The sequence below is a fragment of the Oncorhynchus gorbuscha genome, linkage group LG16 (assembly GCF_021184085.1).
Source record: "Oncorhynchus gorbuscha isolate QuinsamMale2020 ecotype Even-year linkage group LG16, OgorEven_v1.0, whole genome shotgun sequence".
Classification (NCBI taxonomy): Eukaryota; Metazoa; Chordata; class Actinopteri; order Salmoniformes; family Salmonidae; genus Oncorhynchus; species Oncorhynchus gorbuscha.
In genome coordinates, this window is record NC_060188.1 from 77,798,636 (window position 1) to 77,920,531 (window position 121,896).

The following is a 121,896-nucleotide window of genomic DNA, read 5'->3' on the forward strand; positions in this document are numbered from 1 at the left end:
TGGAGAATGGACATGGGAAGACGTGTTGGATGGTAAAGGTTGTTACACTTGGGAGGAGATATTGGCCGGAAGAGATCGCCTCCCATGGGAACAGGTGGAGGCACTAAGGAGAGCAGAGGCAGCGGGAGATAGGAGCCGACGATACGAGGGAAAAACAGCCCCAAAAAAATATTGGGGGGGAGCTAGAAGGGAGAATAGTTATGCCAGGTAGGAGACCTGCGCATACTCCTTGTGCTCACCGTTGGGCTAGAGAGACCGGGCAGGCACCGTGTTATGCTATGGAGCGCACAGTGTTTTCAGTGCGGGAGCATAGCCCGGTGAGGCACATACCAGCTCTTCCTATTGGCCGGGCTAGAGTGGGCATCGAGCCAGGTAAGCTTGGGCAGGCTCGGTGCTCAAGAGCTCCAGTGCGCCTGCACGGTCCGGTCTATCCAGAGCCACCTCTACACACCAGTCCTCCGGTAGCAGCTCCCCGCACCAGGCTTCCTGTGCGTGTCCTCGCGCCAGTACCACCAGTTCCAGCACCACGCACCAGGCCTCCAGTGTGCCTCGCCTGTTCAGCGCAGCCAGTGCTTTTCTCCCCTCCTGCGCTGCCGGAGTCTCCCGCTTGTTTAGCGCAACCAGAGCTGTTCTCCTCTCCTGCGCTATCGGAGTCTCCCGCCTGTTTAGCGCAGCCAGAGCCTTTCTCCTCTCCTGCGCTGCCGGAGTCTCCTGTCTGTCCAGCGCCACCAGTGCTACCAGTCGGCCCAGCGCGTCCAGTGCGCATCACCTGTTCAGCACAGCCAGTGCTTTTCCCCCCTCCTGTGCTATCGGAGTCTCCAGCCTGTTTAGCGCAGCCAGAGCCTTTCTCCTCTCCTGCGCTGCCGGAGTCTCCTGTCTGTCCAGCGCCACCAGTGCTACCAGTCGGCCCAGCGCGTCCAGTGCGCCTCGCCTGTTCAGCGCAGCCAGAGCTTTTCTCCTCTCCTGCACTGTTGGAGTCTCCCGCCTGTTCAGCGCAGCCAGAGTCTTTCTCCTCTCCTGCGCTGCCGGAGTCTCCTGTCTGCCCAGCGCCGCCAGTCGGCCCAGCGTCACCAGTCTGCCAGGATCCGCCTGAAGTGCCAGTCTGCCAGGATCCGCCAGAAGTGCCAGTCTGCCAAGATCTTCTAGATCGGCCAAACAAACCGGAATCATCCAGTTCTACCAGCCAGCCAGGATTTACCGGAGCCTACTACCTGCCTGAGCTTCCTCTCAGTACTGAGCTTCCTCTCAGTACTGGGCTTCCTCTCTGTACTGGGCTGCCTCTCAGTACTGGGCTGCCTCTCAGTACTGGGCTGCCTCTCAGTACCGGGCTTCCCCTCAGTACCGGGCTGCTTCGGTCCCGGGCTGCTCCTCTGTCCCGGGCTGCCCCTCTGTCCTGAGATGCCCCTCTGTCCTGAGTTGCCCCTCTGTCCTGAGTTGCCCCTCTGTCCTGAGTTGCCCCTCTGTCCTGAGTTGCCCCTCTGTCCCGAGTTGCCCCTCTGTCCCGAGTTTGTCCCGAGTTGCCCCTCTGTCCCGAGTTGCCCCTCTGTCCCGAGTTGCCCCTCTGTCCCGAGCTGCCCCTCTGTCTGTCCCGAGCTGCCCCTCTGTCTGTCCCGAGCTGCCCCTCTGTCTGTCCCGAGCTGCCCCTCTGTCTGTCCCGAGCTGCCCCTCTGTCCCGAGCTGCCCCTCTGTCCCGAGCTGCCCCTCGGTCCCGAGCTGCCCCTCAGTTATGTGGGGATCAGGGTGAGGACTATTAGGCCATGGTTGGCGGAGAAGGTGGATTATCCTAGGACGCGAAGGGGAGGAACTAGGACATTTATGGAGTGGGGTCCACGTCCCGAGCCAGAACCGCCACCATGGACAGACGCCCACCCGGACCCTCCCTATGCTCTTGAGGTGCGTCCCGGAGTCCGCACCTTAGGGGGGGGGTTCTGTCACGCCTTGGTCATTGTATCTTGTGTTTTTGTTATATGTTTGGGTAGGCCAGGGGGTGACATGGGTTTATATGTTGTATTTCGTATTGGGGTTTGTATTAATTGGGAGTGTGTATTATTAGGGGTGTGTCTAGTCAGGTTTGGCTGCCTGAGGCGATTCCTAATTGGAGTCAGCTGATTCTAGTTGTCTCGGATTGGGAACCGTATTTAGGTAGCTTGAGTGCGCGTTGTATTTCGTGGGTGATTGTACCTGTCTCTGTGTTAGTCACCAGATAGGCTGTAATTAGTTTCACTCGTTTGTTGTTTTTGTATTTTCAGTTATTTCATGTACAGCATTTTCTTCATTAAAAGTAACCTACACGCTGCATTTCGGTCTGACTCTCTACAAACAACAGAAGAACTTCATTACAATATGCACGTATTTAGATGGCTTTCTTTCCTTGATGCCTATTCTGAACCTGTCTCTCGATATATATTCTAGTGAGTCTGTCGAGAAAATTCAAATTAAAGGTACACCATATTTAAAGGGATAGCTTTAGATGGATAAATATTATATTTATTGGCTGGTCCCCTCTTAGGACCTGCTAAGTCTCTCTCTCTGTCTCTGTCTCTGTCTCTGTCTCTGTCTCTGTCTCTGTCTCTGTCTCTCTGTCTCTCTGTCTCTCTCTCTCTCTCTCTCTCTTTCTCTCTCTCTCTCTCTCTGTCTCTCTCTCTCTGTCTCTGTCTCTCTCTCTCTGTCTCTCTCTCTCTCTCTGTCTCTCTGTCTCTCTATCTCTGTGCCACCTTGTGAATGAGGTTGCTGTGCTTTGCTGCCTGATTGGTGATCTTCATCATGTCTGTGTCCGCCATGTACTTGACAGGTTAGAAACTGAGATGATTCCCTCCACTTTTGACATTAACTCATTATATACACCTGACCTTACACATATTATCTTCCATCATATTTCTTAAAGAAATAGTTATTGTTACTTTACTCTAAAGTTGTATTGGTCCTAAGGGTTTAGAAGAGAGGGGTAGAGGAGGAGGAAGACAACCATTTGAAGACAGGATGAGCTTGAATGAATGAATACTCACCCTGGTCAGTGAGCAGAGGTAAGCAGAGTAGCTCAACTCTAGGAAGGCAATGTGAGGGAGAGGTCCTAGACAAACTTTCAGCCATCAGGCTCTCCTCCATTAGGGACATGTTGGCAGTGACCTCATCAGGGAGGAACACAGACATGCTGAAATCATACTGCATCTGAACAATCTGCAGAGAGAGGGAAGAAAAAAAGAGACAGGGAGAAAATGGAGGAGAGGAGAGATCAGATGAATTGGAAAGAATGTTTATGAAAAATATTAAGTATTTTTTTAACTTTTTATACCAGGTAGTGGGAACAAAATAACTGTGTACTTACTGTGGAGCTCAGGTCTGAGTTGATGCCCAATTTCACTGGGTAATGGTCCTGGTTCATCATTGCAATGCAGGTGTGTCTCCCCATCTAGCTGAAAGTTCTCCATCCTTCCACCTTGACTGAACACGCTGCTGCTAGTGCTAGCCGCTACTAATGATGATGCAACAAAGGAACTAATGAATGTGAGAGAAAAAATACATATTTCGCTGATTTGTTTGATATTTAATAAGTATATATTTAACAATAGTAAGACATTTCTGTTCTACTAATGCTGTGTTTTTATGGTCTCTACTCTAGCTCCCTGCAGCTAATCTGGGCGTATGGTCAAGAATAGGTTTTATTAGAGATAGTTTAGGAGAAGAAAAATCCTTCATTGTCTCAAAATCATCCTTGGATCTGGGAGACTAAGCCGGGTGGGAGTTCAAACAACACCAGGTGCAGATAACCACAATATTAACCCAAAGTTGCTTATGATGCCCCCGATCTGCATGGGTGGGGTGGAACCAGCCGTAATTAAGCATTTTTAGTGTCCGCTATATAAGAACCAATATTTTCTGTAAAGGTTAGGCTCTCGGTCCAACACTCAAGAGTGTGGGGTCGACCAGTCTCATTATGGCAATAAATAATCAATATTAAATTAAGATAATTGTTTGAAGAAATGACAAAGTCTCTCTCACTTGATTAGAATATGCCACGTCATGCTACTGGTTGAAGTGCAAGCCAGGCTAATGCTAGTGGTTGTTGAAGTTCTAGCTAGGCCTGGGACTGTCTCTGGCCTCGTCGCCTTTATGACTTATGTCCTCTGCCTCGCTGATGATTGAATTATTATCAGCGGCCCTGTCTTTTTACAAAAGAAATGTGTTAACTGTGGTAATTTTTCTGGCATTTTTTTTATTTCTTATTTGTTTTCTCTTCCCTGCTCTGAAAGTGCCTCATTGCTGCTGTTATGCTGGTGAATGAGGACCCAAAAGCGACTTAACAGAAACAGAGTCTTTATTCCAGTCTTAAACAAAAACGATAATCCTGGATATTATCTTAGGTAAATACAAAACAGGAAAACTGAAATCCTCTCGTCAGTAGAGAGGAACGACTGGAGACGCGACCACAGACTGCAGGTCGCTTCGGGAAGGCACAGGCCGTAGCTGACATAGACACCTGCTCACACGCAGCATCTGAAGAAGGCAAAAACACGACAGGGCGGAACAAGGACACAGAACAGCAAACATCAAACAAGGATCCGACAAGGACAGAAGCGGAAAACAGAGGGAGAAATAGGGACTCTAATCAGAGGGCAAAATAGGGGACAGGTGTGAAAGAGTAAATGAGGTAGTTAGGAGAATGAGGAACAGCTGGGAGCAGGAACGGAACGATAGAGAGAGAGAGCGAGAGAGGGAGAGAGGGAGGGGGAGAGAGAGGGATAGAAAGAGGGAAAGAACCTAATAAGACCAGCAGAGGGAAACGAAATAGAAGGGAAGCACAGGGACAAGACATGATAATCAATGACAAAACATGACAGCTGCAGCATTACTTTCAATGAAAGGGTGGAATCGTCCCTTGTTAATATTAATGACACTTGTTTCTGCTATTATGAGAAAAAGTTAATTATATTGATATGAAACATATATGTATGGAAATAAATGATTGATTTATTAAATCAAATATAATAAAAGTTTATGGGTTGCCTACACAGTTTTGCAGGTGCAGCAAAACGCTTATGTTTCTAGCTCTAACAGCGCAGCAATATCTAGCAGTACAATAACAAGAGAAAGAAGACTAGCATTTTTCACAACATGGTCAAAACTTTGCACACATAGTATATCACAAAAGTGAGTACACCCCTCACATTTTCGTGAATATTTGAGTGTATCTTTTCATGTGACAACACTGAAGAAATGACACTTTGCTACAATGTAAAGTAGTGAGTGTACAGCTTGTATAACAGTGCAAATTTGCTGACCCCTCAAAATAACTCAACACACAGCCATTAATGTCTAAACCACTGGCAACAAAAGTGAGTACACCCCTAAGTGAAAATGTTAGACTCTAGACTTGGTATAGAGACATTGACTGGAATCTAAATATGTATTTACATTTTAAAGTAATTTTAAAGTGGCTGCCTAAGGGCCAAATCGTGGGTGGCTCCATATAAATATATTTTCAGGGTACATAAAGTTGAAGTCGGAAGTTTACACACACTTAGGTTAGACTAATGAAAACTTTTTTTTCAACCACTCCACAAATACCTTGTTAACAAACTATAGTTTTGGCAAGTCGGTTAGGACATCTACTTTGTGCATGACACAAGTAATTCTTCCAACAATTGTTTACAAACAGATAATTAAACTTATAATTCACTGTATCACAATTCCAGTGGGTCAGAAGTTTACATACACTAAGTTGACTGTGCCTTTAAACAGCTTGGAAAATTCCAGAAAATGATGCCATGGCTTTAGAAGCTTCAGTTGAGTCAATTGGAGGTGTAGCTGTGGATGTATATCAAGGCCTACCTTCAAACTCAGTGCCTCTTTGCTTGACATCATGGGAAAATCAGAAGAAATCATTCAAGACCTCAGAAAACAAATGGTAGACCTCCACAAGTCTGGTTCATCCTTGGGAGCAATTTCCAAACGCCTGAAGGTACCACGTTCATCTGTACAAACAATAGTACGCATGTATGTCATACCGCTCAGGAAGGAGACGGGTTCTGTCTCCTAGAGATTAATGTACTTTGGTGCAAAAAGTGCAAATCAATCCTAGAACAACAGCAAGGGACCTTGTGAAGATGCGGGAGGAAACGGGTACAAAAGTATCTATATCCACAGTAAAACGAGGCCTATATCGACAACCTGAAAGACAGGGAATTTTTACTCTGATTAAATGTCAGGAATTGTAAAAAAACGGAGTTTAAATGTATTTGGCTAAGGTGTATGTAAACTTCCGACTTCAACTGTACATCTACCTCTGTGCAAAATGTGGTGCTTTTATCACAAAGTAAACCATTGAGTCAACATTTCTCGCTTAGCAGCACACCACTAATATATACAAGAGAGGTGATTTTTCATTCCTCCGTAGTAACACAAAAATCATTGTAAATTGTTTCTTGTCAGTAACTAGTGGCTTGACAAATTCCTAAAATTTCAGGTCAAAATGTACCCCTGTTGGGCTTTTAGGATTCAAATGAACTCCTTTGCAATCAACTTGAAAATTGGTACGTACAGGTACATGGCTAAATACTGTATGGAAAATTGTAGTTACCCTTTATTATTCCTTTTTAGCACTTCAAAATGATCCATTATGAAAATGATTTCTTGCTAACAAAATGTTGTCATGGTATGTCAAACTTGAATAACTCAGAGGTGAAAGATGTGCTCAACTCCAATGTATGCACAATCAAAGGTGCTCAACAAAATACATGGTTCATTATCAGTAATGAGCTTTGTGTTTAGTTTTGAAAATATAGCACTGACACATCTGAAAAATGTGCCAAAGTGATTGAGAGAAACTGTAAGAGGCCAGAGGGAATGGTTTGGCCATTCAATAAAGACAAAGCAGAACCCGTGGTGTGTGTGTGTGTGTGTGTGTGTGTGTGTGTGTGTGTGTGTGTGTGTGTGTGTGTGTGTGTGTGTGTGTGTGTGTGTGTGTGTGTGTGTGTGTGTGTGTGTGTGTGTGTGTGTGTGTGTGTGTGTGTGTGTGTGTGTGTGTGTGTGTGTGTGTGTGTGTGTGTGTGTGTGTGTGTGTGTGTGTGTGTGTGTGTCCATTGCGCTATCTGACATAAGGAAATGTAGTGGACTCATGACTGAATGGTTAATAAAGGAACCTCTGACAAGAGTCTGTCTGTGCTGTAGGGTAAGCACATCAGAAGCTTGTCATGTGGTAACTTATCATGCAAGCAAACAAATCTAAACAGAATGTTGCATAGATTTAGGGTCCTCAATAAGTCAAAAGTTTTATTGATGTTCAATATTCACATAGAAATGATTAAAAAATCAGTGTTTTGCACATCTGATTTCCTTTTCCCCGTTTCATTATGACTAGGTCATGACATCTTTAGGTTGGCATGAGACTGCCCTCGTGTGGTTACATGTGCAACATTCAGCATGCCCAGTGTACTGTATTTTGAGGACAGGAAATAAAACAGTATACTCTTCAGACTGCTTGTTAAAATGAAAGCAAGATCAAATCCAATCTCAAACTAAAGCAAGTATCACAAGCATTAAAAGCATACATTCAAGGTGATAAACAACCAGTCCAGTGGAAAATATATAATTACAGAACATATTTGACTCTATACTTATTCAATTATTCTATCCAAATACATCTCAGAGAACAGGTTAGAAACACAACCCAGGTTTATGAGCAGATGTTCAGCCTGTTGAAGTGAACTTCTTCTGTTTCCACCAGTTAGGCAAGTCCTGTCTCTGAACAGCTGCTTTCTGACTCCTTGCAGCTCCGCAGTGCAGCATGTTGTAGTCTTATTTTCATCCTAACCTCTCTCACCTGGGAATTCACAAAGACAATACTCCCCAAAAGATGAAATAAAGCTATGGTGAACACAGGGTTCATAGTCTATACCGTGTGGGCCTGCATGTACTACACCAGGGAAATATCTTACAGCCAGGGGTGTGTGTGTGTGTGTGTGTGTGTGTGTGTGTGTGTGTGTGTGTGTGTGTGTGTGTGTGTGTGTGTGTGTGTGTGTGTGTGTGTGTGTGTGTGTGTGTGTGTGTGTGTGTGTGTGTGTGTGTGTGTGTGTGTGTGTGTGTGTGTGTGTGTGTGTGTGTAAACATGTTTTGTGCAGCTAAAAGGCAGCATGTGTGACTCACGTCTTTGTATTATGTTTCAGTGGTGGTGCCATTGATTGTGTAGATGTCTCTTCCCTCTGAATAGAGGAGGATCAATGTGAAAGCACACTGTCAAATGATTCATTTCAACGTAAGGACACTCGGGGTTAAAACAAAATCTACATTAGAGCAGAAAACATAGTGAGCGAAACAAGCATCACTAAATGCCTTCTTTCACCTGTCCTGTGTGTGTCGTCTAGTCTGGAGGGTAGCTGGGTGTGGTTGGGAAACTAAGGGTTGAACCTTTAGGCCTAGGCCTACTGAGTCTTTGCCGGAGGAGTTGTAGTTCTTCAGTCCATGGGGGCTGGTCAGGGTCCAAATGAAAAGATGAGTCAGTGGTGGAGGATATACCAGGGTCTTCAGGTGAAGGGCAGAGGCTAGGGGTGGAGGATATACCGGGGTCTTCAGGTGAAGGGCAGAGGCCAGGGGTGGACGTGGGTGGCACACCAAGCAGATAGCTTATCCATGTCATTGAGTGCCATGGGCTCTGGACTACTGGGGCTAGGTCTGTAGCAGGGGGACAGGAGAGGGGACACTGGCTCCTGAGGTATCTGCTGTGGGGCAGGGGGGGGTCTGATATTCTGAAAGTCTGTCTTCTCTCCTGGTACTTTAGCTACAGAATGGAGTGAACAGAGGACATACAGTGGGACAAAAAAGTATTTAGTCAGCCACCAATTGTGCAAGTTCTCCCACTTAAAAAGATGAGAGGCCTGTAATTTTCATCCTACCATGTGATTTTCTGGATTTTTTTTCTCATTTTGTCTGTCATAGTTGAAGTGTACCTATGATGAAAATTACAGGCCTCTCTCATCTTTTTAAGTGGCAGAACCTGAACAATTGGTGGCTGACTAAATACTTTTTGCCCCGCTAAATATACTGTAGATGAGCAGCTAGTGAACACACAGTCATAGATAAATAAGTGCCCTTTGGCACACTCACTTCCATCCATGTCCTCACCCGTCACACACAGATCTTGTAGAATGCAAAACATCTCTGACTACTATTCCATAGCAACAAGCATCTACTCTTTCACTTGTACTTAATCCATATTAATTTACAGTTAATCTGAGCTGTGGGTGAGTGGGTGCCTTTGGTCTTCTTGGAGTGTGACTGAGAACCATTTCTCGCAGGTGGAGGATTCTGGAAGGGTGAGGGTACATTTGTCCAACCCTTGTGAGAGTTAGAGGGTTTTTGAGTTGGTGCATTGTATTTTGACTTTAGTTCTAAAGTCCTCCTGTCCTCTAGCAGTCTTGTTTTCTTTCTAAAGTCTTCTGGGTGAGGGTGGACACCTCTCTCTCTCTCTCTCTCTCTTTCTCTTTCTTTCTTTCCCCCCTGTGGTAGTGTGGCAGAATATGAGGCTTTACTCTGAGATGGACAATCATGGGAGGTTGCCAGGCCCCTAGAGGTAGGGGTAGTTGTTAAATTCCCCTCACTTCCCCGGAAAGGAGTACCTCTATAATTCAGGGATTTTTTTTGAGGGGGGTAGCTATTTGGTCTGGGTTTGTCCGGTGTCTAGAAACCATTTTTTTGCTCTGAACAGGATTGGGGCTGCAGGTCTCCTTTCTGGGTTGTTGGTTGTGCTGGAGGTGGGCCGCATAGACAAGCTCTGATCCTGGATCGGCTCTTGGATCCTCTGATCCTGGGTAGATCCGTGAAGACCTCTACTCTGAATCTTGGGTGAGGGGAAGGGGAACAGCCTCTGTGTGTCAGTCGGAGCCCTAGACAATCCGCTGGAGAGTTTAGCTACTACAGGCTGTCAAAGGGCTATACATGTCTCCTTAATGTCTCTAAGGCTAGGAATTGAAGGTCTCTCTTTCCTCCCACTGTCCTCCTTTGACTTTGGCTCACAAGCTGTGATTGTAGAACCTTAAGTATTAAGACGAATGTCACTGGGAGGAAAACTCTTGTTGGTTGACCGTTGTTAAGTTCCCCAGTTTCTGTGTTGGAGCTTGTGTATTTGAGTGTGTTTCAGGAGACGGCTTCCTGAATTCTCCCCAAGCAGCCGATGGGTCGACTCCACGACTAATTGGAGCTGACCCCGCCCCCTCGTCAAGTTACAGCTGTATCCCATTAGACTCCTTCTCCAGTTATAAAAGCCAGTATTCTGTTGTTCAGTAGAGAGATCATGGCTGGGAGGTCATTGCAGAAAGATCATGGCTGAGAGAGGAGGCTGATGGCTGAGAGAGGAGGCTGATGGCTGAGAGAGGAGGCTGATGGCTGAGAGAGGAGGCTGATGGCTGAGAGAGGAGGCTGATGGCTGAGACAGGAGGCTGATGGCTGAGACAGGAGGCTGATGGCTGATGGTCATATTATGTTTGTTGTTTCTGAGAGTGATACAGGCAGTTGGTATGTACTGTGTTAGTTTGTTGCATTATCAGATAGAGCTTATTTGATGTCCTTTTGTTTCTTAGTTTTTGTGAAAATGTTTAATATTCTGTCTCATTTGTTCCCAGGGGGGAAGGGGAAGGCACCTAGGGAGTGTTTAGGCAAGAGCCCCACGGGCATACATATACCCATAGTATAGTCTAGGCACACTAGGTAAGACCTGGGCGGAACACCCCCTGTATTTTGGTTAGGGCACCAGGTGGTGCTAAATTAGGTAAGTAGTGGGTAGGCAGGTAAGATAGGAGAGGGGGGCTTTGAGATTTATTTTCTTTGCTTTGGTTCCGTCCAGCCCCTTTTCCCCATATTACCGTGTAAAGGAATAAAGTCCTTGTAAACGGTACCACTCTCTCTGCCTTTGTCATACTTACTCACATCTACAGTCCCATACCTCTTTCATTTCACAGAGAATTGAGTTGTAGCAGGGTGTTGCGTTCCCTCTTCATGGAGGCGTGCGTAACAACCGTCTCCCTCCAGCCTGCCTTCCTATTGACAACACTCTGAGGTGATGTATTGAAATGACACTCAGTTTTGTCTGTCTGCTTCTCTGATGAAGATTGTGCTGGTGTTAATTTAGGTGAATCAGAGGTCTTGGTTTTAGGACTTTTCTTATCTTGAGGAGACTTGTGTTCCTGCTGATCTGTAGTTGACTGAGGAGATTACTTACATGGCAATTTAGGACTTTTTGAAAATAAAAGAGAGCCGCACACTCTAGGAGCTCAGATGCAAAAATGTAATTACCAACGTTTCGACAGCCAAGCTGTCTTCATCAGGGTATAATCACAAACACTGCGGGATGACTCTTTTATAGTCAAAAGACACAGGTGTCTGTAATCATGACCAAGAGTGGCCTAATATCATTGGTTAATAATCAAAAAAATGAAGGTGAGTGTTGGCTTACTGCCTGGGATTGGTGTCCCAAGGTCTAGCTCAGTTGACGAAACATCAGGTGAGGCTGGTGGTTTCATTGGTTTCTGTAGTTGTGGGTCAGCTGGTGGAATCTTAAGATTCTTTCAGAGTGGGACTGGCATGTGATGATACGGAAGTCTTAGCTATGGCAGGAACATTTCTCAGTCATTTTCTTTGGTGTTGGAGTCTTCCTCATTTCACTGCTCCTTATCATATCAGAATCAGCTTCGCTGTATCCTCTATAATATTGAACATGTCTGGGCATGGAGTGTGACATCTAGCTGCTTGACATCGAGCTTTAGGGATGGTTACAGAGTCTTTAGGTTTGGCACAGTTACTGTCCCTTTAGCTGCTGGTGGACAGCTCTCCAGCCCACAACATGTAGTCCTATTTCCTGAGATGTCGCTCCTGGTGTGGAGCATTGACTCCCTGCAAAAAGAGAGAAGGAAGGGGAAAGTATTGGGGTGTTGAGAGATGTGCTATAAAGAGGAGCAGGGTAAGGAGGAACGCTGGTATCTGTGGGGGAGGAGTGGGTGTAGGGTGGGCTGAGCATGACACTCGCATTAGATGCTGGGGAGTCTGAGGCACTGCTGCCGGCGCCATGACTGGCAGCCCCATCTCCTCGCCCAGCTGGGTGACAGGGGACGGGCTCCTTTTCCTCTTCAAATCAAAGTTTATTTGTCACGTGCGCCGAATACAACAGCTTACTTACAGGCTCTAACCAATGGTGCAAAAAAAGTGTTAGGGGAACAATAGGTAAGTAAAGAAATAAAACAACAGTAAAAAGACAGGCTATATAAAGTAACGAGGCTATAAAAGTAGAGAGGCTACATGCAGACACCGGTTAGTCAGGCTGATTGAGGTAGTATGTACATATGGTTAAAGTGACTATGCATATATGATGAACAGAGAGTAGCAGTAGTGTAAAAGAGGGGTTGGTGGGTGGCGGGACACAATGCAGATAGCCCGGTTAGCCAATGTGCGGGAGCACTGGTTGGTCGGCCCAATTGAGGTAGTATGTACATGAATGTATAGTTAAAGTGACTGTTGAGAAGCCTTTTTATCCTAGACTTGGCACTCCGGTACCGCTTGCCATGCGGTAGTAGACAGAACAGTCTATGACTAGGGTGGCTGGGGTCTTTGACCATTTTTAGGGCCTTCCTCTGACACCGCCTGGTGTAGAGGTCCTGGATGGCAGGCAGCTTAGGCCCTGTGATGTACTGGGCCGTACGCACAACCCTCTGTAGTGCCTTGCGGTCAGAGGCCGAGCAATGGGGGCGTGCTCTGTCCACCTTTTCCTGTAGTCCACAATCATCTCCTTAGTCTTGGCTACGTTGAGGGATAGGTTGCTATTCTGGCACCACACTGCCAGGTCTCTGACCTCCCTATAGGCTGTCCCGTTGTCTGTGATCAGGCCTAACACTGTTGTGATGTCTGCAAACTTAATGATGGTGTTGGAGTCGTGCCTGGCCATGCAGTCGTGGGTGAACAGGGAGTACAGGAGGGGACTGAGCACGCACCCCTGTGGAGCTCCAGTGTTGAGGATCAGCATGGCAGATGTGTTGCTACCCACCCTCACCACCTGGCGGCAGCCTGTCAGGAAGTCCAGGATCCAGTTGCAGAGGGAGGTGTTTAGTCCCAGGATCCTTAGCTTAGTGAAGAGCTTTGAGGTTACTATGGTGTTGAACACACTTTGGTGATGAACGCTGAGCTGTAGTCGATGAATAGCATTCTCACATAAGTGTTCCTTTTGTCCAGGTGAGAAAGGGCAGTGTGGAGTGCAATAGAGATTGCATCATCCGTGGGTCTGTTTGAGTGGTATGCAAATTGGTGCGGGACCAGGGTTTATGGGATAATGGTGTTGATGTGAGCCATTACCAGCCTTTCAAAGCACTTCATTGCTACGGACGTGAGTGCTACGGGTCTGTAGTCATTTAAGCAGGTTGCCTTTGTGTTCTTGGGCACAGGGACTATGGTGGTCTGCTTGAAACATGTTGGTATTAGACTCTATCAGGGACATGTTGAAAATGTCAGTGAAGACACCTACCAGTTGGTCAGCACATGTCCGGAGCACACGTAAAACTTCTTCCGGCGCCATTTTAACTTCACTCCTGGGCAGGGTTTAAAGACAGACATCCCCTCCCCAGCATCCAGAGTGGTGGTGGGTCTTGCCTGGATACCAGAGGGTCCTGCTAACAAATGGTAGGACAGGGAATAGGTAATTACAATCATTAGTAGAGGGTATCTTGCAAAAGAGAATCACATTCATAGAAGGGAATAAATTCAGTAACTATTGACATTGCATTAGAATGACTATGATTCTTTTTTTATGTCTCAAATGATTTAGAATAAAGTCCCTACCTCTTTCAGCATGAGGCCCTTCTGATGTCTCATAATGGGGGAAAAAGTGAGAGAAAACAGTGATATTGCTTATGAGAGCCAATATTCCGATTTTGTTGACAAACCCACTTCCTCTCATATACCCTGTTAGCCTGGAACTTTTTTTAAAACACCTTTAAAATGGATGGATTGAGCAAATACTGAGCATAGGGATTACTTTATCACAAAGCTGCTCAAGCTTCTTCTTATGATGTTTGGTCTTCTCATTGCGCACGGCCTGGTACCATTTCAAACTATTCTGATAGCGGTGGATGAGGAAAGCAGGGGTGGTGCATCAGAACAGAGGCTCAAAGATCCCTGAGAACGTTATAGGGAGCCACCATCTCCTCTCCCTCCCCTGTCCTCACCTCCAGCAGCATGCACCTTAACAAGGGATCTGTGAGAGGAAAACGTCAAGGGGGATCTGGTCTCCAGAGGTGGGTTGCTTGGTGGGCTCTGGTCTGAGTCACTGGCCTAACCAGCTGACCACCAGGGAGGGTTCTCTACCTGGTGAGCTTCTCTAAGTCTGGCCTCACTGAGATGAAACAGCGTGTGGCCTCTGGATGTTTGAACCACTCTTATCAGTCGGGTTGGGGATGGGTCGTTTTATTGGACAAAGTCTACAGTGGCGCCTACCAATAGGGAGGTCTGTGGTGTATTTGAGCAAAGGCTTATCATAAGGTTCTCCTTTCCAGGTCTCTTGCACTGGCATCCACATCTTTGTCTTAGCTGAGAGAGCAGGGGGTACTTGCTACCGAGGACCGGTGGGACAAGGGCAGTGGTCTGAGGGGGGGCTGTAGATGGCCCTTCTCCTGCATGATTGAATAAACAGGTTTAAATGTAAAAATAGACATCTATTAAGTTAGATTGTCTAGCTGCTGTAGCTAGCCAATAGATTATTTAAAGTCCTCACCAGATAAATGTGAACATTTCCTTGCATTGACTTCTCCCTCCTTCTGGGACCTAAGAAAAAAGCAGTATTTTTCTAAAACTTTTTCCAGCATTATTAGTTAGCTAATTTTTTCCTTTTTACATTTATGATTGAAACACAGCATTCAAACTTTAGCTAACATAGTTCGCTCTTGCCTGCTAGCTAGCACATTTCAGATAACATGAATTTAGCTAGCCACACGAGATTGATTGATAACTACCATCCAATTTGGTGGACAGCAATGTGTTGCTAGCAAGCTGTTAGCAAACCTGATGTGCTGAACTTGAGTCGTGTATTCAAACGTAGCTACCTTTTTTTCACCTTTGGCTGAGTATATTTTGGTTTCATCTTGTAACAAATGTGTCATTCATTGGCTAAAGTTAACAAAGAAGTGATATCATCAACGGTATAATAAACAAAAAAAATGCATTACCCTTCAAACTTGCTGCACACTTGTTTCGTAAATTCACTCTGGCGATCTACTTCAATTTCAGAGCACTCTCGCCTGAGTGTACCAGAGCGCAGAATAACTGATGAATTTATGAACGTGAAACACCCGTTGAATATGACCGGTGTCAGTAAATGTTGAGTAATTAAATTGTTGCCAGCAGCACAGTCACTAACTCTCTAGATAACATGAAAACACCATCTCTGCTAGGGCATAACATGTTCAGAGTAAGGTGTTCTCTCGCTTGACTGTAAGTGGCTAGTAAGCTAGCCAACTTTAGCCAGTTAGCTTGGGAGTGAAATGGCTAGCTAGTTAGCGGTGGTGCGCGCTAGTAGCGTTTCAATCGGTGACGTCACTTGCTCTGAGACCTTGAAGTAATGGTTCCCCTTGCTCTGCAAGAGCCGCGGCATTTGTGGAGCGATGGGTAACGATGCTTCGAGGGTGACCGTTGACGTGTGCAGAGCATCCCTGGTTCGCGTCCAGGTCGGGGCGAGGGGACGGACGTGCTTGACTGCCGTTCAACCCTACTTCTCGGCCAGAACGCTCTGAATTTATGAACGGACAATCTGACAATGCTCTGAATTTACGTAACCCTCGAACACACCCTTCATTTCGTTTGTGTTTCTCGTCTCTGTTCCAAGCACTGTAGTTTAGCAAGACTGTGATCATATTCCATTGCTGAAAGTAAAATAATGCTGAAAGTAAAATAACCACACTGCTATTAAACTGTATGTGGAATACACCTCTGGCACTTGTCCTAATAGAAAAAGATGAGAACAGAGATGATAAATTTAAGTCCATACAACATTGACAAATTATGGATTTTATTTGCTTACATTTTCAGTTCAACATCGCGATGCAAGAACAAACACTGCATATAGCAAATTCATCATGTCAGCTGCTGATAAAATGGCATTATTAATGTTAACGTATCCATTACATTTTTGGTTACAAGATAACATTCACAACTGTTCATAAATAACATGAATATTACAATATAAATGCCTTAATTTAGAATATGAATCTTTTATTACACATTTACAATCCCATTTCCAACTTGTCTCTCACATGAAAGTAATGCACAATTTGCAGAAGTGAAACACAGTATGGAAATACTGGAGGAAAAGGCAGGTCAAGAAAAAAAATTGTTTTGACAAATCCTAATTTCATAGAAAGTGTTAGTATTGTGTTTTTCATCCTGCACTACATTCAGCTGTGTCACTCCACTCATCCCACTGTCCAGTATGTATAAAATATAGTAGAGGTTATGTTCAACTGCAGCCAGAGTTTGAATAACACTTTGAACATGTAAATGTAAGATCCTATATTCACTCCATTCTGATTTTCTGGCGGGAGAATAACCATGTTGTCCTGAATGGTGTATTGACCTACAGAAAGTCCGTCTAAAGAATAAACACCACAATGACCTCCACAAATGTTGATGTTCCACTTGTTCTTTTACTGCCACGTCTCCTGTAAACAAAAAAAGAATAATTTTTTTCGTAATCTATGACTCCCCCAATAGCAAAAGCAATGAACATGTGTATAACATCAATCCTAAAATGGTTAAGTGAAATGTCATTTTCCTGCTCTATAATCCCTTCTGCCAACCTCAGACCCAGGAATCGAGGGGTGGAGGTTTGCGTTCCACCAGACCCACTGCAGGCCTTCCAGCCCGGATGAAGTGCTTCCTCTCTGGGATACTCTGCAACAAAATAGAACCATTATTTAGTTAAAGGTCCAATACGGCTGTTTGTATCTCAATATCAAATCATTTCTGAGTAACAGGTAAGTACCACACTGTGATTGTTTTCAATTTAAAAAAAACATTTTTTAAACCACAAAAATAGCTTCTTAGTAAAGAGCCATTTCTCAAGGAACAATTTTGCTAGGATTGTCTGGGAGTGGTCTGAGTGGTATGTTATTAGCAGAGAGGTTTAGAACTCTTTCTTATTGGTCCAACTAATATACCGCCTGGTGATGTCACTAGGCAAGCCAAACCTCCATCCCACCAAAACTAGTAGAAATGTTCAGTCTTTTAAAACAGCTCTTACAATAAAATGGCACTACAACAGTGTTATTCCAACCTCATAGTGTGGAAATAGATATAAAACACAAGAAAATCACATTTTTCACTGCGCTGGCCCTTAAAATCTAGTGAGTCACCATTGAAAAACTCCTGACCTTTAGGTATAGTAAGGAGCTCATATGTATCGTGTTACTGACCTGGAGTAACCCATCACCCACTCTGTCACTCAGCTCCACGGTGGAGTATCCATCTGTGGGAAAAACAGACGATACAATAAACAAAGGTCACTTTGTGTTCAAATGACAAGAAACAGGCTCACACACAGATGTAGGATCTTCATTTAATCACGCTTTTGTTTCTGACAATTTTCCTGCACAGCAGGAAATGTAAACTTGTAGTGTATTTGAGTTTTAAAAAGGCTTCTAAAATGTAAGTTTGTAATTTCCCCTCTGAAATTTCAGAATTGATTTGCCCTAAAGAAACACAGACAAAAATGTCTATTCATTGCAATCCACATAATAATCCAAATGTCGTCTGGGTGCATGATTCTTTTCCTACTGTAGAAAACTGGCTCAAATGAAGATCCTACATCTGCATGAACACACACACTTTCAACAAGTTCTCACAGTCTCACTGCAGAATTAGACATTCATCCACGTTCTCTAAATGAGGAAAATTTTGAATTTGCTCCAAAGATCAAATATTGAAGTGTTTTTGAATCCGTGGGTTGACTCCTGCTGCCCTGTATGTTCCATTTCTCCAAACTGAAGTTAAGGGTAAAGGTAGGCACTCATTCCGAATGGTTAAGGTAAAGGTTATTGTTTGGGATATGACAAAAAAACAGTGTCCACGACTGGGATCAAACAACTAACCTGATCCAGTCATGGGATTACTCAAGTCTACTTGATAGTAAAAGCGCTCACTGTTGCCCCTAGTGGCTGATTCTGAAGACATTTCCCGATGTCCTCAGGAATGGATAGACTTCCAATTTCGATGTCAATCTCCCTACACACACACACACTTATGCTGAAGCTACAGTCTCATGCTGACCTTGGTTTTTCTCCATCAGAGGGAGTGTGATGTCATCATAGGCTGCCTTTCCGGTCTTAGTTTTTTTGGGTATTCCACTAGTGGTTGACTGAAGGTTAAAAAAAAGAAGACTCAGTATGCCATTATGAACTAATTGTGTCCCATACAGTGCTCAATACCAGACTGTGTTTGTGCCACCCATTTGGACTGTGTAGTGAATGGGGAATACAGCCTTCTACAGCATGCCATGCGAAACCTTAAAGTGGCTCTTGTTCCAGCCTCCCTTGTAGAGGCTATTTCTCAGGTCCTTGTAGGCCCACACTGTCTGTAGGACATGAGATGCTGCTTTGGTCTCCCGCACAGATTGGCTAGCAAAGAAACAACAGAATAAACCAGAGCTAGCATAAAGGAGAGAGTACAACAAGGTGAACTGAGCATCTAGCCAATTGAAACCATCTCCCATAACCAACACCAAAGATACTATGCTATGATAATCTACCTTGTCTTGTTGATGGCCACCAGTTTCTGGATGCCGTGACCCTGTATGAGACCACGGGCATTCTCAGGGCTGTCTGAGATGATCTCATGGATAGTGTTCAGAATGGCCACCACTGTGTCCCCTTCCAGGTTCTTGGCTGGTCGCTGCTGACCACTGGGCAGGTTACTGACCAGGTCCCTCATGGCATAGCTTCCTATGGGACAAAGGGTAAAATTATGTATGTGTGTGTGTGTGTGTGTGCACTCGCGTGTATGTGCATGCATTGATGTGTGCATACGTGTTTATGTGCATGTACCTATGAGGTCTTTGTTCCGTCGATCTATGGCCAGGTTGCGTAGAGCAATAGCTACAGCTCGGACCACTTTATCACCATCTGAACGCAGTAGCTCCACCAGGACAGGCAGACCTTTCTCCTTCCTAACTGTGGCCCGGATGTAACTGGACCACTGAGAAAAGGCACAGAGAGAGAATAATAGAAGGATGTCATGTATAAATTGCACACTCCTATTGTGCTACTTGTGAGGATTCACACGTCATACTTTTATATACATGCTAGCTTTTCAACCACATTTCATTACACCCATCACAAAGGGGGGGGGGGGGTAGAGAGGGGATGAGAAACAAATATTCTGTTCTCCCACAGCCTTAGATAAACTTCTCCCCCTTTGCCCTTCACTCACAGCCCAGTGACCTGCAGCAAGGTTCTGCAGAGCTCCGGCTGCTGCCTCCAGGGTGTTGTGGTTTTGACTGCGAGTGAGGAGAGACAGGTACAGCCTCACCACCTCTGGCTGGTACAGCAGCTCCAGACCTACAGAGAAAGAGGGAGAGAAACAGCACATCTGCAACCAGTAGAGAACTCTCATACACATTGGAACTGATATGATGAGACACAGTGGATTCTCAAGCCACCCATCAGCAACCAAACAGCACATATAGCGCATATAAAGCTAGCACAGTTCAGACTTCATAGTGAAAAAACGATGTGATGGAACTGACCACTTGCACCCTACTGTTTCTTTTATGAAGTGGTAGAGTACACTTTTTCTGACAGCTTGGAGTTTTTAGGCCGAAGTGTGACGATTTAGCGCAAGATGATATAAAAAATGCAACAGTTGTTTCCTATGACATCAAAGACAAAATCTCAAAACACCTCTTCTTTCATAGTCATGGTTTTATGGTCCAGAACCATGAACAGATCACTGCAAGACAAGGAGCAAATATTTATCATCTATCAAATGCCTCCTCTAGAGAATATAGACAGACTATGAAGCACAAAATTATCATTGGATTAGTATTTCATGAAGACTATATAATGTACACAAAATAGATAATAATCCCAATTAAAAGCTCAGCCATGCTTGTGTGTGCGGAAATGCAATATTCACACTGGTTTTATGTTGAAGGAATGTTCTGCCTGGCTACGGGATTTGGACTGTGCTTGAAATTACAAAATGTTTTCCCAACTTTCATTTTGTACAAACACGTGCAAACACCCACACAGCATGTAAACATGGATGTCTATTCTATTATTAACAACTGAATGCTGTAGGCTCCACAGCTTATCAGCTCTCACAGAGCTCTTCTCGCTAACAAATCCATCTGTGTACATACGGTATCCCCCACCAACTTCAGCCATATTTATTCACAGACTACTATTTTACTGGAGTGAGAGGCTTCTAGCTATACCCACATCCCCAGCAGCCTGGCTAGAATACATAAGGAGTGAAAATACACAGGAACTCTGTTACAAGCTGTCTTCCAGAGGTTTTCCATCCATATTCAGCCAGCTGAAGCTGCTGGGAAGCTGCTGGGAAGCTGCTGGGAAGCTGCTGGGAAGCTGCTGCTGGCTGCGAGGCTTACATGCCGTCTAATCCTTACATGGGCTTGTAACCTGATTATCACAAGGATTGCATCCTCTGGCAGGAGCGCGGGGAGGCTCTACATCTGGACGCACAGGTTCTGTTGAGGGTATAGACTTGTGCTACCTGGATGGCTACCCAGTGTCATCAGTAATCCTCATACACACTCAGATGGTGCTCTGGTGGGCCATGACCAAACTTTCCATTTGAACCTGTTGACTTCTACATCAAAAGACATCTACAATGCTCATAGTTTTTTTAAATATCTTGCCTTACATTGTGTTTCACTTAGAAATGTGTATGTATCTGAACATATTCAAACCACAGCGGCAGAGCTGCTGCGATGATGTCAACGTCATAAAGAAGAGAGTTGTATAATCAATTCAGTTCTCTCTTCTTTCCTCAGGTGTCATCTTCTGTCTGATCTTCTGAATGTCAATGACTTGTATAGAATCTTATCAACAGTCTGGGATATCACACAATGCCTGCATCAATCACACATTATATTTCATACACAAAAAAAGAAAACAAAGCCATAGTGCCTTATAATCACATCACGACACAAAATACTTAAAATCCTCACTTAATTTGATGCTGAATATAACCTATAATAGCTGTTCACACCGCTCCCTCCCCCCACCTCAAATACAAAAGCACATACAAACACTATATATATATTTTAACCTTTATTTAACTAGGCAAGTCAGTTAAGAACAAATTCTTATTTTCAATGACGGCCTAGGAACAGTGGGTTAACTGCCTGTTCAGGGGCAGAACGACAGATTTGTACCTTGTCAGCTCGGTGATCAGAAAGTATTCACACCCCTTGACTTTGTGTTACAGCCTGAATTTAAAATGGATAAATTGAGATTTGTGTCACTGGCTTTCACACAACTCCCTACAATGTCAATGTGGAATTCTGTTACAAATTAATAAAAATGAAAAGTTAAAATGTCTTGAGTCAATAACTATTCAACCCCTTTGTTATGGCAATCCTAAATAAGTTCAGGAGTAAAAATGTGCTTAAAACATAATAAGTTGCATGGACTCACTCTGTGTGCAATAATAGTGTTTAACATTACTTTTGAATAACTACCTCATCTCTGTACCCCACACATACAATTATCTGTGAATTTCAAAATCAGATTCAACCACAAAGACCAGGGAGGTTTTCCAATGCCTCGCAAAGAAGGGCACCTATTGGTAGATGGGTAAAAAAAAGCAGACATTGAACAATGCAAAGTTATTTATTACACATTGGATGGTGTATCAATACACCCAGTCACTACAAAGATACAGGCATCCTTCCTAACTCAATTGCCTGAGAGGAAGGAAACTGCTCAGAGATTTCACCATGATGCCAATGGTTACTTTTAAAACAGTCACAGAGTTTAATGACTGTGATAGGAGAAAACTGTCAATGGATCAACAACATTGTAGTTACTCCACAATACTAACCCAAATGGCAGAGTGAAAAGAAGGAAGCCTGTACAGAATAAAAATATTCCCAAAATGAATCCTGTTTGCAATAAGACACTACAATACTGTAAAACTGCAATAAATGTGGCAAACACAATACATTACAGTACCACTCTTCATATTTTCAAGTAGTGGTTGCATCATGTTATGGGTAAGCTTGTCATCGGCAAGGACTAGGGAGTTTTTTAGGATAAAAATAAACGGAATAGGGCTATGCACAGGAAGAATTCTAGAGGAAAAGCTGGTTCAGTCTGCTTTCCAACAGACACTGGGAGATAAATTCACCTTTCAGCAGGACAATAACCTAAAACACAAGGCCACTGGAGTTGCTTACCAAGATTACTTTGAATGTTACCGTGTGGCGTAGTTACAGTTTTTACTTAAAATCAGCTTGAAAATCTATGTAAAGACTTGGAAATGGCTGTCTAGCATTGATCAATAACCAACTTGACAGAGCTTGAATACTTTTAAATAGAATGTGCAAATATTGTTTCATCCAGGTATGCAAAGCTCTTAGATTTACCCAGAAAGACTTACATTGGTAATCGCTGCCAAAGGTGATTCCAACATATATTGACTCAGGGGTGTGAATACTTATGTAAATGAATACATTTGCAAACATTTCTAAAAACATGTTTTCACTTTGTCATTATGGAGTGTCGATGGTGTGTCGATGGGTGAGGGAAGAAACAACAACAATTTATCAATTTTGAATTCAGGCTGTAACACAACAGCTGACCACGACTCCATTTTGTTGCTCCCAGCCTATAGACAGAAACTAAAACAGAAAGCACCTGCGCTCAGGTCTGTTCAAAGCTGGTCCGACCAATTGGATTCCACGCTTCAAGATTGCTTCGATCACTTGGACTGGATTATGTTCCGCATAGCTTCCAACAACAACATTGATGAATACGCTGATTCGGTGAGCGAGTTTATTAGCAAGTACATCGGTGATGTTGTACCCACAGCGTCTATTAAAACATACCTCAACCAGAAACGTGGATTGATGGCAGCATTCGGGCAAAACTGAAAGTGCTAACCACTGCTTTTAATCAGGGCAAGGTGACCGGAAACATGACCGAATGCCAACAGTGTAGCTATTCCCTCTGCAAGGCAATCAAACAAGCTAAGCGTCAGTATAGAGACATGTATGTGGCAGAGTCTACAGTCAATCACGGACTGCAAAAGAAAAACCAGCCCCGTTTCTGACCACAATGTCTTGCTGTTGCGGACCACGATGTCTTGCTCCCAGACAAACTAAACAACTTTTTTGCTCGCTTTGAGGAGAATATAGTGCCACTGACGCAGCCCGCTACCAAAACCTGTGGGCTCTCCTTCACTGCAGCCAACGTGAGTAAAACAATTAAACGTGTTAACCCTCGCAAGGCTGCAGGCCCAGACGGCATCCCCAGCCGCGTCCTCAGAGCATGCGCAGACCAGCTGGCTGGTGTGTTTACGGACATATTCAATCAATCCTTATCCCAGTCTGCTGTTCCCACATGCTTCAAGAGGGCCACCATTGTTCCTGCTCCCAAGAAAGCTAAGGTAACTGAGCTAAATGACTACCGCCCCGTAGCACTCACTTCCGTCATCATGAAGTGCTTTGAGAGACTAGTCAAGGACCATATCACCTCCACCCTACCTGACACCCTGGACCCACTTCAATTTGCTTACTACCCCAATAGGTCCACAGACGACGCAATCGCCATCACACTGCACACTTCCCTAACCCATCTGGACAAGAGGTATACCTATGTAATAATGCTGTTCATCAACTGCAGCTCAGCATTTAACACCATAGTACCCTCCAAACTCGTCATTAAGCTCGAGACCCTGGTTCTCGACCCCGCCCTGTGCAACTGGGTACTGGACTTCCTGACGGGCCTCTCCCAGGTGGTGAGGGTAGGTAACAACATCTCCACCCCGCTGATCCTCAATACTGGGGACAAGGGTGCGTTCTCAGCCCTCTCCTGAACTCCCTGTTCACCCAGGACTGCGTGGCCATGCATGCCTCCAACTCAATCATCAAGTTTGCAGATGACACTACAGTGGTAGGCTTGATTACCAACAACGACGAGACGGCCTACAGGGAGAAGGTGAGGGCCCTCAGAGTGTGCTGTCAGGAAAGTAACCTCATACTCGATGTCAACAAAACAAAGGAGATGATCGTGGACTTAAGGAAACAATAGAGGGAGCAGCCCCCTATCCACATCGACGGGACAGTAGTGGAGAGGGTGTAAAGTTTTAAGTTCCTCGGCTTACACATCACAGACAAACTGAATTGGTCCACCCACACAGACAGCGTGGTGAAGAAGGAGCAGCAGCGCCTCTTCAACCTCAGGAGGCTGAAGAAATTTGGCATATTCATATATGTACATATTCTTATTCATTCCTTTACACTTGTGTGTATAAGGTAGTTGTTGTGAAATTGTTAGGTTAGATATTACTGTATGGTCGGAACTAAAAGCACAAGCATTTCGCTACACTGGCATTAACATCTGCTAACCATGTGTATGTGACAAATCAATGAATACATCCTGAAGGTACTGCAACCACAGAAACCACATCAAGCTATTCCATATTGTATTGTACTCATACAGTAACTGACATACAGCATTTGTATGGACCATGTTGTTCTATCAAAGCATTCAGACGGTCTACTTTTGTGTCTGATTGGTCCCCATACAATCCAGTCACTTCTTGACATTATAACACATTGGGAACTATTCTACATCATGCACAATACATTTTATAGATGCCTCGTGCCAAGGTTAAGGCTTAGCACACTGTAGGTCTTTGGAATGCAGATCCACAGATCACTAAAGATGTTACATATTTACCTTTCGTTGGTTGTGTGCGTTTGGGTAAATCCAGTGTACCATATTTTTTGTCATCTGGTCCGTTTCTCCAGCCTAGACAAAATACACGCAGGCACGCACACACGCACACACACAGACACACACAAACACACACACCGTGGTTAGCAAAAAGCACAATTGAAATGTCAATTGTAAATAGGAAATATCAAACAGTAAATAGGAAATATCAAAACATGGGAAGTGTATAAAGACATGACGATGATAATGAGTCAGAAATACCAAGGTCTTCCATTGAAGCTCAAGACTTGAGGTAGATAACAGGGCACGCAACCACAGAGAAGAGGTCCTGGAGTCTCATAGTTGACCGAACATTATTATGTATTTGAAGAGTTTATTTCCAAAACGCTATATGCACCAATTTTTTACATTTGTCTTTTTTTTCATCAGAATTGATTGCTTATGAGTACCTTCATGCGTGTGTAAAAGATGTATTCATTGATTTTAGATGTGAAGGAAAATGATGTTTTTGAAAACTGAAATCTGTTGTACCTCATTTCTACCAGTATGTCACCGTGCAGCTAGAGGCAAAAAAAAAACTGTAGATCATCTTTACTCCACACACAGAGATGCATACAAAGCTCTCCCTCGCCCTCCATTTGGCAAATCCGAACATAACTCTATGGCTGGGATCATCAACTAAATTCAGCTGCGGACTGATTTTTTTTTCTTGAACGGAAGGTTAGGGGGCCAGAATATAATTACAAATAATTTGTAGACTGAAAATTAACCACAAGAAGCCCCACAGTTGCACATATGTGGGAATACAGATTTTCTAAATGAAAATCACTCAGAGCTGATATGCTAGAGTTTTTACAATATTTTAGGTCCAACAATTAAAACTTTTTTTTTTTGCTCTGAAAACTTTGGGGGGACAAATAAAATCGCTGCCAGTTGGGAACCCTGCTCTATGGAATATGAAATACGTTCAGCGATTTTCCCACATCTGTCACCAGCTTCATTAATAAGTGCATCGACAACGTCGGCCCCACAGAAATCCTGCTACCCTTTCTGACTAACCATCAAACAGGCAAAGCATCAATAATGAACTAGAACAGTGGTTCTCAATCTGTGGGAATCCTGAATCCCTGAATCATGTCGTGTTTTTTGAGTCACTCAAACATCACATGAATGCACATTAGAAATGGCAAAATGCATAGAATTGCAAGAACATTAGCTTTAAAACTGCACAATATCTTCTGCACTCCATGACAAAGTGTAAAATTGCTTCAAATATGCTTCAAACCTGAACAGTTTATGTCATGAACAGTGTTTGTGCCCATAGAAATAGATGTGGCGTGCAGGGTGGGCAAGGGATGTTCCCCAACGGTGGAAGGGGGGCCTGAGTGAAACAGTTTGGGAACCCCTGGACTAAAGAGTCAGTCGATAAGAGCTTCATATTACTGTATTGAAATTAAAACAAATTCTTATATTGATGTCACCACACGGTCAGGTCTCTGACCTCCTCCCTATAGCCTGTCTCGTCATTGTCGGTGATCAGACCTACCACTGTTGTGTCATCAGCAAACTTAATGATGGTGTTGGAGTCGTGCCCTCAAAGCTCATCACTAAGCTAAGGACCTGGAGCTAAACACGTCCCTCTGCAACTGGATCCTAGACTTCCTGATAGGTCACCCCTAGGTGGTAAGGGTAGGTAACAACACATCAGCCACGCTGATCCTCAACATGGGGGCCCCTCAGGGGTGCGTGCTCAGTCCCCTCCTATACTCCCGGTTCACTCATGACTGCACGGCCAGGCACAACTCCAACACCGTCATTAAGTTTGCCGATGGCCTGATCACCGACAACGACGAGACAGCCTATAGGGAGCAACTCCAACATCATCATTAAGTTTGCCGATGGCCTGATCACCGACAACGACGAGACAGCCTATAGGGAGCAACTCCAACATCATCATTAAGTTTGCCGATGGCCTGATCACCGACAATGACGAAACAGGGAGGAAGGATGGTGCAAGGATAACAACCTCTCCCTCAATGTGATCAAGACAAAGGAAATTATTGTGGACTACAGGAAAAGGAGGGCTGAGCATGCCCCCATTCTCATCGATGTGGCTGTAGTGGAGCAGATTGAGAGCTTCAAGTTCCTTGGCTTCCACAACACCAACAAACTAACATGGTCCAAGCACACCAAGACAGTCGTGAAGAGGGCACAACAAAACCTATCCCCCCCCCAGGAGACTGAAATTATTTGGCATGGGTCCTCAGATCCTCAACACGTTCTACAGCTGAACCATCGAGAGTATCCTGACGGGTTGCATCACTGCCTGGAAGGGCAACTGCTCGGCCTCCGATCGCACATCACTACAGAGGGTAGTGCGTACAACCCAGTACATCACTGGGGCGAAGCTTACTGCCATCCAGGATCTCTATACCAGTCGGTGTCAGAGGAAGGCCTTAAAAATTGTCAAAGACTCCTGCCACCCTAATCATAGACTGTTCTCTCTGCTACCACAAGGCAAGCGGTACCAAGAGGCTTCTAAACAGCTTCTACCCCCAAGCCATAAGACTCCTGAACATCTAATCAAAAGGCTATTTGCATTGCCCCTATTTGCTCTTTAATTATTTGTACTTTTATTTCTTATTGTTTTGATATTTCTTCTGAAAACGACATTGTTGGTTAAGGCCTTGTAAGTAAGCATTTCACTGTAAGGTCTACACTTGCTGTATTCGGTGCATGTGTCAAATACAATTTCATTTGATTTGATAAATGTATCATTTGTAAATTTCTTCATTAAAAAATGTAGTTATTTATTACATTTAACTGTGTAAAACCTAGCAATACAACTTATTTCTCTGAGAGTGAGGCAGATATATAGTATTATTTGTTTCTGAAATGAAACCAAGTAATAGATTTTAAACAAATTACATGTCTGTCATTGAACAATACCATGCCATAGTTAGATAGTGAGAAAACACACCAATCTCTTTCATAATTTCTTTAAACAATAAAGGCTATTTTACCAACATTTTTGAAAAAATATATATAGCGTTTTGGAATTAAACTACATTTTTTGATTGTCAAATATAATTCATTTATTTAGACAGACTTACTTTGATTGAACCACTCCTCTTGTGAATGATGATGGAAGGAAACAAATCAAAAGACAAATAAGGAAGACATTTTCAAATGGCAAATATAGCATTACAGCAATACAAACGACACACCAGAAATCACCCAATTCTACACCTATTACATGCTTGCCAAAGGATGTGGTACATTTCACAACTCTAAGCACAAAAATCTTAACAGACCATCAAAATGGCTCATTTTGAGAAACTCTAAGCACATTTTCAATTGACCGAGTACAACAAACAAATTCCCAAAGGCCCTTTTGTTCGCTGCACCTTTTCATTTGGATACATATTTCATCTATCTGCTTTTCAAAATGCAATATTCACTTCACTTTTTATATGATTTTCTTTTAATTTGTTAACAATACAATGAACTGGATGCGGCCTTAATTACTGCATGATCATTCTTGATCAGCCAGTGTGCATCAATAGGACAAAATGAAAAGAGTCACTCATGTGCTACCATTTGGAACAATGCACTGCTGAAATACCTGGGTTGTATGTACCACACCGGGCTATGCCTGATGGCTGATGAGCACCAATACAGCTGAAGTCGGAAGTTTACATACACTTAGGTTGGAGTCATTAAAACTCATTTTTCAACCACACAAATTTCTTGTTGACAAACTATAGTTTTGGCAAGTCTTTTAGGACTTTGTGCATAACATACATATTTTTTCTAACAATTGCTAACAGACAGATTATTTCACTGTATCACAATTCTAGTGGGTCAGAAGTTTACATACACTAAGTTGACTGTGCCTTTAAACAGCTTGGAAAATTCCATAAAATGATGTAATGGCTTTAGAAGCTTCTGATAGGCTAATTGACATCACTTGAGTCAATTGGAGCTGTACCTGTGGATGTATTTCAAGGCCTACCTTCAAACTCAGTGCCTCTTTGCTTGACATCCTGGGAAAATCCAAAGAAATCGCATACAACACCATGGTACTGTCACGTTCTGTCTTTTGTTTTAGTATGGTCAGGGCGTGATTTGGGTGGGTTGTCTATGTTAGTTTTTCTATGATTTTCTATTTCTGTTTTTGAGCTGGTATGGTTTTCAATAAGAGGCAGCTGTCAATCGTTGTCCCTGATTGAGAACCATATTTAGGTAGCCTGTTTTCGATTGTGTTTTGTGGGTCGTTATTTTCTGTCTAGTGTGTTTTGTCACCTTACAGAACTGTTTCGGTTTAGTTTCTTTCTCTTTGTTATTTTGTTTAGTGTTCTGAGTTTAAATAAATATCATCATGAACACATACCACGCTGCACTTTGGTCCTCACCACATTCCAACGACGATAGTTACAGAACCACCCACCACCAAAGGACCAAGCAGCGTGGTAACGGGCAGCAGCAGCAGCAGCAAGATCTGGACTATGTTACAACATGGGACGAAATAGAGAGGTGGTCGGTTGACCCAGGGAGAGTGCCGGAGCCCGCCTGGGATTCTCTGGAACAATGTGAGGAGGGATACCGGCGAATGGAGTTGGCATGGCAATCAAGGAGGCCCGAGAGGCAGCCCCCAAAAATTACTAGGGGAGGAGGCACACGGGGAGTGTGGCGAAGTCAGGTAGGAGACCTGCGCCAACTCCCCGTGTTTACCGTGGAGAGAGATGGACCGGGCAGGCACCGTGTTATGCCGTGAGCACGGTGTCCCCGGTGCGCAGGCATAGCCCGGTGTGGTACAGAGCAGTGCCTCATATCGGCTGGGCTAGGTTGGGCATCGAGCCAGGTGCCATGAAGCTGGCTCAGCGCATCTGGTCTCCAGTGCGTCTCCTCGGGCCGGGGTACATGGCACCAGCCTTACGCATGGTGTCCCCGGTGCGCCGGCTATTCCACCTCGCCGCATTCAACCAGGTAAGGTTGGGCAGGCTCGGTGCTCGAGACCTCCTGTGCGCCTTCACGGTCCGGTCTATCCGGTGCCACCGCCACGCACCAGCCCTCCGGTGGCAGCCCCCCGCACCAGGCTGTCTCTCCATCTCCTTCCTACAGGTGCTCCCGCCTGTCCAGCGCTGGCAGAGCCTTCCTCCTGCCCAGCACTGCCAGAGTCTCCCGTCTGTCCTGAGCTGCCAGAGTCTCCCGTCTGTCCTGAGCTGCCAGAGTCTCCCGTCTGTCCTGAGCTGCCAGAGTCTCCCGTCTGTCCTGAGCTGCCAGAGTCTCCCGTCTGTCCTGAGCTGCCAGAGTCTCCCGTCTGTCCTGAGCTGCCAGAGTCTCCCATCTGTCCTGAGCTGCCAGAGTCTCCAGTCTGCCAGGAGCTTCCGGAATCGCCCTTCACTCCGGAGCTGCCGGAGTCTCCCGCCTGTCCGGTGCTGCCGGAATCTCCCGCCTGTCCATTGCTGCCGGAATCTCTGGTCCAGTACTGCCGGAATATCCCGTCAGTCCGGTACTGCCGGAATCTCCCGCCCGTCCGGTACTCCCGGAATCTCCCGTCCGTCCGGTACTGCCGTCCATTCGGGACACGTGGCTTGGGTCCGAGTCCCGAGGTCGGCTGCGAGGATCGCCGCGTTAAAGAGGCCACGGAGGCGGGAAGAGAGGCGGAGAAGGACTATGGTGGAATGGGGTCCACGCGCCAGAGCCGCCACCGCGGACAGACACACACCCAGACCCTCCCCTATAGGTTTAGGTTTTGCGGCCGGAGTCCGCACCTTTGTGGGGGGTACTGTCACGTTCTGATCTTAGTTCCTTTGTTTTGTCTTTTGTTTTAGTATGGTCAGGGCGTGATTTGGGTGGGTTGTCTGTTAGTTTTTCTATGATTTTCTATTTCTGTATTTGGCCTGGTATGGTTCTCAATCAGAGGCAGCTGTCAATCGTTGTCCCTGATTGAGAACCATATTTAGGTAGCCTGTTTTCGATTGTGTTTTGTGGTTCGTTATTTTCTGTCTAGTGTGTTTTGTCACCTTACAGAACTGTTTCGGTTTAGTTTCTTTCTCTTTGTTATTTTGTTAAGTGTTCTGAGTTTAAATAAATATCATCATGAACACATACCACGCTGCACTTTGGTCCTCACCTCATTCCAACGACGATAGTTACAGGTACGTTTTACAGTAGCCAACTGCTTTACATTACCCCTATTTCTGATTATTTGTCCTGCTTATGTACTGTATAAGGATAATGAAACTGTAAGACTGAAATATTTCTGAACATGCTCACAACCTGCCATTGGGTAGATATCATTTCTTTATATTGTTTTATGCATGTCAATTTATATATTCAAATACTGCATGGGAAATTGTATTCACCATTTACTTTTCTTTCTATTTAGTACTTCAAAAAGCACAGTTTTGAAATGTGTATCTTGTATTTTTTTGCTATTGGATTAAAATGTAGTTAAAATGACTGACTGTTGAGCCTAACATTATCTAATGTGTTGGTGACTAAACAAAATGTGCTCATGGTATTTCACAGAAAACTTTGATATTGCATGAATGACTAAACCCTAATGAATGCACAATCAAAGATTCTGAACATAAGATAGGGGGAATTAAGTTTTATCAGATAAGAGTTTTGTACTCAGTTTTTTTAATATACCACTTACATCTGAAAAATTTGCCAAAGTCAATGAAAAAAAAACGTTAACTGACCCTTGGGCTTTTTCCCTCCAAAACAGTCTCCCTCATTCTTCTTCTTCCCTCCTGATCCTGACCGTGGCACCTGATTGGCTACGGGTTCCTGAAATCGCTCCGCTCCTGGCACCTCTTTGTGGACATGGTAGGAGAGGTTTCTCAGGATACAGACGCAGTTCTCTACTGACTGAGAGAGAGGAGCACAAACAACACAAAGATGCTTATCAAAGACAGAAGATGCATAGAATATAGGGAGGATCTGATTCACACATGTGGTCCAGAATACTTTTGGTTAATGTAACGTAAACTCACCTTGGTCCGTACAATTGCCCTTATTTTAGCGCCCCAAAAACATAATACTTCCAGATCAACTGTAATGTCAATACCATTGTAAAGCACAATTTCTCCCCTTTCCAACAGAATCAATTACATGACCTAAACACTGCCCGTTTCTGCATAATTCAACCAGGGTATTTAAAAAAATTGGCGAGTGGGGAAGTGAAACTAATGCGTGATAGTGAGAAGGAGAGATGTCGTGTAGGAAAATAGCTTTTTTTCACTCGATCTGTCCAACTTATCACCTTATCGCCTCTAAAATGTAAATAGAACACTATAAAGAGTTTATATAATGTGTCATTACATACCTATTTGAAGGTTTGAGTCGAATTTGAGTCAGGTTTTTAGGGCAGCCGCTAAAGTGATCTTAGAAGTAAACAGCGGCTATGAGAATGATGATTGCATGCAATGATGACAAAAAAATGACTAGGTATCCCCCTTACCCCCGTCACTGTCCATTTCTTGTTTTTAAAGGATGAAAAGTGCTACACCTGGTGGAGAGAGATTGTAAGACAAATAGTTGCTTTATGCGTGCTGTACGTTACGACATGACACGTCACAATGTAACGGAGGGTCCATTTTTTTCAACTTTTCTCCAATACTATAGAGCCATTACCATGTCGATCAACGCTTGAATAGAAACCTAGTTCACACCCCCGATTTTGAAGTCAACACAGTTGCTACAGTCCCATTAGTTTTTTTGTAGCCTCGTTTGAATGTTGCGGTTGCGCACATTTGCACAGAATGGGGTGAGTTTACCTTACTGATTCGCACTCCCGCCATAGTGTTTTAGTTGGAATTTACATGTGCTCAACCATGTCTGCGGTCACCTTATTGTCTGTCTCCTTGTTGGCAACCGCTGACTGTAGGGCATGGAGGAGAGCGTCCACCAGCCCCTCACACTCCCTCAGCCTCTGGCGAGCCTCTGCCCCATCTGAGCTCACATTCCTGGGACAACACAGGTCTATTAGTGGAGCGGATTAAGTTAGCATAGCGTCACTATTAGTTAGCATAGCGTCACTATTAGCAAGCTGTCAGTAACTCATTTACCATTACGTTCAATTTAGAAATGTCCTATTAATGGAGCAATAAACCCTCAATTACTCTTGTGTAAGGTTCCATGACCTTGTCATCTATGTAGCTGCTATATTGTACCTGAGACACCCTGAGGTGTTCTTGAACACGGTTGTCCACTCGGTCTCCTGGGGTCTTGAGTGCTCAGTGAGGTCTCTCCTCCAGCCAGAGTGGGGGATGATGACCTCATCAGTCAGCGTCTGGAGCCCGTGATTGATGACCATCATCTTCAGAGGCTCATGGGAGGACAGATTCCACAGGGTTCCTATACGTAAAGTAATATGGATATGTAAGTTACTGTTAGTCAAGTGAGGTGTTTGGGTAATAATCAGGGTGACTCATGACCATTGCAGAGATGTTCGTACAGGAATTCTGTCATAGGCTCACTGTACCTGTGACCAACTCTGTGACCTCCATGTTACTGGACTTCCTCAGCAGTCTGACCAGGGCCGGGATGCCGTCACAGTTCTTGATGGCCACCTTGTTGTGGTGGTCTTTCCCGTAGGAGATGTTCCTCAGGGCTCCACACGCCTTGCGGTGGACCTCGGCTTTAGGGTGGTCCAGGAGGCCCACCAGTACTGGAACCCCCTTTAGCTGCCTGACGTCCTGCTTTATGCGGTCGTTCTCGTAGCACAGGTGCTGCAAGTAGGCGGCGGCGTTGGACTTGACCGGGTCCATGGGGTGGCTGAGCATGGTGATGACCTCACTCAGGTTGGGGTCCCTCCAGCGGGGGTCCTTACGGATGCTGTCCAGGCTGACCATGCTACTGCGCTTGTGGGGGAACTGTAGCATCTGGGCCCTGGACATGGCCTGGAAGAAGGAGATGGGATCCCCATCCACCTGGGACATGAGAGCCTCCTCGTATCCACCTCTGAAAAAATATAAAGGGATGGAGGGGTTAAGTGGGGAGGGGGGGCTGAGACAAGGGAAAGAGAGAGGCCTATATGTAGAGAGAGACAGACAGAAAGCACAGAAAACAATTAGATTTTATTTGTTGAACAATCACTGTTATTTGCTCAGGTGTTTTCTCTGAACAGTTGTGCAAACAGATATTTTATCTTCACAGCCTGAGTTCCTGGTATATGGAGTGAAAGAGAGAGAGCAAAAGATATGGAAAGAGAGACAGAGGTAGAGGGAGGAGAGAGGGTGTCCAGTAGCCTCTGTAAACAGCTCATTCACAGCTTATGAGCTGAGGAAAGTGCTGCTGTCAGTCAGTAATACAGGTGAAACCTTATTTATCGACTGGTGGCAGGCAGCTTCCCCTGATTGATACCACATGCTCCTAAACCGCTGGTCATCTGTCTCGCCCTACTCACCATGTTGACACCACAGGGACTACTGCAGCTAGCAGCTCCTACTGGGGCACACTGCTATGGAATGCAATATGGACATTGGCAGGTTCTAATCCATATTGAGCTGAAATAATGTGTTGAGTTGTATGGTGTGATTCTCTAGTCTCCTCTTTTGGAAATGTGTTCATAAACTACATACAAGCAATTGAATCAGATTCTGAGGGTCAGTATGTATGATGAAGAGTTCTCTCTTCACTGAAAACAGCATTTATGCAGATAATGATAGAGTACATGACTCCTCTTCTATTTGTCAGTAGCAAACATTACACAGAATATGCCCTCATTTTCCGAATGACTACATACACACAGCGAAAATCAATGCCCTGTCTTGAAGAAAGCATTAGCTTTTGTTAAGGGTAAGCTCATTTACAGAGAGGGTATTGATATTTGTGTGGTAAAAATGTAATGTCCTTTTACTATTGTCCATCCTCTGAGTTTAAGTAACTCACCAGTCTTATTAGCTTGGATCTGCTGCTATGGAGTTCTGCTGTCATGCTTGTGCCTAACTAGCTAGCCCATATCCTAACCTGGTTCTGGAAGGTTCCCTCAGGAGCTCCATGGTAGTGATGGGTCTGAGCTGGTGAATTCCACCCAGGGTGTCGTCCCCTGGTCCTTCCCTCTCGGTTTGGTTGGTCAGGCCCACCTTGCCGTAGATGTCCCTGGGGAGGGGCAGGGTGTAGTGACCCCCAGGCTGGGGCTGGTAGTTCCTGGAGGGCCAGTAGGTGTGGAGGGAGCTCTGGTGGACACCACCACGAGACAGGCTGCCATACCCAGCACACATGCCACCACCCAGGCCAGGAAAGGGAGGGTCAGGGAGGGTGTAGGCGCTGTTCTGTCCTTCAGGCTTCTCTGTCTGGGGCTCACTGTTGGTGTTGTTGTAGGGAGGAGGGAGAGTGTTGGTGGTAACAGTGGTTGTGATAGGGGTTGTGAGGGACTCAGAGGAGTGTTGGCCGTTGGTTAGAGGGCTGGGCTTCAGAGATGGGTCGTCTGAAACCAAGGGGATCCGGGGAACCGAGGGAGGCTGCGGGGCTGGGGGAAGCTGAAGGGCGGTGGTGTCTGGAGTGTCTGCTTGGTCATTCCCCAGTTTAACAGCCTTGGGGTCCTGTAGAGAGGAAGTAAAACAGTTCATCTCAGTACATCTGTCAGACTCAGTCTCAATATAGCATCTAATAATGCCATCTCCAGTCCAACCAATGAGACTACATTCTCAACCTGTGCTCGGTGTCTTAAACTATGTTTATCACTATTACGACACCACTAGTACATCTACCAACAAAACTACTACTATAATTATTTTCTCACCAGCAGAGAACACAAAATGGCACAGTTTGATAAACATTTAACTCTCCATTAAACAAAACAAAAATCCCCCACCAGCTCTTGTCTCAAAGGAATGATCCATCATTTTTATTCCAGCAGATTTCTGGCTTTGAGGTGGGCCAGTAAATAAAGAATTCTGTTTGACTGCCAGTGAAATTGTATTTCCCTAGAGTTTAGATTGGACCATGATGAAACAAGCTGAGGTCCAGCTAGTAGTGTTGAGAGCTACAGTAAACTGCAGAAAATGTAAATGACATGTTTGATAGAATAAGGTCAACATATAATCAGTGTTTTATCTTGCACCACTACAAATATGATGTAAATATGTATAAAGTCAGATGACTCAAATAGTCTGACTCAGATGTATAGTACACCACATGGCAAAAAGTATATGGACACTGCTTCAAATGAGTGGATTTGCCTACTTCAGCCACACCCGTTGCTAACAGGTGTTTAAAATTGATCACACAGCCATGCAATCTCCATAGACAAACACTAGCAGTAGAATGGCCCGTACTGAAGAGCTCAGTGACTTTCAACATAGCACCATCATAGGATGCCACTTTTCCAACAAGTCCGTTTTTAACATTTCTGCCCTGCTAGAGCTATCCCGGTCAACTAGAAGTGTTGTCATTGTGAAGTGTAAACATCTAGGAGCAACAACGGCTCAGCTGCGAAGTGGTAGTCCACACAAGCTCACAGAACTGGACCGCTGAGTGCTGAAGCGCGTAGCTCGGTTGCAACACTCACTACCAGTTCCAAACTCCCTCTGGAAGCAACGTCAGCACAAGAACTGTTCATCGGGAGCTTCATGAAATGGGTTTCCATGGCCGAGCAGCCGCACACAAGCCTAAGATCACCATGCGCAATGCCAAGCGTCGGCTGGAGGGGTGTAAAGCTCGCCGCCATTAGACTCTGGAGCAGTGGAAACACATTCTCTGGAGTGATGGATCACGCTCCACCATCTGGCAGTCCGACGGACAAATCTGGTCTTGGCAGACACCAGGAGAACGCTACCTGCCCCAATGTATAGTGCCAACTGTAAAGTTTGGTGTAGGAGGAATAATGGTCTGGAGCTGTTTTTCATGTTTCGGGCTCGGCCCCTTAGTTCCAGTGAAGGGAAATCCTAATGCTACAGCATTCAATGACATTCAAGACGATTCTATGCTTCCAACTTTGTGGCAACAGTTTGGGGAAGGCCCTTTCCTGTTTCAGCATGACAATGCCCCGTGCACATAGTGAGGTCCATACAGAAATATGTCGTCGGGAACGGTGTGGAAGAACTTGACTGGCCTGCACAGAGCCATGACTTCAACCCCATCAAACACCTTTGGGAGGAGTTGTAATGCAGACTGCGAGCCATGCCTAATTGCCCAACAGCAGTGGCCAACCCCACTAATGTTCTTGTGGCTGAATAGTAGCTAGTCCTTGCAGCAATGTTCCAACATCTAGTGGAAAGCCTTCATATAAGAGTGGAGGCTGTTACAGCGGCAAAGGGGGGACCAACTCCATATTAATGCCCATGATTTTGGAATGAGATGTTCTACAAGCAGGTGTCCACATACTTTTGGTCATGTAGTGTATGAATGTGGAAATAGTATCCACTAGCCATTCTCTACACTAGGATAAGCTTTGGGTCCTTCTCTGTTGGCTGCTACTTCCCCAAGAAAAAGTATGTCAGCCTGGCACACACCAGCCTTCAGTTCAAAAAGATATGGTCATTAAATGTACATTCTGTTGAATTGCAATTAGTCTCTGGCGGATGGCTCAGATTAAAATCATGGCTCGCCAGGGCTGCAGATGAAAAACACAGTCCAACAGGAAATGGTTTATTATTGTTTCCCATTGTTCTGGGAGAGTTCTTAATGCACAGAGATAGGGAGTTGTATAGGAGATATGATGAAGGAGTAATCCATGGTTCAGATTACAGTGGAGCAGAGAATGATTACAGTATGATCCTGGGGGAGACGGATGGCTGATTGCTAAATGAGGTAATTAAAGCAAGCACTGTATAGGGGATATGGGTGATAAATGAGGTGATTAAAGTAAGCATTATATAGGGGATATGGGTGATAAATGAGGTGATTAAAGTAAGCATTACATAGGGGATATGGGTGATAAATGAAGAAATTAAAGTAAGCATTATATAGGGGATATGGGTGATAAATTAAGAACTTAAAGTAAGCATTATATAGGGGATATGGGTGATAAATGAAGAAATTAAAGTAAGCATTATATAGGGGATATGGGTGATAAATTAAGAACTTAAAGTAAGCATTATATAGGGGATATGGGTGATAAATGAAGAAATTAAAGTAAGCATTATATAGGGGATATGGGTGATAAATGAAGAACTTAAAGTAAGCATTATATAGGGGATATGGGTGATAAATTAAGAACTTAAAGTAAGCATTATATAGGGGATATGGGTGATAAATTAAGAACTTAAAGTAAGCATTATATAGGGGATATGGGTGATAAATGAAGAACTTAAAGTAAGCATTATATAGGGGATATGGGTGATAAATGAAGAACTTAAAGTAAGCATTATATATGAAGGGGATATGGGTGATAAATTAAGAACTTAAAGTAAGCATTATATAGGGGATATGGGTGATAAATTAAGAACTTAAAGTAAGCATTATATAGGGGATATGGGTGATAAATTAAGAAATTAAAGTAAGCATTATATAGGGGATATGGGTGATAAATTAAGAACTTAAAGTAAGCATTATATAGGGGATATGGGTGATAAATTAAGAAATTAAAGTAAACATTATATAGGGGATATGGGTGATAAATTAAGAACTTAAAGTAAGCATCATATAGGGGATATGGGTGATAAATTAAGAACTTAAAGTAAGCATTATATAGGGGATATGGGTGATAAATTAAGAAATTAAAGTAAGCATTATATAGGGGATATGGGTGATAAATTAAGAACTTAAAGTAAGCATTATATAGGGGATATGGGTGATAAATGAAGTCATTAGAGTAAGCATTATATAGGGGATATGGGTGATAAATGAAGAAATTAAAGTAAGCACTATATAGGGGATATGGGTGATAAATGAAGTCATTATTAAAGTAAGCACTATATAGGGGATATGGGTGATAAATTAAGTAATTATTAAAGTAAGCACTATATAGGGGATATGGGTGATAAATTAAGTCATTATTAAAGTAAGCACTATATAGGGGATATGGGTGATAAATTAAGTCATTATTAAAGTAAGCACTATATAGGGGATATGGGTGATAAATTAAGTCATTATATTAAGCATTATATAGGGGATAAAGACCTCTGCCTCTGAGTATTGTGTCTCTGTAGTGGAACTGCCATTGGTGGAGGTGACCACGGAGGTGTTGGAGGTGGGTGTGTCCAGGTCATCATCTGCAGGCAATGGATGCTCCCCCGGGGGCTCCTTGGGCTCCAGGATCATGCCCCCCAGTGAGGAGGGCCCCTCTGGGATCTGCTCCTACACAACAGGAGAAAGAGTTAGCCACACACTCAGACTCCTACACAACAGACATGGCACGCACAGCAAAGAGAAGAGATTTAGTTAGAGACGTCCTACTCCTACAGACCAAGTGCAGAAGAGAAAGTTTCACAGAGAGAGAAAGGGCCCAGTACCCTTTGTAAAGAGAGGGAGAAATAAAGACATGAACTAAAGGTGACAGGCCCGGTGAGAGCCGGAGAGGGTATTATCTAAATGTGAGAATGAGCTCCACCTGTTTAATTAAAGTGCGGTGGTTTGATTTCTCCTGAGACCCTCTCGCCCCGTGGACCAATCTGCTACTGCCATTCTGCTGACCTTTCACTTCCCCTGCTGACTGCTCGCAATTGTTCATTTTTAAGCCCTCGCTTTCAAACACCCACCTCACTGTATAGGCTATAGAGCAAGGCCATAAAACTATTCAGAATTTCCACACTGATGTGTGGCCATGTATGGGGAATGGAAAAGAGTAGAGAAGACTGTAGTAATCAGGGTTGGCACTAGCCCACCAACTCGTGGGCAAAACATTTTAGTGGCCCCCCTCTTGACGTAAAAAAATGACATTTTCAAGTTAATTTCCTGCAATTCTACACATTTTGTCATGGAGTGGAGAGACATTTTTGCCATTTTAAAGCTACATTTCTCCATTACTTATGCCATGTTAATATGATATCTGAGTGAGAGTAACTAAGAAAATCAATGGGGCCCCCTGGAGGTCAGGGCCCCTGGACACATGGCCTCCGTGCCATGATTACTACAAGTTTAGATAGTTGGGTAGACTACCTTACCAATCAAAAAATAGCTGACATGAGCTAATTGAGTGACTGACATAACAAGAGGAACTGCTGATGAACAACCATTTTTTTATTGCACCTTGTGAATTCTATTATTCTTTTTTTACCCCCATTTGGTAGTTACAGTCTTGTCCCACCACTCACTGCCATGCGTCCTCCGAAACATGACCCTGCCAAGCCACACTGCTCGCTTAACCCGGAAGCCAGCCCCACCAATGTATCAAACGAATCACCATGCAACTAGTGATATGAATCAGTGTGCATGCACCCGGCCTGCCACAAGGAGTTTCCAGAGCGCAATGGGACAAGGTCATCCTGGCTGGCCAAACCCTCCCCTAACCCGGACGACTCTGTGCCAATTGTACACCACTTCATGGGTCTCCAGGTTGCGGCCGGCTGTGACACAGTCCGAGATCGAACCCAGATCTGTAGTGACGCCTATAGCACTGTGATGCAGTGCCTTAGAACGCTGCGCCACTCAGTAGGCCATATTCTACTATTCTAACGCTCAACAGTAAGTTGAGTCCCCGACTGAGTTCCTAAACTGGTCGGGGGCCCCCTAGCAGCCGGGGGCCCTAGCCAACCCCCTATGTCACTTGTGCCTAGGGCTGGCCCGGGTAGTAATTGTGGAGCTTCAGATGCTGATAGAGTTGATGTGTTAAAAGATTAATGAGGAGAAATGTTTTGGCATAATTACTGAGATATAACAATGTCCTGCCTTTAATCAGTCCTTTCCATCCAGCAGCTAGCCTTAGGCATACAGGGTCATTTAGTTATGTATGCTTATTTACTTCAAGAAGAAGCTAACACACTGGTTTAACAACGTTATTTCCACGTCATTTCAACTAAATAACGTTGAACCAACGTGGAATAGATCTGTGCCCAGTGGGATTGTAGTTTTCCCCAAAACAAGGATTTATTAAATATACAACATAAACACTTAAAATGTGTCTATAAATAGACTAAAGAGACATAAAATAAGAACATAATGATCCATAATAAATGTTTCTATGTTTTTGCTTAATACTCTTTAGACAAGGACAATTCGGTTTTGATTACATACTAAAGACCAAGAGTGTCTGAATCTGAGATCTTAGTCAATAGGATCATCATTAGAACCGCATTCACCACGGGGGAGAATTTAGATTTATGTGCCAATATCTGTTGCAAACCAGCAGATAATCTGTCAACATAAAATTTACTGCATCATATCTCACCATACTAAATGAAAGTGCTCTCAATCCGACTGTGCAGAAACAAATGAGAATACCAGGTTGCTTGTCTTATTGAAACATACTAGAACTGAATTCAGGGGTATTCCAACTTCATTGAGCAATATGTAAAATAGTCCACATAAAATCCAAAGGTTTAATAGTAGGGGCCTGAATGTAAAATAGTCCACAGAATGTGGAGCAGGAGGTATAATAATAATGGATAACTCATTAATGCAATGGGAGAGCTCGATTCACTCGCAGCCTCCATTTTCCAAACATACAATGTCAAACATGAGAGCCCTCATCTTCATGCAAATACATTTGTCAGAGTAGAGAGAGAAGGAGAGATGAAAGCCCAATGGTTGTCACACAGCAGAGAGAGAAAGAGAGAGCGAGAGAAAGAGAGAGCGAGAGCGAAAGAAAGAGAGAGCGAAAGAAAGAGAGAGCGAGAGAAAGAGAGAGCGAGAGAAAGAGAGAGAGAGCGAGAGAAAGAGAGAGAGAGCGAAAGAGAGGAAAGGGCAGAAGATGATGCAGGCTTAAACAGCCTTGGAGGGATGAATGACTGGAGGTATTGCAAAGCAGAGGTAAATGAATAGCTGCGTGGCTAGAATAGGCAGGGTATCTCTGTTCTCTAAAAGAAGGCTTGATGGAGGGCTTGAGCGATGGTAATAGGGTTTGAAAGCGGGATAGAGGGATAGATAGTGAGGTTAGGGACTTGTGAAAAAGAATCACACCTGGCCCTGTTTTTAGATTAGACTTCCAACAAATCTTTCAGACACTGTGCAGCGATACCTCCATTTGACCAGCCATCACTTATCATCAAACACTCAAAGCACTCATCCATCCATAGAACACTGTTCAACTACCCTCGTATCTTTTCCTCCATCACATCAAATAAATATCCTCATATTCCTTAATCTACAGCCTGTATTTGCTGTTTACCAATAAGATGAATTAGATAGATGTTAGAGGCACTGAAGCAGGGGACAAAGTGACACGATTAGTGTCTTGTTACATTCAGCTGTCCAATGGGGGCTGACTGCACAACAGTATAGCGGAAAGGCCCACAGTCTGATCTTCTGCTAAGTGAGTTCAGATTTAGTCGCCGGGTCAAGGGCACTTCAGACGCAAGCCACATTTAATACTCACAAGCTAATTTTGATAGATGAATCATGCTGCCCTCTATCCAGGTATTAATGCAGATCAGAGGAGAAACTGTGATCCTGTTGGAATTAACACTGACAATGCAGTCAATTTGTGTTCATCAGATAGAGGAGAGAGGAATGTGTATTGCTCCAGTACTTGATGTCAAATGAGCGTGTGCTCAAAATGTATGTAGATACAGTAATCATCTGTCATAATAGATCTACTCCCAGGGTTCATAATTAGACAGGATCAGAGCAAGAAGTTACTTGTTTTTGTGCGGTAACGCAGTCAAGTTGCGGGAGGAAAACATTTTCTGTCCACATTACACAAACACAGCATTGTCCAATCTCCCAGCACAGCGATGCGTAAGCCATTTATGAAATTCTCTTATCCAGAGCAATTAGGGTTAAGTGCCTTGCTCAAGGGTACAATGACAGATTATTGGAGATTCAAACAAGCAATCTTTTGGTTACTAGCCCAACACACCTAATTGCTAGGTGATCTGCCGCCATTAGGATTTCCCATCTTATTCACTGCGGTGCCAAGACTAATTACCATTGAAAATGAGGACAGGACACCTCTCATCCCTTGTGTTTGTCTGTGCAGGATGCAGGAAACAGGAAGCAGGTGGCAGGAAGCCCCCTGGTGCACAAACAATTAAATACTGCATGGTCATATTTAATGTCATTCTAACTTGCAGTTTCTGGCTGGCCAACCTGGTCTCAGAGCATTTTGTATTATTCTGTATGTTAATCCAAGACACTGTTATGTTTGGTATGGTTACATAAAACAGATAAAAACGGCTGCATGGGACCTTCTACTTAAGGCAATACCAAAAGTAGGTTGGTTGGTCGGGATGGATGGGTGGACATATAACCTGAACATCTAGCAACCCGGGGTGGATGGGTGGGTGTATAACACAAATGTCTAGCAACCCAAAGGTTATAAGTTCAAATCTCATCACGGGCAACTTTAGCTAATTAGCAACTTTACAACTAGATAGCATGTTACCTAACCTTAACCCTTTTACCTTCCCCTAACCATAACTTTAACCCCTTAACCTAACTGCTAAACTTAACCCTAACGTTAACGAGCTAGCTAGAATCCGTAACATAACACAAAGTCGTAACATATTGTACGTTTCACAAATTCATAACATGTAATACCAATAATTTACAACATATCATATGAAATAGGTGATGGACATCCATACGAAACGTAACATATCATATTAAATGGAGTGTCTCGAATTTACATTCAGAATAATACAAAATTCTCTGAGACCAGGTTGGGCTGGCTGTGTGCTGGGTGGTTGGCTGGCTGGCTGGTGGTGTGTTGGGTGGTTGGCTGGCTGGCTGGCGGTGTGCTGGGTGGTTGGCTGGCTGGCTGGTGGTGTGCTGGGTGGTTGGCTGGCTGGCTGGCTGGCTGGCTGGTTGGCTGGCTGGCTGGCGGTGTGCTGGGTGGTTGGCTGGCTGGCTGGCGGTGTGCTGGGTGGTTGGCTGGCTGGCTGGCGGTGTGCTGGGTGGTTGGCTGGCTGGCTGGCGGTGTGTTGGATGGTTGGCTGGCTGGCGGTGTGCTGGGTGTAAAAGCGTATGAAGCAGCAGCAGCACATTCCCCTGTGGGTGGTTATCACTCAGCCTCCTCTCATAATGTTACCATGATTAACAGCCTCTCCATATGGCCTGCAGTATACACACTGAGCAGAGGTGTTAACAGCATGTCCCTGCGCACACACGAGGAATGGGAAACTGCAACACACTGATCTGAGAGGAGAAAATAATGCTTTCCCCTTCATGAAACAAGCATAGCATACAGAATACAGCGCAGCTGCGGATGGGGCTCCTGTAGGGAAAGCATCAGAGGGAAAATAGGGAGGCTAGAGAGGAGAAAACAAATACTAAATCAAAACACTTACCCCTTTCACCTCTGCAGGCATTGCCAAATCCCTTTGATTAGCTTCCCCAACAAATGATGGACAGAATCAGTCCTCTGTGAGATGAGACCACTGCGTCTGTTTCCCCCCTTCTGCTATTTTCTGCCTTGACTTTCCCTGCGAGTGTGGAGGCAGTTCAGACATGAGCAACCATCCTTCCTCCCGGGCTCTCAATAACGCACATACGCGCGCAGGCACATGCACACGCTCTCTCTCTCTCTCTCTCTCTCTCTCTCTCTCTCTCTCTCTCTCTCTCTCTCTCTCTCTCTCTCTCTCTCTCTCTCTCTCTCTCTCTCTCTCTCTCTCTCTCTCTCTCTCTCTCTCTCACACACACACACACAGACACACACATATGGACACACTGGCACACACTCTCTCACACATTCACACAGTGGGCTCAGATGAATGCTGCACTTTCCCTTGTGAAAGAGATGCTGAATCAACAACAAAAAGGCAACCTCATCACTACACAACCCTCTCTGTTGTCATAGAAACAAACAGCTGTATCCAAGTTCTGGGTTAGTAGCAAGATGGTGGTTAAATCACACCAAAAGAAACACTGCTAAATACTGCTATATAAACGCTGATTACATAGTTGTAAAGACCAGTAATCTGTATGCTCTGTATACTCTCTCGCCCAAGCAGAGAGAAACAGTGAAACACACACACACACACATTTCCCTCTGGGCTGACAAACAGATGCAGCTGGAGCAAAGAGAAGGCTGCACTAGCCCAGCCCTGTCACCCACGTGCAGGACAGACCGAGGGAGGGATATAAGGAAAAAGGGGCTGGAGGGAGAGAAGGATGGAGGAATGGAGGAGAGGAGGAGAGGAAGGACACTCTGGGTACAGCAGGAAAAGAGAGCCCCGCATACTGAGATAACAGCCTCCAGTAAAACTAGACATTTGCATGTAATTAAATGATACAACATTACATTTGAATATTAAACCCACTCATCTAAAGAGACACTAAAATCCTATAGTGCTCTGTGAAAACATACCTTGCACCATAGAGTGATGTAAGCTCCAACTCATGGTCAATGAAATGCAAATGCAAAACAGAAAGCTACACATAGTGAACAAAATATGTTTGTCATTGATTTGAATATTACAGTAATATGATTCTTTAAATGTAACCTTTATTTAACTAGGCAGTAATAGGATGGCTTAAAGGTCCAATGCAGCCATTTTTTATCTCAATATCAAATAACTTCTTGATATCTATTAAGTACCTTGGGCCTCCCGAGTGGCGCAGTGGTCTAAGGCACTGCATCGCAGCGCTAGCGGCGTCACTGCAGATCTGGGTTTGATACCAGGCATGAGGCAGCGCACAACTGGCCCAGTGTCATCTGGTGTTAGGTGAGGGTTTGGCTGGCTGGGGTGTCTTTGTCCCATCGTGCTCTAATGACTCCTGTGGCGTGCCGGGTACATACACAGTCGCCAGGTGTCCAGTGTTTCCTCTGACACATTGGTGCAGTTGGCTTCTGGGCTAAGCGAGCAGTGTGTCAAGAAGCAGTGCAGCTTGGATTTTGGGGAACACATGGCTCTCAACCATCGCCTCTCCTGAGTCAATACAGGAGTTGCAGCGATGGGACATGTCACGCCTTGACCATAGAGAGCTGTTTATTCTCTATGTTGGTTAGGTCGGGGTGTGATTAAGGGTGGGTTATTTAGGGGAATTAGATATCTATGTTGGCCTGGTATGGTTCCCAATCAGATGCAGCTGTTTATCTTTGTCTCTGATTGGGGATCATATTTAGGTAGCCATTTCCCCATTGTGATTTGTGGCATCTTGACTATGTTTTTGTGTAGCTGCCTGTGAGCAACCCAGAACGTCATGTTTATTTTTTTCTTCTGTTTTGCTTGGTGAGTTTATCCTTTATTAATCATGTGGAATTCTATGCACGCTGCGCCTTGGTCCAATCATTATAACGATCGTGACAGGACAAGATTGTAACTACCAATTGGATATCATGAAAAAGTACAACAAAAAATAAAAACATTTTTAAAGCACCTTACTGTGATTGCTTTAAATTAAAATGGTCAAAAATAGCCAATAATAGCTTCTTAGCAAAGAGCAATTTCTCAAGCTAGAATCTTGCTAGAACTGTCTAGGAGTGGTCTGAGTGGGGAGGGGAAAAGTGACAACTAGTTGTTTTTGGCAGAGAGGTTTGGAGCTCTCTTTCTTATTGGTCTATTAACTAATTTATCGCCTGGTGATGTCACCAAGTAGGCCAAAACTCCATTCAACCAAAACAGGCTGAATATATCCGGCAGTCTTTTCATACAGCCCTTGCACTATCATCATCATTTTCACAATTTCACAGTAATATTCCAACCTCATAGTGTGGAAATATATATACAACAGAGGAAAAATCACATGTTTGACTGCACTGGGCCTTTAAGAATTGTTTTAATTTTTTAATTTCACCTTTATTTAACCATGTAGGCCAGTTGAGAACAAGTTCTCATTTACAACTGCGACCTGGCCAAGATAAAGCAAAGCAGTGCAACACAAACAGCATAGAGTTACACATGGAATAAACAAACGTACAGTCAATAACACAATAGAAAATAATCTATATACAGTGTGTGCAAATGAGGTAAGATTAGGGAGGTTGTCACGACTCCGACCGAAGGTGGCCACTGATTCTTTTCTCCCCCTCCTTATGTGTTTATTGAGTAGACTTGTTTTGAGTTGTTTATAATTAGTGAGGCTTTATTAGTCAGCCGGGCCCGCCTGGTTCTTTGTGCGGGATTGATTATTGTAACCCTGGTTGTAACTGACAGTTAGACTTACAGGTTATGTCGTTGTCTTTTGTTTCAATTGTTTATGTGTCCGCTGTGCTGGGGAAACGATAATACAAGTGGAACTACGTAGCTAATACTGTTGTAACGGGGATCCTTATTGTAGCAACACACTTTTGGAGGGAAGGCAATCCTGCGCTGCGTTAGCTAAGTTTTCATGTCATCGGGTGTAGTTCATAAAGGTTGAATAGTGTATGTTAGGATGAAGTGTGAATTCATGCCAGGAATAATAAGTGTGAAGTTTGATTTCCTCCCTTCTGTAATAAGCAGCCAATGAGGTATTTGTTCCTTTATTCATGTGTTAATCTGAACCTGTTATAACGCCGGTTAAACTGTTATGTATGTAAGCACTTCAGAGTTATACCAAGCTAATAAGTCACTCGTAAGATAAGGTTGTAAGAGTGTGCTTAACTGTAATTTTCATTTACTTTATAGTTCTCACGGAAGGTGATAATTCTGACTAAAACTACAGAATAAAGCCGCCAGTTAAAATCAAGGAACGGTTGTGCTCGTGGTTACTGAAGGGAGCTACACTGGTGTTTGCATTAGATGTACATGTTTGTGTATTTAGTGCTCGACTGTTTTCGTTTCCCTGTGTCTGGGGCATTTGGTTTGAGCACCTGTAAGTTGGGTGACCGTAGTTCACCGTGTGTGCATTTAAAAAAAAGCACTTTATGGAACTCTGCTTTCCTGCGCCTGATTTCACCCTCATGACACCCAGGACCTTACAGAGGTAAAGCAATAAATAGGCCGTAGTGGCGAAGTAATTTCAATTTAGCAATTAAACACTGGAGTGACAGATGTGCAGAAGAAGAGATACTGGGGTGCAAAGGAACAAAAAATAAATAACAATATGGGGATGAGGTTGTTGGATGAGCTATTTACAGATGGGCTATGTACAGGTGCAATGATCTGTGAGCTGCTCTGACAGATGATGCTTAAAGTTAGTGAGGGAGATATGAGTCTCCAGCTTCAGTGGTTTTTGCAATTCGTTCCAGTCATTGGCAGCAGAGAACTGAAGGAAAGGCGGCCAAAGTAAGAATTGGCTTTGGGGGTGACCAGTGAGATATACCTGCTGGAGCATGTGATATTGGTGGGTGCTGCTATGGTGACCAGTGAGCTGAGATAAGACGTGACTTTACCTAGCAAAGACTTATAGATGACCTGGAGCCAGTGGGTCTGGCGACGAATATGAAGCGAGGGCCAGCCAACGAGAGCATACAGGTCGCAGTGGTGGGTAATATATGGGGCTTTGGTGACAAAACGGATGGCACTGTGATAGACTGCATCCAATTTGCTGAGTAGAGTGTTGGAGGCTATTTTGTAAATGACATCGCCGAAGTCACGGATCGGTAGGATAGTCAGTTTTACGGGGGTATGTTTGGCAGCATGAGTGAGGGAGGCCTTGTTGTGAAATAGGAAGCCGATTCTAGATTTAATTTTGGATTGGAGATACTTAATGTGAGTCTGGAAGGAGAGTTTACAGTCTAACCAGACACCTAGGTATTTGTAGTTGTCCACATATTCTAAGTCAGAACCATCCAGAGTAGTGATGTTGGACGGGCGGGCAGGTGCTGTCAGCGATCGGTTGAAGAGCATGCATTTAGTTTTGCTTGCATTTAAGAGCAGTTAGATGCCATGGGAGGAGAGTTGTATGGCATTGAAGCTCGTCTGGAGGTAAGTTAACACAGTGTCCAAAGAAGGGCCAGAAGTATACAGAATGGTGTGGTCTGCATAGAGGTGGATCAGAGAATCATCAGCAGCAAGAGCGACCTCATTGATGTATACAGAGAAAAGAGCCGGCCCGAGAATTAAACCCTGTGGCACCCCCATAGAGACTGCCAGAGGTCTGGACAACAGGCCCTCCGATTTGACACACTGAACTCTATCTGAGAAGTAGTTGGTGAACCAGGCGAGACAGTCATTTGAGAAACCAAGGCTTTTGAGTCTGCCGATAAGAATGTGGTGATTGACAGAGTCGAAAGCCTTGGCCAGGTCGATGAATAAGGCTACACAGTATTGTCTTTTATTGATATCGTTTAGGACCTTGAGCATGGCTGAGGTGCACTCATGACCAGCTCGGAATCCAGATTGCATAGTGGAGAAGGTACGGTGGGATTCGAAATGGTCGTGATCTGTTTGGCTTGGCTTTAGAAGACCTTAGAAAGGCAGGGTAGGATGGATATAGGGCTGTAGAAGTTTGGGTCTAGAGTGTCACCCCCTTTGAAGAGGGTGATGACTGCGGCAGCTTTGGGGAACTCAGATGATAGGAAAGAGAGGTTGAACAGGCTAGTAATAGGGGTTTCAACAATTGCGGTGGATAATTTTAGAAAGAGAGGGTCCAGATTGTCTAGCCCAGCTGATTTGTATGGGTCCAGATTTTGCAACTCTTTCAGAACATCAGCTGTCTGGATTTGGGGACGCTTAGGCTGTCGGGGGTGCAGGGCTGTTGATCGGAGTAGGGGTAGCCAGGTGGAAAGCATGGCCAGCCGTAGAAAAATGCTTATTGAAATTCTCAATTATCGTGGATTTATCGGTGGTGACAGTGTTTCCTAGACTCAGAGCAGTGGGCAGCTGGGAGGAGGTGCTTTTATTCTCCATGGACTTTACAGTGTCCCAGAATCTTTTGGAGTTTGTGCTACAGGATGCAAATTTCTGTTTGAAAAAGCTAGCCTTTGCTTTCCTAACTGCCTGTGTATATTGGTTCCTAACTTCCCTGAAAGGTTGCATAAGAATGCCAGCCTCTACATATAAAGATGGTAATACACGAGAACAAGGGGCACAGCTAGTAAGAAACATGCCAATAGACCTACCCATACGAGCATGTTCATGCATCCGGGATCCCACACAGAAATACTGGACGTATGTTATGGACATTGTACAGTACAGTAGAGTAATCATTGGCTCAAATAGACACACATCCTGTCATGCTCAGCATTGCATTCCTCCACATGCACTCATGCCAGCAGCATACCACCCTGCATAACACTGCTGGCTTGCTTCTGAAGCTAAGCAGGGTTGGTCCTGGTCAGTCCCTGGCTGGGAGACCAGATGCTGCTGGAACTGGTGTTGAAGGGCCAGTAGGAGGCAGTCTTTCCTCTAGTCTAAAAAAACATTCCAATGTCACAGGGCTGTGATTGGGGACAACCTGCTCTGTGCAGGGTGCTGTCTTTCGGATGGGAAGTTAAACAGGTGTCCTGGCTCTCTAAGGTCATTTAAGATCCCATGGCACTTATTGTAAGAGTAGGGGTGTTAACCCTGGTTGGTGCCTTGGTTAAATTTCCAATCTGGCCCTCATTCCATCCCAGTTTACAATTGGCTCATTCATCCCTCTCCTCTCCCCGTAGCTATTCCCCAGGTAGTTGCTGTAAATGAGAATGTGTTCTGAGTCAACATACCTGGTAAAATAATGGATAAATAAAAATAAATTTCCCACATTCACAGAGACACATTCAATGCCTCCTGTTCATGCCTACTAAACCCTCGTACCCCTCCTTCCCCCACACACCTCTGTGGAAGTCTGATGTGACCAAGGCTAATTTATTAGTAGAATTAACATGGAGGACTTCACAACACAGCTAGTTTAATAAGCAGAGCAGTTAGCGTCTAAGGATGACTAAAATACACAATTATAAACTGTGACCAAGGAGATTAAAGTGAATTGGTAGATCTTGTTGACTCAGCAGCGTAGTCCATTGAAATTAAGCTGTATCTGGAAATACCAATAAAGGTCAACAATGAGCTATAACACAGGATAATGTTCTGTATTTAGTCCTCGACACAGTTGGAAGTACAGCAGTACCTGCCAATCAGAATAATCCACAAAAAAACAGGAAAAGGAAAAAAAGGAAAAGGAATAGAAATTCAGACAGGCCAACAAAGCACCAATGGGATGTTAAAGTTCTACAGATGTAGGATTTTCATTTGAGCCAGTGTGCTAAAACAGGAAAAGAATCCTGCAGCAACATAAAATGTTAAGTATTATGTGGATAATAACGGACATTTTAGCAGGGGTTGATACATTTTTCATAAAGGAAAATCAAATATTCTAATGTGAGAAGCCTCTTTAAACCTCCGATACACTACATATGACACTAGGCGAGACGCAAATGCGGACACAGGAGGCAGATGATGTCATGTTTGTCATTTATTATCATGTCTTGTCCCTGTGCTCCCCATTCTATTCGTTTCCCTCTGCTGGTCTTATTAGGTTCTTTCCCTCTTTCTATCCCTCTCTCTCCCCCTCCCTCTCTCACTCTCTCGCTCTCTCTTCTCTCTATCGTTCCGTTCCTGCTCCCAGCTGTTCCTATTCCCCTAATCATCATTTAGTCTTCCCACACCTGTTCCCGATCCTTTCCCCCTGATTAGAGTCCCTATTTCTTCCTTTGTGTTCCGTTCCTGTCCTGTCGGTTCCTTGTTTAGAATTCACCGTGCTGTGATTGTGTATCGCCCTGTCGTGTCGTGTTTTCCTCAGATGCTGCGTGGTGAGCAGGTGTCTGAGTCTGTCTGGTTCAAGTGCCTTCCCGAGGCAACCTGCTGTTCACCTGCTGTTCAAGATCGAGTCTCCAGTTTGTCCTCGTCATTTCGAGTGAAAGTTGTTTTTTTTGTTTGTAATTACTTTACTGGATTAAAGACTCTGTTTTCGCCAAGTCGCTTTTGGGTCCTCTTTCACCAGCATGACAGAAGGAACCGACCAAGGAATGGACCCAGCGACTTCAGACGCTCGTTACACTGCCGTTGAGATCCAAGGAGCCATGCTCGGCAGACACGAGCAGGAATTGTCTGCTGCTCGCCATGCCGTGGAGAACCTGGCCGCTCAGGTTTCCGACCTCTCTGGACAGTTCCAGAGTCTACGTCTCGTGCCACCTGTTACTTCCTGGCCTGCCGAGCCTCCAGAACCTAGGGTTAATAACCCACCTTGCTACTCCGGGCAGCCCACTGAGTGCCGCTCCTTTCTCACGCAGTGTGAGATTGTGTTCTCTCTCCAACCCAACACATACTCTAGAGAGAGAGCTCGGGTTGCTTACGTCATTTCACTCCTTACTGGCCGGGCTCGAGAATGGGGCACAGCTATCTGGGAGGCAAGGGCTGATTGCTCTAACAAGTTCCAGAACTTTAAAGAGGAGATGATTCGGGTTTTTGACCGTTCAGTTTTTGGTAAGGAGGCTTCTAGGGCCCTGGCTTCCTTATGCCAAGGTGAACGGTCCATAACGGATTATTCTATTGAGTTTCGCACTCTTGCTGCCTCTAGTGAGTGGAACGAGCCGGCGCTGCTCGCTCGTTTTCTGGAGGGACTCCACGCAGTGGTTAAGGATGAGATTCTCTCCCGGGAGGTTCCTTCAGATGTGGACTCTTTGATTGCTCTCGCCATCCGCATAGAACGACGGGTAGATCTTCGTCACCGGGCTCGTGGAAGAGAGCTCGCATCAACGGTGTTTCCTGCTCCGCATCGCAACCATCTCCCTCCTCTGGCTTTGAGACTGAGCCCATGCAGCTGGGAGGATTCGCATCTCGACTAAGGAGAGGGAACGGAGGATCACCAACCGCCTGTGCCTCTATTGCGGAGTTGCTGGACATTTTGTTAATTCATGTCCAGTAAAGCCAGAGCTCATCTGTAAGCGGAGGGCTACAGGTGAGCGCAACTACTCAAGTCTCTCCATCAAAATCCTGTACTACTTTGTCGGTCCATCTACGCTGGACCGGTTCGGGTGCTACATGTAGTGCCTTGATAGACTCTGGGGCTGAGGGTTGTTTCATGGACGAAGCATGGGTTCGGAAACATGACATTCCTTTCAGAGAGTTAGAGAAGCCTACGCCCATGTTCGCCTTAGATGGTAGTCATCTTCCCAGTATCAGATTTGAGACACTACCTTTAACCCTCACAGTATCTGGTAACCACAGTGAGACTATTTCTTTTTGATTTTCCGTTCACCGTTTACACCTGTTGTTTTGGGTCATCCCTGGCTAGTATGTCATAATCCTTCTATTAATTGGTCTAGTAATTCTATCCTATCCTGGAACGTTTCTTGTCATGTGAAGTGTTTAATGTCTGCCATCCCTCCCGTTTCTTCTGTCCCTACTTCTCAGGAGGAACCTGGAGATTTGACAGGAGTGCCGGAGGAATATCATGATCTGCGCACGGTCTTCAGTCGGTCCCGAGCCAACTCCCTTCCTCCTCACCGGTCGTATGATTGTAGTATTGATCTCCTTCCGGGGACCACTCCTCCTCGAGGTAGACTATACTCTCTGTCGGCTCCCGAACGTAAGGCTCTCGAGGATTATTTGTCTGTGTCTCTTGACGCCGGTACCATAGTGCCTTCTTCCTCTCCGGCCGGGGCGGGGTTCTTTTTGTTAAGAAGAAGGACGGTACTCTGCGCCCCTGCGTGGATTATCGAGGGCTGAATGACATAACGGTTAAGAATCGTTATCCGCTTCCCCCTTATGTCATCAGCCTTCGAGATTCTGCAGGGAGCCAGGTGCTTTACTAAGTTGGACCTTCGTAACGCTTACCATCTCGTGCGCATCAGAGAGGGGGACGAGTGGAAAACGGCGTTTAACACTCCGTTAGGGCATTTTGAGTACCGGGTTCTGCCGTTCGGTCTCGCCAATGCGCCAGCTGTTTTTCAGGCATTAGTTAATGATGTTCTGAGAGACATGCTGAACATCTTTGTTTTTGTCTATCTTGACGATATCCTGATTTTTTCTCCGTCACTCGAGATTCATGTTCAGCACGTTCGACGTGTTCTACAGCGCCTTTTAGAGAATTGTCTCTACGTAAAGGCTGAGAAGTGCTCTTTTCATGTCTCCTCCGTTACTTTTCTCGGTTCCGTTATTTCCGCTGAAGGCATTCAGATGGATTCCGCTAAGGTCCAAGCTGTCAGTGATTGGCCCGTTCCAAGGTCACGTGTCGAGTTGCAGCGCTTTTAGGTTTCGCTAATTTCTATCGGCGTTTCATTCGTAATTTCGGTCAAGTTGCTGCCCTCTCACAGCTCTTACTTCTGTCAAGACGTGTTTTAAGTGGTCCGGTTCCGCCCAGGGAGCTTTTGATCTTCTAAAAGAACGTTTACGTCCGCTCCTATCCTCGTTACTCCTGACGTCACTAGACAATTCATTGTCGAGGTTGACGCTTCAGAGGTAGGCGTGGGAGCCATTCTATCCCAGCGCTTCCAGTCTGACGATAAGGTTCATCCTTGCGCTTATTTTTCTCATCGCCTGTCGCCATCTGAGCGCAACTATGATGTGGGTAACCGTGGACTGCTCGCCATCCGCTTAGCCCTAGGCGAATGGCGACAGTGGTTGGAGGGGGCGACCGTTCCTTTTGTCGTTTGGACAGACCATAAGAACCTTGAGTACATCCGTTCTGCCAAACGACTTAATGCCCGTCAAGCTCGTTGGGCGTTGTTTTTCGCTCGTTTCGAGTTTGTGATTTCTTACCGTCCGGGTAGCAAGAACACCAAGCCTGATGCCTTATCCCGTCTGTTTAGTTCTTCTGTGGCTTCTACTGATCCCGAGGGGATTCTTCCTTATGGGCGTGTTGTCGGGTTAACAGTCTGGGGAATTGAAAGACAGGTTAAGCAAGCACTCACGCACACTGCGCGCCGCGCGCTTGTCCTAGTAACCTCCTTTTCGTTCCTGTTTCCACTCGTCTGGCTGTTCTTCAGTGGGCTCACTCTGCCAAGTTAGCTGGTCATCCCGGTGTTCGAGGCACTCTTGCGTCTATTCGCCAGCGCTTTTGGTGGCCGACTCAGGAGCGTGACACGCGCCGTTTCGTGGCTGCTTGTTCGGACTGCGCGCAGACTAAGTCGGGTAACTCTCCTCCTGCCGGTCGTCTCAGACCGCTCCCCATTCCTTCTCGACCATGGTCTCACATCGCCTTAGACTTCATTACCGGTCTGCCTTTGTCTGCGGGGAAGACTGTGATTCTTACGGTTGTCGATAGGTTCTCTAAGGCGGCACATTTCATTCCCCTCGCTAAACTTCCTTCCGCTAAGGAGACGGCACAAATCATTTTTGAGAATGTATTCAGAATTCATGGCCTCCCGTTAGACGCCGTTTCAGACAGAGGCCCGCAATTCACGTCACAGTTTTGGAGGGAGTTCTGTCGTTTGATTGGTGCGTCCGTCAGTCTCTCTTCCGGGTTTCATCCCCAGTCTAACGGTCAAGCAGAGAGGGCCAATCAGACGATTGGTCGCATAACGCAGCCTTTCTTTCAGAAACCCTGCGTCTTGGGCAGAACAGCTCCCCTGGGCAGAATACGCTCACAATTCGCTTCCTTCGTCTGCTACCGGGTTATCTCCGTTTCAGAGTAGTCTGGGTTACCAGCCTCCTCTGTTCTCATCCCAGCTTGCCGAGTCCAGCGTTCCCTCCGCTCAAGCGTTTGTCCAACGTTGTGAGCGCACCTGGAGGAGGGTGAGGTCTGCACTTTGCCGTTACAGGGCACAGACTGTGAGAGCCGCCAATAAACGCAGGATTAAGAGTCCAAGGTATTGTTGCGGCCAGAGAGTGTGGCTTTCCACTCGCAACCTTCCTCTTACGACAGCTTCTCGTAAGTTGACTAAAGCGAGTTCATTGGTCCGTTCCGTGTCTCCCAGGTCGTCAATCCTGTCGCTGTGCGACTGCTTCTTCCGCGACATCTTCGTCGCGTCCATCCTGTCTTCCATGTCTCCTGTGTTAAGCCCTTTCTTCGCACCCCGTTCGTCTTCCCTCCCCCTCCCGTCCTTGTCGAGCGCACCTATTTACAAGGTACATAAGATCATGGACATGCGTTCTGGGACGGGGTCACCAATACTTAGTGGATTGGGAGGGTTACGGTCCTGAGGAGAGGAGTTGGGTTCCGTCTCGGGACGTGCTGGACCGTTCACTCATCGATGATTTCCTCCGTTGCCGCCAGGATTCCTCCTCGAGTGCGCCAGGAGGCGCTCGGTGAGTGGGGGTACTGTCATGTTTGTCATTTATTATCATGTCTTGTCCCTGTGCTCCCCATTCTATTCGTTTCCCTCTGCTGGTCTTATTAGGTTCTTTCCCTCTTTCTATCCCTCTCTCTCCCCCTCCCTCTCTCACTCTCTCGCTCTCTCTTCTCTCTATCGTTCCGTTCCTGCTCCCAGCTGTTCCTATTCCCCTAATCATCATTTAGTCTTCCCACACCTGTTCCCGATCCTTTCCCTGATTAGAGTCCCTATTTCTTCCTTTGTGTTCCGTTCCTGTCCTGTCGGTTCCTTGTTTAGAATTCACCGTGCTGTGATTGTGTATCGCCCTGTCGTGTCGTGTTTTCCTCAGATGCTGCGTGGTGAGCAGGTGTCTGAGTCTGTCTGGTTCAAGTGCCTTCCCGAGGCAACCTGCTGTTCACCTGCTGTTCAAGATCGAGTCTCCAGTTTGTCCTCGTCATTTCGAGTGAAAGTTGTTTTTTTTGTTTGTAATTACTTTACTGGATTAAAGACTCTGTTTTCGCCAAGTCGCTTTTGGGTCCTCTTTCACCAGCATGACAGATGATTGGAATTTAAGATGTTTAATAAATTAAAAGGGGACAGGCAAAAGGTCATGTCCAGATCCGGATCCAGGAGGTACAGAATGGCAGGCAGGCTTGAGGTCAGGGCAGGTAGAATGGTCAGGCAGGCGGGTACAGAGTCCAGGCAAGGGTCAAAAGCAGGAAGACTAGAAAACGGAGACAAGGAAAAGCAGGAAAATGTGAAAAACTGCTGGTAGGCTTGGACATAGAAGGCAAACTGGCACAGAGAGCCATGAAACACAAGGATAAATACACTGAGGAAAACAAGCAACACCTGGAGGGGGTGGAGACAATAACGAGGACAGGTGAAACAGATCAGGGTGTGACACTCCAAGTTTGACTTTTCCTGCATTGCAGGAACGTCCTGCAACAGGGTGATCAAATTAAGATCCTATACCTGTATAATAGCTAATACATGATATATAAGTCTCCTTGAATTGTGATAAATAATGGATGTAAACCAGGGCCCCCCAGAGACCTGAACTACCCAGAGTGTTGTGATTTATACTGATCCTTCCTGTCAAGTGTCACCACAGGAAACCCTTCATCATAAGTAACCCAGGGAGAAAATGAAACGCATCAGCGCCACGGTAATCTGAACCTGGCAATCAGCAAGGCACTAATGAACCTGATCGATTTGGCATATCAATTAGGAGGAGGGTGTGTGTGTGTGTGTGTGTGGTGCGCCTCTGAAATAACTTTATCACCATTGGTCACCGAAACATAACCATAACATGGTGTAAGATGGTGTGCTACGCTGACACCAGAATCTGCTTCACTTCACACAGTCAACAAACCTCAAACCCTCTTTTTCACAGCAGCCTTTCCCATTAGCATATTACCCCAGGCTACAGAAACAGAGACGAGAGTGTGTGTGTGTGTGGGGGGTGAGGTGGGTTTAATAGTATCAAAACTACATCAAAACCAGAAGCTCAGAGATCTGTAACTGGGCCAATGTTAAAAACACACGTGAACAGAAAACCTAGATTAATATTTGATTAACAGATTTTAAAGCGATCCCATTGCTAGACTTCAGACAGTTGATGTGCCAATCATGATTCCTACAAGCTTGGTGAAGATCAAAAGCGCTCATTCACACTGGTGATTAGACACAGTAGGGTTGCAGTGAGCACCACCTCATAATCAGGGGGGATTCAGAGAAGAACAAAGAGAAGAAGAAGAAAATGAAAGGATGAACCAAAGTCTGAAGAACAGTAGAATTTTACATACAACAATTGATAGGTAAAATGAAGGGGGGGAACAGAGGAGACCAGGAGCTGTTGTCATGTGATCTTCTAGCCCTATATGAATAGATGAATGGTCATGAATAGTGCATTGGTTGGGACTCCCAGACACATGCATCTACAAAACACATGTTCTGTGAAGCCACACGGTTCTGTGATAAAAGGAATGAGAAAAAAGACTGCTGCCAACTGCAGAACCGTAGAAACGGGAAAGATTGCAGCAGGGATAGTCTACTGTTAAAAAAGGCTGTTCATTCCACTTTCTTTTGTATTATGAGCACCTGACCCTGTGTAACTGCTTGATGATGTTGTCAGTACTTCTCAGTGCAGTCCTACAGTTCTGGAATACTGCCTCAATCTCTCTGTGGCTATGGCAACCATCACTGGCAGTCAGAGAAATATCACAGCATCAGAATTCTATTGTAAAATACAATCTCAGTGGAATTACAGTATCTCAATCCTGAAGGCTTCATTTGTTTAGGATATACAATACATACTTCTCTGAAATCCTTAGTTGAGCTCAGCAAGTCGACAATCAAAAGAGTAGAACCTATAGGTTTTCCCACTCAAATTCTCTTGTGGAATTTTTCTATATTCTACTCACAGGTAAATCCAGTAGGGGGTGCCAATTTGTCGTACTATCTGTACAAATGTTGATTTGAGCTGGATTCCAACACCTTGTGTCAAAGGGAGAGCCAGGTGGAGCCGAGCTTCAGCACCTTACAGGTCCAAAGACAAATGTAGGATAAAAAGTAAGATAAACAGAGGTTAGGGTTGGAGTTGTGGCAAGAATTAGGGTTGAACTGGAATGTGGATATAAAGCAAGAGTTAGGGTTCTGGTTGAGGCAAGAATTAGGGTTGAACTGGAATGTGGATATAAAGCAAGAGTTAGGGTTCTGGTTGAGGCAAGAATTAGGGTTGAACTGGAATGTGGATATAAAGCAAGAGTTAGGGTTCTGGTTGAGGCAAGAATTAGGGTTGAACTGGAATGTGGATATAAAGCAAGAGTTAGGGTTCTGGTTGAGGCAAGAATTAGGGTTGAACTGGAATGTGGATATAAAGCAAGAGTTAGGGTTCTGGTTGAGGCTAGAGTTAGAGTTGAACTGGGATGTGGAAATGAAGCTAGGGTTAGGGTTGAACTGGGATGTGGAAATGAAGATAGGGTTAAACTGGGATGTGGACATGAAGCTAGGGTTAGGGTTGAACTGGGATGTGGACATGAAGCTAGGGTTAGGGTTGAACTGGGATGTGGACATGAAGCTAGGGTTAGGGTTGAACTGGGATGTGTACATGAAGCTAGGGTTAGGGTTGAACTGGGATGTGGACATGAAGCTAGGGTTAGGGTTTAACTGAGATGTGTACATGAAGCTAGGTTTAGGGTTGAACTGTGATGTGTACATGAAGCTAGGGTTAGGGTTGAACTGGGATGTGGACATGAAGCTAGCGTTAGGGTTGAACTGGGATGTGTACATGAAGGTAGGGTTAGGGTTGAACTGGGATGTGTACATGAAGCTAGGTTTAGGGTTGAACTGGGATGTGTACATGAAGGTAGGGTTAGGGTTGAACTGGGATGTGGACATGAAGCTAGCGTTAGGGTTGAACTGGGATGTGTACATGAAGCTAGGGTTAGGGTTGAACTGGGATGTGGACATGAAGCTAGGGTTAGGGTTGAACTGGGATGTGGACATGAAGCTAGCGTTAGGGTTGAACTGGGATGTGTACATGAAGGTAGGGTTAGGGTTGAACTGGGATGTGTACATGAAGCTAGGTTTAGGGTTGAACTGGGATGTGTACATGAAGGTAGGGTTAGGGTTGAACTGGGATGTGGACATGAAGCTAGGGTTAGGGTTGAACTGGGATGTGTACATGAAGGTAGGGTTAGGGTTGAACTGGGATGTGTACATGAAGCTAGGTTTAGGGTTGAACTGGGATGTGTACATGAAGGTAGGGTTAGGGTTGAACTGGGATGTGGACATGAAGCTAGGGTTAGGGTTGAACTGGGATGTGGACATGAAGCTAGCGTTAGGGTTGAACTGGGATGTGGACATGAAGCTAGGGTTAGGGTTGAACTGGGATGTGGACATGAAGGTAGGGTTAGGGTTGAACTGGGATGTGTACATGATGCCTGGGTTAGGATTGAACTGGGATGTGGACATGAAGGTAGGGTTAGGGTTGAACTGGGATGTGTACATGATGCCTGGGTTAGGGTTGAACTGGGATGTGGACATGAAGGTAGGGTTAGGGTTGAACTGGGATGTGTACATGATGCCTGGGTTAGGGTTGAACTGGGATGTGTACATGATGCCTGGGTTAGGGTTGAACTGGGATGTGGACATGAAGGTAGGGTTAGGGTTGAACTGGGATGTGTACATGATGCCTGGGTTAGGGTTGAACTGGGATGTGGACATGAAGGTAGGGTTAGGGTTGAACTGGGATGTGGACATGAAGGTAGGGTTAGGGTTGGACTGGGATGTGTACATGATGCCTGAACTGGGATGGGTGAAGTTAGGGTTGAACTGGGATGTGGACATGAAGGTAGGGTTAGGGTTGAACTGGGATGTGGACATGAAGGTAGGGTTAGGGTTGAACTGGGATGTGGACATGATGCCTGGGTTAGGGTTGAACTGGGATGTGTACATGATGCCTGGGTTAGGGTTGAACTGGGATGTGTACATGGTTGAGGGTTGAACTGGGATGTGGACATGATGCCTGGGTTAGGGTTGAACTGGGATGTGGACATGAAGGTAGGGTTAGGGTTGAACTGGGATGTGGACATGAAGGTAGGGTTAGGGTTGAACTGGGATGTGGACATGAAGGTAGGGTTAGGGTTGAACTGGGATGTGGACATGAAGGTAGGGTTAGGGTTGAACTGGGATGTGTACATGATGCCTGGGTTAGGGTTGAACTGGGATGTGTACATGATGCCTGGGTTAGGGTTGAACTGGGATGTGGACATGATGCCTGGGTTAGGGTTGAACTGGGATGTGGACATGAAGGTAGGGTTAGGGTTGAACTGGGATGTGGACATGAAGGTAGGGTTAGGGTTGAACTGGGATGTGGACATGAAGGTAGGGTTAGGGTTGAACTGGGATGTGGACATGAAGGTAGGGTTAGGGTTGAACTGGGATGTGGACATGAAGGTAGGGTTAGGGTTGAACTGGGATGTGGACATGAAGGTAGGGTTAGGGTTGAACTGGGATGTGGACATGAAGGTAGGGTTAGGGTTGAACTGGGATGTGGACATGAAGTTAGGGTTGAACTGGGATGTGGACATGATGCCTGGGTTAGGGTTGAACTGGGATGTGGACATGAAGGTAGGGTTAGGGTTGAACTGGGATGTGGACATGAAGGTAGGGTTAGGGTTGAACTGGGATGTGGACATGAAGGTAGGGTTAGGGTTGAACTGGGATGTGGACATGAAGGTAGGGTTAGGGTTGAACTGGGATGTGGACATGAAGGTAGGGTTAGGGTTGAACTGGGATGTGGACATGAAGGTAGGGTTAGGGTTGAACTGGGATGTGGACATGAAGTTAGGGTTGAACTGGGATGTGGACATGAATGTTAGGGTTGAACTGGGATGTGGACATGAAGCTTGTGGCAAAAACAACAACTAATACAAAAAGGAACAAAACAGTCACTTTTTTATTTGTCAATACAACTACAAAATATTAATAAAGCATGACTTCAACAGACACAAAATAATAGAATGTCTCATCATCATCACATTACATTATTTCTCAAATGCATTATCAAAACACATATATCAAAACACATATTTCAAAACACATTTCAAAACACATATACCAAACACATACAGTACCAGTCAAAAGTTTGGACACACCTACTCATTCAAGGGTTTTTCTTTATTTTGACTACTTTCGACATAATAGTGAAGACATCGACATTATGAAATAACACATATGGAATCATGTAGTAACCAAAAAAGTGTTAAACAAATCAGAATATGTTTTATATTTGAGATTCTTCAAAGTAGCCCCCCTTTGCCTTGATGGCAGCATTGCACACTCTTGGCATTCTCTCAACCAGCATCACGAGGAATGCTTTTCCAGCAGTCTTGAAGGAGCTCCCACATATGCTGAGCACTTGTTGGCTGCCTTGCCTTCACTCTGTGGTCCAACTCATCCCACACCATTTCAACTGGGTTGAGGTCGGGTGATTGTGGAGGCCAGGTCACTCCTTATTGGTCAAATAGCCCTGACTCATTGCCCTGTTGAAAAACAAACTAAATGGGATGGCGTATCACTGCAGAATGTTGTGGTAGTCATGCTGGTTAAATGTGCCTTGAATTCTAAATAAAACACAAACATTCACCAGAAAAGCACCCCCACACCATCACAACTTCTCCTCCATGCTTCACGGTGGGAACCTCACATGCGGAGATCATCCGTTCACCTACTCTGCATCTCACAAAGACACGACGGTTGGATCCAAAAATCAGACCAAATTAGACGGATTTCCACCGGTCTAATGTCCATTGCTCGGTTTTCTTGGCCCAAGCAAGTCTCTTCTTATTATTGGTGTCCTTTAGTAGTGGTTTGTTTGCAGCAATTCAACCATGAAGGCCTGATTCACACAGTTTCCTCTGAACAGTTGATGTTGAGATCTGTCTGTTACTTGAACTCTGTGAAGCATTCATTTGGGCTGAAATCTGAGGTGCAGTTAACACTAATGAATGAATCCTCTGCAGCAGAGGTAACTCTGGGTCTTCCTTTCCTGTGGCGGTCCTCATGAGAGCCAGTTTCATCATAGCGCTTGATGGTTTTTGCGACTGCACTTGAAGAAACTTTCAAAGTTCTTGAAATGTTCCGTATTGACTGACCTTTATGTCTTAATGTAATGATGGACTGTCGTTTCTCTTTGCTTATTTGAGCTGTTCTTGCCATAATAGGGACTTGCTATTTTACCAAATAGGGCTATCTTCTATATACCACCCCTTGTCACAACACAACTAATTGGCTCAAACACATTATGAAGGAAAGAAATTCCACAACTGAACCATGTTAATATTTTAATATAACAGAACAAGAAACAAAAATAACAACGAGAATGTAAGAAACGAAACAGTCCTGTCAGGTGAAACAACACAAAACAGGAAACAACTACTCACCAACACAGGTAGGAACTGGCTAACTAAGTATGGTTCTCAATCAGAGACAACGATGATTGGGAACCATACCAGGCCAAACACATAGAAGTACAAAACCTAGAACAAAACCTAGAATGCCCACCCTACTCACGGCCTGACCAAACCAAAATAGAGACATAAAAAAGGAACTAAGGTCAGGATGAGACATGACTACCTCATGAAGCTGGTTGAGAGAATGCCAAAAGTGTGTCATCAAAGCTGTCATCAAGGCAAAGAGTGACTACTTTGAAGAATCTCAAATATAAAAATATATTTGTTTAACACTTTTTTTGGTTACTACATGATTGCATATGTGTGGAAAATAACCTCACACTCAACGTCAACAAAACTAAGGAGATGATTGTGGACTTCAGGAAACAGCAGAGGGAACACCCCCCCTATCCACATCGATGGAACAGTAGTGGAGAGGGTAGCTAGTTTTAAGTTCCTCGGCATACACATCACAGACAAACTGAATTGGTCCACTCACACTGACAGCGTCGTGAAGAAGGCGCAGCAGCGCCTATTCAACCTCAGGAGGCTGAAGAAATTCGGCTTGTCACCAAAAGCACTCACAAACTTCTACAGATGCACAATCGAGAGCATCCTGGCGGGCTGTATCACCGCCTGGTACGGCAACTGCCCCGCCCTCAACCGTAAGGCTCTCCAGAGGGTAGTGAGGACTGCACAACGCATCACCGGGGGCAAACTACCTGCCCTCCAGGACACCTACACCACCCGTTGTTACAGGAAGGCCATAAAGATCATCAAGGACATCAACCACCCGAACCACTGCCTGTTCACCCCGCTATCATCCAGAAGGCGAGGTCAGTACAGGTGCATCAAAGCTGGGACCGAGAGACTGAAAAACAGCTTCTATCTCAAGACCATCAGACTGTTAAACAGCCACCACTAACATTGAGTGGCTGCTGCCAACACACTGTCATTGACACTGACCCAACTCCAGCCATTTTAATAATGGGAATTGATGGGAAATGATGTAAATATATCACTAGCCACTTTAAACAATGCTACCTTATATAATGTTACTTACCCTACATTATTCATCTCATATGCATATGTATATACTGTACTCTACATCATCGACTGCATCCTTATGTAACACATGTATCACTAGCCACTTTAACTATGCCACTTTGTTTACTTTGTCTACACACTCATCTCATATGTATATACTGTACTCGATACCATCTACTGTATGCTGCTCTGTACCATCACTCATTCATATATCCTTATGTACATGTTCCTGGATTTATCCCCATTTACACTGTGTATAAGACAGTAGTTTTGGAATTATTAGTTAGATTACTTGTTGGTTATCACTGCATTGTCTTAAAATATTTAGATGAAGCACTATTGAATCAATTTGTAAGCTCTGAACTAGAAGCACAAGCATTTCGCTACACTCGCATTTAACATCTGCTAACCATGTGTATGTGACAAATAACATTTGATTTGATTTGATTTGATTTGTGTTATTTCATAGTTTCGATGTCTTCACTATTATTCTACAATGTAGAAAATAGTCAAAATAAAGAAAAACACTTGAATGAGTAGGTGTGTCCAAACTTTTGACTGGTACTGTATATCAACAATCAAAGATAAGTATTCTGAACTCTGTTCTACTTGAGCTTATTGGTTCCTTTGACTACATGAGGAGGCACAACTGTCTGCCAATTGGCCACTGTCCTGAGAATCAGATATCTGCATATGGTGTTGGTTCAAAACACAACGTTGTCTAGCAAGAGGACCAAGTATAAATATCTGTACAAAATTATTCCCATAACTGCATATTGATGTCCTCTCGACTCCCACACAGACACACTTACACCGTGCTGGGAAGTTGTGGATATACAGGCTAACACTGCAGAGTGGTGTGGCTGACTGGCTGCATACACCCTCAAGAAGACTTAGTGTTTCCTACTTGGATAGAGCCAGGGGTGCTGAGTCCTTGCCCTCCATGGCGCATATGAGTGAGGGGCATTTTGGGGGGATGCATGGGGCAGAGGAAGAGGAGGAGGAGTGGGGAAGGGTGGAGAAGGAGGGTGAGGGCTTGGCCTGCCAGTCTGGGGGGAGGTAAGATGGGGAGGGTGAACGACCATTACTCTGTAGGCTACTGTTGCTCTGCAGTGGGGAGCTGGAAGTCCTGGGGGCTCGGGTCAGAGAGGATGATGAGGCGCTGGAGAGGGGCGACCTCGTACCTGCGTACCCCAAAATACCTGTGCTCATCATGAACTCCCTGGAGCCGTATGAGGGCGGGGTGGGGGCGCGGGAACCCGGGGGCGCATGCTGTCTGCAGGGAGGCTGCGTCTGCTGGGGATGTCGTAGACCCCCATGTCTGGGCAGCCATATAGGGCCTGGGACCTGGCCTTCATCCGCAGCATCCTGTCCTTCGCCTCCATCTCCTGCCGCTCCTTAATGGAGGCCATGATGGACTTGGAGAGGTTATCGTAGCGGATCGGAGAGGCCTCCCGATGGATCGAGGTCTGTGGGGAGAGGTCCCTGTGCATCAGGGCCTGAGGGGTGACGTCCCATAGAGAGGGGTCCCTGGGTAAAGTGTCCCTTGTCTGGGGAGATTGTCTGCTGACCCCCATGAACACGGGGCTGTAGGCACGTGAAGGGGACCCCTGCAGCACACTGCCATCGAGGCCCAGGGTCAAGAATTGGGGGTGGTAGTGAAGTGGCGGTCCCCCTCGCTGGGGCAGGTAGTTAGGGTCACCTGGGTTCACCAGGTTGCTGTAGGAGAAGCTGCTGCGGCTGGACAGGGGGTTGTGAGGGGGGAACCCGCCCGGAGACACCTGGTGGGAGATCAGACCCTCTGAGTGCAAGGCCGGCAACTTGTTTCCATGTCTATAGGCGTGTTTATGGGTGAGGAAACGGGAGTTAAGGGTGAGAGAGTTGAGCTGGTGTGGAGAGGACATGGGACCCGACTGGAAGGGTAGCTGCTGGTCCACTCTGGCCAGGATGGGTTCTGATGACAAGTAATGACCTCTACTGCTGCCCCCCTGTTGCTCTGGTGCCACCTAGACGTAACCACAACATAGAACAGACCGTCAGAGAGCTCTCAAACCACAACCACGATCTGTGAAAACGGCTGCACAGTGTATCTGATGTCATTATTGCGAATGATATGACTGACCTGTTGGACAGATAAGGGGGGTGTTGGCTTGGTGGGGGACTGCGGTGCTGGCCTGAGCTGCTGCAGGATCTGCCCAGTGGGAGGGCTCAATGGTTTGGGATGAAGACTACTCTCTGGAACTGAAACACAGAGGAAAGAGGATTAATATTCACCAAAATAAATGTGAAATAAATGACAATCGTATCTAGTGGGACTGAGCTAGTCCAGAGAGAGACAGTAATGTATGTGGAATCTAACACAAGCCTTTCATGGTACATGAAATAATGTCACCAACATGATGCAGTGTTGAGAGCAGTGGATGACCGTTTGAGGGGTTTCTGGACTGTTTCAAGTTTCTTCATGATTATTTCCTCAAGTCATCTATAATACGGGGTGCATAAATACAGGTACTGTATGCTTGTTTGTCAGATTAGTAACGTGACCCTACCCTCTAGGGCGGCTAAGTGGCTCTTCAGCAGGTTGGGGTCTGGTTTGGGGTGCAGTGGGGGTGGGGTGTTCAGGTGTTTAATATCTGGCTCGTCCATTCCGTCAGCAGACGGGCGCTGAGAGAGGAAGAGAAGGAAACACAGTTCATTATTTATGATCTGCTGATGAAGTCTAATAACGATGCTGTGTGTGTGTGTGTGTGTGTGTGTGTGTGTGTGTGTGTGTGTGTGTGTGTGTGTGTGTGTGTGTGTGTGTGTGTGTGTGTGTGTGTGTGTGTGTGTGTGTGTGTGTGTGTGTGTGTGTGTGTGTGTGTGTGTGTGTGTGTGTGTGTGTGTGCGTGCGTGTATGAATAGGGGATCTTCCCTACTGAGGGTATTTGGGGTGGACAGACTTACCTTACTTTGGAGATCATGATGCTGGACACCGTTATCCCTGACCCTAATAATTGGGATCTGTCTGTCAGTCTCTGGTTTCAGGAAAGGAGGCATGATGCGAACTGCTGATTTCTTAATGGGCCTCGCTGTATACCTGGTAATGTCCAAGCAAATAGATGAGTTAATGAGCTCCAATTTAGGGTCTGTTTACAATATATTATACTGTACATGATGTTTACATAAAACATGAAATGTTTCTTACTTTGGAGAGATGGGACTACATATGAGATACTCCAAGTTGCCACAGCAACCTAGAGTGAAAGGGTTGACCCCTCCTTGAAACTTCCCAGTAACCTGTGAAAAAGTAACCAACAATTTCCTAATTAAAGTGAGGACTCAACCTGGAGTCACCCCATTATATAGTACAGAAACCTTTTATCTAGTCATTTAAAAGCATGAGTAACATGGAATGAAGTACAGCCCAGGGTTTGTCTGACCTGTTCATTGGTGGTTCGGCCCCTAGACACCAGGTAGAGGTGGAACCCTGTGAGGCCCAGGACAGGAATGAAGAACAGGCCTGATACACTCATCACCACCAAGCTGGACGAAGCAGTAAAGGAGACTCAACAGCTCTCTTTAGGAAGCTTTGCAAATGAATGAACACACACACACACACACACACACACACACACACACACACACACACACACACACACACACACACACACACACACACACACACACACACACACACACACACACACACACACACACACACACACACACACACACACACACACACACACACACACACACACACACAGCACACAGAGCACACAGAGTGTGTGTAAGTAAGGATACGTGACAGTACAGTGCAGCTTCAACAGGTCTTCCTGATGGTGTAGAATGTAGAGCAGGCCACCGGAGAACACACCCACCATGTGCATCGTGAGTGACAGCAGAAACAGGAAGAAGTAGCGGTAGTTCCGCCTCCCGATACAGTTGTTCACCCAGGGACAGTGGTGGTCAAAGTCCTGCATGCGATTATGACACAATGGAATAAAACATTAGATAAAACATTCAATCACTGAGAATTATGACAACATATTGTAGCAGCCTACTTTACATGACTCTGTCCAACATTGTGTATCCATGCTACAAACAGTATTTTGGAGTGGTCTAGCTAGCCACTTACACATGGTATTGATAATGATTGGACAATGAAAAAACATTATCATCAGAAGTCAAATATCATACAAATGTTGATATGCACTTAGCTGTCTTAATATACCTCAGTGTACACACACAGATTGTCCCAACCCTTTTAAATATCTCTCTCTGCTCCAGGGACAATAAAGGATTGGGGGAAAGGGATTAACCTGATTAATGTGATCCCTCTCTCACCCCTCCCCCTCTATCCCTCCATCATTCTCTCTCACCCCTCCCCCTCTATCCCTCCATCATTCTCTCTCACCCTTCCCCCTCTATCCCTCCATCATTCTCTCTCACCCCTCCATCATTCTCTCTCACCCCTCCCCTCTATCCCTCCATCATTCTCTCTCCCCCATCCACCATTACCCTACAGCCACACACACATCACAGACAAACTGAATTGGTCCACCCACACAGACAGCATCGTGAAGAAGGCGCAGCAGCGCCTCTTCAACCGGGGGGGGGGCTGAAGAAATACGGCTTGTCACCAAAAGCACTCACAAACTTCTACAGATGCACAATCAAGAGCATCCTGTCGGGCTGTATCACCGCCTGGTACGGCAACTGCTCCGCCCACAACCGTAAGGCTCTCCAGAGGGTAGTGAGGTCTGCACAACGCATCACCGGGGGCAAACTACCTGCCCTCCAGGACACCTACACCACCCGATGTCACAGGAAGGCCATAAAGATCATCAAGGACAACAACCACCCGAGTCACTGCCTGTTCACCCCGCTATCATCCAGAAGGCGTGGTCAGTACAGGTGTATCAAAGCTGGGACCGAGAGACTGAAAAACAGCTTCTATCTCAAGGCCATCAGACTGCTAAACAGCCACCACTAACATTGAGTGCTGCCAACACACTGACTCAACTCCAGCCACTTTAATAATGGGAATTGATGGAAATTGATGGAAAATATATCACTAGCCACTTTAAACAAAGCTACTCAATATAACGTTTACATACCCTACATTATTCATCTCATATGTATATGTATATACTGTACTCTATATCATCTACTGCATCTTTATGTAATACATATATCACTAGTCACTTTAAACTATGCCACTTTGTTTACATACCCTACATTACTCATCTCATATGTATATACTGTACTCGATACCATCTACTACATCTTGCCTATGCCGTTCTGTACGATCACTCATTCATATCTTTATGTACATATTCTTTATCCCTTTACACTTGTGTGTATGAGACAGTAGTTTTGGAATTGTTTGGTTGGATTACTCGTTGGTTATTACTGCATTGTCAGAACTAGAAGCACAAGCATTTCGCTACACTCGCATTAACATCTGCTAACCATGTGTATGTGACAAATCAATTTGATTTGATTTGACTATTGACCCTACTCAGACCCACCCTCCCCCTCAACAACTACAGCACACCCTCCCTCCCCTCCGTCCACCTTCCCTCATCACCCTCTCCTCCACCGCTTCCTACCCTTCTCCACCAACCCTTCTTCCCCACCACCCCTTTCTCCCCCTCTCCTCCACACCACCCCTTCCTACCCTTCTACACCAACCCTTCCTCCCCACCACCCCTTTCTCTCCCTCTCCTCCGCACCACCCCTTCCTCCCCTTCTTCACCAACCCTTCCTCCCCACCACCCCTTCTTCCCCTTCTCCACCAACCCTTCCTCCCCTTCTCCACCAACCCTTCCTCCCCACCACCCCTTTCTCCCCCACCACCCCTTCCTCCCCTTCTCCACCAACCCTTCCTCCCCACCACCCCTTTCTCCCCCTCTCCTCCCCACCACCCCTTCCTCCCCTTCTCCACCCCTTCCTCCCCTTCTCCACCAACCCTTCCTCCACACCACCCCTTCCTCCCCTTCTCCACCAACCCTTCCTCCCCACCACCCCTTCCTCCCCTTCTCCACCAACCCTTCCTCCACACCACCCCTTCCTCCCCTTCTCCACCAACCCTTCCTCCCCTTCTCCACCAACCCTTCCTCCCCTTCTCCACCAACCCTTCCTCCCCACCACCCCTTCCTCTCTCTCCCCCGAAACCCCGTCCTCCCCCTCTCCACTACCCCTTGCTTGTTCTGTCTCCCTTTCCTCCCTCTCTCCCTTTATCACTTCCTAACCCGTCCTCCCTTTCTCCTCCTTCCCTCTCCCTCTCTCACCTCCCTCTCCCTCCCTCTCTCACCTCCCTCTCCCTCCCTCTCTCACCTCCCTCTCACCTCTACACAGTGGTCACAGACACTGCAGTGGGAGCATCGTGGAGGTCTGTAAAAGTGGCAGGAGGCACACCACTTCAGCCTGACCTGGACACCCTTCACATCCACATTCTTGTAGAGCGGAGCGCGGAGGTCATCATCCTTGTTCTCGTCCTCGTCCTCATTAGCTGAAACACAAACACACACCTCAACATGAACTTCAGATCAATGGCACAACACTGGGAGTGGAGTAACACTAGACATACACTACCGTTCGAAAGTTTGGGGTCATTAGAAATGTCCTTGTTTTTGAAGGAAAAGCACATTTTTGTCCATTAAAATAAAATAAAATTGATCAGAAATACAATGTAGACATGGTTAATGTTGTAAATGACTATCGTAGTTGGAAACTGATTATTATTTTATGGAATATCTACATAGGCGTACAGAGGCCCATTATCAGCAACTCCTGTGTTCCAATCTCACGTTGTGTTAGCTAATCCAAGTTTATAATTTTAAAAGGCTCATTGTTCATTAGAAAACCCCTTTGCAATTATGTTAGCACAGCTGAAATGTGTTGTTCTGATTAAAGAAGCAATAAAACTGGCCCTCTTTAGACAAGTTGAGTATCTGGAGCATCAGCATTTGTCGGTTCGATGACAGACTCAAAATGGCCAGAAACAAAGCCCTTTTGTCATGCAGGTGAATGAGGACCCAAAAGCGACTTGGCGAAAACAGAGTTTTTAATCCAGTAAGATACTTAACAAAACAAAAGGCATAATACTACTCGTAAAGACGAGAACAGACTGGAGACATGATCAAGAACTGCAGGTTGCCTCGGGAAGGCACTTGAACCTAGCAGACTCAGACACCTGCTCACCACGCAGCATCTGAGGGAAACACGACACGACAGGGCAAAACATAGACACAGCACGGTGAATATAGACAAGGATCCGACAGGGCAGGTACGGAAAACAAGGAGAGAAATAGGGACTCTAATCAGGGAAAAGGATCGGGAACAGGTGTGGGAAGACTAAATGATTGATTAGGGGAATAGGAACAGCTGGGAGCAGGAACGGAACGATAGAGAGAAGAGAGAGCGAGAGAGTGAGAGAGGGAGGGGGAGAGAGAGGGATAGAAAGAGGGAAAGAACCTAATAAGACCAGCAGAGGGAAACGAATAGAAGGGGAAGCACAGGGACAAGACATGATAATTAATGACAAAACATGACACCTTTCTTCTGAAACTCGTCAGTCTATTCTTGTTCTGAGAAATTAAGGCTATTCCATGCAAGAAATTGCCAAGGAACGGAAGATCTTGTACAACACTGTGTACTACTCCCTTCACAGAACAGCGCAAACTGGCTCTAACGAGAATAGAAAGAAGAGTGGGAGGCCCCGGTGCACAACTGAGCAAGAGGTCAAATACATTAGAGTGTCTAGTTTGAAAAACAGATGCCTCACAAGGCCTCAACTGGCAGGATTCATTCAATAGTAGCCGCAAAACACCAGTCTCAAAGTCAACAGTGAAGAGGCGACTCCGGGATGCTGGCATTCTAGGCAGAGTTCCTCTGTCCAGTGTCTGTGTTCTTTTGCCCATCTTAATCTTTTATTTTTATTGGCAAGTCTGAGATATGGCTTTTTCATTTGTAACTCTGCCTACAAGGCCAGCATCCCAGAGTCACCTCTTCACTGTTGACGTTTGTCACGCCCTGACCGCAGAGATCTTTTTATTCTCTATGTTTGGTTGGTCAGGGTGTGACTCGGGTGGGAAAATCTATGTTCTTTATTTTGGCCGGATATGGTTCTCAATCAGGGACAGCTGTCTATCGTTGTCTTTGATTGGGAATCGTACTTGTGGGATGTTCTGTGAGGGGTGCTCTGTGTAGCCTACTGAATGTTACGTTCATTTTCCTTTTGTTGTTTTTAGGTGTTCAGATAAAATGTATGCCGACCACGCTGTACCTTGGTCCGATTATTATTATTATTTTTAAATTTTACCCCTTTTTCGTCATATCCAATTGTTTTCAGTAGCTACTATCTTGTCTCATCGCTTCAACTCCCGCCATCCAACCCGGAAGCCAGCTGCACCAATGTGTCGGAGGAAACACTGTGCACCTGGCAACCTTGGTTAGCACTGCGCCCGGCCTGCCACAGGAGTCACTGGTGCGCGATGAGACAAGGATTTCCCTACCGGCCAAACCCTCCCTAACCCGGACGACGCTAGGCCAATTGTGCGTCGCCCCACGGACCTCCCGGTTGCGGCTAGTTACGGCAGAGCCTGGGTGCGAAACCAGAGTCTCTGGTGGCACAGCTGGCGCTGCAGGACAGCGTCCTTAACCACTGCGCCACCCGGGAGGCCGTTACGATCATTTCGACGAGCGTAACAGAACATCCCACCAAAGATGGACCAAGCAGCTTGGACAGGATGAGTGGATGTGGGAAGAGATCCTGGACGGTAAAGGACCCTGGACGCAGGCTGGAGAATATCGCCGTCCAAAGAAAGAGATAGAGGTAGCGAAGGAGGAGCGGCGACGATATGAGGAGGCAAGCCATCGACGGAAGTCAGAGAAGCCACTCCCCCCCAAAATTGGGGGAGGGCCACAAGGGGAGGTTGGCGGAGCTAACTCACGGCAAGTAGCGTGGTACTGGTCAGGCACCGTGTTTTGCAGTAAAGCGCACGCACGGTGTCTCCAGTGCACGTGCACAGCCAGGTGCGCTCGGAGCCAGCTCTACGCAAGTGCCACGCTAGAGTGGGGATCCAGCCAGGGCAGATTGTGCCAGCTCAGCGCTCTTGGTCTCCGGTTCGTGCCAGGGTATCCTGCGCCGGCTCTGCGCACTGTGTCTCCGGTGCGCTGTGACAGCTCAGTGAGTCCTGTGCCTGCGCTCCGCACGTGCCAGGCTAAAGTGGGCGGCAGGGTAGCCTAGTGGTTAGAGCGGTGGACTAGTAACCAGAAGGTTGCAAGTTCAAACCCCCGAGCTGACAAGGTACAAATCTGTCGTTCTGCCCCTGAACAGGCAGTTAACCCACTGTTCCTAGGCCGTCATTGAAAATAAGAATTTGTTCTGACTTGCCTAGTTAAATAAAGGTTTAAAAAAATATATATATACATTTAAAAAGTGGGCCTCCAGCCATGAAGAGCAGTGCAAGTTCTAAGCACCAGATCTCCAGTGCTCCCCCACAGCCCGGTTGTGCCTGTGCTCTGGAGGTGCCGGGCTAAAGTGGGCATTCAGCCTGGAAGAGCAGTGCAAGTTATAAGCACCAGATCTCCAGTGCTCCCCCACAGCCCGGTTCGACCTGTGCCTGTGCTCTGGAGGTGCCGGGCTAAAGTGGGCATTCAGCCTGGAAGAGTGGGCCAAAGCTGAATCCAGTGCTCCCCCACAGCCTGGTTCATCCTGTGCCTGCTCCACGGACCAGGCCTCCAGTTGGTCTCCCCAGCCTGGTAAGTCCTGTGCCTGCAGCGAGGGTCCCCAGTCCTGGGCATGCAGAGAGGGTCTCCAGTCCAGGGCTTTGTTTCTGGCCATTTTGAGCCTGTAATCGAACCCACAAATGCTGATGCTCCAGATACTCAACTGGTCTAAAGAAGGACAGTTTTATTGCTTCTTAAATCAGAACAACAGTTTTCAGCTGTGCTAACATAATTGCAAAAGGGTTTTCTAACGATCAATTAGCCTTTTAAAATGATCAACTTGGATTAGCTAACACGTGCTAAACGTGCCATTGGAACACAGGAGTGATGGTTGCTGATAATGGGCCTCTGTACGCCTATGTAGATATTCCATAAAGAATCAGCCGTTTCCAGCTACAATAGTCATTTACAACATTAACAATGTCTACATTGTATTTCTGATCAATATGATGTTATTTTAACGGACAGAAAATGTGCTTTTCTTTCAACAACAAGGACTTTTCTATGTGACCCCAAACTTTTGAATGGTAGTGTACATCTGGTGTAGTTTATCATTCTATTCAAGAATAAATCCAATGCACTAGCTAGTATGTTATAACTAGTAGACAATAATTCAATACAGTTGAACAACTACATGCCCACCAACTGTAATTTACAGTACTGAATAGACTTGTGCATAGTATAGTAGTTATTCACCCATGGGGAGAACGCCTGCATCCATAAAGGTTGCCATGGTGAAGTTGGCCAAGACAAGGAAGAACAGGATGGCACTGCATGGTGGTACGTAGGTTGACACAGTCACTGCCAGCCACGGGCACCTGGGACAAAGACAAGATGCAGATCAGTGGACTCACAATACACACACATTACACTCACAGTACACACACATTACACTCACAGTACACACACATTGCACTCACAGTACACAGATTACACTCACAGTACACACACATTACACTCACAGTACACACACATTACACTCACAGTACACACATATTACACTCACAGTATACACACACATTACACTCACAGTATACACACAGCACACACACAGTATACACACATTACCCTCACAGTACACACACATTACACTCACAGTACACACACATTACACTCACAGTACACACACATTACACTCACAGTACACACACATTACACTCACAGTATACACACATTACACTCACAGTATACACACAGCACACACACAGTATACACACATTACACTCACAGTATACACACATTACACTCACAGTACACACATTACACTCACAGTATACACACATTACACTCACAGTATACACACATTACACACACACACACATTACACACACAGTTACACTCACAGTATACACACAGCACACAGTATACACACATTACACTCACAGTATACACACACACTCACAGTATACACACATTACACTCACAGTATACACACATTACACGCACAGTATACACACATTACACTCACAGTATACACACATTACACTCACAGTATACACACATTACACTCACAGTATACACACATTACACTCACAGTACACACACATTACACTCACAGTATACACACAGCACACACACAGTACACACACATTACACTTACAGTATACACACATTACACTCACAGTATACACACAGCACACACACAGTATACACACATTACACTCACAGTACACACACATTACACTCACAGTATACACACATTACACTCACAGTATACACACATTACCCTCACAGTACACACACATTACACTCACAGTACACACACATTACACTCACAGTACACACCCATTACACTCACAGTATACACACATTACACTCACAGTATACACACAGCACACACACAGTATACACACTTACACTCACAGTATACACACATTACACTCACAGTACACACACATTACACTCACAGTATACACACATTACACTCACAGTATACACACAGCACACACACAGTACACACACATTACACTCACAGTATACACACAGCACACACACAGTACACACACATTACACTCACAGTATACACACAGCACACACACAGTACACACACATTACACTCACAGTATACACACAGCACACACACATTACACTCACAGTATACACACAGTACACGCACAGTATACACACATTACACTCACAGTATACACACATTACACTCACAGTATACACACATTACACTCACAGTATACACACATTACACTCACAGTACACACACATTACACTCACAGTATACACACAGCACACACACAGTACACACACATTACACTCACAGTATACACATAGCACACACACAGTACACACACATTATACTCACAGTACACACACAGCACACACACAGTATACACACATTACACTCACAGTATATACACAGCACACACACAGTAATAGACCTAGGTTGAATGTGTTCAAAGGGGCATAAATCTATAGCTCTCTGGCTCAGTGTAAGAATAAATCAACAGTCATTATCATAAATATTTGGTTGCCTCAGCAGGACAATGTCATTTAATACATTTATATTTATATTGTTTTACTGTCCGAAACATACACTAGTTTCCGAACTCGGCAATGCCAAATTCAGATCTCGAACTTCTGTTTGCACTGCCATAAAGCAAATAAGTTTAAAACTAGAGAATTAGATTTGCTGTGAGGATTCCATGATTATATATCTACAGCGTGAGATGAAATAGAGGCTCTGTACATTAATCAGGGTTCCTGAAGGAGACACAGAGAAAAGGCACAGTGAATTACAGTATAATGATTACATTTCAGCATGAGTAACCTATGCATCATCTTCATTTTAAGAACAAATGTATTGTACAGTGAAATTGAGTTCAAAGCCATGCTGCTGTGAAGATTTTATCTTGAAAAACTTTGGGCCTCTTACATTATCACAACTGGTATTAGCATCTCCTTCCTGTGGGTATTTTATTTTTAGGGACAATAACAACAGCAGTAGTGTGGTATGCCATTGAAGTGCAGACTGTGTATTAATGACCATGAATGTAACAGTGACCGTTCAGGACCGTGATCAGTGTGAAAACAGAAACTGGACGGCTCCTCCACCCCACATGACCCAAAGCTGCAAATGTCAAGGGTCAGGATGTGACGAGGGCAGAACATGTACAGTGCATTTGGAAGGTATTCAGAACCCTTCCCCTTTTCCAGATTTTGTTGCGTTAAAGCCTTATTCTAAAGTTGATTAAATCGTTGTTTTCACCCTCATCAATCTACACACAATACCCCATAATGACAAAGCAAAAACAGGTTTTTAGACACTTTTGCAAATGTATAAAAATAAACATCACATTTACATAAGTATTCAGACCCTTTACTCAGTACTTTGTTGAAACACCTTTGGCAGCGATTACAGCCTCGAGTCTTATTGGGTATGACTCTGTACTTTGTTCCATTCATCTTTCCCTCAATCCTGACTAGTCTTCCAGTCTCTACCGCTGAAAAACATCCCAACAGCATGATGCTGCCACCACCTTGCTTCACTATAGGGATGGTATTGGGCAGGTGATGAGTAATGCCTGGTTTCCTCCATGTGACATTCACATTACAGAATTCAATCTTGTTTCTCATGGTCTGAGAGTCCTTTAGGTGCCTTTTGGCAAACTCCAAATGGGCTGTCATGTGCCTTTTTCTGAGGAGTGGCTTCCGTCTGGCCACTCTACCATAAAGGCCTGATTGATGGAGTGCTGCAGAAATGTTTGTCCTTCTGGAAGGTTCTCCCATCTCCAAAGAGGAACTCTGAGCTCTGTCAGAGTGATCATCGGGTTCTTGGCCCTTCTCCTCCGATTGCTTAGTTTGGCCGGTCAGCCAGCTCCAGGAAGAGTCTTGGTGGTTTTAAACTTTTTCCATTTAAGAACGATGGCGGCCACAGTGTTCTTCGACCTCATGGCTGGATTTTTGCTCTGACATGCACTGTCAACTGTGGGACCTTATATAGACAGGTGGGTGCCTTTCCAAATCATGTCCAACCAATGGAATTTACCACATGTGGACTTCAATCAAGTTGTAGAGACATCTCATGGATGATCAATGGAAACAGGATGCACCTGAGCTCAATTTCGTGTCATATAGCAAATATATTTGCAAACATATATAAAAACCTGTTTTCGCTTTGACATTATGGGGTATTATGTGTAGATTGATGAGGGACATGTTTTTATTTGATCAATTTTAGAATAAGGCTGTAACGTAACAAAATGTGGAAAAAGTTAAGGGGTCTGAATACTTTCTGAATGCACTGTATGTGTGAACTGAACTCCAATGGAATGTCTTTAGACTGACCGTGACTGTGAAACAGACAACATTTTGACCAAATTTAGAGTCGCTTTCCCAGCTCTAGCTCCAGCCCAGCGTAATGCAAGATCCCCAACCCCTACAGAACAGCCCCAGTTAGGATGAGAGTGTGGGGGAAGGTGGTTACCCCGGAAGGAATGCCTGGTAATGAAATGCCAGCTGCAATCCCAATAATCCCAGGATTATGGACTCTGGATTACAGACCACTTTGCCAGCCCACAATGGTGGCATCCTCGCATCAGACGCCAAACACACAGAACCTGCTGTCAGCAGCCAGCAGCACACATAGCCCAAAAGACCCCATTCCATGCATATAGAATAAAATAAACCATACATACTCCATCACCTATACAGCTGCAACAGACATGCCTGCCTTTAAAGACAAACAGCCTTCAAAGGCAAGTACAGTATAGTTATGTACTGGAGAAACAGCTGTGTCTGAAGATCTGTCAGAGTAATGCTCCTCTATAAGGATTTACTTAAAGGACCAACGCAGCAGTTTTTATCTCAATATCAAATTATCTCTGGGTAGCAACTAACAAAACAAAAAAAAGAGCCCTTTAGGAAAGAGACATTTCACAAGCAAGAATTTTGCTAGGACTGTCTAGGAGTGGTCTGAGTGGGTAGGGGAAAACGGAAAACTAGACATTATTGGCAGAGATGTTTGGAACTCTCTTTCTTATTGGTCTATAATTATTGGCCCACCTTCCGGAGACACATGAAACCCCACCTCTTTAAGGAATACCTAGGATAGGATAAGTAATCCCTCTCACCCCCCCTTAAGTTTTAGATGCACTATTGTAAAGTGACTGTTCCACTGGATGTCATAAGGTGAATGCACCAATTTGTAAGTCGCTCTGGATAAGAGCGTCTGCTAAATGACTTAAATGTAATGTAAATGTATAAACTAATTTATCGCCTGGTGATGGCACCAGGCAGGCCAAAAATCCATTCCACCAAAACAGGCTGACATTTTAGTCGGTCTTTGCAAACAGCTCTTACACTAAAAAGGCTTTATCATAATTTTCACAATTTAACAGTATTATTCCAACCTCATAGTGTGTAAATATACAGTGGGGCAAAAAAGTATTTAATCAGCCACCAATTGCGCAAGTCCTCCTGTTAAAAAGATGAGAGAGGCCTGTAATTTTCATCATAGGTACACTTCAACTATGACACACAAAATGAGAAGAAAAAAAATCCAGAAAATTATGGTGGAAAATAAGTATTTGGTCAATAACAAAAGTTTATCTCAATACTTTGTTATATACCCTTTGTTGGCAATGACAGAGGTCAAACGTTTTCTGTAAGTCTTCACAAGTTTTTCACACACTGATGCTGGTATATTGGCCCATTCCTCCATACAGATCTCCTCTAGAGCAGTGATGTTTTGGGGCTGTTGCTGGGCAACACGGACTTTCAACTCCCTCCAAAGATTTTCTATGGGGTTGAGATCTGGAGACTGGCTAGGCCACTCCAGGACCTTGAAATGCTTCTTACGAAGCCACTCCTTTGTTGCCCGGGCAGTGTGTTTGGGATCATTGTCATGCTGAATGACCCAGCCACGTTTCATATTCAATGCCCTTGCTGATGGAAGGAGGTTTTCACTCAAAATCTCACGATACATGGCCCCATTCATTCTTTCCTTTACACGGATCAGTTGTCCTGGTCCCTTTGCAGAAAAACAGCCTCAAAGCATGATGTTTCCACCCCCATGCTTCATAGTAGGTATGCTGTTCTTTGGTTGCAACTCAGCATTATTTGTCCTCCAAACACGACGAGTTGAGTTTTTACCAAAAAGTTCTATTTTGGTTTCATCTGACCATATGACATTCTCCCAATCTCTTCTGGATCATCCAAATGCTCTCTAGCAAACTTCAGACGGGCCTGGACATGTACTGGTTTAAGCAGGGGGACACGTCTGGCACTGCAGGATTTGGTTCCCTGGCGGCGTAGTGTGTTACTGATGGTAGGCTTTGTTACTTTGGTCCCAGCTCTCTGCAGGTCATTCACTAGGTCCCCCCGTGTGGTTCTGGGATTTTTGCTCACTGTTCTTGTGATCCAACTCACCCCACGGGGTGAGATCTTGCGTGGAGCCCCAGATCGAGGGAGATTATCAGTGGTTTTGTATGTCTTCCATTTCCTAATAATTGCTCCCACAGTTGATTTCTTCAAACCAAGCTGCTTACCTATTGCAGATTCAGTTTTCCCAACCTGGTGCAGGTCAACAATTTTGTTTCTGGTGTCCTTTGACAGCTCTTTGGTCTTGGCCATAGTGGAGTTTGGAGTGTGACTGTTTGAGGTTGTGGACAGGTGTATTTTATACTGATAACAAGTTCAAACAGGTGCCATAAATACAGGTAACGAGTGGAGGACAGAGGAGCCTCTTAAAGAAGAAGTTTACAGGTCTGTGAGAGCCAGAAATATTGCTTGTTTGTAGGCGACCAAATACTTATTTTCCACCATAATTTGCAAATAAATAAATTAAAAATCCTTCAATGTGATTTTCTGGATTTCTTTTCTCATTTTGTCTGTCATAGTTGAAGTGTACCTATGATGAAAATTACAGGCCTCTCATCTTTTTAAGTGGGAGAACTTGCACAATTGGTGGCTGACTAAATACTTTTTTGCCCCACTGTATATAGATGTTTTTGACTGCATTGAAACAGATTAACACCTAATTGTACTACTGAGTAAGACAGATTAATGAGGGGAACAGAACAGTAGGTTCCCAAAACTGGAGGAGGGGATTCATATCTATATCTTCTCTGAATAAACTTTTCACTAAATATTGTCATGTTTGAGATGTACTTAAATTGTCATAACAGAGCTAGATTACATGGATATGTGCAATATACTGTACCTTGTACTACACAGAGACCATACTGTACTTGTCCCAGTATATCTACAGTATACTGTACTTGTCCCAGTATAACTACAGTATACTGTACTTGCAAGTCTAGCCACCCTACAGTATAAATAGGAAATGTGGATTAAGTTGGCAGATTCAGGGGTAGCTGCCAGCTGGGCAGCACTAAATAGTAGGGATCAAGCCCAGTCAGTCTAAATCAAATCAAATTTTATTTGTCACATACACATGGTTAGCAGATGTTAATGCGAGTGTAGCGAAATGCTTGTAGTGTAGCGAAATGCTACACCACTCCAGTCTGGAGTGGTGTTCATGTGCCTGCATACCACTTTCAATGCCCTCCTATACCAGCAAGACCAATGGGTAGTGGGGAAAACAAGGAGCCAAAAGGCAATTAGGAATAAGTATACTGGCACTGTTCATCTTTTTAAAACAAATGATTTATCTGGTTGATTCCTCTACCATTTCACCCATCTGTCAAATAATGGATACATCACCTAAAAATACTAAATGAGCACAGTATGGAAGATAATGATATTGGATTCAAATAAGTAGAAATCAGTCAAACTCATTTGGGATGAGTGCGGAGGGTCGGCCCACGACTGATTGTTTTCTTATCGAATGGATTATTTCTGTGGAAGCCTTTGCATGAGTGGCTCTGCTGCTTGGACCATCATTGGTTTGTGACCATCTGGAGCAACTGCACATGGAGAGGTCCTCACGCTGCAGTGTGGCCAGGCGGGTAGACAAGCCCCTGCCCTGCGCCTAATGAAACAGACAGCAGAGCTGTATTAAATCATCCAGAAGGGTAAACTAGTGCTGAGACTGTCCAATCTGCACACTGCCATGCCTGAGAAGAGCCCAGCTGTTGGTCAGTGAGTCAACACCACCACTGTCGCATCGGTCAAGCAGCAAGCAGAGGAGAGCATTAGAGATTCTCACAACTACAGATCCTTTAACATTTCATGGATGTTAGACATGTTGAATAAGGTATGATCATCAGACCTATGGAAGGTACTGTATGACTTGGCTTTAGCCACAATTGATTACACTGAATGAACACATAGCACTGTTATAAGATGGTTTGGAGAGACTACTTCATTGAACTATAAAAACTACGGCTTGAATATCAACGACATATTTCTATTACATATAATAATGTTGTATGTGTAGGGATCGATGTGTAGGTGGGAAAAAAAAAACAAAATGTTTGTTTGGGTGGGGAGGGATAGAGAGGAGTGTAATTCTATAAATATCTGACCCACTACGGGTGTGTATCATATCTGACCTCCTCCCCTCTGCACATGGTCCCATAATTAACTCAGAATGAAAGGTCAAGAAGGCTTCTACGTACAGAACTCTGCAACATCTCAGCTACATTAAATGTTGAGATTAACTGACAAATTGTTACTAGGAAACGCCCTTGACGTTACCATTTGTAAGAGTCTTTGCTTGTTTGTGGTTCTACCCTTAGTACCAAACACTATACGTGTTTAGTGATGCTTGAATGTCCAATGAATGTAGCTTTATAAAATAAAACTAGCTTTATAAAAAAACTACATTAATTCTACTGCACCAACAATCAAACATACAAAATGACATTCTGCAGCTTTATCCAAGGCCCTTTGGCCTTTGTATGCCTTTTGTGAATAGGATAAAAGCAGAAGTCAAATGTCCATCTCGCGTGGAGTAATTATACAATAAGGCCAGAGGGGGGTGTGGTATATGGCCAATATACCACGGCTAAGGGCTGTTCTTATGCAAAACGCAACACGGAGTGCCTGTATACAGCCCTTAGTCGTGGTATATTAGCCATATACCACAAACCCCGAGGAGCCCAATTGCACCCTCACCCTCACCTCCCCACCCCTTGGCTGAACCAAGGTTGATTTTACGACGGGAGACAACCAATGTCCCTTTTCCTCAGTGGTACTAAGGCGGGCTTGTATTTGGTCAAGACACTGGCAGGAGCTGTCATCTGTCCATCCCTGCTTTTAAAGGAACTAAGTAAAGGCCTGTCTAACAGTAAAGGCCTGTCTAACAGTAATGTAGGTCTACATATGATGTAATGGCAAAATATTGTCCCTCCAGATTCCATTTCTTCTGCTGCTGCCAAATATTTATATAATTTACAGCAAAGGGTGGTTCCCAAAGATCTGGGGTCATGTCCAAATAAATAAATGTGCTTCCTGCAAAGTGTTGATGAAATGGGCCTCCACTGCTTCCTGAGTGAAAGGGAAAACAAAGAGCTTGTGTGATTGGGCTGGACTGCTCTGTTTCAACATGACCTTATCTATGAGTAATGGCTGTTCATGGAATAGACAATTTCAGACATACAGTGCCTTCGGAAACTATTCAGACTCCTTTATTTTTTCCAAATGTTGTTAGGTTACAGCCTTCTTCTAAAATTGATGAAATGGTTTTTCCCATCATCTATCTACTCACAATACCCCATAATGACAAAGCAGAAACAGGTTTTAAGAAATGTTTGCTAATTTATAAAAAATAAAAACGGGTATATCACATTTACATAAGTATTCAGACTCTTTACTCAGTACTTTGTTGAAGCACCTTTGGCAGCAATTATAGCCTTGAGTCTTCTTGGGTATGATGCACTCTGGAGCAGGTTTTTATCAAGGATTTCTCTGTACTTTGCTCCGTTATTCTTTGCCTCAATCCTGACTAGTCTCCCAGTCCCTGCCGCTGAAAACATCCCCACAGCATGTTGCTGCCACCACCATGTTTCACTGTAGGGATAGTGCCAGGTTTCTTCCAGATGTGACGCTTGGCATTCAGGCCAAAGAGTTCAATCTTGGTTTCATCAAACCAGAGAACCTTGTTTCTCATAGCCTTTTGGGCACACAACAGCAAGCGGGCTGTTATGTGCCTTTTACTGAGGAGTGGCTTCCGTCTGGCCACTCTACCATAAAGGCCTGATTGGTGGAGTGCTGCACCAATCAGTCCTTCTGAAAGGTTCTCCCATCTCCACAGAGGAACTCCAAAGCTCTGTCAGAGTGACCAACGGGTTCTTGGTCACCTCCCTGACCAAGGCCCTCCTCCCCCGATTGCTCAGTTTGGCTGGGCGGCCAGCTCTAGGAAGAGTCTTGGTGGTTCCGAACTTCATCCATTTAAGAAGGATGGAGGCCACTGTGTTCTTGGGGACCATTAATACCGCAGACATTTTTTGGTACCCTTCACCAGTTCTGTGCCTCGACACAATCCTGTCTCTGAGCTTTAAGGACAATTCCTTCAACCTCACGGCTTGGTTTTTGCTCTGACATGCACTGTCAACTGTGGGACCTTATATAGACAGGTGTGTGCCTTTCCAAATTATGTCCAATCAATTGAATTTACCCCAGTTGGACTCTCAGAGCAAAGGGTCTGAATACTTACTTAAATAAGGTACTTTTGTTTTTTATCCTTAATACATTTACAAACATTTCTAAAAACCTGTTTATACTTTGTCATTATGGGATATTGTGTGTAGATTGTTGAGGATTTTTTATATCCATTTTAGAATAAGGCTGTAACGTAACAAAATGCGTAAAAAGTGAATGGGTCTGAATACTTTCTGTTGACACTATGCTTTATTATAGTGAAATCTCTCACTGGGAAAGTTTTCAGAAAGTTATATTCTCTCGTTGGTGATCTTCAATCTTCAGAGAAATATGCAATAATAACCACAGAGTTTAAGAGCATTGTGCCGGCCAGTAACCGAAAGGTCACTGGTTCGAATCCCAATCCGGCAAGTTGGAAAAAACCTGCCGTTCGCCCTTGAGCAAGGCAGTTAACCCCAAACAACTGCTCCCGGGCGATAATGACATAAATTAAGGCAGCCCCCCCGCACCGCTTTTGATTTACATTTGATTGAGATGTCAACTAAAGTGATTTCAATATTAAATCAACCAAAAATTGCACCCTGACATTGGATTTAAGATAGGCGAAAAATATTAAATTCCCCTACGTTGATGACTTTTAGCAAATCCAATCAGTTTTCAGGGTTGTACATGGAACCAAAAAATGTTCTCCTATGAGGACCACCGAAGAACCCTTTTGAAATCCTTTTTTCTAAGGGTGTAGGTACCTCAATTACCTCGTACCCCTACACAGATCGCCTCAGTACTGGTACTCCCTGTATATAGCCATGTTATTTTTTACTCGTTATTCGTTTTCACATATGCTAGAGCACTGGTATTCAAAGATGGGGTTGCGGGAGGGAACCAAACATTAAGAGTAGTTTCTTTTATGGGACAATACACAAATGTTTTTTATTCAGTAAATGTATTTATTGGTTCCCTTTATTTTGATAAGAGAGATGAAAGTGTAATGAATTAAAGGTTATTTGTTGATGTGAAAATCTAAATGTACTGATTTTGAGCTTGTGTCATTAGATTTGTGGTGGGATAGGAATCCCAGAAATTATTGTGAAAGAAATGGGTCCCCGCTGAATTTTTTTGAATATCACTGTGCTAGAGGACCCAATTGAAACATTGCTTGAAAAGCAACAGAGGAGAAAACTTGGACATATCTGGCTACAGGGGTCAGGGTTCAGTGGACTTAGTTAATAGCTGTTATGGTATTAGGTCTACTCACCAAGGCACTACTAGCAATGAAAAAAATATATATATTTCACCTTTATTTAACCAGGTAGGCTAGTTGAGAACAAGTTCTCATTTGCAACTGCGACCTGGCCAAGATAAAGCATAGCAGTGTGAACAGACAACACAGAGTTACACATGGAGTAAACAATTAACAAGTCAATAACACAGTAGAAAAAAAGGGGGAGTCTATATACAATGTGTGCAAAAGGCATGAGGAGGTAGGCGAATAATTACAATTTTGCAGATTAACACTGGAGTGATAAATGATCAGATGATCATGTACAGGTAGAGATATTGGTGTGCAAAAGAACAGAAAAGTAAATAAATAAAAACAGTATAAAAACAGTATGGGAATGAGGTAGGTGAAAATGGGTGGGCTATTTACCAATAGACTATGTACAGCTGCAGCGATCGGTTAGCTGCTCAGATAGCTGATGTTTGAAGTTGGTGAGGGAGATAAAAGTTTCCAACTTCAGCGATTTTTGCAGTTCGTTCTAGTCACAGGCAGCAGAGTACTGGAACGAAAGGCGGCCAAATGAGGTGTTGGCTTTAGGGATGATCAGTGAGATACACCTGCTGGAGTGCGTGCTACGGATGGGTGTTGCCATCGTGACCAGTGAACTGAGATAAGGCGGAGCTTTACCTAGCATGGACTTGTAGATGACCTGGAGCCAGTGGGTCTGGCGACGAATATGTAGCGAGGGCAAGCCGACTAGAGCATACAAGTCGCAGTGGTGGGTGGTATAAGGTGCTTTAGTGACAAAACGGATGGCACTGTGATAGACTGCATCCAGTTTGCTGAGTAGAGTGTTGGAAGCCATTTTGTAGATGACATCGCCAAAGTCGAGGATCGGTAGGATAGTCAGTTTTACCAAGGTAAGCTTGGCGGCGTGAGTGAAGGAGGCTTTGTTGCGGAATAGAAAGCCGACTTTTGATTTGATTTTCGATTGGAGATGTTTGATATGAGTCTGGAAGGAGAGTTTGCAGTCTAGCCAGACACCTAGGTACTTATAGATGTCCACATATTCAAGGTCGGAACCATCCAGGGTGGTGATGCTAGTCGGGCATAATGTTGGCAGTGATCCTCACATTACTAAAAGGTAGTTTTGAGAATACAAGGGATTCATTCGGGAACCCGTTTTGCTCTAAACTGACCCAGTCTGACTTCTAGGAAATATACCCGACTCTAAGTTCTCAGCATCATTGCACTCTGGAAGAAGTTAACATAGTTTTTATACCAAATTCAAATAGCCTGCAGTAGCTCAGATTAAGAGGATCAACATGATATTAGGCAATGAAATGTAACTACCAGTGGTGTAAAATACTTGAGTAAAAATACTTAAAGTACTACTTAAGTCTTTTTTGAGGGTTCTTGTACTTTACAATTTATATTTTGGACAATTTATACGCTATATATACAAATGCATGTTTCTGTTTCAGCCACACCTGTTGCTGACAGGTGTATAAAATTGAGCACACCGCCATGCAATCTCCTTAGACAAACATTGTCAGTACAATAGCCTTACTGAAGAGCTCAGTGACTTTCAACGTGGCACTGTCATAGGATGTGACCTTTCCAACAAGTCAGCTCGTCAAATTACTGCCCTGCTAGAGCTGCCCCGGTCAACTGTAAGTGCTGTGAAGTGTGAAGTGGAAACATCCAGGAGCAACAACGGCTCAGCCGCGAAATGGTAGGGCACACAAGCTCACAGAATGGGACAGCTGAGTGCTGAAGTGTGTAGCACGTAAAAAATCGTCTGTCCTCAGTTGCAGCCCTCACCACAGAGTTCCAAACTGCCTCTGGAAGCAACATCAGCACAAGAACTGTTTCGGTCATGAAATGGGTTTCCATGGCTGAGCAGCCGCACACAACCTTAGATCACCATGCGCAATGCCAAGCATCAGCTGGAGTGGTGTAAAGCTCGCCGCAATTGGACTCTGGAGCAGTGGAAACGTGTTCTCTGGAGTGACGAATCACGCTTCACCATCTGGCAGTCCGACGATGAATCTGGGTTTGGTGGATGCCAGAACACTGCCAGTGAAGGGAAGTCTTAACGCTAAATGACACAATGGTATTTTAGACGATTCTGTGGTTCCAACTTTGTGGCAACAGTTTGTGGAAGGCCCTTTCCTTTATCAGCATGACAATGTCCTGTGCACAAAGCACGGTCCATACAGAAATGGTTTATCGACATTGGCATGGAAGAACTTGACTGGCCTGCACAGAGCCCTGACCTTAACCCCATCGAACATCTTTTTGGTGAATTGGAACGCCGACTGCGAGCCAGGCCTAATGGCCTAACATTAGTGCCCGACCTCACTAAAGCGCTTGTGGCTGCAGCAATGTTCCCACATCTAGTGTAAAGCCTTCCCAGAAGAGGCAGTTATAGCAGCAAAGGGGGCACCAACTCCATATTAATGCCCATGATGTTGAAATGAGATGTTCGACGAGCAGTGTCCACATATTTTTGGTCAAGTAGTGTACTTTTACTTCATTACATTCCTAAAAATAATAATGTACTTGTTACTCCATACATTTCCCCTGACACCCAAAAGTTACACTTTGAATGTTGGCTGTACAAGAAAATGGTCCAATTCACACATTTATCAAGAGGACATCCCTCCCTGGACATCCCTACTGCCTCTGATCTGGCTGACTTACTAAACACACATGACTCTTTGGTCAATTATGTCTGAGTGTTGGAGTGTGCTCCTGGTTATATGTAAACAAATCAAAAACGAGAAAATAGTGCCTTCAGGCTTGCTTAATATAAAGAATTAGAAATTATATATACTTTTACTTTGATACTTATGTATATTTTACCAATTACATTTTCTTTTGATACTTAGGTATATTTAAAACCAAATACTTTTAGACTTTTACTCAAGTAGAATTTTACTGGGTGACTTTTCAGTCTTACTTGAGTCATTTTCTATTTAAGGTATCTTTACTTTTATTCAAGTTATGACAAATGGGTCATTTCTCCACCACTGGTAACTACTAATGGACAGCTTTGGGTACAGTATTGCTGAACTGTTTTATGAATAATATTGCATATTGATATGCAAATAAAATTACACCAGATTTTTAAAAAACTAAATGGCTTATTCTCACCCCCAAAAATTGTGTCATCGTTACACTTCTGTCCGATTGAACGCTACAAAAACACTGGGGAATGTTCTAAATTCCGAATGTGAATGTGTAAAATGTTTATACTAGTTTGCATAGTGCGTGAGCAACATAACCTATTTTATCACAATATTTCCCTGTAGAAAGCTACAGTTTGGAGTAAACGTGCATGCTCATTGCCTTATCCATTGAATTCTCTTTAAATCTCCAGACCACTTCATGTATGGAATAGTATACTGTAGTTTCGAAAGGGTAGGCCTACATTCGTGTCTGTTTTTAACTACTTTTCCTGAAGGAGACATAGTGGTCAACTTACGTAAATACGAAGAATAAAGTGGTGGACCCAACGAGGAGTACGGCAGCGGTGGACACTGGAATAAACGCGCTGGCTTTAATTCTCTCATCGCCGCTGGTGGGCATTCTGTAGCCTACTTTCCACAAACATCAGCAGTTTATTCTAACGAAACGATTACACCAATATAAAATAATGATCCACGATACGATGTATTCCCACTCTTCTATGTCCTGATCTCTGTCCTGGTTTTCGATGGATCAAATGCAAACGATTGCATGGTGAAAAAGTCCAATGAACTGTGATCGTCTTGGAAATCCCGCAGTCCCGACTGGTCCCGAAAAACTTAGCGAAGCCGCGCAGCTTACTGGTCAGGGCTCTGTTTGTGGAGGTTTCGCCGGGCGGAAGAATGAATTACGTAAACTACACTATAGCAGGCTAGACCACGTTGTGCTGTATGTTAACCAAAAAAATACAACAATTATTTATTTTCATATTAATTAAATGTTTTAATCATACTCTTGATTAAAAATGTAATTTGCTTTACCATGGAAATGCATTTGTGTCATTAGAACAATAATGGACAATAATGTTGCACTATAGTCAGAGATAGAATATTACACATTTGTACATAATTGAATGCTAACAACCTAGACATAGGCTATTCACACCCTGGTACAGTATATGGTGGTCAGGTTACTCCTTTACACTGATCCAAGTTTAGTTAGGTTTTTCTCTTCTGTATTGGGATACAATGAGCCTCATGTGTTCTCCAAGTACTGAAGACAAGAAATGTACAGCAAATGTGAGGTTGAGTCTCTAAGGACTTGTTGTGGGGTTGGACCTGAAGCATGATATTAACATCCCTTATACATGTTGAGCCATCAAATAAGGCTCAGACATAGATGCCTCAGGTGTGATGGATGCAAAGGATTGGATCGAAGCCTTAATCCGAGGGCTGATGTGCCTAGTAGGGATCCTGGGGAACAACTGGCTGGGTCTCCGCTCTCTCCCTGGACCTAAGTCCCATTTCCGTACCAACGAGCTCCTCTTCATCAACCTGGCCGTCTCCAACCTCATCACCAACTACCTGGTGGACCTCCCTGATACCATGGCTGACTTTGCTGGCCGCTGGTTCCTGGGGGAAGCCTACTGCGGTGTGTTCCGGTTCTGCTCGGACCTGTCGGAGACCAGCAGTATCTTCTCTACCTTGTTTATTAGTGTGTTCTGGTACCAGAAGCTGGTGGGCTCTCTGAAACGCGGAGGAGCTCCGGTCCAGCTGGACAGCCTCCGTCTCGTAGCCTGTCTCCTGGCTGGCAGCTGGACAGTGGCTGGGGTCTTCAGTGTTCCACACTTCTTCTTTGTCCAGCTGGACAGTGGGAATGAGAGCCACAATGACTGTATAGAAGTATTTCCCTCCCAAACTGCAAGACAGACCTATGAGACATTGTATCTGACCCTCGCTAACGCCCTCCCCATCGCTGGTATAGTGTTCTCCAGCATCCAGATTGTGATCACTCTGCTAAGGAACCAGATGCGTATCAAGGGCCTGACTTCTGACCATCACAAGGGGACAGATAATGCTCTACCTAACCAGCGGGAGAAGATGGACATCTCAGAGAAATATGATGAAACAGGCATCAAGACTTCTGATAAAGAGGCAGATTTACCAATAGTTGCTTCTCCAGATTTCCCTCCGAGTTCTAGAAACCAGAGAATTTCAGACATCCGCCCCAACCTGCCTGGTGTCTCCTGCTCTGTCCTACCTTGTGCAGGACCCTCTGTTGTACACAGCTCAATCAGTTCCCCCCTCTGCCAGGTTGAGGTTGGTGAGAGCAGAGTCAGAGCTTCACCAGATCTCCAGAGGACCTCCCAGCCTCCAGCTAAGCTCAGCCCAGGCACGCAGGTGAAGGCAGCCAAGAGCGTGGTGGCTGTGGCCACTGTGTTTGTGGTGTGCTGGGTGACCCACCTCTTACTGAGGATATCCAGCAACATCCACAAGTCCTCCGTAGTGGTGGAGGTGGCCAGCTACATCGCATCCTCTTACACCTGCATCATACCTTACATCTTCCTCTATGGAGTAAAGAAACTGTCTTGCTCCTGCAGAAGGTAGATAGATATGGTTATACACACATTGCTAATTTACTGGCATCAACCCAGACCCACTGCTACGTAGAACTGCTGCTCTTTAGGACATCTGTGTTGTCTGAAAATAAATTGAAATTAGATTGGCTAATCATGATTTCATTAGTGTAATTATACTACTGTAAACAGGCAGTATATCCACATTTTTTTGGTCATGGCGGGGCTGCTCTGGTCTACTTATTGCCCCTGCCCAGCGGAGGGGTGGCTGACAACGCCTGGGTAGACGAACACACCCTATAAGTAGATAAGAGCTGGCTGTTCCCTCTCGATTGAGCATGCCAGTGATAATGAAGGAACGAGAAAGCATGCTCACGTAACGGGGAACGCACACTTACGCAGACAGGAACCATGACCATTCTTTTCAATGGTAAACAGCCTGAGTGAACTATATTATTTATCCATCTTTGATGTATATACTATCACATCGAAGTCAATATCAGCGAACTCTAACTACTCTGAAAGATACAGCTAGGGTGGCAGGTAACCTAGCAGTTAGAACATTGGCCCAGCAACTGAAAGGTCGTTGGTTTGAATATCTGAACAGACAGCGTGAAAAATCTGTCAGTGTGCCGTTGAGCAAGACACAACCCTATAAAACACATTTCACTGCACCTATCTGGCGTGTGACAACCTATTTTTGACAATGGTGACAATCACATGAATGTTGTCAACCCTGCAGAATGTAAGCTACATAAAATAGACTATAGATATTACATACTATAAAAGTTAACAGCATTTCAACTTCAGGTGAGTTTAATTTAAGTGCTTCATGAGGTTGGGAAATCAATTCTGCATCTCTGGAGCAGAAGCTACTTTAATGATTTTGTTTCCAGCAAATTAAAATCAAAGGCCCGTGCCTGAGTACTTGGGAGAAAAACATCAACAATAATTACTACGTTGCAGTGACAGCAACCAGCCCTGAGGTACAATTATCCTCCATTAAGGGTAATTATGTCAACAAAAACAGCAGGGACACAAAGTATGAACCTTTAAGCTGGGGAACCTTGTTAATTGACAACTATGGATGTTGGTCCTGCAGTCGAATCACTACAGTTACCATAAAATGGATCTCTGAAGATTCACTTGTACAAAAAGTGTATTTTTATTATACTGAACAGGTTGCAGGTTTTATTATACAAAACTTTCAACCAAAGAAACTTGACAAATTTTAATGATTCAATTTGTAAAATATAAAATTGCATGCCTAAGTTGTCAGACTAAAGCCATTTGAACAGCATCATTATACAAGGCATGGATCAAGGACTTCTGGCATAACCACGAAATCTCAGTTGAGTACAAGACACAAATCAGACAAACACTCAAATGCTACTTAACTAGTCAGCCCAAAGCAAACAAGACTGTTCAAGGTGTCTGGTCATTTAGAAAAAGAGAAAATACAAACAAAACATGTAAAAGAAGGGTTTAGTTGTCATTGTTGTTATAAGCCTTTGGGAGAAGAGAAGGCCTTCCGAGCGGAATATTTGGAGTACAAATATTCCCCTTTGTATTACAGAGGTTGATTTGTACAGACAAACCCAAATACAAACAGCTTAACAAGGTCTTCTTGACATCTAAACTGGGGGGGAATTAAAAGGGGCTTACATGAGTGGAGGATGCTGTCTTAATCACAATGTCCATGTAATATCCTCAAATCACAATGTCCATGTAACACACGGCAATACTTATGACTCAATCATGGCATGTAGAGGGAAAGACATCAGCATATGGATTTAAGTTCAAACAAAATGACCAAGCCATCTGAGAGCAATCATGTAAGTGCATTTCTCAACATACGTACATTCAATACTTTACCCACATGGGAAGAACAGTAACTCCATGATGTGGATTTAAATGAAGATCCCATCCTTGTAAAGTATTGTACTCTCATTCAGTGTCTGAACAACAGTTCATGTTGTTTTCCCAACATACATTTGTGAGAACAATACAATTCCCTCAGCCACCAATAAGTGGTTGTCCTAATCTCTTAACTTCTAGGCTTTTTGTTCAAAACAAAATGCATACTGTACTTATAAAATAAGTTAAAAACAGGATGTAAAACATCTGAAGATAGGGGTGTAGAGCGAGCTGGTCAATACACCCCTCTTCATGAGAAATGTGGGGGTGTTAATCCTTCGAGATGTAACTGCAGTCAGAGACCAAACTGTTCTCAATGTCACGCCACTCTCAGAAATGAGCCACAACAGAAGATATAGAAAGAGAGGAAGGGAATCGTTGAAATCATGTTATTCACAACTGTAAACCTCTATCAATCTTGAAGTCTCTGTATTTAGCACTCCAAAAGTTGCAGTGTCTCAATCTGTCCCTTTAATTGAGGATCCTCCTGTGACCCCTGGAGACCTCCTTAGTGAACTTTCTCCAGCTTGGCCTGCAGGGCCTTGAAGTTGTCGATGGGGAGCTGCAGGGCAGCGTTGGGACTCAGGGACTGCAGCTCCACCAGGTAACCACAGATGTTATCCAGACACACATTAGTGAACCGCCGTCTGAAAGGGACAGAGAGAAATAAGAGTAAGACAGTGCATATTAAAACACATTTCACAAACACTTACATTCTCATTACTATGTAAACAGGTTGATATGTTTCCAAATAAGGAGCATTTATAATGGAGACTGGAGAAAAGGTTTATCACTTGGTGGTGGGTTAGTTACTTTGCTGCACATGGATACACTCCAGGTATCCTGACAGCAGCACATGGATACACTCTACCAGGTGGAGAGGCTGCTTTAGACGCTGCCAACACGGATCCTGGGATACACACAGCCAGAGTTGGAGACATCCAGTATTAAGTGTACAGCGCCATTCCTTATTAAATAATGCAAAATCTGAAATTCAATATAGCCCTTTATTATTAAGGGCATCTACTCATATCAAGGGGGGGGTAGCATATAAACATGTCATAAGCCCTGATTTTATATACATTTTATTACAGGAAATGACCCTTGGCCTCGTGGCAAAATGTGTAGAATAGCAGGAAATTAGCTATGAAATAGCAACAAAAAAAATTCTGCCCCAAGGTGACAAAATAATCCAATAAATAAAACACTTGGGGGAGCCGTGCTCAGACCTTGCGGGGTACACCGCAAAACTGCGCTACGCCACTGTTCGCATCCTATGCCTGCCAAGCTGTAATTGCCACTCAGGGATGAATAAAGTTTCTGAAATTGAATTGAGGGATATACCCGTGTCTTGAAGAGTTGGTCGTAGACCTCCAGCAGACAGGGCAGCTGTAAGCCTATCTCCTGCATGGTGAACGTAGACCTCCAGCAGACAGGGCAGCTGTAAGCCTACCTCCAGCAGACAGGGCAGCTGTAAGCCTATCTCCTGCAGATAGTGCAGCTGTAAGCCTACCTCCAGCAGACAGGGCAGCTGTAAGCCTATCTCCTGCATGGTGAACGTAGACCTCCAGCAGACAGGGCAGCTGTAAGCCTATCTCCTGCATGGTGAACGTAGACCTCCAGCAGACAGGGCAGCTGTAAGCCTATCTCCTGCATGGTGAACGTGACCAAGCCCACGTCCCAGTTCAGACGACACACCTGTTCAAAAAACTTCACCAGGAATTCTGGATGTACAAGACAGACTAGCGACATTAAACCATTTTCACATGCAACAGATCTCTGTAGTCCAATCACAGACAAGCTACGACAGGCCACAGCGTTGGTGGACAATTAGGCAAAACACAGATTACACTTCCAGTCCTTACAGAGACACACCGTAGAGACATGCTATGCATGTTGACTTCATGAATTGCTAATGTAATTACACTAAGTGGGGATGTTTTACATACAGGAAAATCTGTAGAGAAATCATGGAGTAAATAGATGGAAAGTAGACCTGGGGTTTTACCTAGAGGGAAGTATCTGGGTGTTCCAGCATAGATCTTTCCAAGAGACACCAGTTTGAGATTCAGAGCTCTCATTCTGTCAGCTGGACTCATGGCCAAACTGTCACCCAGCTCTGGAACAAATAGAAAAAGTAATTTTGGGTATTTGGAAATGGAAGCCCTACATCCCCAGAGTTAGATCATCTCATGGATATTTATTATTATTATTTATCTGTTATTTTACCAGATAAGTTGACTAAGAACACATTCTCATTTGCAGCCACGACCTGGGGAATAGTTACAGGGGAGAGGAGGGGGATGAATGAGCCGATTGTAAACTGGGGATTATTAGGTGACCGTGATGGTTTGAGGGTCAGATTGGGAATTTAGCAAGGACACCAGGGTTAACACCCTACTTTTATGATAAGTGCCATGGTATCTTTAATGACCGCAGAGAGTCAGGACACCTGTTTAACATCCAATCTAAAAGACTGCACCCTACACAGGGCAGTGTCCCCAATCACTGGCCAGGGGCATTGGGATATTTTTTTAGACCAGAGGAAAGAGTGCCTCCTACTGGCCCTCCAACACCACTTCCAGCAGCATCTGGTCTCCCATCCAATCCAGGGACTGACCAGGACCAACCCTGCTTAGCTTCAGAAGCAAGTTAGCAGTGGTATGCAGGGTGGCATGCTGCTGGCATATAATTTTTATGGTTTACAGGAACAGCTAGCATTCTGCAATTGCACTAACGTTAGTTAGCAACTTCCTTCAAACTGCATGCATAGACATAAAAATAGTATCCACGATGCAAAAATCCTGAATTGTCCCTTTAAGAAATAGTTCAGAATGCAATAGAAGGTTCTAAAAGACCAAAGTGTCAGAGACAAACAAGTGGGATGGCATCAGGTGCTACCATGTGTATTTGTCTCTACACACCTTTCTCCATGACCTGCCACAGAGAGTGCACCAGGATGGGGTCAGAGTGACCCGCACAGTGGATGATGGCCAGCTTGCATTCAGACAACCGGAAGTGATCTGCAAACTCCCCATATAGCTAGATTGGAGGACAAAGGATAGAGTATTAAAAAAAACTATTAAAGTCAAGGATAATGTTAGATATTCATGCACTGTTACCTTGGTGATGTCCATAAGCTCTGAATCCAGTTGTGACACGGCTCCCTGTACAGAGGGATGCTGGGGTACTGTCTGCTCAGAGTATCCTGGATCTGGACCTGAATACGGACCACCTGGGAGGGATGAAACCATATCAGCTGGAGTTAAAAAAAGATAATAAAATCTAAGCTGTATCAAAGGGTGAAAAATCTAAAAACCCAATCCATTTCAAGAATAGAGCTAGAATCTCCCCTCCCCGCACCTCCCATCTTCTCCTCCAGTTGGTGCAGGAATTCCCCCTCAGCTCCCTGGGCAGAGATGCAGGAGGAGCTCTTGGCTGACAGGATGGCCCTGGAGATGTACTCCAGCCTCTGCTTCAGTGAGATCTCTACTGAACAAACAGAAACAACACATTTAACATTGCTCAGAATCAACAAGAATGAGGACATTTTCATGACTGTTGGAGAGGACAAAAATAAAAGCCATTTAGCCGACACTTATCCAAAGGACTTAAATCACGTGTCTACATGTTTATTTTATGGGTGTCCCCAGAGGGAATCGATCCTAGCCTTGTTAGCACCGTGCTCTACCAACTGAGCAACACAGGACCAGTGTGTGCAAATGGCCCATCGTGTACAAAGACTCAGCCTGTTAGGCCTTTTACCTGAGCATGTCCGCAAGCCTGGCCAGGACGTGTGCTGCCTTCCCAAAGCTGTGACTCTTCTCATAGTATCTCCACAGCAGGTCCATGTTCCACACCTTACTCTGCTCCTGTTTGATCATGTGCATCAGGTGTTCCTCCAGGTAAGGAGAGTTCACCTGAATATACCACACAGAGTGCGAGGAGAATATTAAAAACCACAATAAAAGACCAGTTAAATGAAATACAAAAAAAAATTCAGAACGAGGCATCTCAGGCTGTGACTGCAGGACAATGCCAGAAGGTTCTTACCTCCAGAAGCTTGACGGTGAGGTCAGCCTGTATAAGCCAGTTGTAGAGGGCTATGTGGAAGAGTTCATCCAGTGACCTCTGGGCCAGACAAATAATCTGCTCAAACTACCAGGGAGAAAGAACATCATGATCAGCTTATTCATGAATTGAGGCCAAAATCTTGGAACACACATTCACATAAAAAAATAATAAGTAAACAAAATCTTGCTATTGCCATTGGGGGCAAGTCTCCTCCCAGCAGCACTCACATGGGCGGTGGCATCCTCGTTGCTCAGCATGTTAGGGTCAGAGGTCATGACAGGGGGTCCTGGCTGCTTAGGGACGCTGGGAGACTGAGGTGCAGCTTTACTTTGGTTCACCAGCTCCTGTATGGTGTCGGTGACACACTTATAACATGACGACCTACAGGAGGAGAGGAGGGGGTGGTCAGTCGATGTCAGCACAAAGGAGAAAATAAAGGGCCAGGATATCCCTTAACAGATATCTATTACCACAGTATTTCATATTCAATGTGAACAGGTAGTAGGTTACCTCTCCTGGAAGGCCAGTGCTCCAGTCTGATCCTCCTCTGGCTCTCCGTTCTTATAGAAGTGAGGTCCCAGCCTCTGAGGATCCTTCTTATCCGCTGCAGTCAGGCACAGCTCCAGCACTCATAGAAACACACTGAGAGGGAGAGAAACATGGTTAGCATCCATCCACACAGTAAGCGGCAGGGTAGCCTAGTGGTTAGAGTGTTGGACTATTAACCGGAAGGTTGCAAGTTCAAATCCCCGAGCTGACAAGGTACAAATCTGTCGTTCTGCTCCTGAACAGGCAGTTAGCCCACTGGAGAGGGAAATTTTAACCAATGACGTGTAGGCATGGTCTACTAATTGGTTGATGATGTCATTGGAAACACTCATCTTCTTGGCATCTTTTTGACTACAAAACATGCCATTCTCACATTTTTATGTTTGGGTGGTCCTGGAGATTATGACTATGGAGATGAAAAATCATTACAATTTTCCTTCATCTTATTTTCTTACTGGTCTGGTCATTCTGGACCAAAAATAATTTATATTTGCCCGGACATGGTGTAGTTTCTAAATGCATTGGGGTCATGCAGGGTCTCTAGGTTGACATGCTCTCTCTATATGCAGCCATTATTGGCTACATTTATTTATTATGATATGTATAAAAAGCTGTGTAGTATAATTGTGCAATGGAAGGCATTAGTCTATTCGTTAGAATTGCATTAAGAAACAAACTAAGTGTCATTTCAAGAATATTTTTTTTTATACATCTCATATTAGGACACTGCCCCTTTAAGACAACTGTGTTCCAAAAGAGCTAGACCTAGCTACAGTAGGCTAGCTGAGACAAATGCTAGATGTCTTTTTACAGCTTTCATTTGCAGACCAGCAACAGTAGCATGTTCACTATTGAAGGTTTACTTTTGTAAATGCCTTTCCTTAACTAAAATAAATAAGCTGAGCGAGTAGATTGATGGCCTCAACTCATGTACGGCTCAAGAAGTTGTGACTCGGGGGAGCGTGGTGGTGCTTGAATGAACAGCCAATCATATTGCTCAAATAGAAATAGCATGACTGTTTTTACTGGCTCCGGGCCAGTATGATGGCAGCCTTACCCTGTCTGTACTGGGAGCAGACCAGTGGCAGGTCTGATGGCTGATCAGCTGGTAGAGCTGTAGTGACTCTCTGTGTTCTCTCCTTATCTGTCCTAGTCTGGATCTGTCTGGAGCCCTGCAGCAACTCATTAGCCAGGGGAGAGACATTCAGTTCTCAGGTACTGTTATACAGGGAGAAACGAGGGCAGTGGATGCTACCAAAGTCTGCCCACAGACTAAAATCTGATGCAATGTCTGTTGTACATCATCCGTCATATATAAAAAAATAAAAAATAAAACTGGTGTGAGTATACTCTACCTTTGAGCAGATGCTGTGGTCACTGCTGTACAGTAGGGGGCAGATGTCTCTGAGGTGGGTGCTTATGGCATCTACAGAGGCAAAGTCTTTGATGTAGACGTTGATGAGGCTAGAGCATGCCGGAGCCCTGTGATCAGGGCTCCGGTCAGCACCCGACCCCGGATCACCACGTCTTTAAAAACTCACCCCCTTCATCTGGTCTTGGAACGCAAGGCACAGGGGTTATAAACAGGATACGAGACATCTTGACTAAATACTTGGACGATTAAACAATGGGATGAATCAGTCAGTGATTGTGCTGTCAATGTATTCCTGCACATCCTGAATATCCAGCGCTGGTTTCCCCAGGCACAGATTAAACCTGGTCTTTGATTTTTAATCTATCCCAATGGAGAGTGGACTAGGGTTAATCTATGTCTGGGGAACCAGTCTCCAGTGAGGTCATGGATCTAGAACTTACCTTGGGTAGTTCAGAGACAATGAGGCTGAACTGGTGGTCACACAGCAGCTTCCACAGGGCCAGGGTCTGACAGGAGCGATGCACCAGCTGCTGGATACCCTGCAGGGACATCCTCTCATTGACCTGAGCCTCGGCTGGGGACGGGGAAAGGATAACAATAAGGATTAGACATTCGGAGACCATAAAATAATTCAAGAACAGTGTGTTCTTAATAGTGTTATGATTATACTCAGACCCTGCTGTATTTCTGGTTGCTCCTTGATGTGGATGGCAGTTTACCTTTAACACACACATTACTTACTGTGGTACTTCCTCTGGAGTTCCTGCTGAACTTTCTGAGAACTGGCTCCTCCATCAGGCCGCATGAACCCTAGCAGCCGCTGCTGCAGATTGACTGGTGAGCTAAAACTGTAGAGCATAAGATGCCATTCAAACCGCATTTATTTCACCCGATGACCATAGAAGTGTAGCTATATTTTCTATAAAGTAGCCAGCCCAGGGATTGGCCACAGGGAGAAGCAGGGCTCAAGGGTCTGTCTTACCTGGCTGTACCCAGAGAAGAGGGGCTGAACTGGGAGTTCTTATCCAGGAAGTCCTTCAGACCACGGAGCTCCAGAAGAACAGACTCCAGATCAGATGAGCTGGCTGTGCTCTCCAACTGGGAGAGCGAGATTGACCGTCATCGTCAAATTAACTTGCAAAGGAAGACTAATTTGCGGTTTATGCAATACTCAGAATACTGACAGCCTGATTTCCTTTCATAACGATCTTCTCAATAGCAAGACTCCCGTCCCAGACATTACTGTTAATCAATAAGTTAACTTAATCAAGTGACTCAAGCCATAAGTGACACATTAATGTTTGAGTCCAGTACAAAAAGGTAAAGGGATAGTTCACCCAAATAAAAATGATAATATCAGTAACATGACTTGAATAGGATTTGTGCAACAAATGCTAAAAAACCAAAGCATGGATTGATGTCATACCTAGTCCAAAGACTGCTTACAGGGTAAGGACACCAACTTATCATTTTGTAATTTGGGTGAACTATCCGTTTAAACATGCCAGAAAATTGTATTTCCCCAGTATGGAGGTGAGACCTGATTACCGTACAGTACGTTGTCCAGCTGAGGTGACTCACCCCAGTATGGAGGTGAGACCTGATTACCGTACAGTACGTTGTCCAGCTGAGGTGACTCACCCCAGTATGGAGGTGAGACCCGATTACCATACAGTACGTTGTCCAGCTGAGGTGACTCACCCCAGTATGGAGGTGAGACCCGATTACCGTACAGTACGTTGTCCAGCTGAGGTGACTCACCCCAGTATGGAGGTGAGACCCGATTACCGTACAGTACGTTGTCCAGCTGAGGTGACTCACCCCAGTATGGAGGTGAGACCTGATTACCATACAGTACGTCGTCCAGCTGAGGTGACTCACCCCAGTATGGAGGTGAGACCTGAGTACCGTACAGTACGTTGTCCAGCTGAGGTGACTCACCCCAGTATGGAGGTGAGACCCGATTACCATACAGTACGTTGTCCAGCTGAGGTGACTCACCCCAGTATGGAGGTGAGACCTGAGTACCGTACGTTGTCCAGCTGAGGTGACTCACCCCAGTATGGAGGTGAGACCTGAGTACCGTACGTTGTCCAGCTGAGGTGACTCACCCCAGTATGGAGGTGAGACCTGAGTACCGTACAGTACGTTGTCCAGCTGAGGTGACTCACCCCAGTATGGAGGTGAGACCTGAGTACCGTACGTTGTCCAGCTGAGGTGACTCACCCCAGTATGGAGGTGAGACCTGAGTACCGTACGTTGTCCAGCTGAGGTGACTTAACCCAGTATGGAGGTGAGACCTTAGTACCATACAGTACGTTGTCCAGCTGAGGTGACTCACCCCAGTATGGAGGTGAGACCTGAGTACCGTACGTTGTCCAGCTGAGGTGACTTAACCCAGTATGGAGGTGAGACCTGAGTACCGTACGTTGTCCAGCTGAGGTGACTTAACCCAGTATGGAGGTGAGACCTGAGCAACGTACTAGTGAGGTGACTCACCCCAGTATACGTGTGAAGTAGACACTGATGCCGTTGTGCTTCCCTGAGAAGACCACCTCTGGCCAGAGGACAAGCCAGCGATGGGGGCGGAGGGCATGGCTGGTACATGGGGCGTAGACACACTGGGGCATCATACCTGAGATATTGTTGTCAAAAAACACATGCATTAAAAACACTCAAATGTTCCTCAGTAATTCACTCAATGTTGCCAATATTCAGTGGGTGAATGTGTCAATGGAGGCTGCTGAGGGGAGGAATAATGCTTGGAATGGTAACAAACACAAAAATGTGGATGATACCATTCCATTGACTGTTTAGTACTGTTGACTGCAAGGCACTCTGCAATCATATGGAGGAAAATGAGGGTAGTGTACCTGGAGCCGGTGTAGTTAGGAAACTAGGGTTAGGAATGGGGCTGCTGCCAACAGACATATGGGATCCTATAAAAACAACAGGCAGGGAGTCAGACAAGTGATGCAGACAGTCAACTTCTCATTCAAATCTGTACAACTTACACAAGGTGTTTCCACTACGACATTGCCATGTTACAACAAATGGGAATTCATATAATGCTAAAGTGCTACAAGTAGAAATCCCTCCTCAGATGCCCCTCACCTGGTACAGGAGAGCCGAACAGCGCTCCAATGCTGCTAGGAGCAGAATGAGCCGAGGGGAACCTCATCTGAGCCTCTCCTCCACACCTAAAGAAGGCTCTGGTGGCCCACTGAGACACCTCACTGTCACAGGAAGCACTGGAACAGGACAGAATCAGAGCAGTGGCACATGCCTGGTCCTCCTGAGGAGAGAGGATTAGATCAATAAACAGAGAAAGACTGTGTGTTTAGGGGTACTTGCACTAACAAGACATTGAGTAATGAGATTCATACCCTGTGCAGTAGGAAGAAGCGTTCGACTTCTTCACTTTCCACCAGTAGGTGGCGCAGCTAGTCCACCGGCAGCAATTTATGGAATATGTGACTTCCCTGGAAGACAATGATTAACAACAAGTTTATAGATTTTTGCCTTTGTTCACAAAATTACAGACAGGACTGAACAAGTTTCAGCGACTGTGTGAATTTAAAGTGCCATTCACACGGTATAAAATCTCCTCCTCCTCGATGGCACATAGCGCCCAGGAGTGGACATCTGAAATGAAACACAGACAATATGCGCTACAATATTTTTTAAAAGACAAAATGCATTTAAAAAAAATAAAAATCATAGCATATGCATCGCAAATAGGGTTCAGAGGTGGAAACTTTCCCTGGGAATATATGAGAATTAACAGAAATATGCAAATGAATACCATTTAAAACAGATTTTCACATTCAATATATTTACCATATGGAGACAAAACAAACCTTTACCTTACCATACGTAGACATAATTGTAAGTGATTAAATCCTTCCAATAGAAATAAACAATTTAGTTATGAATTGAACTTTAATTAAATGAGTTCACTTCACATGGGATGATTTCACTGAACAACAAAAGAAACTGAATATCGAACGATCCATCGCATCTCCCAAAAATGTTTTCAACATACATCTGTAAAATGATAGTCTTGAAAATAAAGCTTTGGTTGTCTTCTCTCTGGACCTCCTCAATGTCCACCTCTTGAACATCAGACTCTGAAGCCTCATCGTCACTTTCCAACCTGGTTGAGGATGGCTCGTTGTCAGGCTCAAAAAGCCTCAAATTTGCCCGGATGGCCACCAATTTTTCCACCCTTGTATTGATCAGCCTATTGTGTGCTTTGGTATGCGTGTTCCCAAACAAGCAGAGTCTGAACATCAGACAGGATGGCATCATCTCCCTCAATGCGTGCAATGGCTACTGCTATAGGTTTCAGGAGTTTCAGGCTGCTTACCACTCTCTCCCAAAAAAACATCATCCAGGAGGATCCTCTTGATGGGGCTGTCCACGTCGGCAGAGTGTGGTATGGCCATTTTTGGAGAGACTCCTTCCCCTCCTGGAGACTGCCAAACATGATGACACCACACCAACAGGTGTTGTTAGGTGGTGTTAGGTGGTGCTCTTATTCTTCACTTTGCTGCTTTAACTTGATTACCCTTCACATACCTAACCATTTCCTTGGCTCTCTTGCAGAGTGTATCCATTGTTTTCAGTGCTATGATGTCCTTGAGGAGCAGATTCAATGCATTAACAGCACAGCTAATGGGTGTGATGTGAGGGTAGGAATCCTCCACTTTAGACCAAGCAGCCTTCATGGTTGCAGCATTGTCTGTCACCAGTGCAAATACCTTCTGTGGTCAAAGATCATTGATGACGACCTTCAGCTCATCTGCAATGTGGAGAACTGGTATGTCTGTTGTCCATTGTGTCTGTGCTCTTGTAGAATACTGGTTGAGGGGTGGAGATTTAGTTAATTATTCCTTGCCCACAAACATTTGACCACCCATCAGAGCTGATTGCGTTACAGACCGCTTTCTCTATGATTTGCTTGACCTTCACTTGAACTCTGCATCCAGCAAATTAGTAGATAAAGCATGTCTGTAAGAGGAGTTATGCTGGGCGAAGAACATTCAGAAATCTCTTCCAATACACATTGCTTGTGAGCATCAGAGGTGAACCAGTTGCATACACAGCTCGAGTAAGACATTCATCAGCATCTCTGACTACGTTCCTCCATTGAGTAAAAAAAACAACTTCCGATTCCAGGAGGACCATGAGCAGTTGCTATCAATAAGGTGTCTGATTACTTCTATTTGAGGTAAAAATGATGAGGGACTTTTGACAGAGGCTGCTGGTTGTGAATGCTGAGGGAACTTTATGCACTTGGCCAGTTGATTCTGCATCTTTGTTGAATTCTTCACATATGATTTGCACAGTATTTGCAAATGTACACAGCTTTTCCTCCTACATTAGCTGCAGTGAAATGTCTCCACACAGACAGTGCTCATAGCACTTTCCTGTAAAGACTAGAAAAAAAAGAAGTAAAACAAAAACAAATAATTCCATGTACAGATAAATAGTTAAGCAGTTAGATTAAACTCCTTTGTAAGAAATGTTTTAAAATGAAACATGTATACTAACATTCCTCAGTTAGCAGACTCAAGCAAGCTAAAACCCACATGGTAGCAAAAACTAACTAGCAGAAATTGTTGATAAGTTAGACTTCGCTGAAGGCTACTATTTACTAGTTAACAGAAATCATGTCAAAATATATTCACCCCACACAGTATTGTAATCAAAACTTACCAGAAAGCATGTAGTCTTTGACTCAGACAGTGTAGTAGTGTGGACTCAATAGCATCTCATTAGTGTGCAAGATCTTGAGAATCAGCTGTACATGTGACGGAAGAGTGCACTGCACATGTGATGGAAGAGTGCACTGTGCATGCAGAGGGTTGCAATTCCATTGAATTGGGGATAGTTTAACCAAAATATGCCACAAGACCTAGAATTGCCTTATGCGTACCCCACAAAAAAAGGATCACTGTTATAAGCTGACTTTGATGAATTTAAGTAAAATCCCCTTGCAAAACTACCCATGGACATTTACCTGAAAGTTTAAGAACCTTTGCAACCCTAATCGCAAAGTAAGCTCGGTTTTGACATGACATCAAAGTGTGTGTGGATCTGGTGTAATACTGCTTAGTATAACCCTGTCAGCCCGCACCTGTGCCTCCATCAGAGGTTTCTTAAAGGGGAAGGAGTCATGGTTGATACACCACAGGATGTCACTGTCCTCAGTCTCAGAACCTGCCATGAGGAGAACTCCTGTGGGGATCAACACCAGAGAGACATGAGTAAACCTTTTTCTTAAAGGGGGCAATCTGCTATTGAGTCACTAACAAAGCAGCCACCCAGTCTCTGTTTTGGTAAAATTCTGAGGGATGGGCTTGGAGAGATGGATAGACAGAGGTAAGGATAGAAGGACTGACCATCTATAATATTACAATTATAGTTTTACGCATGTTTTGAGGCTACACAGTGTTTATTTACAAACAGCGGAAAAAAACAACCTTCGGTTCTGATGGGATACAACAGTTGAATTAAGTTCATGGGGCATTTATACAGTGGATTCGGAAAGTATTCAGATCCCTGGACTTTATCCACATTGTTACGTTACAGCCTTATTCTAAAATTTATTAAAATTGCACCCCCCCCAATCTACACACAATACACCATAATGACAAAGCAAAAACAGGATTAGACATTCTTGCAAACATATATATAAAAAAAAATAAAAAAGTACTCAAACCCTTTACTCAGTACTTTGTTGAAGCACCTTTGGCAGTGCTTACAGCCTTGAGTCTTGGGTATGAAGCTACAACCTTGGCACACCTGTATTTGGGGAGTTTCTCCCATTCTTCTCTGAGGATTCTCTCAAGCTTTGTCAGGTTGGATGAGGAGCATCGCTGCATAGCTATTTTCAGGTCACTCCAGAGATGTTCGATTGGATTCAAGTCTATGCTCAGGCTGGGCCACTCAAGGACATTGGGAGACTTGTCCAGAAGCCACGCATACATTGTCTTGGCTGTGTACTCAGGCTCATTATCCTGTTGGAAGGTGAACCGTCGCCCCAGTCTGAGGTACTTAGCACTCTGGAGCAGATTTTCATCAAGGATCTCTGTTCATCTTTCCCTCGATCCTGACTAGTCTCCCAGTCCCTGCCTCTGAAAAACACCCCCACAGCATGATACTGCCACCATCAGGCTTGGGATGGTGCCAAGTTTCTTCCAGACATAACACTTGTCATTCAGGACAGAGTTCAATCTTTGTTTCATCAGACCAGAAAATATTGTTTCTCATGGTCTGAGTCCTTTAGGTGCCTCTTAGCAAACTCCAAACGGGCTGTCATTCCTTTTACTAAGGAGTGGCTTCCGTCTGGCCACTCTACCATAATGGCCTGATTGGTGGAATGCTGCAGAGATGGGAGAACCTTCCAGAAGCACAACCACCTCTACAGAGGAACTCCAGAGCTCTGTCAGAGTGAACGGGTTCTTGGTCACATCCATGACCAAGGCCCTTCTCCCCCGATTTGGCCGGGCAGACAGCTCAAGGAAGAGTATTGGTGGTTCCAAAAAGCTTCCATTTAAGCATGATGGCGGCCACCGTGTTCTTGGGGGACCTTCAATGCTGCAGAGATTTTTGGTACCCTTCCCCAGACCTTTGCTAGGACACAAATTCTGTTTCAGAGCTCTACGGACAATTCGTTCAAACTCATGGTTAGATTTTTGCTCTGACATGCACTGTCAATTGTGGGATCTTATATAGATAGGTGGTACCTTCACAAATCATGTGCAATCAATTGAATTTACCGCAGGTGGACTCCAATCAAGTTGTAGAAACATCTCAAGGATGATCAATGGAAACAGGATGCACCTGAGCTCAATTTCAAGTCTCAAAGCTAAGGGTCTGAATACTTCTGTAAATAAGGTGTTTAGATTTCAAATACATTGGCAAAAATAAAACTGCTGAAGAAAAGCAGGCCCAAACCATGATGCTGCCACCACCATGTTTGACAGTGGGGATGTTGTGTTCAGGGTGATGAGCTGTGTTGCTTTTACGCCAAACATAACGTTTTGCATTGTTGCAAAAAAGTTCCATTTTGGTTTCATCTGACCAGAGCACCTTCTTCCACATGTTTGGTGTGTCTCCCAGGTGGCGTGTGGCAAACTTTAAACGACACTTTTTATGGATATCTTTAAGAAATGGCTTTCTTCTTGCCACTCTTCCATAAAGGCCAGATTTGTGCAATATACGACTGATTGTTGTCCTATGGACAGAGTGTCCCACCTCAGCTGTAGATCTCTGCAGTTCATCCAGAGTGATCATGGGCCTCTTGGCTGCATCTCTGATCAGTCTTCTCCTTGTATGAGCTGAAAGTTTAGAGGGACGGCCAGGTCTTGGTAGATTTGCAGTGGTCTGATACTCCTTCCATTTCAATATTATCGCTTGCACAGTGCTCCTTGGGATGTTTAAAGCTTGGGAAATCTTTTTGTATCCAAATCCGGCTTTAAACTTCTTCACAACAGTATCTCGGACCTGCCTGGTGTGTTCCTTGTTCTTCATGATGCTCTCTGCGCTTTTTACGGACCTCTGAGACTATCACAGTGCAGGTGCATTTATACGGAGACTTGATTACACACAGGTGGATTGTATTTATCATCATTAGTCATTTAGGTCAACATTGGATCATTCAGAGATCCTCACTGAACTTCTGGAGAGAGTTTGCTGCACTGAAAGTAAAGGTGCTGAATAATTTTGCACGCCCAATTTTTCAGTTTTTGATTTGTTAAAAAAGTTTGAAATATCCAATAAATGTCGTTCCACTTCATGATTGTGTCCCACTTGTTGATTCTTCACAAAAAAATACAGTTTTATATCTTTATGTTTGAAGCCTGAAATGTGGCAAAAGGTCAAAGTTCAAGGGGGCCGAATACTTTCGCAAGGCACTGGTAAGTAAAAAAAATTGACATAGCAACTGCAGATTGACCATTTAACTAGGGCGATGCTCGAGAATCAATTATAAAAGGATCGCATTGGAGGCTCGTGGGAGGAGCTATAAGAGGATGGGCTTATTGTAAATGGCTGGAATGGAATTAATAGAACTGATTGAAACGTGTGATTTCCATAGGTTTGATACCATTCCAGCCATAACAATGAGCCTGTCCTCCTATAGATCCTCCCATCAGACTCCACTGCAGGATAGCATACAGACTTCAGTGGCTTTACCTTTGATGTACAGAGCCTTGTGGACCTTAGCAGGTTTCTGCAGGGTGGAGGAGGCAGAGAAGCCTGGAGGCAGGCGGACATGGACCAGAGCTAGCAGACTAGGGCGTGCCGCTGGGTGCTTGGCATGCGGTGGGGCAAAGGGAGTAGTGCTGAAGTAGGGACGCACTCCTAGAAGCGCAGATAGAGAGCTACAGTAAGGTCATAAGGTCTTTGTTTTCATTACAGGATAAGTGTCTACAATGTCAGTCCGCCTCCTTACCTGTGTGAGTGACAGCCAACAGGTGGCAGTCGGAGGACTCAAATCTGTCTATCACAGAGATCTGTACGATGGGTTTAAACAGAGCGATCAATAGTCCTATAGAGAGAGATAAAATAAAACAATTAATTTGACCTGTTCTTAAGCAGTGATAACCTTTGACCAGGGAGTTTTTCTACATCTGCATTGCTTGCTGTTTTAGGCTGCGTTTCTGTATATCACTTTGTGACATTGGCTGATGTAAAAAGGGCTTGAAGTACATTGTATTGATTGACCATTCACTAGCCCTCCGGATATTATCCAGAGGTGAGGAGTAGCAGACCGACCTGGCAATGTTTCCTGCTGCAGCCGCGATGGAGCTCTGTGACATGGCCGCCACACGGTTCAGACCCTGCCCATCTGCACCCAGGTCATACACCTGGAACAAGCAGCAGCTTTATACTCAAGGTCCTATTCAGAAGAAGCTTTTCAAATGTCTGACAAAGTTCTAACCAATGCAATGTCATTCTGCAAATACTCACACATATGGATATTTACTACAGTGCTTACCATTCAAATTGTTAAACTCTTATGGGTTATATACCTGTAGAACCCCCTTTTCTGAGCAGGTGAAGTGAGTGTTACAGGAGTTGTCAATGGCAATCTGCATTAGCGGGTCTGTGGAGCACAAAGATAGAAATGTGATGTCAAATTTAATTTAAGAACTAGAGCATAACACAAGAACGTTCCAACTCCACAAGGAGCCTGAAAACTATCCTTACCATCCTCAGAGAAGGAGAACTGGAGCAGAGAGGGGACGAGGAAGGACAGGCTGCTTTTGGAGTGGTTAATCTTCCTGCAGCATTGGCTGAACCAGCCTGCCTCGGCCTGGTAGGCTACCTCATATTAGGCAGCCATCTTTCCCTGCCAGGAAGATGCGCCCCAGATCAGTGGAGGTGATGGCCAGGTGGTAGGTGTTGTCTGTGGGGATGGAGTACAGCGGGTCTGGGAGCAACTGTATCCCTCCAGACATGCAACACAGAGGGAGAGGAAAGAGATTAGATGAGACATTTCTGAAGTAGCCCATGGTGGGTCAATACGAATACCAACAACACAACCATGTCAATATAAACCAAATCAACAAATTTCATAACTGTCGCTGAATTGATGACACCAGGGTTATTGTATTATGTCTAGCGTGTGTGGTTCAGGTATAAGGGTCATCATTACTCACCTGCCTGAGCTTTAGGGAAGCTGAGCCCCAGGATCACCACATCCACAGGAGTGGCTAAGACCAACAGGAAGTGGATGCGTGGCTGGAAAATCCCTGCAGGAAATGTTTTATCCTGTGGGTTAAGTTACGCCAAACACCTACAAAGCTGTTGTGACTTTGAATACAGGAAACACAGCTCAGGTAAGAGTTATGCAATTTGACCTGCTTTAGGTTTGACCAGCCCCATGGACAGGATGGTTTCACTGAGCCCGTCAAAATATGCAACATCCCCCCTGTAGCACAGACAAGAGACAGAGAAAATGGGTCCATGTTTTCTTCTACTGCATAAAGTGACTTTATATAGGAGTGCTTGGTACTCACCCATCCTCATAATTCCACATGAAGATATCGTTGTCAATGGTGAGCCACGCCCGACAGATTTCAGGAAAAACTCCCATCATACAATTGCACTGCATATCTGCTAGGGGGAGGTTAAGGGCTAGGCAACTTGTCTGAAGTGGTAATTAGCTCATTTAACCCTGCACCGGCACTTCTGAGTTGAGCTGGTGAGACCTAGGGAGAATCTCAATTGCATACTCATCACATCCTCACCCCATTCTCAAAACCCATTGGAGAAGTTCAGAGAAGAGGAACCTCTGGCTTTCTAGTCCAATGGGTTTTGAGATGGAGATGAGGAGAGAGGACTATGCAATTGAGATCTTTCCCAATACACAGCTCCCTCTGTATATTCTCTGAAAAGGATACGGCTGAATTGCTCCACCAGCTCAGGTGGTAGGGGAACCCTGCGGACTGCACTGAGCTCAGGGAGGTTTGGCAAACTGAGCAGCCCAGGTTCCTGAAGAGGGTAGTCCATGTCCGACCCCCCAGACAAAGATGGCGTGTCTGCAACAGAGGGTAGAGAGAAAAAATAAAATAATCACAGCAGCACAATTTGGAAAGTGATGTAAGTGCCGAAACGTGGCTGTAGTCTCCCTAGAGACAGTAAGAAAGTTACAGCCAAGTATTATGGCTAGAATGACCTGTGAGATATCGATTTGACAAACTTGAACAACATACAAAATTGCACCATTGATCACTTGACCTACTGTGACAGGGGACATTAAGAAGCTATGAGAGGTCAGGGAAGCAGCGGTCTTCCTGAAGGTGTCGGTCTATGATCCGACCAGAGCTCTCCAGTGCTTCGGCAAGGGCAGCAGCAGGACTGCCTAAGGCGGACGGCATCTGACACTGAGCGACTGATGAGATTCACCTGAGAAGATGGATAAATTGATAAATTGACCAACCTTGACAACACTTCCTCAATTCCTGAATCAATTCCTGAATCAATTCCTGACTTGGAAGACAACCAAAGTCTTCTCAACATCCATTTCTAGTTGCAGGAGGTTTGCTTGAATTTAGATAAAATGTTCTGCTCCATGAAGTAATCGACCATCTTGTCCATTTCAAATCTTCTCTCATTGAGACAGGTGTGTCATGACATGTGGCACTTTGGGGTGGACACTAGGAATGTAACAATTCACTGATACATCCCCAATTCAAAATGTTTAATATACATGTGCATCGGTCTGCGAACCCCAAACTGATCCAAATAAAGCATACATCGGTTAGAAAATTAACTGAAACTATATGAAATCACCAGTTCACTAAAATGTTTTGCTCATATTAAATTCTTTCTACCCTCATCTTTTGTGACAACTTATGAGTCCTCTCCTTCAGGTGTCAAACTGCACGTAACTGTGTTGACAGTCATTTTGCATGCCGAACTCCCAGGCAATAATCAGTAGCCTAGTTGAACCAGACGCTGGGCACAGCGTCGCGGGCGCTGACCAATGTGAGGTAGACCTTGCACGTCTGCACGGCACCTTCAGCATTAAAATACTTAACTCTCATCTGGCTATACCTGAATGGGGATAACAATAAAATGTATATTGATTGTTGAGGTTAACCAATGGGAATAGTTTAGGTAGTTATGCTTTAAACAATCTGTGTATAATGGTCATTTTTAAATATGAAATGATCAGCTTTACCATGTATAACGAGGACAGTAAATCACTTTTGCACACTCCATGGCCGAAGCGAAAAGAGAAGATCAAAATAAGAACTTCAAAACATTAGATTTACATTTAAGTCATTTAGCAGACGCTCTTATCCAGAGTGACTTACAAATTGGTGCATTCACCTTATGACATCCAGTGGAACAGTCACTTTACAATAGTGCATCTAAATCTTAAAGGGGGGGGGTGAGAGGGATTACTTATCCTATCCTAGGTATTCCTTAAAGAGGTGGGGTTTCAGGTGTCTCCGGAAGGGTGATTGACTCCGCTGTCCTGGCGTCATAATCAGTCTCCTTGGAGATGGGCTGAAATCCAAAGTTCTATATTCATTGTCTATGCAATACCTAATTTATAAACGCTAAAATATTGTTCAAACACTTAAATCTGCAAAAATTACACGTTTATTAGTGGGCGATGGTGATTTCAGAACCAAAGTGAGAGGACAAAAGACACGGGCTACATTGCCCACACCCCCAAGTTTGATGGCGGTAGATGCCTAGTCTCCCTTATGGCTCAGCTCAGGTACCAACATACAGTTGAAGTTGGAAGTTTTACAAACACCCCTTTTTCCTCCAAACTTAACGATGGTCATTATGACCAAACAGTACTCATCAGACCAGAGGACATTTCTTCAAAAAAGTGGGATCTTTGTCCCCATGTGCAGTTGCAAACCGTAGTCTCGCTTTTTTAAAACGGCGGTTTTGGAGCAGTGGCTTCTTCCTTGCGGAACGGCCTTTCAGGTTGTCGATATAGGACTAATTTTACTGTGGATATAGATACTTTTGTACCCGTTTCCTCCAGCATCTTCACAAGGTCCTTTGCTGTTATTCTGGGATTGATTTGCACTTTTCGCACCAAAGTACGTTCATCTCTAGGAGACAGAATGTATCTCCTTCCTGAGCAGTATGATGGCTGCGTAGTCCCATGGTGTTTGTACAGATGAACATGGTACCTTCAGGCGTTTGGAAATTGTTCCCAAGGATGAACCAGACTTGAGGTCAACATTTTTTTCTGAGACCTTGTTTGATTTCTTTTGATATTCCCATGATGTCAAGCAAAGTGGTACTGAGTTTTAAGGTAAGGCCTTGAAATACATCCACAGGTACACCTCCAATTGAGTCAAATGATGTCAATTAGCCTATCAGAAGCTTCTAAAGCCATGACATCACTTTCTGGAATTTTCCAAGCTGTTTAAAAGGCACAGTCAACTTAGTGTATGTAAAATTTTGACCCACTGGAATTGTGATAGTGAATTATAAGTGAAATAATCTGCCTGTAAACAATTGTTGGAAAAATTACTTGTATCATACACAAAGTAGATGTCCTAACCGACTTGTCAAAACTATAGTTAGTTAACAAGAAATTTGTGGAGTGGTTGAAAAACAAGTTAATGACTCTAACCTAAGTGACTTCAACTGTACATCATAGATATACATTATTTACACACAAGTCACCTCAGAGAGGCCCAGCTCCATAAGCAGCAGATTGTAATTCAGAATGGAAAATGAAATAATTTATGCAACAAATGTTAATGCATCAAATTGATTAGTTCTTCAATCAAACCGAATAGCTTCAACTAAGCGTATTGTTCCTGTATTGCATCCCTTGTACCTAGTAGACATATTGAATTGTCTTGAAAGGGAAAAGATGCCTATTTGTCACATGCTTCGTAAACAACAGATGTAAGCTAACAGTGAAATGCTTACGTACAGCCCTTCCCAACAATTTAGAGGGGGAAAAAAGGAATAAAGACAATGAGTAGCGATAACTTGGCTATATGCAGGGATACAAGGTAATTAAGGTAGATGTGTGGATATAAGTAGGGATAAAGGGACTATATGCAACAGGATAGATAAACAGTAACAGCAGCGTATGAGATGAATCAAAAGTAATGCAAAAAAAGGGTAAATGCAGATTGCTAAATAGCCTGGGTAGCTATTGGTTAACTATTTAACTCTTATGGCTTGAGGATAGAAGCTGCTCAGAGTTCTGTTGCTTCCAGACTTGATGCATCGGTAACGATCAATGATGGGATTCTATTAATCAGGTATGCTTGTTTTGCACCAGGTGACAGTTGATTGCATTTGTATTGGAACCAGGCTGCCTTCCCTGTTCAAAGGTCATGTGGAGTTGGCAGAAAACAAAAATGACAATTAAAGGGATACTTCAGCATTTTGGCAATGAGTTAGATGAAATTGAGTATATCATTTGTATGTCTCAGTGTACAGGATGATGGACGTTAAGAGGTAGTTTTGTGAGCCAATGCCACCTAGCGTTGGTGCAATTACTGGAAGTTTATGGTATCGTCTAGCATTGCGCTAATGCTAGTTAGCAACTTCCTTCAAACTGCACGCGGAGACAAATTTTATCCACAAATTGATCGGACTCTGGGAAAGTAGATAAAAAGCCTCATTGCCAAAATTCTGAAGTCTCTCTTTAAGCATTGAAGTAATGAGTAAAATGATGTTTTTGCATTGCTTTTGATACACTGAATAAAAAAGGAACAATGTGTTGCCCCCCCATGTTTCATGAGCTGAAGTAAAAGATTCCAGAACTGTTCAATATGCACAATTTAATTGAAAAAAATATCTGGTTCCTTTTAGTCAGTGTTTCTCTTTTGCCAAGATAATCCATCCACCTGACAGGTGTGGCATATCAAGAAGCTAATTAAACAGTGTGATCATTACATGTGGTGCAGTGGGCCGGGTAACAAAATGTACAGTTTTGTCACAACACAATGCCACAGATGTCAAGTTGAAGGAGCTTGCAATTTGCATGCTACCTGCAGGAATGTCCACTAGAGCTTTTGCCAGATAATTGTAATGTTAATTTCTCTAAGATAAGCTTGTTTTAGAGAACTTGGGAGTATGTCGAACCAGCCAGAAACGCAGACCACGTGTAACCACGCCAGCCCAGGACCTCCACCTGGGGGATTGTCTAAGAACAGCCACCTGGAAAGCTGATAAAACTTTGGGTTTGCACAATCAAAGAATTTCTGCACAAACTGTGAGAGACCGTCTAAGGGAAGCTCATCTGCATGCTTGTTGTCCTCACCAGGGTCTTGACCTGACTGCAGTTCGGTGTGGTAACCGACTTCAGTGGGAAAATGCTCACCTTCGATGGACACTGGCACACTGGAGAAGTGTGCTCTTCACGGACGAATCCCGGTTTCAATGAACACAATTGCATTTTATCAATGGTAAATGCACAGAAATACCACAGCCATACACTGCTCTCGAGTGGCGCAGCGGTCTAAGGCACTGCATCTCAGTGCTAGAAGCATCACTACAGACCCTGGTTCAATTCCAGGCTGTATCACAACCAGCTGTGATTGAGAGTCCATTAGGGTGGCGAACAATTGGCCCAGCGTCGTCCGGGTTGGCGTTTGGTCATCATTGTAAATAAGAATTTGTTCTTAAAACCTCTTAAAGCTACCCCCTACTTTTTTCAATTTCCGCCTGAAGACATAGCAAAATCTAACTGCCTGCCAAGGGCTGGGACCAAAGTAACAAAGCCTACCATCAGTAACACACTACGCCGCCAGGGACTCAAATCCTGCAGTGCCAGACGTGTCCCCTGCTTAAGCCAGTACATGTCCAGGCCCGTCTGAAGTTTGCTAGAGAGCATTTAGTTGATCCAGAAGAAGATTGGGAGAATGTCATATGGTCAGATGAAACCAAAATAGAACTTTTTGGTAAAAACTCAACTCGTCGTGTTTGGAGGACAAAGAATGCTGAGTTGCATCCAAAGAACACCATACCTCCCGGCCACAACCGGGAGGTCCGTGGGGCGACGCACAATTGGCCTAGCATCGTCCAGGTTAGGGAGGGTTTGGCCGGTAGGGATATACTTGTCTCATCCCACAACAACGACTTCTGTGGCAGTTCGGGCGCAGTGCGTGCAAACCAAGGTTGCCAGGTGCACAGTGTTTCCTCTGCCACATTGGTGCGGCTGGCTTCCGGGTTGGATGCGCGCTGTGTTAAGAAGCAGTGCGGCTTGGTTGGGTTGTGTATCGGAGGACGCATGACTTTCAACCTTTGTCTCTCCCGAGTTGTAGCGATGAGACAAGATAGTAGCTACTAAAACAATTGGATACCACAAAATTGGGGAGAAAAAGGGGTAAAAAAAAAAAAAGATTATCCTACCAACAGGACATTAAAAACTAACATCTTACGTGTCACCAAGACATGACATTGCTAGCTCTATATGGACAATATAGAGCTAGCGGGATTTTCCATACACCGGCAGAACAGACACTACCTCTGGTAAGACGAGGGGTGGGGATGTGTGCCTTTGTCAATAACAGCTGGTGCGCGATGTCTAATTTTAAAGAAGTCTCTAGATATTGCTCTCCTGAGGTAGAGTAACTTATAAGCTGTCGCCCACACTATCTGTATTACCTGTAGCCGTCTATTTATCACCACAAAGTGAAGCTGGCACTAAGACCAGTCTCAACCAACTCTAAGGCCATAAGCAAAGAAGAAAACACTCACCCAGAAGCAGCACTCCTAGTGGCTGGGGACTTTAATGCTGGCTAACTTAAAATCAGTTTCACCAAATTTTTACCAGCATGTCACATGTGCAACCAGAAAAAAAAAATCCTAGACCACCTTGACTCCACGCAGAGATGCATACAAAGCTCTCCCCCGCCCTCCATTTGGCAAAACTGACCATAATTGTATCATTCGGATTCCTGCTTACAAGCAAAAACTAAAGCAGGAAGTACCAATGACTCACGCAATACGGAAGTGGTCAGATGACACGGATGCTACACTACAGGACTGTTTTGCTAGCACAGACTGGAATATGTTCTGGGATTCATCCAATGGCATTGAGGAATACACCACCTCAATCATTGGCTTCATCAAGTCGCTTTGGATAAAAGCGTCTGCTAAATGGCATATATTATTTATTATTATTATCAATAAGTGCATCGATGGCGTCGTCCCCACAGTGACTGTACGTACATATCCCAACCAGAAGCCAGGGATTACAGGCAATATCTGCATCGGGCTGAAGGCTAGAGCTGCCGCTTTCAAGGAGCGTGAGACTCATCCGGACTCTTATAAGTAATCTTGCAATGCCCTTAAACGAAGCATCAAAAAAGCAAAGCATCAATACAGGATTAATATTGAATCCTACTACACCGGCTCTGACGCTCATCGGATGTGGCAGGGCTTGAAAACTATTATGGACTACAAAGGGAAAACCTAGAAGCAGGCCTACCAGACAAGCAACATGCCTTTTAGCCCGCTTTGAGGCAAGGAACACTGAAGCATGCACGAGAGCACCATCTGTTCTGGATTACTGTGTGATAACACTCTCGGTAGCCGATGTGAACAAAACTTTTAAAACAGGTCAACATTCAAAGCTGCCAGGCCAGACGGATTACCAAGACATGTACTCAAAACATGCACGGACCAACTGTCAAGCGTCTTTACTGACATGTTCAACCTCTCCCTGACCGAGTACGTAATACCCACATGTTTCAAGCAGACCACCATAGTCCCTGTGCCCAAGGAAGCAAAGGTAACCTGACTAAATGATTACCACCTGGTGGCACTCACGTCAGTAGCCATGAAGTGCTTTGAAAGGCAGGTCATGGCGCACATCAACAGCATCCTCCCAGACACCCAAGACCCACTCCAAGTCACATACCGCCCCAACAGATGACTCAATCCACTCTGCCCTTTCTCACCTGGACAAAAGGAACACCTATGTGAGAATGCTGTTCATTGACTACAGCTTAGCGTTCAAAACCATAGTGCTAACAAAGCTCATTACTAAGCTAAGGACTCTGGGACTAAACACCTCGCTCTGCAATTAGATCTTGGACTTCCTGACGGGCCGCACCCAGGTGGTAAGAGTAGGCAATAACACATCTGCCACGTTGATCCTTAACACTGGGGCCCCTCAGGGGAGTCTACTTAGTCCCCTCCTGTATTCCCTGTTCACCTCTCATCTCTGAAGCTGGAGACTTAGCTCCCTCACTAGCTTTAAGCACCAGCTGTCAGAACAGCTCACAGATCACTGCACATAGCTCATCTGTAAAAAGCCCATCCAATCTACCTCTTCTCCATACTGTATTTATTTATCTTGCTCCTTTGCACCCCAGTATCTCAACTTGCACATTCATCCTCTGTACATCCTACCATTCCAGTGTTTATTTGCTATATTGTAATTACTTTGCCACCATGGCCTATTTATTGCCTTACCTCTCCTCTCTTACCCTACCTCATTTGCACATGCTGTATATAGATTTTCCTACTGTATTATTGATTGTACAGTGCCTTGCGAAAGTATTCGGCCCCCTTGAACTTTGCAACCTTTTGCCACATTTCAGGCTTCAAACATAAAGATATAAAACTGTATTTTTTTGTGAAGAATCAACAACAAGTGGGACACAATCATGAAGTGGAACGACATTTATTAGATATTTCAAACTTTAACAAATCAAAAACTGAAAAATTGGGTGTGCAAAATTATTCAGCCCCCTTAAGTTAATACTTTGTAGCGCCACCTTTTGCTGCGATTACAGCTGTAAGTCACTTGGGCTATGTCTATCAGTTTTGCACATCGAGAGACTGAATTTTTCCCATTCCTCCTTGCAAAACAGCTCGAGCTCAGTGAGGTTGGATGGAGAGCATTTGTGAACAGCAGTTCTTTCCACAGATTCTCGATTGGATTCAGGTCTGGACTTTGACTTGGCCATTCTAACACCTGGATATGTTTATTTTTGAACCATTCCATTGTAGATTTTGCTTTATGTTTTGGATCATTGTCTTGTTGGAAGACAAATCTCTGTCCCAGTCTCAGGTCTTTTGCAGACTCCATCAGGTTCTCTTCCAGAATGGTCCTGTATTTGGCTCCATCCATCTTCCCATTCATTTTAACCATCTTCCCTGTCCCTGCTGAAGAAAAGCAGGCCCAAACCATGATGCTGCCACCACCATGTTTGACAGTGGGGATGGTGTGTTCAGGGTGATGTGCTGTGTTGCTTTTACGCCAAACATAACGTTTAGCATTGTTGCCAAAAGGTTCAATTTTGGTTTCATCTGACCAGAGCACCTCCTTCCACATGTTTGGTGTGTCTCCCAGGTGGCGTGTGGCAAACTTTAAACAACACTTTTTATGGATATCTTTAAGAAATGGCTTTCTTCTTGCCACTCTTCCATAAAGGCCAGATTTGTGCAATATACGACTGATTGTTGTCCTATGGACAGAGTGTCCCACCTCAGCTGTAGATCTCTGCAGTTCATCCAGAGTGATCATGGGCCTCTTGGCTGCATCTCTGATCAGGCTTCTCCTTGTATGAGCTGAAAGTTTAGAGGGACGGCCAGGTCTTGGTAGATTTGCAGTGGTCTGATACTCCTTCCATTTCAATATTATCGCTTGCACAGTGCTCCTTGGGATGTTTAAAGCTTGGGAAATCTTTTTGTATCCAAATCCGGCTTTAAACTTCTTCACAACAGTATCTCGGACCTGCCTGGTGTGTTCCTTGTTCTTCATGATGCTCTCTGCGCTTTTTACGGACCTCTGAGACTATCACAGTGCAGGTGCATTTATACGGAGACTTGATTACACACAGGTGGATTGTATTTATCATCATTAGTCATTTAGGTCAACATTGGATCATTCAGAGATCCTCACTGAACTTCTGGAGAGAGTTTGCTGCACTGAAAGTAAAGGGGCTGAATAATTTTGCAAGCCCGATTTTTCAGTTTTTGATTTGTTAAAAAAGTTTGAAATATCCAATAAATGTCGTTCCACTTCATGATTGTGTCCCACTTGTTGTTGATTCTTCACAAAAGAATACAGTTTATCTTTATGTTTGAAGCCTGAAATGTGGCAAAAGGTCGCAAAGTTCAAGGGGGCCGAATACTTTCGCAAGGCACTGTATGTTTGTTTATTCCATGTGTACTCTGTGTTGTTGTGTGTCGAACAGCTTTGCTTTATCTTGGCCAGGTCGCAGTTATAAAATGAGAACTTGTTCTCAACTAGCCTACCTGGTTAAATAAAGGTGAAATAAAATATAAAATAAAATTCACCCACGACTGCGTGGCCAAACATGACTCCAACACCATTAAGTTTGCTTATGACACAGTGGTAGGCCTGATCACCAACAACGAACAGACGACCTAACGGGAGGTGGTCAGAGAACTGGCTTTGTGGTGCCATGACAACAACCTCTCCGAAAATGTGAGCAAGACTAAGGAGCTGATCTTGGACTTCAGGAAAAGGCGGGCCGAACAGGCCCCCATTAACATTGACGGGGCTGTAGGGGAGCAGGTGGAAAGTTTCCACCTGAGAAGACTGAAAAGATTTGTCATGGGGCCCCAGATCATCAAAAGTTCCTACAGCAGCACCATTGAGACCATCCTGACCAGTTACGTCACCCGCTGGTACGGTAACTGATCAGCATCTGACTAAGGCGCTAGAGGGTAATGTGAGCAGCCCAGTACATCACTGCGGCCAAGCTTCCTGCTATCCAGGACCAATATAATAGGCGGTGTCCGAGGAAAGCCCATAAAATTGTCAGACTCCAGTCACCCAAGTTATAGACTGTTTCTCTGCTACCGCACAGCATGCGGTACCAGAGCACCAAGTCTAGGACCAAAAGGCTCCTCAACAGCTTCTACCCCCAAGCCATAAGACTGCTGAACAAGTCTACCCCCCTCCCGTTTGTACACTTCTGCTACTCGCTGTTTGTTTGTTACCAATGCATAGACACTTTGCCCCCACCTACATGTACAGATTACCTCAACTAGCCCCGCACACTGACTCGGTACTGGTGCCCCCTGTATATAGCCTCGTTATTGTTATTCTTATTGTGTTACTTTTTATTTATCCTAACTTTTCTTGAACTGCAATGTTGGTTAAATTAATGGCTTGTAAGTAAGCATTTCACAGTAAAGTTTACACTTGTTGTATTCGGCGCATTAGACAAATAAAGTTTGATTTGATTGGCTAGGCTGATTCCATTGCAAACACAGATAGTGGCCAGCTAGCTAGCCCCAGTTATCTAGGGTTGTTTACTCAACTTTCCATATTACAAGGACAAACTAGGGTTGGTCCAAACCAGTCTCTATGGACTGTCTGCAGTGATTCAGTAAAGTTATTTAACTAACAACTTTTCTGTTTATCAAAATACGTCGGTTGGAAGTGATACAAGTTCGTGTGGTGGCTAGCTTGCGAAAACAATGGACCAGTTCACCTACTAACTTAGCTAGTTATACCTAACGGCAAGACACTAGCACCTGTTGGTAAGCTAGCTAAAAACGCGGCTCAATTGCTGTATATGTTAGCTAACTTGGTAACTAATGAGATTTATTGAATAACGTTCCCTACTATTGATACTCGCAATAAAATGTAATCTTACCTTACAGAAATCAAAATATGATCCCGTAGTCTTCAGTGTAAACAAACGTTGCTGCCAGCCTCAATGCCACTTTGGAACAGAGCTAGTGGCGAAAGGTTATGAAGTACCTCCGGTGTACTTTCAAGCGAGTTAGTAGTATCTTTTTGTAGGCACAAAATCCGCCATGATTCGTTGGACAAAGCCTATGGGGAAATTAATTGCCTTTTTTGTAGGGTTTTTAGACACATAAATAAAATATCTTATACGTTTTGTTCTATAATATAATATTCATCTGATAACAACACTTGTGATTTAAAAATAATAATAATGTAATCAAAAAAGCACAAAGGCTAAATCATTGGGGCTCCCGAGTGGCGCAGCAGTCAAAGGCACTGCATTTCAGTGCAAGAAGCGATTTAACTAGGCAAGTCAGTTAAGAACAAATTCTTATTTACAATGAAGGCCTTACCGGGGAACAGTGGGTTAACTGCCTTTTTCAGCGGCAGCTTTTTACCTTGTCAGCCCAGGATTCAATCCCGCAACCTTTCGGTTACTGTAACACTAACCACTAGGCCACCTTGCCGCATCAACATCCGACTGTGATTATGAGGTCCATAGGGTGGCACACATTGTAAATAAGAATTTGTTCTTAACTTACAAATCAAATCAAATTTTATTTGTCACATACACATGGTTAGCAGATGTTAATGCGAGTGTAGCGAAATGCTTGTGCTTCTAGTTCCGACAATGCAGTGATAACCAACAAGTAATCTAACTAACAATTCCAAAACTACTGTCTTATACACAGTGTAAGGGGATAAGGAACATGTACATAAGGATATATGAATGAGTGA

The 121,896-nt window shown here is 44.5% G+C and overlaps 2 protein-coding genes and 2 pseudogenes across 7 annotated transcripts; 1 reads left to right on the forward strand and 3 right to left on the reverse strand.

Moving 5' to 3' along the window:
• Window positions 1-16,024: 16,024 nt before the first annotated feature.
• LOC123998628 (armadillo repeat protein deleted in velo-cardio-facial syndrome-like) lies at window positions 16,025-44,518 on the reverse strand. Of its 6 annotated transcripts, none has more exons than XM_046303680.1 (18): window positions 44,285-44,518; window positions 42,373-42,446; window positions 39,021-39,197; window positions 34,926-35,500; window positions 33,439-33,986; window positions 33,128-33,311; window positions 32,803-32,920; window positions 31,655-31,823; window positions 28,055-28,072; window positions 24,945-25,016; window positions 19,447-19,574; window positions 19,062-19,212; window positions 18,767-18,959; window positions 18,524-18,635; window positions 18,289-18,376; window positions 17,436-17,488; window positions 16,821-16,914; window positions 16,025-16,682 (listed from the first exon to the last, which is right to left on the reverse strand). In XM_046303680.1, exons 3-17 carry the CDS (start codon window positions 39,159-39,161, stop codon window positions 16,822-16,824), a joined length of 2,643 nt encoding a protein of 880 aa, XP_046159636.1. In that variant the 5' UTR covers window positions 39,162-39,197; window positions 42,373-42,446; window positions 44,285-44,518; the 3' UTR covers window positions 16,025-16,682; window position 16,821. The 6 variants fall into 6 exon arrangements, with proteins under 6 accessions (XP_046159636.1, XP_046159635.1, XP_046159632.1 ...); XM_046303679.1 differs by having other exon boundaries at window positions 42,373-42,461; XM_046303676.1 differs by lacking the exon at window positions 42,373-42,446.
• A 19,982-nt stretch (window positions 44,519-64,500) lies between these two features.
• On the reverse strand, window positions 64,501-89,343 carry LOC124000181 (annotated as a pseudogene).
• Window positions 89,344-89,879: 536 nt separating this feature from the next.
• On the forward strand, window positions 89,880-91,073 carry LOC124000668 (rhodopsin-like). Its single transcript, XM_046307216.1, has one exon. It carries the CDS (start codon window positions 89,880-89,882, stop codon window positions 91,071-91,073), a length of 1,194 nt encoding a protein of 397 aa, XP_046163172.1.
• A 2,732-nt stretch (window positions 91,074-93,805) lies between these two features.
• On the reverse strand, window positions 93,806-121,653 carry LOC123999109 (annotated as a pseudogene).
• Between the last annotated feature and the right edge of the window lie 243 nt (window positions 121,654-121,896).

Coding starts and splice junctions, on each gene's coding strand:
- LOC123998628 (XM_046303675.1), bottom strand. CDS start 42,954: ATGAGAGGTGTCCTGTCCTCATTTTCAATG. Junction 32,921..33,127: donor AACACCTCAGGGTGTCTCAG/GTACAATATAGC, acceptor GTGTTGTCCCAG/GAATGTGAGCTCAGATGGGG. Junction 17,489..18,288: donor TCTGATGGAGAAAAACCAAG/GTCAGCATGAGA, acceptor TTTTTCCCACAG/ATGGATACTCCACCGTGGAG.
- LOC124000668 (XM_046307216.1), top strand. CDS start 89,880: ATGGATGCAAAGGATTGGATCGAAGCCTTAATCCGAGGGCTGATGTGC.